The sequence below is a fragment of the Hyperoodon ampullatus genome (assembly GCF_949752795.1).
Source record: "Hyperoodon ampullatus genome assembly, chromosome: 1".
NCBI lineage: Eukaryota > Metazoa > Chordata > Mammalia > Artiodactyla > Ziphiidae > Hyperoodon > Hyperoodon ampullatus.
In genome coordinates, this window is record NC_136914.1 from 139,268,613 (window position 1) to 139,412,791 (window position 144,179).

The window sequence follows — 144,179 nt, forward strand, 5'->3', positions numbered from 1 at the left end:
GTCCTATAAATATCAATTAAGTCCATCTTGTTTAATGTATCATTTAAAGCTTGTGTTTCCTTATTTATTTTCATTTTGGATGATCTGTCCATTGGTGAAAGTGGGGTGTTAAAGTCCCCTACTATGATTGTGTTACTGTCGATTTCCCCTTTTATGGCTGTTAGTATTTGCCTTATGTATTGAGGTGCTCCTATGTTGGGTGCATAAATATTTACAATTGTTATATCTTCTTCTTGGATCGATCCCTTTATCGTTATGTAGTGTCCTTCTTTGTCTCTTCTAATAGTCTTTATTTTAAAGTCTATTTTGTCTGATATAAGAATTGCTACTCCAGCTTTCTTTTGATTTCCATTTGCATGGAATATCTTTTTCCATCCCCTTACTTTCAATCTGTATGTGTCTCTAGGTCTGAAGTGGGTCTCTTGTAGACAGCATATATATGGGTCTTGTTTTTGTATCCATTCAGCCACTCTGTGTCTTTTGGTGGGAGCATTTAGTCCATTTACATTTAAGGTAATTATTGATATGTATGTTCCTATTCCCATTTCCTTAATGGCTTTGGGTTCGTTATTGTAGGTATAGTCCTTCTGTTGTGTTTCTTGCCTAGAGAAGTTCTTTTAGCATTTGTTGTAAAGCTGGTTTGGTGGTGCTGAACTCTCTCAGCTTTTGCTTGTCTGTAAAGGTTTTAATTTCTCCATCAAATCTGAATGAGATCCTTGCTGGGTAGAGTAATCTTGGTTGCAGGTTTCTCTCCTTCATCACTTTAATTATGTCCTGCCACTCCCTTCTGGCTTGTAGAGTTTCTGCTGAGAGATCAGCTGTTAACCTGATGGGGATTCCCTTGTGTGTTATTTGTTATTTTTCCCTTGCTGCTTTTAATATGATTTCTTTGTGTTTAATTTTTGACAGTTTGATTAATATGTGTCTTGGCGTATTTCTTCTTGGATTTATTCTGTATGGGACTCTCTGTGCCTCCTGGACTTGATTAACTATTTGCTTTCCCATATTAGGGAAGTTTTCAACTATAATCTCTTCAAATATTTTCTCAGTCCCTTTCTTTTTCTCTTCTTCTTCTGGAACCCCTATAATTCGAATGTTGGTGCGTTTAATGTTGTCCCAGAGGTCTCTGAGACTGTCCTCTGTTCTTTTCATTCTTTTTTCTTTATTTTTCTCTGCATCAGTTATTTCCACTATTTTATCTTCCACCTCACTTATCCGTTCTTCTGCCTCAGTTATTCTGCTATTGATCCCATCTAGAGTATTTTTCATTTCATTTATTGTGTTTTTAATCGATGCTTGATTCTTCTTTAGTTCTTCTAGGTCCTTGTTAACTGTTTCTTGCATATTGTCTATTCTATTTCCAAGATTTTGGATCTGGGAAATAGAATCTTGGATCAGCTTTACTATCATTATTCTGAATTCTTTTTCAGGTAGACTGCCTATTACCTCTTCATTTGTTAGGTCTGGTAGGTTTTTATCTTGCTCCTTCACCTGCTGTGTGTTTTTCTGCTTTCTCATTTTGCTTATGTTACTGTGTTTGGGGTCTCCTTTTTGCAGGCTGCAGATTCGTAGTTCCCGTTGTTTTTGGTGTCTGTCCCCCGTGGCTAAGGTTGTTTCAGTAGGTTGTGTAAGCTTCCTGGTGGGGGGGACTAATGCCTGTGTTCTGGTGGTTGAAGCTCGATCTTGTCTTTCTGGTGGACAGGTCCACGTCTGGTGGTGTGTTTTGGGGTGCCTGTGGCCTTATTATGTTTTTAGGTAGCCTCTCTGCTAATGGGTGGGGTTGTGTTCCTGCCTTGCTAGTTGCTTGGCATAGGGTGACCAGCACTGTAGCTTGCTGGTCGTTGACTGAAGCTGGGTGCTGGTGTTGAGATGGAGATCCCTGGGAGATTTTCGCTGCTTGATATTATGTGGAGCTGGGAGGTCTCTTGTGGACCCGTGTCCTGAAGTTGGCTCTCCCACTTCAGAGGCACAGCACTAACTCCTGGCTGCAGCACCAAGAGCCTTTCATCCACCCGGCTCAGAATAACAGTGAGAAAAAGTAGAAAGAAATAATTAGTAGAAGAAAGAAAGAGAGATTGAAAGAAAGGAAGAAGGGAAGTAAGGAAGGAAGGAAGGAAGAAAGAAAGAAAGGAGGGAGGGAGGAAGGATGGAAAGAAAGGAAAGAAAGGAGGGAGGGAGGGTGGAATGAAAGCAAAAGGAAGAGTGAATGGAAGAAGAGAGGGAGGGAGGGAGGAAGGAAAGAAAGAAAGAAAGACAGGAGGGAGGGAGGGAGGAAGGAAAGAAAAAGAAAGTGGAAAGAAGAAGGGTGGGAGGGAGGGAGGGATGGAGGAAAGAAAAAGAAAGAAGGAAAGGAGGAGCGGAGGGAGGGAGGGAGGAAGGGAAGGGAGGAAAAAAAGAAAGAGCAGGTAAAGTAAAATAGAATAAAGTATGAAATATAGTAGCGTTATTAAAATTAAAAAGTAATTATTGAAAAAAAACACGGACCGAAAGAACCCTGGGACATATGGTGGAAGCAGAGCTATACAGAGAGAATCTTACACAGAAGATTACACATACACATTCACAAAAAGAGAGCAGGGGGAAAAATCAAAAATCTTGCTCTCCAAGTCCACCTCCTCGATTTGGGATAATTCGTTGTAAAAAGAGGAAAAGGGCGAAAAGTCTGAAATCTTGCTAAGTCCACCTCCTTAATTTGAGATAATTCGTTGTAAAAAGAGGAAAAAAAAGGGGGGGAAAGTCTTAAATCTTGTCCTCAAGGTCCACTTCCTCAATTTGGGATGATTCGCTGTCCATTCATGCACTCCACAGACGCAGGGCACATCAAATGGACCGTGGAGCTTTAATCCGCTGCCTCGGAGGCTGCACAGAGAGATTTCCCTGTCTCTGCTCTCACAGCTCCCGGGTCTCAGCCTTGGACCTGGCCCCGCCTCTGCGCGTAGGTCGCCGGAGGGCGTCCGTTCTTCGCTCAGACAGGACGGGTTTAAAGGAGCCGCTGATTCGGGGGCTCTGGCTCACTCAGGCAGAGGGGAGGGAGGGGAATGCCCTCTCCTCGCGCACCAGGCAACAAAAGGGAAAAAAGTCTCTTGCCTCTCCGGTAGCTCCAGACCCTTTCCCCGGACTCCCTCCGGGCTAGCACTAACCCCTTCAGGGTCTCTTCCTGCGGCCAGCCCCAGACCTCTCCCTGCGCTCCGACTGAAAGCTGATACCCGAGCCTCAGCTCCCAGCCCCGCCCGCCCTGGCAGCCGAGCAGACAAGTCTCTCGGGCTGGTGTGTGCCTGAGGGCACCGATCCTCTGTGCCAAAATCTCTCTGCTTTGCCCTCCACACCCCTGTTGCTGTGCTCTCCTCCGCTACTCCGAAGCTTTCCCCCTCCGCCACCTGCAGTCTCCGCCCTCGAAGGGGCTTGTAGTGTGTAGAAACCTTCCCTCCTTCACGGCTCCCTCCCACTGGTGCAGGTCCCGTCCATATCCTATTGTCTCTGTTTATTCTTTTTTTCTTTTGACCTACCCAGGTATGTGGGGAGTTTCTTGCCTTTTGGGGGGTCTGAGGTCTTCTGTCAGCGTTCAGTAGGTGTTCTGTTGGAGTTGTTCCACGTGTAGATGAATTTCTGATGTATCTGTGGGGCGGAAGGTGATCTCCGCGTCTTACTCTTCCACCATCTTCCTCCGGCTCCGACTCATTGGTTTTTTAGTTGCATGTTTAGTCTACATGTGTTCATTCTTTCCCTGTTTTTCTTTCTATGGTTGATATCTGGTTTCATACTGTTGTGTTCAGAGAAGATACTTGAAATAATTTCTGTCCTCTTAAATTTGTTGAGGCTTGTTTTGTGTCCTAGTACATGGTCTACCCTAGAGAAATGTTCTCTGCACCCTTGAAAGGAATGTATTCTGGTTTTTTTGGATGCAGTGTACTGCAGATGTCAATTAAGTCCAACTGTTCTATTGTGTCATTTAGGACCTCTGTTGCCTTGTTGATTTTCTGTCCATTGATGTGAGTGGGGTGTTAAAGTCTCCTACTATTGTTGTATTATTGTCAATTTCTCCCTTTATGTCTGTTAATGTTTGCTTTATATATTTAGGTGTTTCTGTATTGGTTACATATATGTTAATGAGTGTAATATTGTCTTCTTGTATTGATCCCTTTTTCATTACATAATGCCCTTCTTTGTCATTTGTTATAGCCTTTGTTTTAAAAGTCTGTTTTGTCTGATATGAGTATTGCTATGCCTGCTATCTTGTTGTTTCCATTTGTAGGAAATATCTTTTTTTCATCACCTTACTTTGTGTGCATGTGTGTGTGTGTGTCTTTCACCCTGAAGTGAGTTAATTGTAGGCAGCATATTGTAGGTTCTTGGTTTTTTTTTATCCAATCTGCCACTCTATGTGTTTTGATTGGAGCATTTAGTCCATTGCATTTAAAGTAATTATTGATATTGCCATTTTATTCCTTGTTTTCTAGTTGTTTTTTTAGTTTTTCTTTGTTCATTTCTTCTTTTTGTTTTTCCTTTTGTGGTTTGTAGTATTCATAAGTTACTTTCGTTTGGTTTTTGTGAATCTGTTGTAAGGTTATGCTTAGTGATTGCTCTGGATTTCAAGTATGTTGACCCATAACTTTATCTACTTGCTTTAAACTGATAGTCATACAAGTTAAATACATTCTAAAAGAGCTACATTTTTGTACTCCCCTCCCTTACATTTTATGATTTTGATGTCCTATTTTACATCTTAATGCTTATCCTTTTTCTGTTTATTGTAGTTATAATCACTTTTAAAATATTTTAATTATTTTTAATCTATATACTGGTTTATTTAAGTGCTTCAATCCTTTTATGTATTTGCCTGCCTTATTGTGATTTTCCCTTTCCTATAGATTCTTGCTTCTTTTCTATTTAGAGAAAACCCTTCAATGTTTCTTTTAGGATAGGTTTAATATTGCTGAATTATTTTAGTGTTTGCTTGTCTGAGAAATTTGTTATCTCTCCTTTTAGTCTAAATGATAATCTTTTGGGGTAGAGTATCCTAGTTTGCAGGTTTTTCCCTTTCAGGACTTTGAACATATCTGACCTGCAAAGTTTCTGCAGCAAAATCAGCTGATAGCCTTATGGAGAGTTTTTCCCTTATAACTGGCTCTTTATTTTTCTCTCACTGCCTTTAGAATCCTCTGTCTTTTGGCATTTTATATGGTATGTCTTGGTGTGGGTCTGTTTGGGTTCATTTTGTTTGAGATCCTCTGTGCTTCCTCTACCTGGATATCTGTTTCCTTCTTTAGGTTTGGAAAGTTTTCAGCCATAAGTTCGTCAAATACATTTAGATCCCCTTCTCTATCTCTTCTCCTTCTGGAGCCCCTATTATGCGTAGGTTGCTATGCTTTATATTATACCATAAATTTTTTAAGTTGCTTTCATTTTTTTCATCTGTCTTTCTGTCTGCTGTTCTGATTGGGTGATTTCCATTATTCTATATTCCAGGTTACTTGTTTGTTCTTCTCTGTCATTTAGTCTGCTATTCATTGCTTTTAGATTGGTTTTTATCTTGGCAATTGGATTGTCTAGTTTTGATTAGTTCATCTTTATAGTTTCTAGTTCCTTGTTACAGTGATTGCATTTCTATCAATAACCTTTCTTAATTTCTGTAGCATTTTTATTATCTCCTTTTTAAACTCAGGGTCTAGTAGACTGCTGAGGTCTGTTTTAACATTTGTTCTTTCAGGGGATTTCTCTTGTTCTCTTAATTGGGAGTAGTTCCTCTACATTTTCATTTTACTTATCTTTCTCTATCTCTACGAATTTAGGGGAAACAGTTATATATTGTGGTCTTTAAGGGGTGTGTTTATATGGGAGCATCCCTACATAGACTGTGTCCAGTATTTTTAGTGCAAAGGCTGGTTTGGTATGGATGCAAACCACATCTTTAGTCAGAGTGTGCTGGCTGTTATCCCCTTGGTAGGGGGTGTGGTTGGTGTTGCAGTGTCTAGAGTCTGTGCTGGACGTGAGGTGGGGCTTTCTCTTTGCTCCCTGGTTGTTACTGCCCTGTTGGAGGTGGAGTCTGCTCCCCAGTCATTGGAGTGGAAGCCCTGAGGCTTGGGTTCGATCAGGCTCTGTTTGATCAGACCTACATGCTGCCTGTGTAGTGAATCCTCTGTGATGACAGCAGATCTATTTGCCACCTGTGTAGGCATCCATGGTTCTGCTCAGGAGCAGCCCATGGTCACATGTCATTCTCTGTTGTGTTCATCCCATATCTAGTGCAAGACTGTGGTGTGGAGTAGGCTGGGGCTCGGGGCATTGTGGCTGCAGGAATTGAGGTGGCTGTGCTTCTGCCTGAGATTTGTGATGCCTCTGTGGCAGACTTTTCCCAGGACCTGTCTGCCTCAGAGCTAGCACTAAGCTGTGGTGTAGCGCTAAGCTGTGATGTAGAATGGGCAGAGCTGGGATGTTCTTCTTGGCAAACAAACTGCTGTGTACTCCTGCCCAGTGTTTAACCATTGTGCATTCTTGTGGTGCCACCCTGTTCATGCTGCCTACCATGGCTGGACCTGCTACCACAGTGTATGCACTGATAGTAGGCTCCATGGTTCCACCCAGATCACATCCGATACTCTCACAGCTGTATCTGAATAGCTGCGTGGAGTCCACTGCCAGGGATTCAATGCTTAGCCTCTGTTTTCTTGTGGCACTGCCCTGTGCATGAGCTGACAATGTCTGCCTCAACTTGACCCACCGCCCCTGTGCCCAAGCTGACAGTGGTCTCCACGGCTTTGCCCTGATCACACCCCAGGTGCCCTAGTCTGTCTCTTTGTAGCTAGACCAAATCTATGCCTTGATCTTGTACCAGGCTGTGGTAGAGAGTGAGCAGGGATGGGGCATTTGCCCCTTTGGATTGGGAAGTGTGGCAGGGAAGTGTGAGCTGCCAATGCGAGGCTCTCTCCACCCTGATTGTTAGCAAGCCAGCATGTGGGCACTGCTTACAAGCAGAGTCTAGACTTCTCCAGCCCTTCTATCTGTCTCAGTGGATTTCCCAGCAGGCAGGGGGCTTGTCTCCTCTGTGCGGGACCCCAGGACTGGGATGTCCAGATTGTGGGCTGACCTACTCACTCGCTAGGGCAAGAATCCACCCGTGTGGACCTTCTCTTCCTTACAGATACGTCTCAGGGGCATCGGTCTCTACCTGATGCCTTTTTTCCCCATCCTACCTGGTTACATAGAGATCTTTCTTGCACCTTTGGTTGTGTAGGAGTTCTTCTGCCAATTTCCGGGAAGTTTTCTGTGAGAGTTGTTCCACATGTAAGTGTATTTTGGGTGTGTTTGTGAGGAGAGGTGAGCTCCACGTTCTCCTATTCTGCCATCTTGAGCCCCTCTCAAAAAGGGTTACTCTTTTTAAGATAGAAAGGAAAACTGTGGACAGAGGATAATGCAGTGTTTCAAGTAGATTGAAGGTAAAAAGTAATTAGGCTAAGTGTAATAATGAAAAAAATGTGATGAATGAATTATAGAAAGTAATCATTATATATGTTCTGAATCCAGGGTAAAATTTTATAGGAGGACATGAAGTTCTGCTTCAAGTGAGTTCAAGGAATTGTAGAGTAACCACACAGAAAACTTAGAGCTAGACTTGGTAAAGACACAAAAGATAAATGCTCTTTTGGTAGTGACTGGAAACTGGAAAAGTATACTTTTGTACTTGCCTAGTAGTAGATAGTTGGCATGGGAACAAATGGGTTATGTTCTGTGTCTATCAGTGCATTTCTTCTACTGCATTGGACCCCAGTGGGCCATTATACTTGAGATATTCTTTATTCCTGGGGAAGGAATCAACTTCATTTTGAGGGAATGTATGCATATTGTCTCTCCCTGTGTTCTCTTGAAATAAAAAAGAAACAGCTTATTCAAGAACATTTCTGACATCAGCATTTAATCACTGTAAGTCACTATTAATTGTCATTCGTATGCTTTGCCAAGACCTTGATAGATGATGTTTATTGTTTATAGATGTTCATAGATGGTAATCAGAGTTAGTATAATATCCTAAAATGTCTTCATAATAATGAAGAATGATTGAATTGTGTGCATGATAGTATTAGAGTTAAGTCTAAATAAGGAGCTGTTATGTTCTGATTCCTTTATTGTTATGTCATGTGAAAGATAGATGCTAAATGTCAAATGGGGCAACTAATAAAAATTTCATATTCCTTGTTTATTTTTAATAATAGAGCTTGCTGGAAGTACAAGAAACCTAACTGAGCAAGCATCTCAAGTTCTGGGAGCTGGACTTATCTGAGATTGTATATAAATTGTATCTGATATAGATCTACATGTACTCTCCCATGATATTTAGCTCCCACATTATAATATAGGGTCTCCATTTTTGGGAAAGCATGATGTTTTATTTATCCTTTATAAGGAAAGATACAATTTCAGTTTAGTGACTTCTTCAAAGCAATGGCCACTTGCCATCATGTAAAAATCTTGAGTCAAGATGATTAGTGAAATAAACTATATAGTCCTTGCTAAGGAAGCTATTCTCAAGGACATCACTGACAGTCATAATTTCTCTACTATCCAGTTTAAATTTCCCTTACCTTTGTTGAAAATTTAGCTAGTCTGGGTATGTTTCCTGGTCAGGTGACCTAAGTGGTCTAATCCCTTAGTTACTTTGCCTTTCTTGAGTTACTGTTACTGCAACAGTCATTGAATACAGATGATTAAGAGATGCATACAAAATAAATGCACCAGATAAAATTGTATATTACTCATCAATTAATCAAAATAGGCAGTAGAAAAGTAATTTGGCTACACAATTATGTAGCACAATGCAATATAGCAGCAATTTAAATATTCATTTGAATTACTCTTGTCTATCTTAATTTCAGATTTATTTTGTATAGTTTTTTAGAACAATGGTCATTCCAAAATTCAAATTGTCTTAGCTGAGAGGAAGGATACTGCTTTCAGAAACATGCTATGGAGGAAAGAATAAGTTAAGGAACATTGTGGTGGTCTCATTATTCATGCCACCATGCCCTAGCCATGCAGGTTAGTGGAACTGACCCCAGCTTTGAGTTTGTTTCTTATTGTCCTAAGCCAGTCAGTGTAATCCCATCTGCTTTGCTCCACTGATAAACTGAGACTTAACCCAGTCTTCCCCAAGGCATTTCCTGGTAATTGTTTCAGTGATGTTTTAGCCATAGTTTAGGACTTTTTGGATTTTTTATGATGCTGTAAAAGTGACTCATTTCTAACTCCCAGTATATGAATGATGAAGCATGCTCCTGGCAGCTCTCTTTCAGTTGAGGGAAGGCAGCACTGCTTGAGGATGAAGCTTAAACATGGAAAAGGGCAGAATAGAGAAAATCAGAACAACTGGATCTTTGCCATGTGCCCAAAACCTGATTACTTCTAGAATTTTCAGTTATGTAAGCCAATGAATTTCTTTTATTGTATAAACCAGCTTGAGTTGAGTTTACTTTTACTCGTAACTGACAGCATTCTCTTTGGTACAGTGGGTGAAGGTACAGAGATATTTTGAGCTGTAGAGGAGCCAAGAGTATAAATGGTGACCATCCTCTACCTTATCTGTAAAATGGAAGGAAAGGTTAATCTACAGAGATTTAGGGGACTATATATAGGATTGAAGATATAAGAAAAGTAAAAAGGAATTCTACGTCACTAAAGGAAATGTGTTAGGGAAACAATTTGCATGGATCGCTGCTTCATAACATTTATCATTAGTTGATATTATATTATATGCTTTTAATTTGTCTTTCTCATAAATTGTAAGCCTCATGATGGTGTGGATTTTGTCTGATTCATTTATTCATTGTATTTCCAGTGCCTAGAATTAGGCTTGGCATATGGTAGAGGCTGAACAGGTATTTATACATGGGGATAAAGAGTAAATTTCTGAATAAATTTAAGAGCCCAGCTCAGATTGGGTAGTATGAATATATGGTAGAAAAAAATTGACCTAGTATCTTAACTCTTCCAGAAAATACTCTTTAGCTTGGGTACATCAGAGGAGAAAAGAGATTATGGAGTTTGCCCATGATTGTGGAGTGGCACCTTGCCCAGTGCCTGGAACTCAGTGAATGGTAAATATAACTTTAATGCTGCACAATGTGACACAGTGATTACAGCAGAAGATAGGTGGTGAGGAAATCTAGTATGGCAGCCAGGGTAGTGTTGTTGACATGATTAAACACTTGATACAAGCTGGATAGGGAAACAGTTGATTAAAGTAATTTGAAAGTAAAAAGTAAAACTACATCAAACTAATGTGATGCTGAAGTCTTGGTTTTGGAGTTCATAGTATAGTTGTGTAATTTTACTGGAGAAAACATAAGTACCACTAGCTGAACTACTTAAATCTAGTCTTTTTTAGGTAAAGATAGTAATAACAGGACAAAATAAAGTCATAAAGAGATCACCAGAAAAAAAAAAAGTCCCAAAACCCTTAGAAACATAGATGGACATGTGTAGGCATTGTGAGTCTTGGTGATGCAGGGGTCTGAGAGAATCTGTTATTAGGACTTATTTGAAAGGTGGAGAAAAGGAACAGAGGAAGTTCCAATTTCAACCTACATTAAAAAAAAACAAAATAGTGGAAAGAATTTAGGAAACTGGCTGTCATGTTTAAATTTAGTTAAGTAGGCTAAAGAAGGTTCAAAACAATGGGCTACACTGTTGTAGCTGCTTATTTTTACAGGGTCTATTGGCAAAAATCTCTCATTTTTCACACTTGCTTTTCAAAGACCCTGGAGTTCCAGGTTTCATTTAGCAGAGTAATAGCTTTCAAATGATAATCTGGTGTCTGTCTCAGCCTCTGTTTTTCCTTTTCCCTTTGTACCCTTTCCCTCTTATTGTTTTTCTTAATTCCTTCCCCTACCTACTCCCCCTTCTCCCCACACCTTTTTTTTTCTTTTCTCCTATTCAGTTTTCGCTCCAGATTACAAAAGATGTCAGTTAGCTATAAAAGTCATCTCATGTATATGAAATGTGTTTGATGACCAAGTCTCAAAGTGTCACAGGGAATTATGTTCCATGATGGTCATCATGACCCCGCTATAGCAAATTGGTTTTGAGGGTTAAGATCAACTTGAAGGGATTGAATGTAATTAGTCTCTTGGAACCTCTCGAAATTAGGAGCTACTCTGTCATTCTGCATGGTGTAATAATAAAAAAAAGACTTTGTGATTAGACAAGCCTTGTTCAAATTATAGGTTCTTTTTTTTTTTTTTTTTTTTTTTGCCATACACAGGCCTCTCACTGTTGTGGCCTCTCCCGTTGCGGAGCACAGGCTCCGGACGCGCAGGCTCAGTGGCCATGGCTCACGGGCTCAACCACTCCATGGCATGTGGGATTTTCCCGGACCGGGGCACGAACCCGTGTCCCCTGCATCGGCAGGTGGACTCTCAACCACTGCGCCACCAGGGAGGCCCTAGGTTCATTTTTTAAATTAGCTGTGTGATGTTGGATAGATAGCTTCAACTCTATGGGTCTCAGTTTCCTTATCTGTAAAATGAGAATAATAATGAACACCTTGAAGTATTTTGTGAAGAGTAAATGAGTAAAGCCTGGAAAATGGTTAGTACAGTACCTGTCACGTGGTAAACATTCAGTAAGTGGTAGCTATTCTTATTGTTCTCTTGTTCTCTTGAATTGATGCTAGCTTCACCCATTCTCCTACCAATGTCCGGCTTAGACCACGGAATTGGCACTGCTCTTCTGGGATCTGAACCAGGACTGAAGTGCTCAAGTTTTGTGCTGCTGGGGCTTCTGGGCAGAGAGATGTACTTTTCTGGTAGAGAGGATTTTGGTGTCTGAGTAAGTACCCTTCAGGTAAGCTGCAGGGTAGGCTTGCTATTTAGGTTGTTCCCTTTCACATTTTACTTAATTTCTTCTGAGAGCCTGACCTGTTCATTTTTGCATTAATTGATTTTCTCAGTACAAATTTATTGAGCACTTACTTGATGTCAGGGTTGGGTTTATAGTGGTGAGTAAGACCTAGGTCCTACTCTCCTGAGCTATAAAACAGCCCCTTTGGGTAATATGGAGCTTATATATGGCTTCATGGAGTGAATTACATTGTAGATGCACCTGCACTGCAACATGCTGACCTTTTCGGCCAGTGCCAGTGTTAATCACTTTCTTAAGCGTTATGCCGGAATCTTCACTAGCATCTTAGTTTTTTTTCCATGCCTCTTGATCCCTGTCAATTTTTCATTATCAGCTTAAAATCTCTATGAATTCAGAGGGTTTAACTCCTAATCTTGAACAGTTTACACTTGCAAGTAGTGTAAGTGTAACACTTCTTCTTGTAGAGCCAAATACCCTGTTGCAGAATATAAAGCATATATTTACAATATCACATGCAAAGAACCATACTGTTATTTAAATATGGGAAAATTTAAGACCTATGAGCTTCTTTATGCTCTTTTAATGCTCAGATATAATGGCATAGAATTGAAAGGTCATTGTAGTAGGTTTAGATGCATTTTCTCAGTTCTAGGTTACCCAAGAAATCAGGGCTCAAACTGGAAGTTGCAAGAATGTGGGGCATAAGTGCATTTTGAATAAATGTCAGCAAGACACTGAGTATTTTTCTTTCTTCCATGTTTTCTTTGGTGTACATTTTAAGATAAAACAGGGGTAATATTATTGATGAGGTGTGCTGTTTTAGTCTTGCTGATAGCAAAGCTAGTCTTTTTTTCCCTCTTTTTCTGTAGGAAAGTTATTGTGATGTCTGCAGTCATATCTGGAGTATTTATGAGGCTCAGTTTACCTCCCCAGATCCTTTATTTCGGATGTCAGTATTGCTAGGGGCACAAAGCAAAGTCTTGTTACTTTTATAGATGTAAGTGCTGTTTTGGTTATTATTAAATTGCAGGAGCACTGCAGAATCTTGAAATGATTGGCAGTTTATTTGTTTTTAATACTAAAGTTTAATTTTGAAATGGAGTTTGACCTTTGAATAAAGATTTTTGGTTTTAGGAATTCATGGTAAATGAGAAGTGTAAAGTTTGCCTGACTTCCAAAACTCACGTTTTTCTAAGTCTGCTGCTGCAATACCCCCCTTCAATTTTAGGCTTACCACTAGTTTACATTCTGGATACAGTCCTTGTATAAGTCAGAGGAGCTTAATAAAAGCTATAAAAATAATTAATTGACTAAGGTTTGTGTCAGTGTTGTTCTCTGTTTCTCTGTTTTGGGCACTCTGGTATCCAAATGATTTGGTTTTCTTCATAAAACTCTACCCTAAAATATTTGGCTCCTGTTGTGTATTCTATACACCCCAGGGGATGGGTTCCTGATTAGTACTGTAGTTCTGTAGTATGGAAGTTCTTACCTTAGGCTGAAGTGAGTTGAATTTCCTACTTTGAACCTGAGTCTCCCAGTGACTTACTTCCTGACATCTGTTGTTGGCCCTCACCAATACCAACTGACTTTCTTGTTTGGGTTTCTGCTTTATGTCACCTTTTGTGTGAGCTCTCACTGCCTGACCCATCATGGCTTGGATAGTAATATGAGTATTTTGCTTAGCAGTATTTATACTCTGTTTCTTTTCCTTTTTGAATTGACGCCCAGAGTTTTGCCTTTCCATGTGGGCCTTCCCTGGTCTTCTCCTATATGAAATAAAAATATTCCCCTAGAGGCCATGCTTAGCATTTTGTTGAATCTCTAAAAACTTCAGTAAAAACAAATGAACAGATCCAGTAAGCAGTATTTCCCTCAAGCCCTACCACAAAGCCAACTCTAAAAGTATTGTCAAGTGCTGCAGCATTTACTGAAATTCTCATGAGATGACAGAAGAGCAGTTCAATTGCATACCACAGTGCAAAACTTCTTAAAATACTCTAATCATCTTTCTTCTCTCCTTTGTTTCTCTTGCTGTCTGTCCCATGACTCTTTCTTTTTCACAAGTTCTACCCCTAACCTTTCCAGTGGGGTGTCCCTCTGTTGCCCTAAGCATTGCAGCTCTTCCCCTCAGCTGGAATACTTCACTCAGCAAAACAAGAACCAGTGTAGAACTTTTTTATTTAGTGTGTTCCTTGGGAACCTTGGTATGTCCTACACCAAAAACTGACAAGATGCCTATGATCCAGAGATAGGTGACTTCTGCAAAAGTGTATATTATTCAGTCATTATGAATGTGTGTCCACATGTTTGGGCATGAATGTGTATGTATGTACATTTTACAAAATTGAGATTATGCCACATACACTATTTAATAACTTGCCCTTTACTTAGTGAAAATATCATGGATATATTCTCCTTCTTCAGTAGTCTTCTATTATATATTTTCAGTCATTTCAGGAATTGCACTGTATGTATGTTTCATTATTTAATATGCCACCTTGTTGGCTTGTTTAGACTGTATACATTTTTTTTCCTTTATAAATTATTCTGCAATCTGTGCTGTTATTTCCTAAGATAAGCTAATATAAATAGAATTTCTAGGTGGAAATGTATGAGCATTTTAAAAGTTTTATCCATAACATGATATTGACTTCCCAAAGTGATTATACTAATAAATGCTCTCATTTACAGTATATGAGAGCATCCATCCTCTGTACCCTCATCCACAATATGTATACTTCTTTTTTCATTACTGTATTAGATGGGAGGAATGGAATATAATTATTGCTTACATGTTCAATTATTTGATTACTACTAAGGTCATATATTATAGAATTTGTCAAGCAGTGCAGTCACACAGAGCTATACCATATGTTTCTTTGCTCCCTTGCCAGGGCTCATCCACTGCCGGGACTTTCCTCCTATGCTTGCCTCTTTGCTTCTCTGTAGTCTTTCAGGTGACTTGTGATCTGATTCTATACCAGTTTTTGTTTTACTTACTTTGTTTCATAGGCCTTTTTCATACTTAGCTTTTTCTTCTTTTCAGCTTCACTAGTCGACTTCATTACCTAAAACTTAAAAGATCATCTCAAAGATAATGTGAGAAAAATGAATTTTTGTCCTCAGACTAAAGTTACATCAAGGACACTCATTTAAGGCTCTGAGTAAGTGGATAGATTGAGGATAAATGGGCTTTACTGGAAAGCAAGAGGCAGAGATATTGATGAAGGACCCCTGGGAACTGAGTCTGCTTTCTTCTCTAGATGTGGATGTGGTCTTGCTGATGCTATTTAATGCAAGAATCAAAAGATTGTATTTTTTTTTTGGAGGGGGCTGTTGCGGGGAGAAACAAATAGGGGTAAAGGCATGGTTAGTGTAAGTTCTTCTGGGGTAGTAAAATGGTGATGGTTTAGCAAGCACTCAGTTTCTCAGAATCAGTGCACATACTGTAGCTTTTGCTGCTGTTCCTCAGCCCACCCCAAGGGAAGCTGAACTTTGAATTCTGCTGTGCTGCATTGGGTCCTACTCTCTGTGACCATCTTGCTTCCAATAAGATCTTACATCCCTGGCTTATTAGTCATGAATGTAATCTAACCTCATGTGGTGATTGCATGTTACCTTTTTCTACCCACCCATAGCTTATAAGGGTTAAAAATTGCATAGCAGAAATTTCATTTTAATAAAGATATGAGTAACTGATAGAATGGGAATATTTGTGTAAAGTTTAATGTATTATGTGCTTACTATGTACTTTATTTTCTATTTTATAGATGGGTTCATGTCTGTTTTATTAAAAAATTAGGCTGTACTTTCTTTTACATTTTAATTTCATTTCATAATTTACTTACCCATATTGTTTATATCTTTCTCCCTATATGAGTCAGATAAGTTAGTTATGCTGAATTAACAAAAAACTCCTAAATCACATGGCTTAACACAATACAAATTTATTTCTTACTATACCTGTTCAAAGTAATTATCTTTTTAGAGAAATGAAATATTATAGATACAGGTAAAGACACATTTTTCTACCCTTTTCTCCCCCATCAATCTCTAGAGGTGACCATAGAGGTGACCACATGTAACTAAAGTTGGTAAAATTTATGATAAACTTTGAATTTCTACAAAAACATTGGGATTTTGATTGGAATTCCATTGATTCATAGGTTAACTAGGAAATGATTGCTATCTTTACAGGGTTGATTCTTTCCTGAATATATCTTTCTATGTATTTAAGTCTCCTTTCATGTCTTTGAATAAGTTGTAATTATTTTCTCTATTAAGTTCTTCCATATCTTGTATTAAATTTTGTTCATAGGTACCTTATATATTTTGATGGGGTTTTAAGAAGTGTCTGTGCAGATTCTGTGTATTGGCTAATCTAGTAGCAATTTTTAACTTCCTCTGCAGCTTGAGGTGGCTGTATTACCTATTTCTGGTCAATGACACTTAGGAAGTCTTTTGAAGGGTGATTATTAGGGACTTTTTTTTTCTGGCAAAAGACAAGTGTGTTACTGATGATATATTTTCCCTGTTCTCCCTGCTTGTGATGCAGGTGTGAAGACATGGTGCTTAGAGCTACTATTCTGTGAATAAGAAATGACAAAACATAAGTATAAAAAACATGGCAATTGGATGGAAAAAGCCCTCAGGTACTCACTAACTTGTAGAGCAACTGAATCAAGTGACTGCTTATCTCCAGGTTTCTTGCCATGTGAGAAAAATAAACCTTTATTTGTTTACATAACTATAATTTTTTTCTGTTACTTTCAAACAAAACCACTTCTGACATAGTAGCTATTGTGGTACTAAATATTTTAATTGTTTGTTGCTGTTTAGAGTAAAATTAATTACTATTTTCTGATCTTGTATCTAGCAATCTTCTTAAACTTTATTATTATTTCTAATTGGTTTCTGTCAATTCTCTTGAATTTTTAATGTACCCAACCATATATTATGAAGTATGATGGTGTTTATAGGGACAGGCAGGACAGGAAAGCAGGAAATAGGAACTGAAAATGTTTTTTATTTCTTGTTGGTCATATTAAAGCTGTCTGACTTCTGTAGAACTATAATCAATTTCATGCAAGATATAAAAATTTTTGACTTTGTTATTATTCCCATATAAACATGCAACAGATTCTAGTGGTGAAACAGTTCTGTAATTTCGAAAGTTTGTTACATCTATTAATAGTTTATCACTAGAAGTATCTGACTTTAAATAAACAATCAAGACACTATTAACTCAATTATTGTCCATAGTTTTAAAAGGAACTTTCCTCAAACTCTTGAACAAATTATTTGGGTCATACTTTTCAGATTCTTAAAATCCAGATATACTGGGAGTATGGGTTTGCCCATAAAAGTAAAGGGCAGATGGTTGAAGAAAACTGTATGAGGTGTGGAATTGTGGATACTAGTTACCAAAGAACTCACTTAACTTTCTGTTGTTCAATATGCTGGATTTAATAGACCATAGAGAGGACTGAACAGAGTTATAGAGTTAGATTTATTTGAAATACATTTACAAATGGTTAAAGGACAAATGTGAATTTTACTTTTTGGATACCCTATTTTGATCTTAAAATTTAGAGACTATCTATAGTTCTGTTTTAATTGTAACTTTACTTTTATGTCTCTAAACTTTGTGTAAACCCACCTAAGTTAGAGTCAGAAGGTTTGTTTATTATAAACAGTGATGATGTTTTAAGGGAAGACTTGTTCTGTGGAAATATGAATGTTAAAGCACTGATTTAAAGCATATCTTTTATGGCACTTCACTGTAACACCTTTTCTTAATTTAGGTTTTTAGGTCTGCATACTTGAAGCTGTCTGTGTCTGGTTAGAAATTGTTGTTCTTTCACACTTGGTTGTCATAGTATGGTGGAGCACTTCAGAGACCTTTAATTTCTCCCAGCCGGACACTGTTGCTACTGCTTCCCTTCTACTAAGGATGATTAAGCATTTCTACTGTTACTTTGACTCTCTCCACCTTGAATATCATGAATATATCATTTTCTCAGTTGTTATTTTTTCTTTAGATTTCTGCAGACGTTTATAATATTGAAACTCCAGGTCCTGTCATTTAATCACTCTTCTACTAGCTTTTATGACTTTAAGCTATGCTATCTTCCCTTTTATCTCTTGAACTATTCCTTTATTTCTGTTGCTTTTTATACTTCCTTCTCTCCTACTCTACCTATGATTATAATCCCTTGGCCTACTATGCTTTTCTCATTATATACTTTCTTGCATAGATAATTATTGATCTTTTTTGGTTCAATTATTCTACTCTTGACTGAATATATATATCTTAGGATTGACTTTTCACATGAGCTTCACTTACTTATACCCAGTTTCTTCCAGGATGCTTACACTTGTATAGTTTCCTATAATTAGTCTAAAATTTATTTCATTGCTCACATCACCTAAGCTATATGTATGTCTCCTGCATGTTACCATCATTTTTCTGGTCACTAAGGCTTGAAACAATTTCATCTTGATATATCCCTCTTCTTGGTATTTTTATATACTTTACTAAATTTTATAAATTTTCCTTTGAAATATCTACTTCACACTTCTCTTTATTTCGGTTCTCTGTGCCACAGGCCCTTTTAGCCTTTGATCTCTTTGTATCTGGATTTCTTTATTGATCTCTTGGATCTTTCTTGGGTCATTCTTTCATAAAAAATGCTGTATATTCTGGTTATGTTAATCATTTATAGAAATGCTTTTTCTGTTACTCTCCTACTCAATAATTTCTTTACAAAATACATTCAATTATCTGACCTTGGGAATAAAGACCTGTCAGTTTGCATATGGAACAATAGAAATAACCCAAAAGGAAGACTAGAGAAATACAATATGCAGAGCTTCAGTGAGCTGTGGATAATACCAAACAGTTTCACATATGTATAATTGGATTCCCAAGAAGAGAGGAGAGACAGGAATCACAAAGGACATTTTGAGAAAAATGGCCTAAAATTTCACGGCCATATTAATATTAATTTAGACTCAGAACAAGGAATATTACTAGGGATAATGTAGATTTTCATTTCATAATGACCAAAGGATCAACTCTTCAAGGAGACTATACAGTTCAAAGTAAATATCTGTATACATAATAAAAGTGCTTGAATATACATAAAGAAAGAAATGATAATTGATTAAAAGAGAAAATAGACAAATCCACAGTTATAGTCAAATATGTTGATTATTCTCTCTTACTAATGTATAGAACAAGTAGAAAATCAGTAAGGGTATAGAAAACTTGAAACGTTAATAACCAACTTGACATAATTGACATTATAAAGCATCCTGCCTAATGACAACAGAATATGTATTTTTTCCAATATACACAGAACATTTATGAAGATAGATCATATTCTGGGCTATACAGGATGTCTCAAATTTTAAATATGTTCTCTCATCATAATAGAATTAAACCAGAATACCAGAAAGATATCTAGAATATCTCCAAATATTGATATTTATCAGTCAAATAGTACAGAGCTAAATAACTCATGAGCCCAGAAAGAAATGACAAGTATTAGAAAATATTTTGAAATGAATTGAAATTACAACCTACCAGAATTTGTTGGAAGAAGTTATAACATTGCTTAAAGGGAAATGTATGCCTTTAAATATTTGTATTGGAAAAAAGAGGTCCTGAAATCAATGATTTAAACTTCCACCTTAAAAAGAAAACTGGAAATACAAGACAAGTTAAACACAAAGTAAGGGGCAAAATAATTATGAAAAGAGCAAAACTCAATGAAATATAAAACAAACTCTAGAGAATGTTAATAAACCAAATGTTGTTAATAAAATGTTAATGTAATAAAATTGATAATCCAGTAGTCAGACTGATTAGTTAAAAAAAAAAAGAGAGAGACACAAATTACCAATATCAGGAATGTAAGAGGAGGCATCCTTACCAATACTAGAGGCATTAAATGATAAGAAAGTGATGTTATCCATCCAACTTTATGCAATACATTCTACAACTTAGAGATGAAATAGGCAAATTTCTTGAAAGAACAATATGGAAAAGACGATCAAAGTTGGAGGACTTACGCAATCTGTTTTAAAGACTTAACTATAAAGCTGTAGTAATTAAAACAGTGTAAGTTATTGATGTAAGGACAGACATGTGGATAAATAGAACAGAATGAACAGTCCACAAATAGACCCACATTTATATGGCTAATTAGTTTTCAACAAATATGCCAAGGTAATTTAATGAGGGAAAGAATATTATACCTAAAAATGGTGCTAAAATAATTAGATATGCATTTACAAAACTCAAACCTTTATATGACCTTTACTTCAAAATTAAAAAAATAATTTTTATTCAAATGGGATCAGAGACCTAAATATAGATGAAATAAAACTGTGAACTTTCTAGAAGAAACTATAGGAGAAAGTCTTTGTGACTTAATATTAGGAAAAGATTTTTCTTGAGAGCTCACAAAATGAGACTTTGGTAAATTAGATTTCTTTAAGATAAATAAAAAGACTTTGCTTATTCAAAAGACACTGTTAAGACAAGCCTCTTAGATAGCCTCATCCACCAGAAGGCAGACAGCAGAAGCAAGAAGAAGTACAATCCCACAGCCTGTGGAAGAAAACCCACATTCACAGAAAGATAGACAAGATGAAAAGACATTGGGCTGTTCACCAGATGAAGGAACAAGATGAAACCCCAGAAAAACAACTAAATGAAGTGGAGATATGCAACCTTCCAGAAAAAGAATTCAGAATAATGATAGTGAAGATGATCCAGGACCTCGGAAAAAGAATGGAGGCAAAGATCAAGAAGCTGCAAGAAATGTTTAATAAAGACCTAGAAGAATTAAAGAACAAACAGAGATGAACAGTACAATAACTGAAATGAAAACTACACTAGAAGGAATCAATAGCAGAATTACTGAGGCAGAAGAACAGGTAAGTGACCTGGGAGACAGAATGGTGGAATTCACTGCTGTGGAACAGAATAAAGAAAAAAGAATGAAAAGAAATGAAGAGACTTAAGAGACCTCTGGGACAACATTAAATGCAACAACATTCACATTATAGGGGTCCCAGAGGAGAAGACAGAGAGAAAGGACCAGAGAAAGTATTTGAAGAGATTATAGTTGAAAACTTCCCTAACAAGGGAAAGGAAATAGCCACCCAAGTCCAGGAAGTGCAGAGAGTCCCATACAGGATAAACCCAAGGAGAAACATGCCAAGACACATAGTAATCAAACTGGCAAAAATTAAAGACAAAGAAAAATTATTGAAAGCAGCAAGGGAAAAATGACAATACACAAGGGAACTCCCATAAGGTTAACAGCTGATTTCTCAGCAGAAACTCTACAAGCCAGAAGGGAGTGGCATGATAAAGTGATGAAAGTGAAGAATCCACAACCAAGATTACTCTACCAGGCAAGGATCTCATTCAGATTCGATGGAGAAATCAAAAGCGTTACAGACAAGCAAAAGCTAAGAGAATTCAGCACCACCAAACCAGCTCTACAACAAATGCTAAAGGAACTTCTCTAAGTGGGAAACACAAGAGAAGAAAAGGACCTACAAAAACAAACCCAAAACAATTAAGAATATGGTCATTGGAACATACATATCGATAATTACCTTAAACATGAATGGATTAAATGCTCCAACCAAAAGACACAGGCTTGCTGAATGGATACAAAAACAAGACCCATCTATATGCTGTCTACAAGAGACCCACTTCAGACCTAGGGACACCTACAGACTGAACGTGAGGGGATGGAAAAAGATATTCCATGCAAATGGAAATGAAATAAAGCTGGAGTAGCAATACTCATATCAGATAAAATAGACTTTAAAGAATGTTACAAGAGACTAGGAAGGACACTACATAATGATCAAGGGATCAATCCAAGAAGAAGATATAACAATTATATATGCACCCAACATAGGAGCACCTCAATACATAAGGCAACTGCCAACAGCTATAAAAGAGGAAATCGACAGTAACACAATAATAGTGGGGGACTTTAACACCTCACTTACACCAATGGACAGATCATCCAAAATGAAAATTAATAAGGAAAACACAAGCTTTAAATGATAAAATAGAGCAGATAGATTTAATTGATATTTATTAGACATTCCATCCAAAACAGCAGATTACACTTCCTTCTCAAGTGTGTATGGAACATTCTCCAGGATAGATCACATTTGGGTCAAAAATCAAGCCTCAGTAAATTTAAGAAAATTGAAGTCATATCAAGCATCTTTTCTGACCACAATGCTATGAGATTAGAAATCAATTACAGGGAAAAAAACATAAACACATGGAGGCTAAACAATACATTACTAAATAACCAAGATATCACTGAAGAAATCAAAGAGGAAATCAAAAAATACTTAGAGACAAATGACAATGAAAACACGACGATCCAAAACCTATGGGATGCAGCAAAAGCAGTTCAAAGAGGGAAGTTTATAGCTATACAAGCCTACTTCAAGAAACAAGAAAAATCTCAAATAAACAATCTAACCTTACACCTAAAGGAACTAGAGAAAGAAGAACAAACAATACCCAAAGTTAGCAGAAGGAAGAAATCATAAAGATCAGAGCAGAAATAAACAAAATAGAAACAAAACAATAGCAGAGATCAATAAAACTAAAAGCTGGTTCTTTGAGAAGATAAACAATATTGATAAACCATTAGCCAGACTCATCAAGAAAAAGAGGGAGAGGACTCAAATCAATAAAATTAGAAATGAAAATGGAGAAGTTAGAACAGACACCACAGAAATACAAGGTAGTCTAAGAGACTACTACAAGCAACGCAGTGCCAATAAAATGGACAACCTGGAAGAAATGGACAAATTTTTAGAAAGGTAACCTTCCAACACTGAACCAGGAAGAAATAGAAAATATGAAGAGACCAATCACATGTAATGAAATTGAAACTGTGATTAAAAATCTTCCAACAAACAAAAGTCCAGGACCAGATGGCTTCACAGGTGAATTCTATCAAACATTTAGAGAAGAGCTAACACCCATCCTTCTCAAACTCTTCCAAAAAATTGCAGAGGAAGGAACACTCCGCAACTCATTCTAGGAGGCCACCATCACCCTGATACCAAAAGCAGACAAAGATACTACAAAAAAAGAAAATTACAGACCAATATCACTGATGAATAGAGATGCAAAAATCCCCAACAAAATACTAGCAAACAGAATCCAACAACAGATTAAAAGAATCATACACCACAGTCAAGTGGGATTTATCCCAGGGATGCAAGGATTCTTCAATATAGGCAAATCAATCAGTGTGACACACCATATTAACAAATGAAGAAGAAAAACCATATGAGCATCTCAATAGATGCAGAAAAAGCTTTTCACAAATCTACACCCATTTATGATAAAAAGTCTCCAGAAAGTGGGCATAGAGGGAACCTAACTCAACATAACAAAGGCCATATATGACAAACCCACAGCAAAGATCATTCTCAATGGTGAAAAACTGAAAGCATTTCCTCTAAGATCAGGAACAAGACAAGGATGTCCACTGTCACCACTATTATTCAACAAAGTTTTGGAAGTCCTAGCCATGGCAATCGGAGAAGAAAAAGAACTAAAAGGAATACAGATTGGAAAAGAAGAAGTAAAACTGTCACTGTTTGCAGATGACATGATACTATACATAGAGAATTCTCAAGATGCCACCAGAAAACTAGAGCTAATCAATGAATTTGGTAAAGTTGCAGGATACAAAATTAATGTACAGATATCTCTTGCATTCCTATACACTAATGATGAAAAATCTGAAAGAGAAACTAAGGAAACACTCCCATTTACCACTGCAACAAAAAGAATAAAATGCCTGGGAATAAACCTACCTAGGGAGACAAAAGACCTGTATGCAGAAAACTATAAGACACCGATGAAAGAAATTAAAGATGATACCAACAGATGGAGAGATATACCGTGTTCTTGGATTGGAAGAATCAACATTGTGAAAATGACTCTACTACCCAAAGCAATCTACAGATTCAATGCAACCCCTATCAAATTACCAATGGCATTTTTTATGGAACGAGAACAAAAAATCTTAAAATTTGTATGGAGACACAAAAGACCCCGAATAGCCAAAGTAGTCTTGAGGGAAAAAAACAGAGGTGGAGGAATCAGACTCCCTGACTTCAGACTATTCTACAAAGCTACAGTAATCAAGACAATATGGTACTGGCACAAAAACAAAAGCTTACATCAATGGAACAAGATAGAAAGCCCAGAGATACACTCATGTACCAATGGTTAACTAATCTATGACAAAGGTGGCAAGTATATACAATGGAGAAAAGACAATCTCTTCAGTAAGTGGTGCTGGGAAAACTGGACAGCTCCATGTAAAAGAATGAAATTAGAATGCGCCCTAACACCATACACAAAAATAAACTCAAAATGGATTCGAGACCTAAATATATGACTGGACACTATAAAACTCTTAGAGGAAAACATAGGAAGAACACTCTTTGACATAAATCAGAGAAAGATCTTTTTTGATCCACCTCCTAGAGTAATGGAAATAAAAACAAAAATAAACAAATGGGACCTAATGAAACTTCCAAGCTTTTGCACAGCAAAGGAAACCATAAACAAGATGAAAAGAAAATCCTCATAATGGGAGAAAATATTTGCAAATGAAGCAACTGACAAAGGATTAATCTCCAGAATTTACAAGCAGCTCATGCAGCTCAATATAAAAAAACAAACAACCCAATCCAAAAATGGGCAGAAGACCTAAATAGACATTTCTCCAAAGAAGACATACAGATGGCCAAGAAGCACAGGAAAATCTGCTCAACATCACTAATTATTAGAGAAATGCAAATCAAAACTACCATGAGGTATCACCTCACACCAGTTAGAATGGGCATCATCAGAAAATCTACAAAAAACAAATGCTGGAGAGGGTGTGGAGAAAAGGGAACCTTTTTGCACTGTTGGTGGGAATGTAAATTGATACAGCCCCTTTGGAGAACATAGGGAGGTTCCTTAAAATACTAAAAATAGAATTACCATATGATCCAGCAATCCCAGTACTGCGCATATACCCAGAGAAAACCATAATTCAGAAAGACACTTTCACCCGAATGTTCGTTGCAATACTATTTACAATAGCCAGGTCATGGAAGCATCCTAAATGCCCATCGAAAGATGAATGGATGAAGAAGAGGTGGTACGTATATACAATGGAATATTACTCAGTCATAAAAAGGAACGAAATTGGGTCATTTGTTGAGACCTGGATGGATCTAGAGACTGTCATACAGAGTGATAAGTGAGAAAGAGAAAAACAAATATCATATATTAATGCATATATGTGGAACCTAGAAAAATGGTACAGATGAACCGGTTTGCAGGGCAGAAATTGAGAGACAGATGTAGAGAACAAACGTATGGACACCAAGGGGGGGAAGCGGCGGGGGGTTGGGGGTGGTGGTGTGATGAATTGGGTGATTGGGATTGACATGTACACACTGATGTGTATAAAATTGATGACTAATAAGAACTTGCTGTATAAAAAAGTCAAAACAAACAAAAATAAAGAAACAGAAGACACTTAAGAAAATGAAAATGTAAGCCATATACTTGGGAGAAAATAGTCACAATACATATATCTTAGAATGGACTTGAAACATAATAGGTTAAAACTTTTTCAATTCAAGAAGACAAAAAACTTTTATAAATGGGCAAATATTTGGACAGACACTTTACCAAAAATCTATCTGAGTGGCAGTTATGCAATGGAAATATGCTCAATATAATTAGTTATAAGAGAAATATGAGACTTCAATTAAATGTCATTATCTATTCCCTAGAATGACTAAAATTAGAATGGCTATAATTATATGAACTAATTTCTTTCCTAGATATCTACCTCAGAGAAATTAAAATATATGTCAGTACAAAAGCTCTTCTGTGAACATGTATAGCTACTTTATTTATAATATCTGCAAACTAGAAATAATTCAAATATCAATCAGCTGGTGAATGGATATACAAATTGTGATATAACTACACAATGGAATACTACTCAACAACTCAACAGTTAAATTAAAAAACTCAGTGATACACACAACAACAAAATTTCAACAAATATTCTGCTGTGTGATAGAAGACAGGTGCAAAAGACTAGGCAATGTGTGACTTTATATGACATGTTATAAAGGAAAAGCTATAGTGACATTGAAAAGATTGGGGTAGCCAGGTGAAGTAGCCAGTATGAATGGGATCTAACTGCAAAGAGGCATGAGGAAATGTTTTTGAGGTCATGGAAACGTCCTGTATCTTGATTTTGGTGGTTATTATATGACCGTATACATTTGTCAAAACACTAAATTATGCCCTTAAACTTAGTGAATTTTATTGTATAGAAATTATAGTTCAATAAAATTCATTAAAAATACTGAGTAGAGGGTATTTCCATGTATGTTTCTTTGAGACAGTATTTTTGAAAACATGTCAAAGAGTATTAAAATGCTTGTCCATGTAAAGGTTGACATCTTACTATACTGATCGAGTAGTATTTGATTGTCTTATGGCAATGATATTGTTTCTATAGAGACTATATGACTATATAACACTCTAATCAACTAGATTCTTTTATTTAGGCAGCACAAAGTCCCAGGCCAGAGAAAGCTTAAAGAGGATAGTGACGAAAATGAAGACATTTTACGAATCAGCTCAAATGAGAGGCAATAGGTCACTATTTAGATATGACAACTAGAAAAAAAATTCTTGTGTCAACAATCAGAAACACATTTCGTTTTTTGAAATATCTGTGCCAAACCCCTAAGAAATATTAGGAGAGACAAGCATAATGAAGGTTATGGAACCCCTATAAGATATGAAATCCCAATATGAGTTGTTCATCTAGTCTTGAGAGGAAACTCGAGATGGATTGACAAGGAAATCTGACATGAAGCTTTAGTTTAAAACTCTTGGTGAGGAAGCTGGAGAGAAGGCTATCATGAGAAAGAGAACTGTCATCTTTCTTTATTCCATACTACCAGCTATATCCAAGTTTCCAGCCACACTGTCTTAGGCTAAAACAATTGCTGGCAACCCCATTTTTCTTTGCTGATGTCACTTGCAAATAAAGTCACTTGCAGTTTATTTGTGTGGGTATATTTTTCCCTTTCCCTTGGCATTTTTGAGTTTTACATTATTAGATTCTATCCCTCATTGTGAACTGCTTAGTGGTTTATTAGGGACAAGTGTGGCCACTGCCTCTGGAAGATGCCAGAGTGGTATATATAAACCATGATGAGGTTTTAGCCGACAGTGGATGGTATGTTAGCTTTGGCCTTGAGTTCCTGAGGGATCATGATTTAAAAAGTTGTTCAGGGAGACATATTGCTCTTTTTAGGTTGCCAACTTTGTGGCTTTCCTGTGGAGTTGGACTAGTTTTCATCAACAGCTGTGGTTAATTTTCAGGAGCTAGGAGTAGCCATTTTAGAGGCGAATCTTCCCCTGTCTTTGAATGGTGAATGAAGTTTTTGACTCTTTGGTCGCTGTGGTGTGTGCTTTTTTAATTTCCTTAACTGAGGATTGATTAAAAGTGATTGGATTGGATTTTGTGTAAGCTAAGCAGAGACCTAGGGGATGTTCAGTGACACTTCATGTAACCAAAGAGTATTCTCACATTAATGGTTGGGAAGAGGCAATTCGGGTGAGATGCAGAGACAAGAAAGGATAATAATAGGTTGATGTTTAGCTGTTATTTACCATAGCTGTGGATGTGGGTTTTAAAGTGTACATGACACAATTCCTTATATATGAGGAGTAAAGTGGCCAATTTGATTTTTCATTTGTTTTAGGTACAATTTACATGCAATTAATTATGTCTGTAAATTTTACTGAGTGCACAGTTTGTGAGTTTTGACAAATACAGTCATATAAGCACCACTGTAATCAAGATACAGAACTGTTCCAGTACCTCCCCCAATTTTTCTGTTCCCCATTGTAGTTAACTCTTCCTCTGATTTTAATATTTGCCTTTTCCAGAAAGTCATATAAATTCAATCACATAGTATATAGATTTTTGAGTTGGCTTCTTTCACTTAACATAATGCGTTTGAGATTCATTCATGTTGTTGCATATGCCAGTAATTAATTCATTTATATTGGTGAATGATATCCCACTGTATAGATGTATCACAGTTTATTCACCAGTTGAAGGATATTTGGGTTATTTCTAGATATTGGAGACTATGAATAAAGCTGCTGTAAACACCAATGTGGTGGTTAATTTTAAGTGTCAATTTGGTTGGGCAACAGAGTGTCCAGATATTTGGTCAAACATTATTCTGGATATTTCTGTGAGGGTGATTTTGGATGAGATTATCATTGAAAATCAGTGGGCTTTGAGTAAAACATCACTCTCCATAATATAAGTGGGCCTTATCTAAACACTTGAAGGTCCAAATAGAACAAAAAGGCTGGCCTACAACCTTACCCCTCCTCCCGCCCCCCCCCCCCCAAGAGAGAATTCTCCAGTATACTGCCTTGGGACCTTATTTACAACATTGGCTCTTTCCTGGTTCTAAATCAGATGACCTTTGGACTCAAACTGGAATATCGTCTCTAACCCGCTGGCTGACACTGCAGATTTTGGATTTGCTAACTTCTATAATTACATGACCAATCCCTTATAATAAATCTCTTTGTGTATATATATGTGTGTGTGTGTGTGTACACACACACACACACATTCTGTTGGTTTTGTTTCTCTGGAGAACCCTAACACAACCCACATACAAGTTTCATGTGAACACAAATTTTCATTTCACTTGGAGTAGCATTGCTGAATCGCATGGTAAAGGCATGTTTAACTTTTTAAGAAACTGGCAGACTGCTTTCAGAAGTGGCTATACTATTTTGTATTCCTACCAACAATACATGAGAGTTACCATTGCTCTGTATCCTTTCAAACACTTGGTATTTTCAACATTTTATTTTAAAAAATTTAGTCATTCTAAATTGGGGTGTAGTAATATCTTATTGTTTTATGTTTTTGAGTAATGGTATGTTGAACTTGGAGCTAGTCTGGGAGAGCCCTGTCATTATTTTCTGGTTGTCTCGATATCTCGTACTGACACCTTGGTCAAGATAAGGATGAAATCACTAAATAATAATTTATAAGTTGCTGTTCTAAACCTAATACTTCCCTGGAGTGGTTTTAAAGTTTGTTCATGAGTTATTTAATATGCCTCCTTTCAAGAGATAAAGCTTAATTCCCTCCCCCCCCCCCACAAAAAGAGTAGGTTGTCCTTATTGGCTCACTTTTAATGAACAGCATATATAACTTTCAAAACTAATAAAACGGTCCCTCCTTGCTTCCCTTTCTCTGGGATTACTCCCGCTGGGGAAAGCCAGTCAGCTGCCACATTGTGAAGACACTCAAGAAGCCTTATATGGTGGCCCTTGTAGGGAGGAACTGAGAACTAGTAAGGAACTTGTTCTGAGAACTAGTAAGGAACTGTCTTAGTCTTAACCTCTTGCTAAGACTCATGCAAATGAACCGTCTTGGAAGTGGATCCTTCAGCCCCAGTCAAGGCTTCAGATTACTGCATCCTCAGCCAACATCTGGAGTGCAACCTCGTGAGAGACCCTGGGCCAGATCCACCCAGCTAAGCTGCCCCTGAATAACTGATCCATAGAGACTATGAGATGATAAATGTTTGCTGTTTAAACTACTAAGTAATGGAGTAGTGTGTTACATAGCAATAGATAGCTAATACAGATTAATACAGATTTTGGTACTGGGATTTGGGGTGCTATTATAACAAATACATAAAAATGTGGATATGGCTTTAGAATCATGCAGTGAGCAGAAAGTGGAGGGACTTTGTTATTAATTATTCTGGAAGAGTCTCGGGAACTCCCCCAAATTATTGCTCTTGCATTTTAGCTTTGGTATAAAAATAGGCTCTACCTGATTTTAGTTTCTTTTAAATAGATTTTACAATGACTGACTCAAATTATGTACAGAGGATCATTGGTTTTAGGACTTTAAAAATGTCATACAGTTAACAAGTAAAATCATAAATCATGAAACACTCTTATCCAATTTCTTAAATATCTCCCTTTTTAGTGATTACTGAACAGTAGGAAGTCCTTGTCTCAATTTTTGTTTTAAATTTTAATCTCAGTATGAGGTTTTAAAATAAAAAGTTTGGATGGAAATAACTGATTATCTGGTTCCAAAGGACATTCCCAAAAGAGATCTCTTGGGTATAATCCATGCACCTAAGTCTCACAGAGTAGGAGATTTACCACTTAAGGAGTTTAGTATCATTGGTGGACATTTTACATGTACATTCTTTAAGCCTCAAATTTAATTTCTTTGGCAATCCAAGCTATTCTTCGTACAGGAGAAGCCAGATTCTCTGCTATACTAATATATCATACCTGCCTTCTGTCAATTCCACAGTGCTACATAAATTGCTGAGTTCTGCTTTTTTGGCTTTTTCCTGGCCAAGGTGTGAAGAGGCCCAGGAGAGAGGAAAGTAAATCAGAATGTGTATACTGTCTTTTCCTCTCAATAACCAGGTCTGACTTAATCCTTGGCAGAGCTGAAGCACCCTGTTTGCCATGGTCGAGTCTTATTTCTTTCTGTTCTGGGGGTTGTGATGCATATATTTAAACTTATATTGAGTCATTCATATCCAGAATTGCAAGGAAAGGGAGAAAAGTACTATTGAACAGCTACCAGGTACCATTTATGTCACACAATAGCTTAAATGTATATTGGATTGGCTGGCACAGTTTGGCCAAACTTGTGTTGTTAACTATTGATCAGGATCAGTCCAGCTATACCTATCAGCATGTCTCAACTCAACTTGGAAGAAATTGTTGAAGGTCATTCTAATGGAATATATGAAACTGATCCTTCGTATTTAGATAGAAAATCTGGCTTGTTTCCTATAAGTTTTCTGCCAGGCCATGGTACACGATATTCAGTACAGTTTGAATATTAGCCCTGGACCCCTGGCAGTCCATTGAGGTAGGCATCCAAGGCATATTTGCTAGAACCGAGCTCTGCTTTTGTGGGAAGTCAGGTACATTGTTCCTTTATTGTCATGAATTCACTGTCACTTAATGACTGTTTCCAGTGATGGGTTCATAAGTGGTGAGAATACCTGGCACAAATTAAGCCCGTATGTATATGTGTGAAATATTCTCTGTTAGTTGTGCCATTATATAGTGTACTGGTTTGGTTTTCCAGGAAGTATACTTCAAGATGGACTTAGGAGTGCAGAAAGTTTATTTGGGTTTAACACCTGTGAAAGGAAAAGGAAGGAAGCAGGATTGGGCAGGGATGAGTCATCAGACTGTAATACAGACCTGTTAAGTTTCTGTCAGCCCACTGGGGAGCTCTATCACAAAAATCATCATCTGGAGTAATTCTGCATTAGGCTGAAATGCCTAGGTCCTTGTACCACAGTCTTTATCAGTCATTAGGGGCCACCTTGAGAAGAATGTGACCTTGGTTCCCTTGGTTCTAAAGCTGAGGCAGACCCTGAAGAGCTAACTGCTGAAAGCTGTCAGCTGACAACATTTTTTCTTTTTGCTGCTGGACATGGAATGCTTTCTCAAAGAGGGATCTGAGCAGCACATCTCCATATCTGCTACATGTAGCTAAAGGCAGATCTTGTTTTGGCTGTTTACTGTGCCATCCTTACTTCAGTTAGGTCACAGAGATATAGCTATAATCTGTGCATAGATTTAGAGATATAGTAAAGCCTTTCTTTTCTGAAAGTTTATCAATAAAAGTAAAAGTCAAAGTGGAAAATGATACAATGTTAAAAATAATGCATATCTAATTTAACTTAACGTTATTTTATCTTTTATGTAGAGATGTCTTTTATGTAGGGACAAAACCTTTTCTTTGAGTATGAGTCTTCTGATTAGAATTCCACTTTATCTTCATGCATAGGGAATACCAATAAAACAGGATACTGAATTTGCAGTTTTGTTTTCTTTTTTGTTCTTTTTTTATTTTTTTTGCGGTATGCGGGCCTCTCACTGTTGTGGCCTCTCCCGTTGCGGAGCACAGGCTCCAGACTCGCAGGCTCAGCGGCCATGGCTCACGGGCCCAGCCGCCCACAACATGTGGGATCTTCCCAGAACAGGGCACGAACCCGTGTCCCCTGCATCGGCAGGCGGACTCTCAACCACTGCGCCACCAGGGAAGCCCTGCAGTTTTGTTTTCTTAAAGCAGAGCACAACCTTATACACTGTGAAACAGTCTACAGGATTCCCTAGATTTTTATGATTTTTCCACCAGTATTTCATAGTTATTTTTATACCAGTTTAATTCAGTAGTGTTTTTAAATGATTCACCTTAATTTAGACTTTTCAAGTCATCTGACCTAATTTTTATTTTAACTTCCTCTCCTTTTGCACTAATTTTTACTCAGCTTAGACTATATTTAATGAAAGTCATTGCATAAGAATAAATAGATTTGACTTTGGTGTGTGTATGACTTAATAGATGAGAACATAAGTATTCAGGCTTCCTAGAGAGGGGTATACTAGCTCTAAGGCTTCAGTTAGTGGTGAACATTGGCCAGTGTCTTTTGTAAAGGGGAAAGAAAGTGTCATTTAATCAAGCAAATAAAATGAGAGCTTTTTATATTTATAGCTGTATCTCCAGCTACATCTGTAATTATAGCTTATATCTGTTAAAGGACATTCAAGAACAACAAATATTTTGTTACTAGAGAGGGATATGGGCCCAAATCACTACCTAATGTCTTACTTTGGTGAACTGGGCTGGGCTGTGAGAGAGTCTCAGCATGCCTTTTGACATATTAGTGTAAAGCCTGGACTAGGGTAGCAGTAATATTCTTTTTCCCTCTAGGCCCTATTCTGTTTCCATTGACCATCCAAGGGCCTCCCTCTAAGTCAGTATCTTCCCTAGGATCCTTTCACAGTACCAGCTGCCTGAGATAAAGTGAGCCAAGAGAGATAAGAGGTCAAAGAGAAGAAGGCCTTTGTCCCAAATCAGTTCTATTTATAATCACTTTACTCCTCTACGTAAAAGCTCCATCCTCAACTTCATGTCCTTGAAAGAGTCTATTTTTCCCTGACTTCTGGAATTGAAGAGAGGAAGCCTTGAGAGCCCCTGAAGATTAGCATGTGCCATGAACATCATTTTTATATTCATTTTTAAAGGGTTAATACAGACCTTTCTTCCATTAATTTTTGTGGATGGCTTGACTCTGGGCTCTTTGAATAATGTTTGCGAACATCTGGCTGGAACATCCCATCAACCTGGAATAACTATACCTAGCATCCTAGTTTTCGTACTTAGGAGAAAGAACTATGAAAAGGAGGTAGCTAATCATATGATTCAAGATCTCTGTATGATGATTAGTTAAGCTGAAAACCCTGATAAGAGTCTATAAAGTCCTGCTTCAATTAAAGATGAAGCAGACATAAAAGCTGCTATGGCCTGATGCCCCGTATCTGTCCCAGAATTGATTTCATTGAAGAGATGTATTCTCAGTGCCAAGATATTTCAACAGCTTTCACTGTTTCTCCTCATTTTGTAGGCACTGAAATTTACATTTTCTCTTAATTTACAAATATGTGACGAGACTATTGGGGGACTATTGGTATCAAATAGAATATTGTAGCAGGAAAGGGAGAGTAGTTGATGTTTTTATAAAGGAAATTTTCCTAACTTTTCCATTCCTAACCTTTAAACTGATATTTAAGTAAAACATGGTGATGGGCTTCCCTAGTGGCACAGTGGTTGAGAGTCCACCTGCCGATGCATGGGACATGGGTTCGTGCCCCGGTCCGGGAGGATCCCACATGCTGCGGAGCGGCTGGGCCCATGAGCCATGGCTGCTGAGCCTGCGTGTCCGGAGCCTGTGCTCCACAACGGGAGAGGCCACAACAGTGAGAGGCCTGCGTACCGCAAAAAATAAAAACCATGGTGATAGTTATGATTAGGTGTAAAGGTTTTACATTAATATTATTACATTGTCAGAATGATCATCTGTTGTACAAAGGTCCGGTACTTATGTTTAGCTGTGACAATTGAAGACATTTAAGTAAGAATGCAATTATGTACTCACAGCAATTCCTAGGGTCTACATGTGTGTGCCTGATGGACCTATACCAGGTGTTCTTTGCATAGGGAAGAGAAGAATGGAGAGTTTATTAAGGTTGCTGTTGTGTTAATCATGGTACTTGCTGTAGTTTCTTTTGAAAGAGGTTAAGGAAACTGGTCAGAGTTTAAACCAATCCATAGCTTGGGGCTTTTTGATAAGATTCACTCTTTAAAGAGGGGAAGGTTTTTTTTCTGTGCATTAAGAGATAAGTGTTACATAAACCACAGTTAATCCAGTACATAGTTTTTGTTTTGTCAGGGATAAAAGACTGTTGTTAACAAAGAAAGCAAAAGCTTATGTTTGGAGAAAAGGGCCAGGAGCCATGCATGGTCTGTTACCAGGGACTCCTATATCTAAGTGGCAGTAAGACTCTACTCCTCACAAGAGCCACAGTCTTTTCGCATGTTCAACTCCATCAAATACCCTTGGAAGGTCTTTCATTTAGTCTTTACTTTGCTCTCAAGACAAGACAGCACCTTTGGTGGACCTCTTTCCTTTTCCTATATAATATTTTCATTTTCTGCCTCATTTTATTATTAGTATCTCCTTTTTACTTTGGGTTGCTGCATTAATTACTTACATGTACCTACTTAAGGGCAGGTAAACTTTAACAAAAGTTTAAAGCTCAAGTGTAGTTGAAATGAAATAATCTTTATGCCTTATGAAAATACACAAGTGAGTCATTCTTTATTGGAACTAAAGGCTCAAGTTAAAAATTTTTTCCCATAATCTTTTAAACATATGTTCAGCAGAGATTAAAAAAAAATCTGTTTAGGCTGGAATCTTCTACTAAGTTAATAAAATGTTAATGTTTTCCCATGTTATAAATTTAGACATTTCTAGGATCCTAAAGTCACAGTGGTTAAAACTTTGAGACAATACTAAGAGTGGAGTGTGGAGTATGGAAAAAGGAGAGGTACTTAAAGATTCCTTTTTATCTCTGCTAGTCTCACTTTCTCACATTGTGTTGGACTAGGCAGTTCCAGTTGCATAATTAAAGTCTCCTCTCCAGAATGTCTGCTTTACTCATTACACAGAAGTAGATTAAACAGATTGGTGTGTGATATGTGGAAATGGTGTATGTGTGTATGTGTGTGTGAATAAAAGGATCATGCAGACTTTTGAGTGACAGCAGGTTGACTTTATATTTATTTTCTAAGAGTACATAAGAATACAACAGTGCCCCCAGAGATAAAATCCTGTAAGTTTCAGAAAAAGTAAAAATTTGGAATTTAAAGAAATGTCATTTCTTATGTTTTCTTTCTGTGGTGACATTTTTATTTTTAATGCTTGTGGTGGAAATTTTTTCTCTCTTTGAATGAGAGAGCTTTTGGTATTTATTGATAGCTGAGAACATTCATCTCTCATTCCAAATAGACAAGATTGACACCTTTGAGGTCCCTGGCATACTTATATCCCCAAATCTGCACAAATAGCTTTTGGGGCCACTCTGTCATCAGGGCACCTACTTTCAAGAGAAATGGATGAGGTAATGTCTGTAGGAACTTTGAGAAGGCTAAGCACCAAAAATAAAATATTTTTAGAAGAAGTTATTACTTTGGACAGGCAAGACCTAAATGTGTAATGTAAAGCCAAGTGAGGAGAACACAGAATTGTGGTGCCAGTCAAAAGCTGCACTGTGATCATGGATGGGTGCTGAGCCCTGAGGAATAAAAAGCTTGCATGGAAGGCACAGGAAGAGAGCAAAGGAGAATCAAGGACTGGATTAAATGACCAAATAGAGACCCAAAAGCCTGGGAAGGTAGAAGATCACAGAGGATAACAAAGGAAGTGGGAGTTTGGCCTCTTATTACCTTGCTTTCTTTAATCAAGCTATTCTTTATTTTAAAAAGTGTTTTCTCTCTTTTACTTTCCTATTTGTTTTCTATTATTCTCCATTTCAATTTATGGCTTTTATTGATATTTACATTCTTATTTATATCCTAAACAAAGCTAAGGAATAATCCTCAAACATTACTTTTCTTATCACTGGTGTACAGTGAAAGTCCTTGTCTATTATAGTAAATTTTTCAGCATTTTAGAAGATATCTTTCAAATGAAAGATTACTTAGATGAGAAATTGTAAAACAGTTGAAATTATAGTCATTGAAGTTGGAGTTGGAGGAAAGGGGCCTAGAATATTTCCTGCTCATATTTTCCCCTCCTTGGCCTCTAGGAGACTCCCATAACTTCCTGATTGTTGGATAAAATCTAAACTCCACAGTTGACATACAAAATTTTTGGTACCATGGACTCATTTCTGTAATTCTTGGTCACTCATTCCTATAATACTCATTCCTCTTTCTTATAATGCTTGATTAACCTCATTCCTCATTTGTTTTAAGTGTGTCTCTGCTTTTCCACTTGGGCCCTTGCCACATTGTTCTTACAGCTCTCTTTATATTTTACATGTTCTTCTTGCCTATAATGTTCTTCAGTTGAACTATGTACAACTCCTTTGGACTTGGCTAAATCCAAAGAGGCTCAGCTGCTCTTGACCTATGCCACCCTACTCTACTTTTCCTTTTACTGTACTCACACCTTTATTATTCCTCATCATCCACAACATCTTAAGACCTTCAGCTTAAAAGCCCAGCACTACTCATTGTCTGAAGCAATCTGGACCAGAATACAGAAAACTTATAAAAGAGCTATCATCTATGATAGGTAGAACCTAGAATTATTCCTGCTGCCCAAAGCCTAGAATTTTATCTGAATAGGGTGAACTGTTGGGTACCATAGATACCTGGTCTGGATGATTGCTCTTTTGTCTCAGTGCCATACAGTTTAGGACAGACTCTAGTGTTTGAATCTACCTAACTTTGATGTTTCCCTCTCTTGGGGATTAGATCTTATTTCTATCAATGTATATTCTAGTTGAAAGCATGCTTTATCAGGGTCAATGGTGTCATCATTCCCTGGACAGTGTGTTTCTTTGAATCAGTACCAAGAGTGTTTTCTTTGTAGTTTCTTTGCATAAGCTGGTTTGGACTTCCTTACAGCATGGTAGCCTCAGAGCAGTTGGATTGCTTTTATAGTGACTCAGCACTCCACTGTGACTGTTCTAGCAAGCAAGATGGAAGTTGCAATGCCTTTATTGACCTCACCTTAGAAGTCATGCAGCAGCACTTCCACCACATTTTATTGATTTCAAGGCAGTCATAAACCCTCCTAGATTGAAGGGTAGGAGAATTTGATGCCACATTGTGATGGGGCATGGCAAGAGTCTAGAAAAATGGTAAGACAGGAGATGTTGTTGCAGCTGTCTTTGGAAAATACAATCTGCCACAGGCTACATGTATAGTTATAGTTAGCATTTATGAACATAGCATAGATAAAAATAAACTTGGCTTCTTGCTTGAACAATAGTATAGTATAGCATGTTCACATATTGCCTGTTCTAATAATTTAGATATTTGAATGTTGATAGTGGTTATTACTACCTTGAAATAAGAAGTGGTATGTAGTTGAAGTTCATTGATACATATTAATTATACACTGGGTGTTGGAGGCTGTGGTAAGGACCAGTATTTATTCTAGTGCTTTAAAGATGACCTAGGAATAGATGACCAGGATCTGTCTTGCTTCTAAGTAGAGCTGCACAGGAGAGCAGTTCAGAGGTATAATGGGGGAGGGGCCCCCATAATGGGCTGAGAGTAAGATGCTAGTCCAAGTCAGAGAGACAAAGGAGAAAGGGTTAGAATGCTGACTGTGCAATTTGTCAGGAAAGTCCTAGAGACTAACAAAGAAGTGAAGATGACATCAGAGAAATATCCAATTAGGTAGGTATTGTGTTAATAGTTACACCAGGAACTAGTCCCACAAACATGGCTCATGTATTAATTTGAAGGTGAGCTCTTAAAGCAGCAGAACAGCATTGGACACAAGCCTCACTCAAGTTGGCATAAAAATTAATCTCAATAAATTAATTTTTGTAAGAGAATTACACAAACTCATTCTGACTAATGAATTTTCTAAGAGCTGCCTTGTTTATAAACAATCCATGTGAGGTTTTTAATAGTATTTCATGTTGGTAACTGTGGCAAATTGTAGCCATACCTCGTTTTATTGTGTTTTGCTTTATTGCACTTTGCAGATATTGCATTTTTAACAGAATGAAGGTTTGTGGGAACCCTGTGTTGAGCAAGTCTATCGACATCATTTTTCTAAGAGCATTACTTTTTAAAGTATGTACTGTTTTTTAGATAATGGTATTGTATACTTAATAGACTACATTATAGTGTAAAGATAACTTTTTATGCATTGGGAAACCAAAAAATTTGTGTGACTCACTTTTTGCAGTATTTGCTTTATTGTGGTTGTCTGGAACTGAACCTGAAATATCTGAAAGGTATGCCTGTATTTGGAGATCTATCCCTGTGTGTATGTTTATCTATATACAATTCTATTTCTATATTTCTATCTATGTCTGTGTACAGGTCCATGTCCATGTTCCATGTCCTTACCCATAACTTTATATCTATATATCTATGTCTATATCTATGTCTATATATATGTATATCTATATCTATATCTACATTGATATCTCTCCAAGATGTCAGCTGGAGATTCACTGCATCTTAAGAATAAGATAAGATTGGCTTAAACCTCTATTTCCTTCTCAAGATTTTTATAATTCTTGTAGGAACAGAGAAAGTTTTATGATCTCATGATAACCTCTGACTTTGAGCTCCTGCTTCTACTACAAATAGGTTAATTTATGGATTGTTCCCAAACCCTGAAGGTTTTCAGCTTATTTTTCTAAACAAAGCTGATTCCCTCCTTTAACGGTTAGTTTTTGTTGCATAACGAATTGTCTTCAAAATGAGTGGCTTAAAACAAAAACTATTTTATTCAGTTCACTATTCTGTGGATCACCTAGGTTGTTCTAAGTGGGCTGGCTTGGCTGACCTCTTCTGGGCTCTCTCATGTATCTGTGGTCAGATGGAAGTTGGGTGGTGGCTAAATGATCTGGATGGTCTCAATCATATGTCAAGAGTGGGTAGACTGGTTGGTTTTGTGGAGTGACCGGCACACAGTGGGAACTGCTTGAATATGCTCTGTTCAGTCTCTCATCCTATAGGTACCTAGCCTGAGCTTCTTCACATGGTAGTCTCAGAGTTCCAGAGAATCACGCAAGTGACTTTTCAAGCCTCTGCTTGTGTCACACTTGCTAATGTCTCATTGGTCAAAATTATTCACGTGGCCAAGGCCAAAGGCATTGTGGGAAGGGATAACCCAAGTGCCTGGGGCAGTGAGGGAAATTATTGCGTTAATTTTTGCAAACACTTTACCACATCTTTCTAAGAGAAGTTTAATGTCAGCTGTTAAATGCATATATTTTAAACTCTAATCCTTACTTTCCCCTAAAGACTCGATTTTTCATTAGATCAGGGGAATATTTTCTACTTCTTTTGAAACAACAACAACAAATAAAAACGTGGTAGCACTGGGCTTTGGGAAATGTAGGGGACTTCTTAGTACAGTGACTGGGGGGCTCTAATGGCATTTAGTGGTCAGGGGTCAGGAATGCTGGGGGCAGTTTGGCACAGCACAATTAAGGCTTGTCTTGCCCCTGTTGAGAAACACTGAGCTACATGTACCAAGGAGATATTTTTCCTTTTGAATTAATTTCCTTCCTCCTTCAAGGCTTAGGGAGGTAATTTTATGATAGAGGAGAAGGAACACTAGACTGAGTGAGAGGAAACTGAATTTCTAATCTTATCTGTGCCACACTGACTGCATGATCTGGAGCAAATCACTAAAGTATTCTGGAACTCAGTTTCCCACCTTAAAGTAACAGGGTTGGATGAGATGATATATACTTACTTATGCACTTATTTCCCTCATCAATCCACAAAGAATTTGAGATGGCATGAAAAATGCATAAAGTAAAATAAATACTTGAGGAAATCTATACAAAAGGAAAACAAGAGAGGGGGAATAAAACATAAGGAAAACTGGTTCACAGAAAACATACTTTGAGAATCTATATGGCTGCTAGAAACAGACTTCAAATTTGACTCTAAGTACAGAGGGAAACATGATCATTATAGAAGTCACAGCCACGATAAAATGAGAATACAAGTTGTTCAGGTGAAAGAAAGTTTTGTTACTGAGACTTGAGAGGAACCCCTTAGGATATCATAATGATGTGTGAAAGACCATATTCTTGAAAGCATACAACAGATATGTTAAACAATTTTCCCACAGTGATTTCTTATATTCCTTAGTGTAAATTGATGTCATAACAAAAAGGGACTAAAACAATGATCTCTAATATGCATCTCTGTTGATTTGACTTGTCTCAGTGGTAATATACAGACTATTTTCTAGAGTAATGTTCTTAATGGAAGTCCTTCAAGATGCCCTCAATGAATATTATTTTTCACTATTAGGTCTCAGTGATTTTAAGGTCCTTTCTATATGGTTATAATAACTTATGTTTTGGGAAGAAAAAAGACTTTTGCTTTGTGTTAGTCTGCTAGGGCTACCATCACAAAATACCACAGACTGAGTCACGTAAACAGCAGAAATTTATTCTCTCATAGTTCTGGAGGCTAGAAGTCCAAGATCAAGGGGCCATCAGGGTTGGTTTCTGGTGATGCCTCTCTTCCTGGCTTGTTGACAGTTGCCTTCTCACTGTGTTTTCATATGGCATTTCCTCTCTGTGCCTGTGGAAAGAGAAAGATCTCTGGTTTCTCTTCCTTTTCTAATAAGAATACCTGTCCTATCAGATTAAGTCTACCCTCATGACCTCATTTAACCTTAATTACTGCCTTAAAGGCCCATCTCCAAATACAGTCACATTGATCGCTAGGGCTTCAACATACGAATTTTGAGAGATACAGTTCAGTCCATAACATGATTCTTTAATTCATCATGGTTCTTTAATAATCAACTGACATATTGAGGACAAGGATACATTTAATGTAGATTTCATTTTATTTTTTTGGTTTTCTTAGAATTTTCAGTTTGAAGCCAACAGAACCATTTCATTTTTTCCCCCAAAGTGCTTTATTTTGTGTATACATGAAAGAACTCCAGAGATCTGACATCTGTATTTAAAATAATAAATGGAAATTATTGTAATCTGATGCATCTTACCTCTCAGATTGTCAGTTGAGGTAATTTCACCAGTTACAGATGAAAGTGGCTCTTTGGCATGTCTTCAGAGGGCTTCTTGGTGTTATATGACTTTTGGGATACATGGAAGAGATTCATATCTTGAGAAGCATATATATGTGCATGTGTGTGTACATACATATGTTTAGACACTAATGCTAAAAATACAATTAAAGTGAAATACTTTATTGTTTATTGAATGGCAATATACACTTTTTGCAATACTGTTTGGCAAAGGGCAGAATCTAGTCTGTGGTTTCATCTTTGTTTAATAACCGAAAATATGTTATAGGGCAGCTAACATGCTTTCTGGTTTATCCCAGTGGCAATCTCATTCTCTAGTCCCCCAGCAACAGCTGTGTCAAATAAACCTAAGTAAAGAAGAAAAAGAGGGGGAGAGTTGGAGAGGGTGGAGCTTGAGGTGGGAGTAGCAGTAAAAAAAGAGAGAGAGAGAGAGAGAGAAAGCAGAGTTGCAAAGAAAATTGACTTAGGGTGGTATTTTTTTGAACCTTTATTATATTTGTGTTAGGATATGTTTTATAGGCTTATAAAATTCAGTCACATGAGCAGACTCAAAAGTAAAGCAGCGAGCCTCAGTCTATTTGTTATCATCATAATAGTGTGAAAACCATTTCCATTGCAGGTGTTTCAAAGACCCATAGAGGTTGCATGACTTAAACATTAACATATTATTATAATAATATGAAGCTGTGACCCTTTGACCCATAAGCTTTTGACTTTAATAATTTCCAGGTTATTCCTTAGCCAAAATATGTTTTCCCTTCAATTTTCACACTGGTGCACTTTCCTTAATAAAGTACTAATATAATAAATAAATTATATCCAGATGAAAGCCTGTCATCCAGTACCTCATCCCAGCACAGTGCCTGCAAATGCTATAGTGAGGATTTCTCAACGTGCTGCCTGTATCAGGGATAGAGACCTGGGAATCTTGCCGAGGTGGTATTTGATAAGAGGAAGAACGAAATGAATGGATAAGGTCAAGAAAAGATCACCTTGGACAAAAGTCTTAGAGGTCAGTACTTGCTTTTTTATTCTCTCATAAAGTGAAGGAGGGGATTGGGGTGACAAGGAAAAAAAGAGTTCATCACATTGAAAAACTTTGTGTCAAATGTGGGAATAAACCCACCAAAGTGAAGCCTTTATCATGAAATGCACCAAACACAAAAGAATGAATGCATGGGTTTGAGGCATTTGGGAGTGATTGCTAGTCATCTTATTTAGCTTGCTGCACGCTAGATGGCTGTAGTCAGGTTTTCTGTTCTGTTAACCATGGAGTCAGTGGTTTCATAAAGCTGTTACTCATTCGGAGGGAGTTTGTGTGCTTTATTTCCACATAGGATATCTGTCTGAAAAGTACATTGCATATCTAATAAGCTGCTAATTGCTCAGATTGAGTAATCTTTCAATCAGTGATTTCTAAGAAAGAATGGTAACATTTATTTGAATGCTGCGTACTCTGAATGGATACTGTATTCATATCCAATAGTTATTATATACTTCCCTCTTTTCTAGTGAGACAACCAGATTCTTCTCTTTTCTCTGCTCTCCTCCCTCCCTCCTGGTGTCTCTTCCTCCCTCTTCTTTCCTTCTTTCCTTCCTTTCTTCCTCCCTTCATTTCCCCCGCCTCTACTTTTTTTCTCCTTTTTTTGTCAGATAGCCAACATAGGAGCTAAGGGAAGAAGAGAAGGGTCATCATGGTAAGTGAACAGAGTTATAGAGAGAAATACAGATAGTCCTTTGGTGGTAATATCTTTTGAGGGGATTAGGCTTTCTACACACACACATACACATACATATACATTTATAATACTGCTATAGAAGAATACATTGTCAGGGAGGAAGAGGAAAAGTAAGATTAGCATTTGTTGAACTTCTGTGTACCAGGTTCTATTAGACTGCTTCATTTAATTCTTAAAATAACACAAGGAAGTTCTAATGAGAAAGTAAAATATCTCTGATATCTGGTATTGGTATCTGTTTGTTACCAGCATTTGGATAGTACCCAAGCTGTTTAAAAAATACATGTTATTCACCATACAAAAATATGTGCAAACATAGTGATGCCAGCAATTCACTATTCAGTAACTCATTTATTCAGGAAATATTTATGGATTGTCTACACTGTCCAGGTCAAAGAAAATAGTCAAGGTTTTTTCATTAAATGAGTATTTGTGTGTGTACTCCTGTGTGTACCTTTATTTGGTTTACAACACTGCTACTTTGACATTACAGTGTGCAATTATGTAATGATAATGATAACAACTGATATTAACCGGGCACTTTCTCTTTGTCAGGGGCTCTAGGTCTGCTGAATGGTGACTGCATATTAGGTTCCTTAGAAGTGGGAAGTCCTATGGAATTTTTTCATTTAAATTAATTAAATAACTAATCGTATCCTACGTTATTCCAAAGGTGACTTAAAATAAAGATTCAAATAATATGGTAAAAGAAAATAATTAAAAATGAACAAGAAACATGAGGTAATGGTAAAACAAAGTGAAGAAAGTATATCGAGCTGGCAGTGAGGCTGTGAAACAAATTACAGGCCATATATCTCCATGTATTTTCACCAGGGGCAGGGGAAGCATGGTATGATACAGAGCCCATAAGGGAAAAATGAACTAGTTGTTGAGGATAAACATAATATCTGAGACTGAGATAAAGTTCTTTTGTAGGTCCTCATGTATGATGCCACATAAAGAACAGTATACTTACTGGAAACGCAGTCCAGTCCATTTTTCATTATAGGCTGATGGCTTCGTACATTTAATTCTAGAACAATTCAGTAAACAGTTTTAATGGGCTAGAGGGAGAGGTTGAGTGTTGGGGCAGATGGAGTTGAAATGATGGGCCATATCATGTCCAGTTAAGAAGTTTTCTGAGTTTTCTTGCTTAATCCAAGGAAAGATAGTATCAGAGGAATGTGTAGTCTGCATAATCTGATGAGATCCTTCATAAAAATAATATCCCTCAGCCAAGAGTTTACAAGGCATTGACCCACAGTAAATTCAAGATTAATTTCAGTGTCAAATATTTGGAATGCAGATATTCTGGATTAGTTCAGCCTTATGCTTTAATAATCAGTGAAACTGGGGATAGAGTTGACATCCTACAAAAGGGCATTATTTATGAATTCCAGAAGGTCCTATTATAGTGTAATTCCTGTGACAATACTCTTGTCAAGTTACTTAGTACTTCACAACTGCATTTGTGTTTCACTGTGTGAGCCCCTCTCCTGCCTTCTTAGGCTTTATTTTAATGTTTCCAGTCATGAATCTGAAATAAGACAATATTCTTTTTTTAAAAAAATCAAACATCAATATATATTTTTCTATTAATGAGTCAATGCATTACATTTAGAAGACAAGGCATAATTCACTCATTGTCATGCAGAGTTAACATTTAGATAAACATCTTTCAATATTTTTCTAGGAATAAGTTTAAAAATAAGTCTTACGTATTATTTTTTATCTTACATTTTTTACTTAGTTTATCCAGTTCTTTCCCCTGGTACAGCATGGTGTTTGCAACAGTCTTTTAAGGTCGTACAATATTCTATTATGTTGTGTTCTATATAGCTGATGTATTATAGTTTACTTAAGAATATAGTTTAGTTAAGCACTTGTAGATGTTGTGGTGTTAAAGACAGAAGAGACAGAAAAGAAAAGGAGTAGGAGAAGAGATAACGTGGGTTATTGCAGAGTTAGGTCAATAAATGCCCAGCCACTTCTCTGCCTTTTAAGAGATCAGAGCACAAAGAGCTTTGTATGATAATAAAGAAAGTTAAGTAGAAAATGTGAAACAAGTTTCTTCCTTAGTCTCCTTCCTCTCTCTTGCCTTCTACTTTACCAATAGACATGATAGAAATATTTTAAATAATGGAAAGTGAGCATGAGAGAAGTAACAGGAAGTTGAGCCAGTTGAGTGATCTGATGTAATCTGCAATAAGATCCTAAACTCTGAATCTAATATAGTCAAAATTAGTAAGGTCTGGATTTGTTTTTAGTGTAGCTGGAAATTTCCACAGAATTTCTAAATATCTTTTTTAAAGACAATTAAATTTATTAGTATTTGCAAGGAGCCACAGTCTTGGATGATACGTGTTGGATATTATTATCATCAATAAATTTACAAGGCAGAAGAAATTGTACTGAAGTGTGAATCCATAGGCTTGGAGAGAGACTGCTGGGCCAACCACATTTCTTTTGTGACTCTTCTAGTCTACTAGATTTATAGCAGAGCACAATAACTGTTAAATCTGAAATGTTATGTAATTTCAGAACTCAGTTTCCTCTAAGCTGCAGTGGACGCTTGAAGGTCTGGGATGGAACAACATGTTCTAGACTCTGGGTGGAAAGGCTAGCGTGGAAACTGTAAAGGAAATCTCCTGGAAAGCAAAGCCTGGGTCTGCACCCATAACTCACCACCATGTGCTTCCTCTGAACTGTCACCCCTTGAGCTTAGGGAGCTCTTTTATTGCCAGCAGCACATTTTATACATCTAAGCATCATCTTCAGTAACTGGATTTATTTCTATCATTAAAGAAAGTCATTGCTTTGCATTTGGTTTCTTGGAGCATGGTATGGTGGGAGTGGAAAATTCTTTAATGTTTCTGAATGTGGCTACAATCAGATCCTCATCCAGATTCTGCCTGTGAGGTTTATTTAAGAAAAGAGTTTGTTTTTCTTCATGTTGTCTAACACCATGTTTATTTTTTTCTAAGTGTTGCAATTTATAGTCTGAGATTTGTGCGGTGATCTGGTTTAGGTCTCTTTGAACAAATAAAACCTTTCTTGGGAATGTAATTATTTTTTCCTTAGGCACTATGGTAGATATTTCGTGAAAGAGAAGTAGTGTTATTATTCTTCTCCTTTAGAGAATGAAATTTACATGGACTTCTGTCCCACTACATAACAAGGATTTTAAATTTGGGAATGAGTGGCTTCTGTGGTATGATCTAGTAGAAAGAGCACTAGGCTAGGAGTTAAGACCTGCCCTAATCTTGACTCTCATTAAATAATTGTGTGTTTCCACATCTCAGATTTACTCTGTTGGATTGCATCTGATGATGACTATTACCATTCATACATTTAATAAAAACTTGATTATAGACATTTAAAAACATATATGAAAGAAGAGGGAATAATAAAAAATGAACGTGTATACATCTCCCAACTTCAGCAATCATCAGCACAGTCAGTTCTGTCTCATCTATGCCTACAACTACCAGCATCACTGTCCTTCTACCCCAGAACTATGTTGAAGCAAATCCCAGATGTCATATCATTTATCTGTAAATACTTCATTATACATCTCAAAAAGATACAGACTTTAATAAAAGACACCATCACAATTATTACACCTAAAAATTACCCCTCGAAATCCTTAATACCATCAAACTCCCAGTCAGTATTCACATTTTCTCAGTTTTCATATATATATTTTTAACATCTTTATTGGAGTATAATTGCTTTACATTGTTGTGTTAGTTTCTGCTGTATAAGAAATTGAATGAGCTACATGTATACTTATATCTCCATATCCCCTCCCTCTTGCATCTCCCTCCCACCCTCCCTATCCGACCCCTCAGGTGGTCACAAAGCACCGAGCTGATCTCCCTGTGCTATGCGGCTGCTTCCCACTAGCTATCTATTTTTACATTTGGTAGTGTATATATGTCCATGCCACTCTCTCACTTCGTCTCAGCTTACCCTTCCCCTTTCCCATGTCGTTAAGTCCGTTATCTACGTCTGCGTCTTTATTCCTGTTCTGCTCCTAGGTTCTTCAGGACCATTGTTTTTTTTTTTTTTTTTAGATTCCATATATATGTGTTAGCATATGGTATTTGTTTTTCACTTTCTGACTTACTTCACTGTGTATGACAGACTCTAGGTCCATCCACCTCACTACAAATAACTCAATTTCGTTTATTTTTTTGGCTGAATAATATTCCATTGTACATATGTACCACATCTTCTTTATCCATTCATCTTTCGATGGACACTTAGGTTGCTTCCATTTCCTGGCTATTGTAAATAGTGCTTCAGTGGACATTGTAGTAAATGACTCATTTTGAATTATGGCTTTCTCAGGGTATATGCTGAGTAATGGGATTGCTGAGTCATATGGTAGTTTCTATTTCTAGTTTTTTAAGGAACCTCCATACTGTTTTCCATAGTGGCTATATCAGTTTACATTCCCACCAACAATGTAGGAGGGTTCCCTTTTCTGCACACCCTCTCCAGCATTTATTGTTTGTAGATTTTTTGATGATGGCCACTCTGACTGGTGTGAGGTGATACCTCATGTAGTTTTGATTTGCATTTCTCTGATGATTAGTGATGTTGAGCATCCTTTCATGTGTTTGTTTTCAATCTGTATATCTTCTTTGGAGAAATTTCTATTTAGGTCTTCTGCCCTAAATTGGAATGGCTTGTTTGTTTTTTTGATATTGAGCTGAATGAGCTGCTTATAAAGTTTGGAGATTAATCCTTTGTCAGTTGCTTCATTTGCAAATATTTTCTCCCTTTCTGAGGGTTGTCTTTTCATCTTGTTTATGGTTTCCTTTGCTGTGCAAAAGCTTTTAAGTTTCATTAGGTCCCATTTGTTTATTTTTGTTTTTATTTCCATTTCTCAAGGAGGTGGGTCAAAAAGGATCTTGCTGTGATTTATGTCATAGAGTGTTCTGCCTATGTTTCCTCTAAGAGTTTGATGGTGTCTGGCCTTACATTTAGGTCTTTAATCCACTTTGAGTTCATTTTTGTCTATGGTGTTAGGGAGTGTTCTAATTTCATTCTTTTACATGTTGCTGTCCAGTTTTCCCAGCATCACTTATTGAAGAGGCTGTCTTTTCTCCATTGTATATTCTTGCCTCCTTTATCAAAGTTAAGGTGACCATATGTGCATGGGTTTATCTCTGGACTTTCTATCCTGTTCCATTGGTCTATTTTTCTGTTTTTGTGCCAGTAGCATACTGTCTTGATTACTGTAGCTTTGTAGTATAGTCTGAAGTAAGGGAAGCTGATTCCCCAAGCTCCGTTTTTCTTTCTCAAGATTGCTTTGGGTATTCAGGGTCTTTTGTGTTTCCAGAAATACTGTGAAATTTTTTGTCCTAGTTCTGTGAAAAATGCCATTGGTAGTTGGGTAGGGATTGCATTGAATCTGTAGATTGCTTTGGATAGTAGAGTCATTTTCACAATGTTGATTCTTCCAACCCAAGCACATGGTATATCTCTCCATTTCTTTGTATCATCTTTAATTTCTTTCATCAGTGTCTTATAGTTTTCTGCATACATGTTTCCTTAGGTAGGTTTATTCCTAGGTATTTTATTCTTTTTGTTACAGTGGTAAATTTGAGTGTTTCCTTAATTTCTCTTTCATATTTTTCATCTTTAGTGTATAGGAATGCAAGAGATTTCTTTGCATTAACTTTGTACCCTGCTATTTTACCAAATTTATTGATTAGCTCTAGTAGTTTTCTGGTAGCATCTTTAGGCTTCTCTGTGTATAGTATCATGTCAACTGCAAACAGTGACAGTTCTACTCCTTTTTTTCCAGTTTGGATTCCTTTTATTTCTTTTTCTTCTCTGATTGCTGTGGCTAAAACTTCCAAGATTATGTTGAATGATAGTGGTGAGAGCAGGCAACCTTGTCTTGTTCCTGATCTGAGAAGAAATGGTTTCAGTTTTTCACCAATGAGAACACTGTTGGCTGTGGGTTTGTCATATATGGACTTTTGCATTCAGGTAAGTTCCCACTGTGCCTACTTTCTGGAGGGTTTTTATAAATGGGTGTTGAATTTTGTCGAAAGCTTTTTCTGCATCTATTGAGATGATCATATTGTTTTTTCCCTTCAGTTTGTTAATATGGTGTATCACGTTGATTGGTTCACGTATATTGAAGAATCCTTGCATTTCTCAGATAAACCCCACTTCATCATGGTGTATGATCATTTTAATGTGCTGTTGGATTCTGCTTGCTAGTATTTTGTTGAGAATTTTGCATCTATCTTCATCACTAATATTGGGCTATAGTTTTCTTTCTTTGTGACATCTTGTCCGGTTTGGTATCAGGGTGATGGTGACCTTGTAGATTGATTTTGGGAGTGTTCCTCCCTCTGCTATATTTTGGAAGAGTTTGAGAAAGATAGGTGTTAGCTGTTCTCTAAATGTTTGATAGAATTCGCCTGTGAAGCCATCTGGTCCTGGGCTTTTGTTTGCTGGAAGATTTTTAATCACAGTCTCAATTTCAGTGCTTGTGATATGTATATTTATATTTTCTGTTTCTTACTGGTTCAGTCTGGGAAGGTTGTGCTTTTCTAAGAATTTGTCCATTTCTTCTAGGTTGTCCATTTTATCGGCATATAGTTGCTTGTAGTAATGTCATGATCCTTTGTATTTCTGCAGCGTCAGTTGTTACTTCTCCTTTGTCATTTCTAATTCTATTGATTTGAGTCTTCTCCCTTTTCTTCTTGATGAGTCTGGATAATGGTTCATCAATTTTGTTTATCTTCTCAAAGAACCCGCTTTTAGTTTTATTGATCGTTGCTATTGTTTCCTTCATTTCTTTTTCATTTATTTCTGATCTGATCTTTATGATTTCTTTCCTTCTTCTAACTTTGGGTTCTTTTAATTCTTCTTTCACTAATTGCTTTAGGTGTAAGGTTAGGTTGTTATTTGAGATGTTTCTTGTTTCTTGACGTAGGATTGTACTACTGTAAATTTTCCTCTTAGAACGGCTTTTGCTGCATCTCATAGGTTTGGGGTTGTCGTGTTTTCATTGTCATTTGTTTCTAGGTATTTTTTGATATCCTCTTTGACTTCTTTAGTGATCTCTTGGTTATTTAGTGGGGTATTGTTTAGCCTCCATGTGTTTGTATTTTTTATAGTTTATTCTTGTAATTGATATCTAGTGTCATAGTGTTGTCGTCAGAAAAGATACTTGATATGATTTCAGTGTCCTTAAATTTACCAAGGCTTGATGTGTCACCCAAGATATGATCTATCCTGAAGAATGTTCCCTGAGCAATTGAGAAGAAAGTGTATTCTGGTGTTTTTGGACGGAATGTCCTATAAATATCAATTAAGTCTGTCCTGTGTAATGTATCTTTTAAAGCTTGTTTTTCCTTATTTACTTTCATTTTTGTTGATGTGTCCATTGGTGAAAGTGGGGTGTTAAAGTCTCCTACTATGATTGTGTTACTGTCGATTTCCCTTTTTATGGCTGTTAGCATTTGCCTTATGTATTGAAGTGCTCCTATGTTGGGTGCAGGAAATATTTACAATTGTCATATCTTCTTCTTGGATTGATTCCTTCATCATTATGTAGTGTCCTTCTTTGTCTCTTGTAACAGTCTTTATTTTAAAGTCTCTTTTGTCTGATATGAGAATTGCTACTCCAGCTTTCTTTAGATTTCCATTTGCATGGAATATCTTTTTCCATCCCCTCACTTTCAGTCTGTATGTGTCCCTAGGTCTGAAGTGGGTCTTTTGTAGACAGCATATATATGGGTGTTGTTTTTGTGTCCATTCAGACAGTCTGTGTCTTTTGGTTGGAGCATTTAATCCATTTACATTTAAGGTAATTATCTATATGTATGTTCCTATTACCATTGTCTTAATTGTTTTGGGTTTGTTATTGTAGGTCTTTTCCTTCTCTTGTGTTTCCTGCCTAGAGAAGTTCCTTTAGCATTTGTTGTAAAGCTGGTTTGGTGGTGCTGAATTCTCTTAGCTTTTGCTTGTCTGTAAAGGTTTTAATTTCTCTGTTGAATCTGAATGATATCCTTTGCTTGGTAGGGTAATCTTGGTTGTAGTTTTTGCTCTTTCATCACTTTAAGTATGTCCTGCCACTCCCTTCTGGCTTGCAGAGTTTCTGCTGAAAGATCAGCTCTTAACCTTATGGGGATTCCTTTTTATGTTATTTGTTGCTTTACCTTTGCTGCTTCCAATATTTTTTCTTTGTATTTAATTTTTGATTGTTTGATTAATATGCATCTTGGCGTGTTTCCCTTTGGATTTATCCTGTTTGGGACTCTCTTTATTTCCTGGATTTGATTGACTATTTCCTTTCACATATTAGGGAAGTTTTCAACTATAATCTCTTCAAATAATTTCTCAGTCCCTTTATTTTTCTCTTCTTCTTCTGGGACCCCTGTAATTCAAATGTTGTTGCATTTAGTGTTGTCCCAGAGGTCTCTGAGACTGTCCTTAATTCTTTTCATTCTTTTTTCTTTATTCTGCTCTGTGGTAGTTATTTCCACTATTTTATCTTCCAGGGCAGTTTTTCATTCTTCTGCCTCAGTTATTCTGCTATTGATTCCTTCTAGAGAGTTTTTAATTTCATTTATTGTGTTGTTCATCGTTGTTTGTTTCCTCTTTAGTTCTTCTAGTTCCTTCTTAAATGTTTCTTGTATTTTCTTCATTCTATTTCCAAGATTTTGGATAATCTTTACTATCATTACTCTGAATTCTTTTTCAGGTAGACTGCCTATTCCCTCTTCATTTGTTTGGTCTGGTAGGTTTTGACCTTGTGTCTTCATCTGCTGTGTATTTCTCTGCCTTCTCATTTTGCTTAACTTACTGTGTTTGGGTTCTCCATTTTGCAGGCTGCAGGTTCATAGTTCCCGTTGTTTTTGGTGTCTGACCCCCTGTGGGTAAGGTTGGTCCATGGGGTTGTTTAGGCTTCCTGGTGGAGGGGACTGGTGCCTGTTTTCTGGTGGATAAGTTTGCATCTTTTCTTTCTGTTGGGCAGGACCACATACAGTGGTGTGTTTTGGGGTGTCTGTGACCTTATTATGATTTTAGGTAGCCTCTCTGCTAATGGGTGGGGTTGTTTTCTTGTCTTGCTAGTTGTTTGGCATGGGGTGTTCAGCACTGGAGCTTGCTGGCCATTGAGTGGAGCTGGGTCTTAGCATTGAGATGGAGATCTCTGGGAGAACTTTCGCCGATTGATGTTATGTGGGGCCGGGAGTTCTCTGGTGGTCCAATGTGCTGAACTAGGCTCTCCCACCTCAGAGGCTCAGGCCTGGCACCCAGCTGGAGCACTAAGATCCTGTCAGCCACACAGCTCAGAAGAAAAGGGAGAATAAAAGTGAAAGAAAGTAAAGAAATAAAATAAGTAAATTTATTAAAATAAAAATTTTATAAAATATTAAAATAAAAATTTTAAAAAGTAGTAAAAAAAAGAAGAGAGCAACCAAACTAATATATAAATCCACAAATGATAACGGGCACTAAAAACTAAACTACGATAAACATACAAATCAGAAACTGGTCAGTCGCATACAGCAAACCCCAAGTCTACAGTTTCTCCCAAAGTCTATCACCTCAATTTTGGTATGATTCGTTGTCTGTTCAGGTATTCCAGAGATGCATGGTACCTCAAGTTGATTGTGGATATTTAATCCACTGCTCCTGAGGCTGCACGGAGAAATTTCCCTCTCTCTTCTTTGTTTGCACAGCTCCTGGGGTTCATCTTTGGATTTGGCCCCGCCTCTGCATGTAGGTCACCCTCTGGGATCTGTTCTTCATCCAGACAGGAGGAGGTTAAAGGAGTGGCTGATTTGGGGGCTCTGGCTTACTCAGGCTAAGGGGAGGGAGGCCTGAGTGGGGCTATCCTGTGGCGGCAGAGGCTACCATGGCATTGCAACAGCCTGAGGCACTCCGTGTGTTCCCCTGGGGAAGTTGTCCCTGCAGGACCCTGGCAGTGGAGAGCTGCACAGGCTTCAGGGAAGGGAGGTGTGGATAGTGACCTGTGCTTGCACACAGGCTTCCTGGTGGCTGCAGCAGCATCATTAACGTTTCCTGCCTGTCTCTGGTGTCCGTGCTGATGGCCTTGGCTCGTGCCCTTCTCTGGAGCTCGTTTAGGCAGTGCTCTGCATGTCCTCTCCTTGTGCACTCTGAAACAGTGGTCTCTTAACTCTTAGGCAGTTCCAGACTTTTTCCCAGATTCCCTCCCAGCTAGCTGTGGTGCATTAGCCGCCTTCAGGCTGTGTTCATGCAGCCAACCCCAGTCCTCTCCCTGGGATCTGACCTCCAAAGCTGAAGCCTCAGCTCTGAGCACTGAACCGCCCCGGCGTGTGAGCAGACAAGCCTCTCAGGCTGGTGAGTGCTGGTCGGCAGCGATCCTCTCTGTGGGAATCTTTCTGCTTTGCCCTCTGCACCCCTGTTGCTGCGCTCTCCTCCGTGGCTCAGAAGCTTCCCCCCCGCCCACCCCCCGTCTCTGCCAGTGAAGCAGCTTCCTAGTGTGTGGAAACCTTTCCTCCTTCATGGCTCCCTCCCAGAGGTGCAGGTCCCATCCCTATTCTTTTGTCTCTGTTTTTTCTTTTTTCTTTTACCCTTCCCCGGTACATGGGGAGTTTCTTGCCTTTTGGGAAGTCTGAGGTCTTCTGCCAGCATTCAGTAGGTGTTCTGTAGGAGTTGTTCCACATGTAGATGTATTTTTGATGTATTGTGGGGAGGAAGGTGAACTCCACATCTTACTTCTCTGCCATCTTCACAACTATCTCCTCAATTTTCGTATATTTTTAAAGGTTTATTTGAGTGGGGATCCACATAAGGTCATACATTGTGATTAATCATATTTCTTTTTAAAAAAATATTTATTCATTTATTTAGGCTGCACCAGGTCTTAGTTGCGGTACTCAGGATTTTCCTTTTGGTATGTGGGCTTCTTAGTTGCTTCATGCGGAGTCTTTGTTGCGGCATGCATGTGGGATCTAGCTCCAACCAGGGATCGAACCCGGGCCCCCTGCATTGGGAATGTGGAGTCTTACCCACTGGACCTCCAGGGGAGTCCCTTTAATCATATTTCTTACGTCTTTTAGTCAATAAGTTTCCCTCCACTTTTCTTCTTTTTTTGAATCCACATGGGGCTATTTAACACATTCTTTCTCCTTTGTATTTCCAGTACATTGATGGATCTAGAGAACTGATCAAGTCCAGGTTTGAGGGTTGGGTTTTTTGTTTCTTTTGTTTTTGGTTTTGTTTTGGTAAGATTACTTCTTACATGGTGTTATGTACTTCCCAGGAGGTACATAATGTCTTGGCATTTCTTTCTGTGAGTTATCAATCATTGATCATTTTCTGGGTCTGTTACTTCATTTTGAGTTGCAAAATGTTAATTCTATCATTTCCTGTTTTCATTGTTAGCTGCAGAATTTCTATAAAGAACTTTTCCTCATGGACTATCATTCCCCTAAGGTAGAGGCTATATAAAACTTTGATTCTTTCCATTTAAATACCAGTTTTCATAATAAAGGTGGTTCCCTAAAGTCTTGCAAAAATGACCTTTTTTTTTGGAGGAGGGATGATCCATGGAAGCGCTATTTTGAACACATGAGTTAAAATACATTTATCCATTTCAAAATATCATCTGAAGTTTATATAGTTGGAGCTCATGCAGGTTGTTCCCAAGACTTTTGACATGACCCTCCCCCACCCAGTAGTCTTTTTTTTTGAATTTTTGAATTTTTTTTCATACAGCAGGTTCTTATTAGTTATCTATTTTATACATATTAGTGTATACATGTCAATCCCAATCTCCCAATTCATCCCACCACCACTCCCCACCCCCGCCAACTTCCCCCCTTGGTGTCCATACATTTGTTTTCTACATCTGTGTCTCTATTTCTGCCCTGCAAACCGTTTCATCTATACCATTTTTCTAGGTTCCACATATATGCGTTAATGTACGGTATTTGTTTTTCTCCTTCTGACTGACTTCACCCTGTATGACAGTGTCTAGGTCCATCCACATCTCTACAAGTGACCCAGTTTCGTTCTGTTTTATGGCTGAGTAATATTCCATTGTATGTATGTGCCACATCTTCTTTATCCATTAGTCTGTTGATGGGCATTTAGGTTGCTTCGATGTCCTGGCTATTGTAAATAGGGCTGCAGTGAACACTGGGGTGCATGTGTCTTTTTGAATTATGGTTTTCTCAGGGTATATGCCCTGTAGTGGGATTGCTGGATCATATGGTAATCCTGTTTTTAGTTTTTTAAGGAACCTCCATAGTGTTCTCCATAGTGGCTGTATCAATTTACATTCCCACCAACAGTGCAAGAGGGTTCCCTTTTCTCCATACCGTCTCCAGCATTTGTTGTTTGTAGTTTCTGATGATGCCCATTCTAACTGGTGTGAGGTGATACCTCATTTACCTCCCCAACCCAGTACTCTTTGATAGCTTCTTTGCTTCTGGAATGACAAGATGTTCCAAGCTCATCTTGTGCATTTCCTGTCCCTGACCTGGATTCAGTCATTTTTTTCAAAAAGCCCTGATTCCTTTTAGTGGGATTTGATGTTAAGACATCATAGGGACAAATATATATAATATAAGTAAATATGTTTATTTTTAAAAGATAAAGTAGACCATGAATTCTTACTGTTGCTTAAAACCAGGACTAAAGAGTTTTTAATTATCTGTTTTACATCTTTATCTCCTTTCAACCTTGTTGAAAATCTTGATTCTTAACAACACCAAACTAAGTACTTACGTGCATTATTTCACAGTATATATTCAACCATCTCAGAATAATGATGCCAACCTACAGTATGACTACTGAAAATGACTTAAGATATATCATTACTATATTTTAAGTTACTCTAAATTACTGTATTTTAGAATCACTTGTAATAGGTACTCTCTGTATGGTTATGCCATTAAATGTATACATATTGGGCTTCCCTGATGGCGCAGTGGTTGGGAGTCCACCTGCTGATGCAGGGGACACGGGTTCGTGCCCCGGTCCAGGAAGATCCCACATGGCGCGGAGCAGCTGGGCCTGTGAGCCATGGCCACTGAGCCTGCGCGTCCGGAGCCTGTGCTCCGCAACAGGAGAGGCCACAACAGTGAGAGGCCCGTGTACCGCAAAAAAAAAAAAAAAAAGTATACATATTTATGTTCATTTTGTTTACAGTTTTTAGGAATTGCTTTGTAAAATTAAATTTATTGTATAATTATATAAAATAATTACATGTTTCTAAAGGCATATCTACAGAATAAGCTATTTGCAAAGAAGTGTGGCTTCTGTCCCTTGTTCCTCTACCTTGTTCATTCCTATTCCCTATAGGTAACCATTTAAAATTTTCATGTTTTGTCTTTCTATTTTTCAAAAGATATAAACATATACATGGGTTAAGGTTTCAGTACTACAACACTACTCCCTCAGCTACCTCCCCGCACCCCCACTTCAGACACCAGTCACAAGTCCAGGTTGTCACCTCTGCTTCTGAAGGACTATAGATTAGAGGTTCCCATTGAAACTGTGCACCTCAGATTGGGACTTGAACCCCTGTGCCAGGACTTGAACCCAGCCTAAACCCAGATTGGGACTTGAACCCATGCAGCTGGGGCTCAAACCCGGCCAAAACCCACAGTCTTCCAACTGAGATCACACACCTGGTTTCAGGACTTATTGAAGCTCAGGTTCTTGATGTCTCATCACAGGAAGAATTCAGTGAGAGACAAAGTGATAGGTATGAAGTGGGTTTATTTAGAGAGAAACACACTCCACAGACAGAGTGTGGGCCATTTCAGAAGGTGAGAGAGGCCCCAGGGTATGGGGTTGTCAGTTTTTATAGGGGTGGGTAATTTCATAGGCTAATGAGTGGGAGGAGTATTCCAGCGATTTCAGGAAGGAGCAGGGAATTCCAGGAATTGGGCCAATGCCAGTTTGATCCTTGTGGTCAGTCTTGGAACTGTCATGGCGCCTGTGGGTGTATCATTTAGCTTGCTGATGTGTTACAGTGAGTGTATACTGAGGCTCAAGGTCTAATGGAAGTCAGCTTGTCTGCCATCTTGGATCCATTTGGTTCTAATCAATTTATGTCACGTCCTTAGGCTGTGTCATTCTTTCAAAGGTTGTGCCCTGACCCCTTCCCTCCTGTTTCACCATGTCCCTCTCCTTGAGTTTTATTAATTGCTAGAGGAGCTCACAAAACTCAGGAGGAACATTTTACTTAACTAGGTTACCTGTTTATTATAAAAGGACATAGTTCAGAAACAGCCAGATAAAGGAGATGCATAGGGCAAGATATGTTGGGAAAAGGCTCGTAGCTTACATACCATCTTTAATTGCACCACTCTCCCCAGATCTCCACATGTTCACCAACCCACAAGCTGTCTGAAACACATCCTTTTGGGTTTTTATGGAGGCTTTATTACATAGGCATGATTGATTAAATCATTGGTCATTGGTGATAGGTTGAACCTGCACCCCCTCTCCCTTCCTGGAAGTCAGAGGAGTGGGACTGAAATTTCCAACCCTCTAATCACAAGGTTGGTTCTTCAGGCAACCAGCCACCATCCTTAGGTGGGGTTCAAAAATCACTTCATTAACATAACAAAAGACACCTTTGCTGCTCTTATAACTGTAAGTTCCAAGGGTTTTAGGAGCTCTATGCCAGGAACAGTGGACAAAGACCAAGTATATTTCTTTTTATACGTGACAATATAATATCTTATGGTTCTGGATTTGAGGTTTTTAATCCAAACTAGGGAACCCAGGAGAGCAAATAAGTTTGAGGGTCAAGAAATGATGGGTGGGAAACAGTAAGTTGGTTTTGAGCATGTTGAATTTGAAATACTATGGAACATCTGAGTGGGAATATCTAGTTGGAAACCATATTATAGATTCCAGGAGATAGGTGTGAACTAGATGTGTGGTTCTAGATGTAATAGCTGAAGCTATGCATGCTCATGAGACCTGTCAATTTTGTATATGGTAAGAAGCAGGCCATGGTTGGAAATAAGGCTGCCAGTCTACCTGCTAATTGTCCCGCAAAATGTGACCCCTGTCAGGATCACAGGCCCTGAGAACACAAAGACAAATGCCATCATCCTCTCTGCATCTTTTGAGAGAGGGTGATCTGTTCATTGTCCGAGGCAGAGGAGCTTACTTTGAAAGCACTAATTAAATTATGAAATGTAAATAAGATTTAATTGGAGGAACCTCAGAGGAAGCCCTTTGCTAAATAGATCTTGATTTCTTGATGAATTGGTTTGGTAGGATAGAAAGGGAAGAGTAAATAGGATTTAGGTTCAGATTCCTCTGAGTTGTTCTGCTGGGATATAATGCTTATTCAAATGCCTAAGTTGAGGGAGTGTATCACGAAGAGGGAATGGGATTTGGGGACTGAGAACTTTTGGGAAGGGTGAGCGGTGGTGGCAAATGAACTTTAATGCATCTTTTATTATTTGGGATTAAATTCCAAAAGAGATCCTTGGCCATTCAGTGACCGGTTATCTGGTCTGAACTGCTTCCTCTGATGCCACGAAGCTCAAGGGATGGCAACGCAGTGTGGCAGTCTTGTGACTGCAGTATAGCTCTCGTGCCTTGGAGTGAGGGAGGACTGGAAGGCGTATTTTGAATATAAATGTTGGTCGTTGTGGTTAGTGTCCTCAAATTTTCTCTTCCCTCAGCATTTTTTATCCTGTTGCTCTTTTCTTCATTTATCTGGTGGCCACAAGAAACTAATTTTCTCAAACTTTGGTCTTTTTGAATCCTTGGTCCATTATTTAACAAACACATTTGTGTGGTTACTATTCCATTCTCTGTCTAATTTCATCTTCAGATTGACCCTGTGATTTGGAATTATTCATTCCATTTAATATCTGAGGAAGCCAAATCATAAAAGGTTTTAATGAGTTGAGTTAGCTACTGTGGCTAGTAAGTTATAGAGCTGGAATCTGTATTCAGATCTTCTGATTTGAAGATAGTACTCTTTTCTTGACTGCATCTACCTTTATACATAATGGTAGTAAAGGTGAAGAAGAACGAGCTAGTGGAAGAGAGACAGTATTTGAAAGGAGTTTCTAAGAATTAGAAGATGCTTCTTGAACTTCAGGAAACTATCATTTTTTTGAAAGGAACAGAAATTCTCATGTGATTTCTAGGACCTTGTTATTTAGGCAGATCACATCACAATGTTCTTTTACAACATAAAAATCCTTAATAGCTGAGCATAAAGGGATGTCCTTCAGGGTAGGATCAATGAATTCCTTTTAACTTTTTATGTCCCCTTAAAGGGACTATAGCTAAAAGTGTGGAGGTGAGAGAACCATAAATCATGGACGTTGAAATACTAAATGCTGTGAACATAAATGTTTCAATAAATACTAAGTGGTATCAAATTCTGCTGTGAAATTCCAAAGTGTAATATAATCCTTTAGTGTGAGGAAAGAAGTCTCCAAGTGAACAACAGTTAAAGGTGGTCAGCTTGGCTTCTATATTTTGAAAAGGGAGCAAAGCTTAACACTGCTGCATGTCAGTCAGTCCAGAAAGAGCAAGGGAATGGCTGTTTCATGTTGATGAGTTGTTTGTTCTTTTTTCTACTTTACACCTTTCTTCTTGTTTAATATATACAGGTATACATTATATAGCTATTATGTATACAGAGGCCTTTTTGACATCAAAGATTCTGGTTTTGCAGTTTGGATAATCTATAAGATTATACCGACCATAACATAGCAGGCACATGCCAGACACTTGACCCCTAAAAGGGAGTCAGAGGCCATGACATATTTAAACACAGTGAGAAGTGAAGTTAACAGCCAGCATGCTCTTGAACAAATGTGCATTGTTGTTAAAATTGAAACCACATGTTGATTAATAAAACATAGGTGCAACCTAACTGAAAATGTGTGGACAGTTGGAACCCTGAGTATATTATTATTTTTAAAATTTATGTTTTGTCTGTGGGTCTTGAGGCCCCATGCTCTGTTTTCATAGTGGAAGTCAGCAACACAAGCTCAGCTGCATGGAAGGTGCTGGGCGCCGAAGGACCAGGTCTTCTCTAGCTGCTGGGACCGTGGAAAGATTTCAGCTGCTGCAACAAGAGCCTAACCAGATCTTTCTAAACCATGTCAAACCTGAACTTACCTGAGGGGCTAAATCACAGCCTGCTGAGCCAGACATCTCTGAATAAAGCAGTAATTCAATGGCTGTTTATTACTTTATGGAAAATTCAGCCATAGACAGTTGTATGAAGAGATATTCAACAAACTGTTTCAAGCTTCATTTAGTTTGAAATAACACAGGTTTCTTCTTCAGAGCTCCAAGTTTTTAGCTCTCGTGCATCTATTTTTTGTTTATTGGCAACTTAAGACAGGTGAGAGCTGTTGAATTTTCTCTGCAGGCAGATGAGAATGATGAAATAATGATTTATTTGTGTATCCTTTGCACAGTAACAGCTAGAGTTGTCCAGAAATCCCATTAGTAATTTCTTTTTGCTTCTGTTCTATATATTTACTTGGAGCCAGCAATAGAAAAGTTGAGGGGAAAGAGGAGAGAGAACATAGGGGATATCTTCTGTTCATTGGCGGAATTTTTCTCTTTTTGGAAGGAGCACGAGGTCTGTGGGAAGAGCCTAAACTCTTGCACGGGAAAGGAAGCCCTCATTCCCATTCAGTATGCTTTCTTCTTACATATTTCTAGGGTTACTACTTTGCCTAGGTGAAAGCAAAGGCTGAAGCTACATAACCAGTCTCCCAGGTAATAAAGTACCCTATCTTGATTTCATACCAGCAGCTTGTTTCACCACAGATAATACTTACAGCTCATTTTTTATTTTAATATTCTACTAAGACCTTCTCCTCCTAGGTGTTCATTTATTTATTTAGTCAGCACATATTTAAGGACATACTTTGTACATAATTAAGTGCTATATTTTTAGGGAAGAGAAAAGGAATTATACAGTAATTCGTGTCTCTTTTAACCTAGAGGTGAAAAAAACCCATACACACTCATAAGAACAAATTACACACTAAAAAAATGAGTTCACAAAGTAGCATTAGATGAAGGGAATAGAAAATAAGTTATGTCAGTTCAGAAACAAAGGAGAGTTAGCATTTAACCATGAACGGGACTGATTCTTGGAATCAGAGAGGCCTTGTGCTGTGTCTTAGTGGCTTGGTAGGGGTTGTATGGGAAAGGAAGACAGCCTCTTTCCAAGAATGTGGAGGGTTAGGACCCAAACCGCAGAGGCAAAATGAGCATGGCACATTTAGGGAAGTGTGAGTTGACTAGTGTGCTAGAGTGGAAGTTTCACTGAGGGAAATAACTACTTATTCTTTAATTTCAACAAGTATTATACTGAGTTCCTACTAGTCTGTGCTGCGTGCTTTGTATACAAAGATGAAAAAGGCAGACATGGTTTCAGCCATCAAGGAGGTTACCATCTGGTAGATGGCAGGACAATAAACATGGGAATAATAATTTATGAAAATTATTAGGTAAAACTTATTAGGAAACATACAAGGATCTATGAGTGAAAACAGGGGAAAACAACTGGAAAATAAGATAACTGTGTGTGTATTGTGGCCCAGAGGAAGCAATGTGATGTTGTATAGTTAAATAGTGTGTTCAGATCCCAGCTCTGCTGTGGGACTTGGTGAGTTATCAAACCTATCTGAGCAAAGGTCTCCACCTTTGGAAAATGGAATACCATCTGCTTTACAGAATTACCATCAGAATTGAATGAAATAACATATATGAAGTTACATCCACAGTCTTTAACACATAAAAGATTCTGAGTAAGTATTAAAACCCATCGTTCAGTCATGCCAAAACACCAGAGAAATAAAGAAATGCTGTTGTTGTTGTTTTTTCCATTAGAAAAAGGCTCTGCAATGTTTATGATGAATATAAGTTAATATGGTTGGTTAGAGAGTCACAGATAAGGTCTCCTCATCACTACCTATACCTGTTGGGATGGTGATGGCTTAGTCAGTAGCCTTAGAATATGAACACTCCTCTCACAGAGGCTGCACACGCTATGGATTTGTCTTTTCTGCTATTATTTTGGTTGTGAAAAGTATATGCCATTTTTCATGGATGAATATAAGACATTTTGGTTGAATGACTGCAGGGTGGCAATAAATTCAGCAAGTGCAATTTTCCCTTTGATCAAAATAGTTAATACCATGCAAAACCCCTGTCCTTCCCACAGAAGTCCTTTTTCTGCTTTAGGAGTTGCTGAATCAAGTCCAAGTTATATTAGGACTCTGAAGTGTTCTTTCCTTTCTCATTAAAGTGGGGACTCTGAAAATTGGGTGGAAAAATATTGTTTCCTTGTCCAACCTGACCTGTTGTGTTCCACTAGTATATCGATGGATGCCTCGTGATGTCAGCAGGATACTCAGGGCAGTGGATAGTAAGCGGTAGGAACAGGATGTGGTTTCTGATGCTCTTGGAGCAGTAAATTTATCTGTGAAGGCATAATTCATATTTTCCTATGTGAATATTTATGGTGCCATTATTTTCCTTTGGTGGTATCTGACTGGAAGTTACTGCATTTTGGCAGATATGGTTCTGCTGTTGTTGGAGATACTAAGAAATTGGAGAGGCAGTTTCATAAAATAGTGAGGAATTAAAGTAAAGAGCCATTGACCTTCAAGAATCCCTGAACTCATGGATCTGCGAGAAGGAATTACAGTTTCCAACTGGTATGAACTAAAGTTTTCAAACTGGATGTCAAAAGTCAAAACACTAAATCAATAAAATATCAAGTCAGAGCCATTTTATTGTCAAAAGAAACCTTCATTTGTCCTTCACACAGTAAGATTTTAGTCTTTGCTGATGACTGCTGTTCTGTTTTGATTTAGTTCATATGTGGGCATTCCAGAAAAGATTTAAGATAGATGGTGGACATAGATTTTTAAGGCTGTTACCCAGGAAAGACAACTGAAAACTTCCAAAATATTTTGTGACACTGGATATCAAACATTAATCGTATTCTTTTATTCCTCATGCTTTATTTCTATAGGTTTCTTCAGTGGTTTCCAGCTGTTTCTTGTCCGTTTGGCTGCTTTTCTTGCCCTTTCCATTCCATGTGGTCACTAACCATGATCCCTGGGCTTAGGAAGGGCTTTGTTCTGAGGAAATGAGAAGTGCTCTGAAGGGGACATTGACACTAGACCGAAATGGAAATGAGCAGGACGCTGTTCTTGCTTGAAAGAAGAGAAGTAAAACCAGCAAAATAAATGGTAGAAAATAAATGTGGGTGAAATATTCCATTTCTAAAAGTTCATACTTAATCTGACCAATAATACCCATAATGATTATCCTGCTGAAATCCTAATCTGAGAACAAAATACACATGAAAGTATTTTAAAGTAACTATTACCTGCCAAGAAATAGGCACAATTTTCCATTAGTAAATGAATGTGCTTCAACAGGGTTTGGTCCTAAATGAGGCACATGTTAATTTTCACTAAGTGTTATGATGTGCATCAGGTCAAGATGGCAGATGAAGTCCATCCTTTTGAACACACCTCCCTCCCATGTAACTGTTAAAATGAGAATTGGATAGTGATAATGAAATAAACATGTAATGAGAAGAATAGGAAGGGCTTTATTGAACAAACAAAATGTTTTAACAGGTGTCTGGAAGGCAGAGAACAGGTGGAAAAATGATGATTAGGAAAAAAGAATGGAGGAAACTGCAGCCTAGAAGACAAGCAGAAGGGCTGAAGATTTTCTCTGTATTTTTAAGTAGTACATACATGGCATCTGAAAGTCTTCCTGATTCCCTCATTATCTCCCCAGAGCCAACAAATAATCCATGCTTACTGATTTTAGATCCTAAATATCAACCAGTGTCTGTTCTCAAACATTTCCTGAAGTTCTCCTCTCCTTTATCACTCTATTGCCCTGCCATAGTTCAAACCTTCATTGTCTCCAGTTTTGACCATTGCAGCAGCTTCTTTCTGGTCCTCCTATCTCCAGGCTTGGCTTGTTCTAACCTTTCAAAATGCAAATATTACTAACGAAGCCACCCTTCCAATTAAAATCTTGTAATAGTTTCCTGTGACTTTTAGAATAAGCAGGTTAGCAGAGGATGAAAGGTCGTAATCCTCATCTTTACTCCAGTGTCATTAACTCTAATCTGTTTCCCCTCTCCCCATAATTATAATGAACTTGCCCTTTTTAAAAAAAAAGCCTTATAGTTTTCTATGTATAAATCTTTCACCTCCTTGGTTAAATTCCCTAAGATACTATGCAGCTTCACATCTCAGTGCTTTTGTTGATGCCACTTATTTTGATTGGAATGTCCTCTCTTGTGCCCCTCCCCTGTCCCTATGACTTCTTTTCATGACATATTTCAGTTTATCTTTGAAAATGCTACCTAGTGGTCACCTTCTCTGTGAAATCTTGCCTCCTTGAACATGCTTCTATTATTGCAGATATCAGATTTTATTGTGCTTATTTGTTTTAAATGTGTGTTTCTTTTATAAGACTGAGCTCTTAAAGCAGGACTGTGTATTTGCAGCTTTACAGCCCAAGGGTTTTTTTTTCCTTCAAATTTAGAAAAATTTCAACCATTGTTACTTTAAATATTTCTTCTGTCCCCTTCCTTTACAGAAACTCTAGTTACACCTATGTTAGGCCACTTGAAGTTATCCCACAGCTCACTGATGTTGTGGGTTTTTTTTTAATTTACTTGATTCTTTTTTTTCTTACTGTGTTTCATTTTGCATAGTTTCTATTGCTATGTCTCGAAGTTCACTATTTTTTTTCTTTCACAAAATCTAATGTTGACTTAACCCCATTCAGTGTATTTTTCATCTTGGACATTGTGGTTGGCATCTCTAGAAGTTCAGTTTACATCTTTAAAAAATACCTTCCATGTCTTCATTGACCTTTTTGTATACATGGAATGAAGTTATAAGCTGTTTCAGTGTTATTGTCTGCTAATTCCAATATCTCTGTCACTAGTGGTTTGGTTTCAATTGATTGTTTTTTTTTCTCTTCATTATGTGTTGTATTGTCCTGATTTTTTTCCATGCTTGTTACTTTTTTACTGGATATTTACCATTGTCAGTTTTTACTTTACTGAGTGCTGGGTATATTTCTTTTTTTTTCTTTTTTTAAATACAGCTTTTATCGAGGCATAATTGATATACAGAAATACTGCAAATATTTAATGTCAAATGCATACACCCATGAGGCCATTGCCAAAATCAAGGAAATAAGCATATTGATTGCTTCCAAAAGTTTCCTTATATCCCTTTGCTTTTTTGGTGGTAGGAATACTGAACATGAGATCTACTCTCTTAACAAGTTTGTGAGTACACAGCATCATTTTGTTAAATACAGGCACTGTGTTGTACAGCAGATCTCTAGAACTTATTCATCTTGTATAACTGTAACTTTATACCTATTGAATAACAACTTCCCATCTCCCCCTCTCCTCATCCTTTGGCAAACACCATTTATTTTCTGCTTCTATAAGTTTGACTATTTTAGATACCTCAAATAAGTGGAATCATGCAGTATTTGTCCTTCTATGACTGACTGATTTCACTTAACATAATATCTTCTAGGTCCATCCGTGTTGTTGCAAATGGTAGAATTTCTTTCTTTTTTTAAGACTGAAAATATTCCATTGTTATATCAATATATACCATTTGGTTTGAACAAGTAGTTTGTTTCCATATCTTGGGCATTATGAATAATGCTACGATGAAGGTAGGAGTGCAGATATCTCTTCAAGGTCATGATTTCAATTTTCTTTAGACAAATACTGACCAGTGTGGGATTGCTGGGTGATTTGGTACTTCTACTTTTAATCTTTTGAAGAACCTCCATACTGCTTTTCATAGTGGCTGCAGATGGCTACACTTCTCACCAGCAGTGTACAGGGGTTCCAGTTTCTCCACATTCTTGTCCACACTTCTGTTTTTTTGATAATAGCCATACTAACAGGTGTGAGGTGCTATTTCATTGTGGTCTAGATCTGCATTACCCTGATCATTAGTGATGTTGACCACATTTTCACATACCTGTTGACCATTTGTGTCTCTTCTATAAAGAAATGTCTATTCAGGTCCTTGCCCATTTTTTAATCAGGTTACTTGAGGGTTTTTTAAATTGAGTTTTAGTCGTTCCCTATATATTTTGGATATTAACCCCTTATCAGATATATGGTTTGCCAGTGTTTTCTTTCATTCCACAGGTTGCCTTTTCACTCTGTTGATTGTTTCCTTTGCTGTTCAGAAGTTTTTTAGTTTAATGTAGTTCCACTTGTCTAGTTTTGCTTTTGGTGCCTGTGCTTTTAATGTCATGAAATTGTTGTCAAGAACAATGTCATGAAGCTTATCCCCCATGTTTTTTTCTAGGGATTTACAGTTTCAGATCTCATACTTGAAACTTTAATCCATTTGAGTTGATTTTTCTGTATAATGTAAGATAAGAATTCGATTTTATCCTTTTGCATATAGATACCCCATTTTCTCAGCAGTATTTGTTGAGAGATTGTGCTTTTCCCTTTGTGTAGTCTTGGCACCTTGTTTCAGATTAGTTGACTGTATACACATGGATTTATTTCAGGGCTCTCTGTTCCATTCCATGTGTCTATATGTTTGTCTTTATGACAGTATTATATTGTTTTTATTACTATAGCTTTGTAATATATTTTGAAGTCAGGCAGTATGATGCCTCAAGCTTTGTTCTTTTTTTCTCAAGATTGCTTTGGCTCTTTGGATATTTTTTTTCCATAGAATTTTAGGATTGTTTTTTATATTCCTGTAAAAAACTATCATTGGGATTTTGATGAGAATAGCATTGAATCTGTAGATTGTTTGGGATAGTATGACATTTAACAATGTTAAGTCTTCCAATCCATGAACACAGGATGTCTTTTTGTCTATTTGTGCCTCCTTTAATTTCTTTCATCACATATTGTAGTTTTCAGTGTACCACTCTTTCACCTCCTTAGTTAAGTTTATTCCCAAGTATTTTATCTTTTATATACTATTATAAATAGGATTGTTTTCTTAATTTCCTTTTTGGGTAGTTGGTTACTGTATGGAAATGCAATTGATATTTGTATGTTGATTTTGTATCCTGAAACTTTACTGAATTTGTTTATTAGTTCTAACAGTTTTGGTGGGAATCTTTTTTTTTTTTAATTTTCATTGGAGTATAGTTGATTTACAATGTTGTTTTAGTTTAAGGTGTACAGCAAAGTGAATCTGTTATACATATACATATATCCATTCTTTTTAAGATTCTTTTCCCATATAGGCCATTACAGAGTATTGAGTAGAGTTCCCTGTGATATACAGTAGGTCCTTATTAGTTATCTATTTTATATACAGTAGTGTGTATATGTCAGTCCAAATCTTCCAATTTATCGCACCCACACCCCCTGGTAACCATAAGTTTATTTTCCACATCTGTAACTCTATTTATGTTTTGTAGATAAGTTCATTTCTATCTCCCTTTTTTTTTTAGTTTCCACATATAAGCCATGTCATATATTTGTCTTTTTCTGTCTGACTTACTTCACTCAGTATGATAATCTCTAGGTTCATCCATATTGATGCAAATGGCATTATTTTGTTCTTTTTTATGGCTGAATAATACTCCATTGTATATATGTACCACATCTTTTTTTTTTTTTTTTTTTTTTTTGCAGTACGCGGGCCTCTCACTGTTGTGGCCTCTCCCGTTGCAGAGCACAGGCTCCGGACGTGCAGACTCAGCAGCCATGGCTCACGGGCCCAGCTGCTCTGCGGCATGTGGGATCCTCCCGGACCGGGGAACCAACCTGCGTCCCCTGAATCGGCAGGCGGACTCTCAACTACTGCGCCACCAGGGAAACCCCATGTACCACATCTTCTTTATCCTCTGTTGATGGACGTTTAGGTTGCTTCCATGTCCTGGCTATTGCAAATAGTGCTGCAATGAACATTGGGGTGCATGTATCTTTTCGAATTATGGTTTCCTCCAGATATATGCCTAGGAGTGGGATTTCTGGGTCATATGGTAGCTCTATTTTGAGTTTTTAAGGAACCTCCATACTGTTCTCCATAGTAGCTGTACCAGTTTACATTCTTGGTGGGAATCTGTAGGGTTGCTATATATAAGATCGTGCCATCTGCAAACAGATATAACTTTTACTTCTTCCTTTTTGATTTGGATGCCTCATATTTCTTTATTTCTTTTCTTCTTTTTTCTAATTGCTCTGGCTAGGACTTCCAGTACTGTGTTGAATAGAAATGGTGAGAGTGGGCATCCTTGCCTTGTTCCTAAGCTTAGAGGAAAAGCTTTCAGTTTTTCCTCTATTAAGCTCTGAGCTTTTCAGACATGGCATTTGTTATTGCAAATAAATTCCTTTTATACCTCATTTGTTGAGAGATTTTATCATGTATGGGTGTTGAATTTTGTCAAATGCTTTTTCCCTGTGTATTGAAATAATCATATGATTTTTATCCTTCCTTCTGTTAATGTGGTGTATCACATTAATTGATTTGCATATGCTGAACCATCCTTGCACCCCAGGGATGAATCCCACTTGATCATGATGTGTGATCCTTTTTATATATTGTTGAAATCAGTTTGTTAATATTTTATTGTGGATTTTTGCATCTATGTTCATGGCCTGTAGTTCTTGTAGCTTCTTTTATTTTGTTGTTAATTAATTGATATTTTTAACATCTTTATTGGAGTATAATTGCTTTACAATGGTGTGTTAGTTTCTGCTTTATAACAAAATGAATCAGTTATACATATACACATATCCCCATATCTCTTCCCTCTTGAGTCTCCCTCCCTATCCCACCCCTCTAGGTGGTCACAAAGCACTGAGCTGATCTCCCTCTGCTATGTGGCTGCTTCCCACTAGCAATCTGTTTTACATTTGGTAGTGTATATATGTCCATGCCACGCTCTTGCTTTGTCCCAGCTTACCCTTCCCCCTCCCCGTATCCTCAAGTCCATTCTCTACTAGGTCTGCATCTTTATTCCCGTCTTGCCCCTAGGTTCTTCATTACCATTTTTTTTTGATTCCATATATATATGTTAGTGTACGGTATTTGTTTTCCTCTTTCTGACTTCACTCTGTATGACAGACTCTAGGTCCATCCACCTCACTACAAATAACTCAATTTCATTTCTTTTTATGGCTGAGTAACATTCCAGTGTATATATGTGCCACACCATCTTTATCCATTCATCTGTTGATGGACACTTAGGTTGCTTCCATGTCGTGGCTATTGTAAATAGAGCTGCAATGAACATTTTGGTACATGACTCTTTTTTTTTTTTTTTTTTTTGTGGTATGCGGGCATCTCACTGTTGTGGCCTCTCCTGCTGCGGAGCACAGGCTCCAGACATGCAGGCTCAGCGGCCATGGCTCACGAGCCTAGCCTCTCCGTGGCATGTGGGATCTTCCCGGACCCGGGCACGAACCCGTGTCCCCTGCATCGGCAGGCGGACTCTCAACCACTGCGCCACCAGGGAAGCCCCATGACTCTTTTTGAATTATGGTCTTCTCAGGGTATATGCCCAGTAGTGGGATTGCTGAATCGTATGGTAGTTCTATTTTTAGATTTTTAAGGAACCTCCCTACTGTTCTCCATAGTGGCTGTATCAATTTACATTCCCACCAACAGTGCAAGAGGGTTCCGTTACTCCACACCCTCTACAGGATTTATTGTATGTAGATTTTTTGATGATGGCCATTCTGACTGGTGTGAAATGATATCTCATTGTAATTTTGATTTTCATTTCTCTAATGATTAATGTTGTTGAGCAATCTTTCATGTGTTTGTTGGCAATCTGTATATCTTCTTTGGAGAAATGTCTATTTAGGTCTTCTGCCCATTTTTGGATTGGGTTGTTTGTTTCTTTGATATTAAGCTACATGAGCTGCTTGTAAATTTAGGACATTAATCCTTTGTCAGTTGTTTCATTTGCAAATATTTTCTCCCATTCTGAGGGTTGTCTTTTGGTCTTGTTTATGGTTTCCTTTGCTGTGCAAAAGATTTTACGTTTCATTAGGTCCCTTTTGTTTATTTTTTGTTTTTATTTCCATATCTCTAGGAGGTGGGTCAAAAAGGATCTTGCTGTGATTTATGTCATAGAGTGTTCTGCCTATGTTTTCCTCTAAGAGTTTGATAGTGTCTGGCCTTACATTTAGGTCTTTAATCCATTTTGAGTTTATTTTTGTGTATAGTGTTAGGGAGTGTTTTAATTTCATTCTTTTACATGTAGCTGTCTAGTTTTCCCAGCACCACTTATTTAAGAGGCTGTCTTTTCTCCACTGAGAAAAGACACTATTCTTACCTCCTTTATCAAAGATAAAGTGACCATATGTGCATGGGTTTATCTCTGGGCTTTCTATCCTGTTCCATTGATCTGTATTTCTGTTTTTGTGCCAGTAACATACTGTCTTGATTACTGTAGCTTTGTAGTATAGTGTGAAGTCAGGAAGCATGAACCTCCAGCTCCGTTTTTCTTTCTCTAGATTGCTTTGGCTATTCAGCATCTTTTGTGTTTCCATATGAATTGTGAAATTTTTTGTTCTAGTTCTGTGAAAAATGCTAGTGGTAGTTTGATAGGGATTGCAATGAATCTGTAGATTGCTTTGGGTAGTGGAGTCATTTTCAAAATGTTGATTCTTCCAATCCAAGAACATGGTATATCTCTCCATCGGTTTGTATCATCTTTAATTTCTTTCATCAGTGTCTTATAATTTTCTGCATACAGGTCTTTTGTCTCCTTAGGTAGGTTTTTTCCTAGGTATTTTATTCTTTTTGTTGCAATGGTAAATGGGAGTGTTTTCTTAATTTCATTTTCAGATTTTTCATTATTAGTGTACAGGAATGCAAGAGATTTCTGTGCATTAATTTTATCTTTCTATTTTACCAAATTCATTGATTAGCTCTAGTAGTCTTCTGGTAGCATGTTTAGGATTTTCTATGTATAGTACCATATCATCTGCAAACAGTGACAGCTTTACTTCTTCTTTTCCGATTTGGATTCCTTTTTATTTCTTTTTCTTTTCTGATTGCTGTGGCTAAAACTTCCAAAACTATGTTGAATAATAGTGGTGAGAGTGGGCAACCTTGTCTTGTTCCTCATCTTAGTGGAAATGGTTTCATTTTTTCACCATTGAGAACGATGTTGGCTGTGGGTTTGTCATATATGGCCTTTATTATGTTGCAGTAAGTTCACTCTATGCCTACTTTCTGGAGGGTTTTTATTATAAATGGGTGTTGAATTTTGTTGAAAGCTTTCTCTGCAACCTTTGAGATGATCATATGGTTTTTCTCCTTCAGTTTGTTAATATGATGTGTCATATTGATTGATTTGTGTATATTGAAGAATCCTTGCATTCCTGGGATAAACCCCACTTGATCATGGTGTATGATCCTTTTAAAGTGCTGTTGGATTCTGTTTGATATTATTTTGTTGAAGATTTTTGCATATATATTCATCAGTAATATTGGCCTGTAGTTTTCTTTCTTTGTGACATCTGTGTCTCGTTTTGGTGTCAGGGTGATGGTGGCCTTGTAGAATGAGTTTGGGAGTGTTCCTCTCTCTCCTATAATTTGGAAGAGTTTGAGAAGGATAGGTGTTAGCTCTTCCCTAAATGTTTGATAGAATTCTCCTGTGAAGCCATCTGGTCCTGGGCTTTTGTTTGTTGGAAGATTTTTAATCACAGTTTCAATTTCATTACTTGTGATTGGTCTGTTCATATTTTCTGTTTCTTCCTGTTTCAGTCGGAGAGGTTGTGCTTTTCTAAGAATTTGTCCATTTCTTCTAGGTTGTCCATTTTATTGGCATATAGTTGTTTTTAGTAATCTCTCATGATCCTTTGTATTTCTGCAGTGTCAGTTGTTACTTCTCCTTTTTCATTTCTAATTCTATTGATTTGAGTCCTCTCCCTTTTTTGTCTTGATGAGTCTGGCTAATGGTTTATCAGTTTTGTTTATCTTCTCAAAGAACCAGCTTTTAGTTTTATTGATCTTTGCTATCGTTTCCTTCATTTCTTTTTCATTTATTTCTGATCTGATCTTTATGATTTCCTTCCTTCTGCTAACTTTGGGCTTTTTTTGGTTCTTCTTTCACTAATTGCTTTAGGGGTAAGGTTAGGTTGTTTATTTGAGATGTTTCTTGTTTCTTCATGTAGGATTGTGTTGCTATAAACTTCCCTCTTAGAACTGCTTTTGCTGCATCCCATAGGTATTGGGTTGTTGTGTTTTCGTTGTCATGTGTTTTTAGGTATTTTTTGATTTCCTATTTGATTTCTTCAGTGAGCTCTTGGTTATTAAGTAGTGTGTTGTTTAGCCTCCATGTGTTTGTATTTGTTACACATTTTTTCCTGTAATTGTTGTCTAGTCTCATAGCTTTGTGGTCGGAAAAGGTACTTGATATGATTTCAATTTTCTTAAATTTACCAAGGCTTGATTTGTGACCCAAGATATGATCTATCCTGGAGAATGTTCCACGAGCACTTGAGAAGAAAGTGTATTCTGTTGTTTTTGGATGGAATGTCCTATAAATATCAATTAAGTCCATCTTGTTTAATGTATCCTTTAAAGCTTGTTTTTCCTTATTTATTTTCATTTTGGGTGATCTGTCCATTGGTGAAAGTGCAGTGTTAAAGTCCCCTACTATGATTGTGTTACTGTTGATTTCCCCTTTTATAGCTGTTAGTGTTTGCCTTATGTATTGAGGTGCACCTATGTTGGGTACATAAATATTTACAATTGTGATATCTTCTTCTTGGATTGATCCCTTGATTATTATGTAGTGTCCTTCTTTGTCTCTTGTAATAGTCTTTGTTTTAAAGTTTATTTTGTCTGATATAAGAATTGCTACTCCAGCTTTCTTTTGATTTCCATTTGCATGGAATATCTTTTTCCATCCCCTCAGGTTCAGTCTGTATGTGTCCCTAGGTCTGAAGTGGGTCTCTTGTAGACAGCATATATACGGGTCTTATTTTTCTATCCATTCACACAGTCTCTGTCTTTTGGTTGGAGCATTTGATCCATTTACATTTAAGGTAATTATCTATATGTATGTTCCTATTACCATTGTCTTAATTGTTTTGGGTTTGTTAATGTAGGTCTTTTCCTCCTCTTGTGTTTCCTGCCTAATGAAGTTCCTTTAGCATTTGTTGTAAAGCTGGTTTGGTGGTGCTGAATTCTCTTATCTTTTGCTTGTCTGTAAAGGTTTTAATTTCTCCGTCAAATGTTAATGAGATACTTGCTGCATACCGTAATCTTGGTTGTAGTTTTTTCCCCTTGATCACTTTAAATATGTCCTGCCTCTCCCTTCTGGCTTGCAGAGTTACTGGTGAAAGTTCAGGTGTTAGGCTTATGGGGATTCCCTTGTGTGTTATTTGTTGTTTTTCCCTTGCTGCTTTAATATTTTGTGTTTGTGTTTAATCTTTGACACTTTGATTAATATGTGTCTTGGGGTGTTTCTCCTTGGATTTATCCTGTATGGGACTCTCTGTGCTTCCTGGACTTGATTAACTATTTCTTTTACCATATAAGGAAGTTTTCAACTATAGTCTCTTCAAATATTTTCTCAGTCCCTTTCTTTTTCTCTTCTTCTTCTGGAACCCCTATAATTCGAATGTTGGTGCATTTAATGTTGTTCCAGAGGACTCTGAGAGTGTCCTCAATTGTTTTCATTCTTTTTTCTTTATTCTGCTTTGCAGTAGTTATTTCTACTATTTTGTCTTCCAGGTCACTTATCCATTCTTCTGCCACAGTTATTCTGCTATTGATCCTTTCCAGAGAATTTTAAATTTCATTTATTTTCTTGTTCATCACTGTTTGTTTCCTCTTTAGGTCTTCTAGGTGCTTGTTAAACATTTCTTGTATTTCCTCCATTCTATTTCCAAGATTCTGGATCATCTTTACTATCATTACTCTGAATTCTTTTTCAGGTAGACTGCCTATTTCCTTTTCATTTGTTTGGTCTGGTGTGTTTTTACCTTGCTCCTTCATCTGCTGCATATTTCTCTGTCCTCTCATTTTGCTTAACTTACTGTGTTTGGGGTCTCCTTTTCGCAGGCTGCAGGTTTGTAGTTCCCATTGTTTTTGGTGTCTGCCCCCAGTGGCTAATGTTGGTTCAGTGGGTTGTTTAATCTTCCTCGTGGAGGGGAGTAATGCCTGTGTTCTGGTGTGTGAGGCTGGATCTTTCCTTTCTGGTGGGCATGTCCATGTCTGGTAGTGTGTTTTGGGGTGTCTGTGGACTTATTATGATTTTAAGCAGCGTCTCTGCTAATGGGTTCGGTTGTATTCCTGTCTTGCTAGTTGTTAGGCAAAGGGTGTCCAGCACTGTAGCCTGCTCGTGGAGTGGAGCTGGGTCTTGGCGTTGAGATGGAGATCTCTGGGAGATTTTCGCCATTTGATATTATGTGGAGCTGGGAGGTGTCTTGTGGACCAGTGTCCTGAACTTGGCTCTCCCACATCAGAGGCACAGCCCTGACCCTGGCTGGAGCACCTGGAGCCTGTCACTCACATGGCTCAGAAGAAAAGGGAGAAAAAAAACGAAAGAAAGAAAGACGATAAAATAAAATAGTTTTTAAAACAAAATTAATTATTAAAAAAAGCAAAAAAAAAAGAAAGAAAGAAGAGAACAGCCAAACCAAAAAACAAATCCACTAATGATAACAAGCACTAAAAACTATACTAATAAGAAAAAGAAAAACAAAAACAAAAAAACGGACAGACAGAACCCTAGGACGAATGACAAAAGGAAAGCTATACAGACAAAATCACACACAGAAGCATACACATACATACTCACAAAAAGAGAAAAAGGGAAAAAAATATATATGTCATTGCTCCCAAAGTCCACCTCCTCAATTTGGGATGATTCGTTATCTATTCAGGTATTCCACAGATGCAGGGTTCATCAAGTTGATTGTGGAGATTTAATCCGCTGCTCCTGAGGCTGCTGGGATAGATTTCCCTTTCTCTTCTTTGTTCGCACAGCTCCTGGGGTTCAGCTTTGGATTTGGACCCACCTCTGCATGTAGGTTGCCTGAGGGCGTCTGTTCCTGCCCAGACAGGATGGGGTTGAAGGAGCAGCTGATTCGGGGACTCTGACTTACTCAGGCCATGGGGAGGGAGGGGTACGGAGTGTGGGGCGAGCCTGCGGCCCCAGAGGCCAGCGTGATGTTGCACCAGCCTGATGCACGCTGTGCGTTCTCCTGGGGAAGTTGTCCCTGGATCACGGGACCCTGGCAGTGGTGGGCTGCACAGGCTCCCGGGAAGGGAGGTGTGGATAGCGACCTGTGATTGCACACAGGCTTTTTGGTGGCTGCAGCAGCAGCCTTAGCGTCTCATGCCCATCTCTGGTGTCTGCTATGATAGCCGTGGCTCACGCCCGTTTCTGGAGCTCCTTTCAGCGGCGCTCTTAATCCCCTCTCCTTGTGCACCACAAAACAAAGAGGCAAGAAAAAGCCTCTTGCCTCTTCGGCAGCTCCAGAGTTCTTCCCGGACTCCCTCCCGGCTAGCTGTGGTGCACTAGCCCCCTTCAGTCTGTGTTCACACAGCCAACCCCAGTCCTCTCCCTGGGATCCGACTGAAGCCTGAGCCTCAGCTCCCAGCCCCTGCCCGCCCCGGCAGATGAGCAGACAAGCCTCTCGGGCTGGTGAGTGCCCGTCGACACCGATCCTCTGTGCAGGAATCTCTCCGCTTTGCCCTCCGCACCCCTGTTGCTGCGCTCTCCTCCATGGCTCCGAAGCTTTTCCCCTCCGCCACCCACAGTCTCCGCCTGCGAAGGGCCTTCCCAGTGTGTGGAAACCTTTCCTCCTTCACAGCTCCCTCCCACAGGTGCAGGCCCCGTCCCTATTTTTTTGTCTCTGTTTTTTCTTTTTCTTTTGCCCTACCCAGGTATGTGGGGAGTTTCTTGCCTTTTGGGAGGTCTGAGGTCTGCCAGCATTCAGTAGATGTTCTGTAGGAGATGTTCCACATGTAGATGTATTTCTGATGTATTTGTGGGGAGGAAGGTGATCTCCACATCTTATTTTTCCACTGTCTTGAAGCTCCTGCCCGTTCTTGTAGCTTGTTTGTCTGGCTTTTGTATGAGAATAGTGCTGGCCTCATAAAATGAGTGTGGAAGTATTCCTTCTTCAAGTCTTTTCAAAGAGTTTAGGAAGGATTGGTGTTAAGTGTTCAAATATTTGGTAGAATTCACAGTGAACCTGTTTGGTCCTAAGCTTTTCTTTTTGGACAGGTTTTTGGTTACTGATTTTATCTCCTTACTGGTCTGTCAAGTTTTCTCTTCCTTCATGATTCAGTCTTGGTAGGTTGTATGTTTCTAGGAATCTATTCATTGCTTCTGTAATTATTCATATAATTTGTTGGCATAGAACTATTCATAATGTCTCTGATGATCCTTTTCATTTCATTGGCTTCTGTTGTAATGTCTTTTTTTCATCTCTGTTTTTATTTATTTGAGTCTTCTCTTTGTTTCTTAGTTTAAAGCTTTGTCATCTTGTCTATTTTTTTAAAAAACCAACTATTAATTTAATCATTTCTTTCCCATTGTTTTTCTGTTCTTCATTTCATTTATTTCTGCTCTAAGCTTTACTGTTTCCTCCTTTCAGTGAACTTTGAGCTTAGTTTGTTCTTTTTCTAGTTCCTTGAGGTGTGAAGTTGTTTTTTGTTTTTTTCTTCTTTTTTAACATAGGTGTTTATTGCTATAAATGTCTTTCTTAGTAGCTTTTGTTGTGCCCCTTAAATTTTGGTATGTTGTGTTTGAGTTTTCATTTATCTCAGTATATTTTCTGATTTCCTTTTTGATCTCTTTTTTGATGAATTGCAGAAATTGGTCAATTTCTCATTATTTGTGAATTTACTAATTTTCCCTTTTTTAAATTTTCATTTTCATATCATTGTGGTTGGAAAGATACTTGATATAATTTCAGTCTTCTTAAATTTGTTAAGAGTTTTTATGTGACCTAAACTGTGGTCTTTCCTGGTAAACGTTCCATATATGCTTGAGAATAGTGTGTATTCTGCTGCTGTTGGGTGGAATTTTCTGTGTATGTGAGGTCCATATGGTCTGTAGTGTTAAATCTGCTGTTTTTCCATATTTTTTTTATCCTGATGTTTTATCAGTTGTTGAAAGTGGCATATTTAAATCTACTTTTATTGTGTTGCTGGCTATTTCTCCCTTCATTTCTATTAATACTTACTTTTTTATTTCAGTGCTCTGCAGTTGGGTGCATATATATTTATGATTGTTATATCATCCTAATGAATCATTGTATTATACCCTTCTTTGTTTCTTGTAACCATTTTTGATTTATTCTATTTTATCTGATGTAAATATAGCCATCCCTGCTCTCATTTGATTACTATTTGCAAGGAATATCTTTTTCCACCCCTTTACTTTCAGTCTATGTATGTCCTTAAATCTGAAATGTGTCTTCTAGACTGCATATACTCATGTCTTGTTTCTTTTAATCCATTCAGCCCCTCTTCATCTTTTGATTGGAGAGTTTAATTTATTTACATTTTAAGTAATTATTGATGAGGAGGGACTTGCTATTGCCATCTGTTATTTTCTGTCTTATAGTTCTTTTCTTCTTTCCCTATGTTGCTATCTTCCTTTGTATTTAATTGATGTTTTTGAAATGACATTCTTTGATTTATTTTTTTTCTGTTGTATCTTCAGTAAGTATTTGTGTGTTTGTGTGTGTGTGTGTGTAGTTACTGTGAGACTACATAATAGTTTAATAGTCTATTTAAATTGTTAACACATTAGCTTGTGACACATCTATGTTTTTACTTCTCTTACCCACACTTCATGCTATTGATGTCACAATATCTTTTATATAGTGTACCCATTTTTGTCTACAGCTGAACTTTTGTCTTTTAACCTTTTCAGTAAAATTAAGAGTGATTTATACATCGCTATTTTAATCCAGTAATGCATTATTCTGTATTTGGCCCTTGTTGAGTGCTGGGTACTTTTTCATCTAATCCTCTTGGTTAGGTCTTTCCTTGGCCTTGAATAGTTTGCTCACATGCACATGCTGATCAGTATTCATATGATTATTCAAGGAAAACCCTCTGTAGAAATCTGGAATTCTCTCTGTGTGCAGCTTTCTCTTCTCTAGTATTCTGTTTTGTGAATTCTAGCTATGTTGGTCTCCTCAGCCTTTCAATTTCATCTTTTCAACTTGGGGAATCTTCTTGGCTTTGCCTGTTAGTCTGTTCAGGCAGCTGTAACAAAATACACAGACTGGGTAACTTATAGACAACTGAAATTTGTTTCTCACAATTCTGGAGGCTGGAAGTCTGAAGTCAGGGTGCCAGCTTTGTCAGGTGATGGCCCACTTCTGGGTTGTAGACATCTCATTGCATCCTCACATGGTGGAAGGGGTGAGCTACCTCTCTGGAGCCTTCTTTATTTGAGCACTAATTCCATTCATGAGGGCTCTGTTCTCATTATCTAATCACCTCCTAAAGGCCCTACCTCCTAGTACCATCACCTTGGGCATTAGGTTTTGAGCATATGAATTTTGGGGTAACACAAACATTCAGACCATAGCACCTGGGCTCCCCCTTCTTTTGCTGCTAACTGGAAACTCTCAAGGCATTACATTCCATCAATTGAAGAACTCACCTTATTTTGTTTTCTGTCTCCTAGGGATCACTCTCCTTTTTTGCCCAATTTCTAGTGTCTTCAAAACCATTGTTTCACATATTTTGTCTAGTTTTTTGGTTGTTTCAGGTTATAGAGTAAATCTAGTACCTGTTATTGCATCTTGGCTAGAAGTAGAATCCTCCAGAGTTTCACTTAATAGTTACAGAAGATAGATGCTCAGAAGAATTGTTCAGAAGCATTCAGAATATAGAAACAGAGGAAATACTTCCTAACTCATTCTATGCAGCCAGCATTACCATAATACCAAAACCAGACAAAGATATTACAAGACAACTACAGACCAACATCTTTCATGAACATATATGCAAAAAAATATGATAAAAAATGGGCAAGAGTTCTGAATAGAAACCTCAGCAAAGAAGATATAAAGACCTCAAGGTAACTCAGATTAAAGCAATGAAACATACTTTTACTATCCAATCCAGCAATTGTACACCTTGGTGTAATTCAAACGAGTTGAAAACTTGTATGCACACAAAAACCTACACACACGTTTGCAGCAGCTTTAATCGCTATTGCCTCAAATTTGGAAGCAACCAAGATGTCCTTCAGCAGTTTAATGGATAAATAAACTGTGGTATATCCATAGAATTGAATCTTAATTAGTGCTAAAAGGGAATTAACTATCAAGCCAAAAAAGACATGGAAGAACCCAAGCAGTTCAAACCTATAGAGTTCAAACCTGTGTTGTTCAAGGGTCAACTGTATATGATTCCAACTCTATAACAATCAGGAAAAGGCAAAACTATGGAGACAGTAAAAGAATCAGTGGTTGCTAAAAGCTGAGGAATAGAGAGGAATGAGCAGCCAGAGCACAGAGGATTTTTAGGGTAGTTAAACTGTTCTATATTTTACTGTAATGGTAGATATATGTCATTATTCACAATGGTGGATATATGTCATTATACATTATACATTTGTGAAAACCTATAGATTGCACAAAACATATATTAACCCTAATATAAACTATGGACTTTGGGTGATAATGACTGGTCAATGTAGGTTCATTGATTATGACAAATGTACCATTCTGGAGTGGGATGTTGGTAGTGGGACTGTATGTTATTTATGTGGGGGTGTGGGTTATATGGGAACTCTTTCACCCAGTTTTGCTGTGAACATGAAGATGCTCTAAAAAATAAAGACCATTAAAAACAATTCAAGATTATCACCCAAAGAAACTTTGTACCACTTTGGTAAACCATTATTCCTATTTGATTTTATGATAAAAAAAAAATTAGTTATCCATTCCATCTCTTTCATAACCATCTACCTGCTTCTCTCTCCTAAACCTACTAATACAAGAAATGTTTTCTTCCTATTTTCTATGTTGACCCAGAAAAAGTGCACAATATTGTGCTTCATTCATGCTGAACTCTGATGAAAGGGATCAGTCATTCATCTGATACTTTGGTATAGGTTTCACTGAGGGTATATTAGTTTTTATAAATAATTTTTAATAGATACTCTGTAGGTGAAAGAGTTTTTAACATTCTGTAAAGCACATTGATGTATAGACTGTGAATGCTAATTGTGAAGTGCTGAGGTAGCTTAGTTGCAAACCAACCACTTTTGCATGTTGAATATTGTGCAGTGGGGTTGCTTCAGCTTCAACTCAATAGCTTAGTCTAGTCCTTATGCATAAATATGAGAGCTTGATTTCTATCTAGATATAACACCAGCGTTCTGCCTTGCCTCCATGTTGTCTTTTATTAACTAAAAAGACAGAGAAGTGGCTGTGAGTGAAAGAAGAAATAAAGAGAAATAAATGTTTTAGCCAATAAGTCAAATTAGAAATGTCATTGTACCAACAGCCAGTGCCCACGTGTTCTAAGAAGATATCCATTTTCCTTATTCAGAATTAACTACCTTCGGGGCTTCCCTGGTGGCACAGTGGTTGAGAGTCCGCCTGCCGATGCAGGGGACACGGGTTCGTGCCCCGGTCCGGTAAGATCCCACATGCCGCAGAGCAGCTGGGCCCTTGAGCCATGGCCGCTGAGCCTGCGCGTCCGGAGCCTGTGCTCTGCAACGGGAGAGGCCACAATGGTGAGAGGCCCGTGTACTGCAAAAAAAAAAAAATTAACTATCTTCCTCCAAATCTGTAATTCTTGTGACCCATGAGAGAAGTTAGGCTATATTAAAAATAACTATTTAGTTTTATTTAGATTTTGTGATTTTTTTAAAGGAATACCTGGGATTAGGTTGGGGTCTTTACTGATCTGGCTAGGTTGTTGGAGAATTATCTCTGTGTGTGCAAGTTTAGGTTAATTTCGGAGTTTGCAAGATTCTGAAGTAAGTTTGAGACCACTATTAAAATGACTACAGTTTGTGGCAATAGATGATATTACTTACTCTGTGGCTGAATTCCCTTATCAAAAAGTTCCTAAAATTTATGAAAAGTAATAGTTATCAGAATCTATAACCAGAATAACACAACAGATAATTTATGCATTACATCTTAGAATTGTTAAAATTTTGTGTTGCTGATCACCAGCTACTCCAGCTACTCCAAATTGGATGATGGGGACATAAACTAAATTGTTTATTGATTAACACATTGGAGTGCTAAATGATGTTTAGTTTGTTTTATGTTTGAAATTGTTACTAAAAATCATTTCATGATCTATAACTTTCTAATGCCAGTGAATCATACATCTATAAAATAATAAGATTTTTAGATGAAAAAAAATCTCTTACTATATTGGGTCAGCCAGAAAGTTCATTTGAGTTTTTTTGGCCAACCCAGTATATATACATTCTGAGCTTAAGAATACTTCTAGCAATTCGAACTAACGGACTATACTGTCTAGAGGATAGTAATTCAGTGCTTTAGAAATGTGTGAGAGAATTAATTTGAGAATGATGGAAGTCACATTGGGGAATAAATAATACAAATTAAAATTAATTTCAGCAGAGTTGCTTTGGCCTTACTTTCCAATTCATCCTCATCGGGAATTAATAAAAATCTTAGCAGGATGTGTTCAGGTTCTATTGATCCTATTCTCTTTCAATCATATTCTCTACTAAGATAGTCCATTCCTTGTGTGAGCTGTTGATTATTAATATTTTCTTAGGAAAACCTAAGATACTTTAAAAGTAATGCCTTGATCTTATTCTACTTCTTTGATACATTGCATTTTGAAGGGGAGTTTTGCAATTGCTCAAGGTTGATATGAAACAATGAACGTTTGTCAAAGAGTACTTTATTTCCCTCATATTGTATCCTCCACAGTGCAACTGCCATTAAATGTTTAATTGCTACACCTTAACATTTTGGCCTTATGTATATAGAAAGTTAATGTTGATTTCAGAAGTCATTGGTTATATTTCTGGGACATTATGAAATTAAAATTATTATTATCTCTAAGCAGTTATAAAATTCAGAGGCTATAATGGAATAGTCTAATTTTATAGCATTTATTTTCCATTTTACAGTTATTTTATTGTTAACATATGTTTTCTTCAACTGGTATTCAAAAGCCTGGAGTCAGCAAATCTCCCCATTCAGATACTAGTTCAGGAAGTAGTCAGGCTTAAGGCTTAGTACCTAAACATCTGTGTACACATAGTTTAGTGTAAAGTAGATTCCACTACCTGTGCACATCAGTGAGTCAGAGAAAGCAAATTGGGTTATATATTTTGGAAAATGAAATGTAGTAAACATTGTCTGGGACCAGTGATTTAGATAAACTGAATGAAAAAGAAGAGTTTATTTTGAATCATCTGGCACTTGAAAAGGAAAAACAGGAAAGTCATATTCATTTTTAATGTAGGAAGGTGGAAGATAACTTGCTTTTGGGTTTGGTAAGGAGTTTGGTGATGTCTTTTAGAGCAGTGGTTCTCAAACTTTATTGTGCCTAAGAATCAGCCCTGAGCTTTAAAAAATGCTAACTTCCAGGCCCTAACTCAGAGATTCTTTTTCATTATGTCTCAGGTAGCACTTAGGATTATTTGTTTTTTATGAACACTGTGAATGATTCTCATGCAGGTGGTTTGTGGACTTTATTTTCTGAAACACCCTCTTATACTATTTCTGTTAGCTTTATGTTCTTCCTGCCTGTCTAGATGTGTAGCAAAAAATATTTTGTCATTTGGTCAGAATCTCTGTGTTACTTTTCATTAATAATTCATATAGCAAAGATGAAATTTAAAAATATACATATTGGGTGTGTCAGACTGGAGAGTATAGGCACAGGTGGAATCAGAGGCTAACAATTTGACATATATTTTATCGAAGATTTCATACAATTTAATATCAATGATTTAAAATTCATATTTATCAAACTTTTTACTCTCCCTCATTTCCCGTGAATCAGTACTCAATAAAATCTGTCAACCAACAGCCAAGTGTAACAGAATTTGCATACTAAGACAGTATTTTGTAATGTATTCCTTTTATTTTACTAATTTCATAAATTATTAGAACTTTCTGATGCTGTTTTCATTTTGTATTCTTTTACAAGTCTGACCTATTTTCATTATACAAAAGGTATTTTGGAACACTAGGGTACATTGGTGGCAATATGTGTGTGTGTATGAGTGTGTGTGTGTGATTAGAGCTCCCTCTTAGGAGAAGTTGAGATATGTGACTGACTAGAGGGGAAAGTGAAAGGACATGAGATGAGGAAGATAGTAAGATATTAAAAAGAAAAAAAGTAGAGAGATGGAAAAGAAAGGAATTTCTTGCATGGCCTATACCAAGGTTTAGAACAACTGGCTTTTGTTAAGTTAATTTGATGGTTCAGTTGTGTAGGAGGGTAAGCTATATGCAAAGTTTTTCTCTGGAGTGACACAGCCATATAATCTGAAGAGTGGTCCTATTAAGGTCCATTTTCCATTTGTTGTAGAAACATCCCAATGACTTGAGAGGTAAAATGTCAGTTATTCCTATCCAAGGGTAGCATTTGTGGTTGTGGTAGTGGTGGTATTGGTAGTGTGGTGGTGGTTGTGGATGGGTTGATCCCTGAAATAAAGCAGATTGACTGCATACCAGGATGTGCCAGAATAGAAATAGAGAAAACTGGATCTCTCTGTGAAATTTATGTAAAATGCATAAACAACTTTGTGTCTCATGGGTATGGTTTAGGATAAAGAATGACTTAAAGTCAAGAAAACAGACAATGGTGGTGTAAAGGGTTCGTTTTAAGATAAGCATAAAGGGACTTCTCTGGTGGTCCAGTGGTAAGGAATCTGCCTTCCAATGCAGGGGATGTGGGTTTGATCCCTGGTCAGGGAACTAAGATCCCACATGCCGCGGGGCAACTAAGCCTGCGTGCCAAAAACTACAGAGCCCATGTGCTCTGGAGCCTGCGCCACAACTAGAGAAGAGGAAACCCGCATGCCACAACTAGAGAGAAGCCTGTGCACCTCAGTGAAGAGCCCGTGCACTGCAACAAGCACTGCAATGAAAGATCATGCCACAACGAAGATCCTGCATGCCACAATGAAAGACCCCGCATGCCGCAGGGAAAAATCCCTCATGCCACAATGAAGACCCGACACAGCCAAATAAATAAATAAATAAATATTAAAAAAATAATAAGATGAGAATAAAAACTCAAATGTGGAAATCAAAGCCTTAAGAAAAGCATTAAGTAAAACTTGTATCACTGGATTTTAAATCCTAAATCGATGAAAAAGATCATTAAATTAGTTTTAAATTGGATGTTTTGTACATGATGTTGTAATTACCACATTATTGAAGTTAAATAAGTTTATGTCTTTCAAAATAGCAATGACGATTGGCATAAACCTTGGGTTTAAAATTTAAATTGGGCATTGTCTCCTAGAATGTCAGACTGAGAGCCACATTTTGGGGAAATGATTATTAAGGGTTTAGGAAAGTAGTAGCTGCCACAAAGCCAGAAACCTGTCCCTTTAAATTTTTTTTTTCCGAAGTCCTGAGTAGTGCTAGATATGTTTTATTCACCCCTTTTAGGCTGAATCTCATAAGAAAGGTTATTTTAGGAAAAATATTAAAATTTTTTTTTTTTATGAAATATAGGTGATTGTAACTCAACTAATTGACCAAGGCTTGGAAAAAGCCATATATGTGTATATAGACATCTGTTCAACTTACTAAAATTTAATTTTTATTTTTTTGCTACTTGCTAAAACAAAGCTTCATCTTTATAAGAACAAAAGTAACCGTTACTCATCAGGATTATCTAAAATCATATAAAATAACAAAATATCTTCAACTTGGAAATGGAGGAACAAAGATGAGGTGGACCAAGAAAAGGGGTAACAAAATTTAGAATCACTCAGGATTGAGGAGAAAGTAGACAAAAAGGTATCTTTAAATCATTCGGCAGTGACCAAGAACCACACAGTAGGAAGAAAGACCAGTACTCACTGTATAATTGGGGAAAAATGTAAGGAAGAGTGGAGCTATTAGTACCAAGCAAATAGGGGAGTAGCGTATGGGATGACTGAGGCTGATTCTCAAGCTGATACCTATTGACTTGATTATTTGATAGCAGAGGTGGAGAAGTCCATGTAGAAAACACATTGATTGTGGTGAGGAGTACTAATTTATATTAAATAAAAAATGCCACATGAAGCTCATAAAAAACCTGAACATATAAGCCAGTAATAATAAGAAAAAGCATAAATCTGTGAATTAACATAAAAGTTAAAATGACAATAAAATGCTAAGACAGAACGGGTCTATTTAAATGCAGATATGGACCCCATATGACTCTAGTACTTTCATAGAAAAAATAGAGCGCTTTTATGGGTATTTTTGACTCTACAATATATGACAGGAAGAGACGAGACTTAAGATTTTGATTTTAGACCAGAGCTCAGTGGAGTAGTTAACAGAACTTTCAAAACTGAAAAAGCTCTAAGTTTCTTCAAGCAGTCATTGTTTCTGGTTCATTGACTAGAGAGAAATTTTTTTCAGACAACTGAAAATTTATTTATTTAGACACATCTGTGAAATCACTTTTCTGTTGAAAGATAGAAAGACTTTCCAGGTTAGTGTGTAGAAGAGAGTTCTTTTAAATGGAGTACAGAATTTCCTATTCTACATGTGCTTTCATGTCAGTTTTTTAAAATAAGAAATTAAGAGAATGTATGCTTGCTGTTTATTGTGTTAGAAAGGAGCTTTTATCTCTTGCTGATTTTCAAAGATGAATAACAGAGCTGTAGATGAAGTGGTGGACTCTAGGGTTTGGGTCTGGTTAACTTTAACAAGGTAAAGAGGAAGTACTCTTAGCTTTGTTAACTTAAGAATTCCACCTGGAAGGGAGGTTACAGAGCTGCCAGAGTTTGCCTGGTATTATAATTTTATAATGCCCTCATAACTTCAACATTTTTGGGGGGGCTGTGGGTTGAACATGAAATTTAACTCATTCTAGATGTAAATGCTCACTGCAGATGTAAAGTACATTCAATTTTGGTTGAAGGCTTGGACATTTTTGAATGAGATAGAAGACACAAATCAAGTAGGTTAGATTTCTGTGGCTTCCTGGGAGCATTTGGGGAGCAGTATAAAAGCAGGTGCCTATAGTCCTTATTTTCAGAATGGCAGAAAGCACACAAAAGCTATTTAAATCCCTTCTGTTATATGAAGTCCAAATACCTTAAATCCAGTAGATTGAAAAAAAAAAAAAAAACTCCCTACTTTGAAACCAATAATTTTGACAAATTCCAGGGAATTGATACATTTATCTATGATATAAAAGAAAATCTCATTTTTCAGTGTGTGGTTCAAATATGTTTAGAGTATCCATTATGTATTTATTCTTGGGAATACTTATTACTGTGCTAATGGGCATGCCTTATATCAAAAATGGGTGTTTCAGCAGCAGATGTTTAAATTATACTTTCACTCTGTAGCAAGTAAAATCATTTTTGAGTATCAAAATAAATAAATACAGCAGTTTGACTGATAGGTCCCAACTAGAATCTTTAACATAAGACAAAGAACTTTAACGTAAGACAAAAAGAAACTTAACATTTTTTTGGGCAAGTATTACAGGAAGGAATTGCCTACACGTAAGGATGGCCTTACTCATCCAGTTTAAATAGATTGGTATGTGTGATCCGAAGGGCATCTGGTGACTGATAGTTGGGGGGAAATATGTTGAACAGGATTAAGTGTAGGATACTGAAGATAGATTCTTTTAAAATGTTGGAATCATTTTTATGGAATGGTCACTGTTCTTGTTGTACCCAACATGTATGATTCCCTTATATACAGGGATTATTAACCTGGAGCAATGAGTCATCTCAACATTATTATCAGTACAGTTAGCTCTCTATAGTTCATCTGTGGATTATCCACTTAGGTATTATTTGTGACCATTTTTCACTTTTGGATGTAATTGGACCCAATGCTTAGTATGTCCCATAGCCACACTCACCTGCTCAGAATATGTTGTAAATTATATTGGATCAACTATTTTCTACTGGTACTCTATCTTTGTGCTCCCTTTCAGACCATGTAAAATGAAGACTATACAATATGAAAGATTTTTACTGGGCTAAGCAGTACCTATATTTAGAATTGTCAAAAAATTGACTTCTTCAGCAAATTCTTTCAGTTTAATTCATTTATGGTCCCCATGATTCAGTTAAGTTTGGATTCAGTTATTAAAAGGAAAAGCTGTAGAAACTTAACTGAGCTATACTTCCATCCTGGCATTCCCAGGAGGGAATTAGAGCATTACAGGGGTGGGGGAGGGAGGGAGGGAAGGAGGGAGAGAAAGAGATGGGTGGGGTGGGAAACGTGAGTGCAAGCACACTGCGCGCCTGTGTAGGTGGTAAGATTGAGGGCTTAATTCTATCCCCTAGAAAAAAAGTCCCATTTCTCTTTGATCACCAGTCATTGCTAATGCTTTGATAAGAAGACCACATGATGAACACAAATTTACAGTAGAAAAAAATGACTACTTTCTAAAGCCAATGTAGAAGAATGTGGATATCCTTTTCTCTTTTGACTCAGAGTAGACATCAGAAGCATGGAAATGAAGGAAGTGTTGTAAAAGAATTTTTAATGATAACCCCTCACGGTAATAGTTGAAGTACAATTCAGGATGTGTGCTGATGTCTTAATTTCAGTGGCGATGATGAACTGTAATTATGTAAATATATGTGTGTATGTGAATGTGTGTATGTATTTCTTAATTCATTTAATGTAATGGAAATCAAGAGAATGCATCTAGAAGATGTTGGAGAGGGGATCATGTTTTTTAAATTGTTGGATATCTAAACTCAGGGCATCTGATAATCTTGAATAAGTTAAGTCCTGAAAATTCTGGGTAAATGATCTACTATATAGTATTTGAATCTAGAGTTTCAAGTAGACAGCATCCACTTGGTGTTAGGTAATCTGGGTTATATCCTGAGATCCAAATCCCTCTATGAGTAGCATTAAATTTCCTTTGGTGGCAGTATGTGAACAGTTCCTTGATATTTCTCAGTTTCTGAATGTTGTGTCTTTTAGGGTGTTTGCCCTGTGTACATGGCTCTCAGTCACCCATCCTAAGTCTCTGCTTCTTACTTTGAATAATGGAGTTAATCACATTTCTTAATATTTCCTCTTGTGATTCACTGTGAAATTATCCCAACAAGAAGAACTTTGTCCTTTAGAAATTTTGAAAAAATGTTTTGAGGTTAGGTAAATGTAGAGGCAGTAAAATATATTCTGTTCTTTACTTATAATCATCTGTAATTTTATACTGGGAAGTTTTTGCTTTGTGAATGTAATTCATTCAGTATCAATGATTGGTAGCTATGTGTTACTGGCTCACTGCTGCTTAATAGGGTGTATGGTTGAACTTTATTCCATGGGAGCCCATTACACCCCTACATTCAACTAGTGATTATCTAGTGTTCATATGTTCATAATGCGAGACCTTGAGAAAAATTGCAGAGACCTCAAGTCAAACTTTAATTACAACTGTAAAACAACAGTGTAATGCAGTAGAAAGAAGACTGAATAAATACAATATGGAGACTTGTGTTTGATTTCCAGTTTTGTCTCTAACTACCTTTGGCCATGGCAGGTAAGTCATTTAACCTCTATAATTTTTTTTTCTCATGTGTGCAATGTAGGGGTTGAATTTAGGTAACCTCTAAATTCTTTCTAGTTCTAATATTCTATTATTTGTTATTATTAAATACCAAATTGTTTAATTGGCCTTCTGCCATTTTGTCAATTAATTAAAAACCAAAATTCTTATGCAAGTAAATTAATAGCCCAGTGTATTAGCTAAATGGTTACTCAAGAAGTAAGATATGGAATTTTTCAGGATTCTGTTTTGGAACTTGTTAGGATTCTCAAGAGAAAAAGGAGATTATCTCTATCTCCAGCTCCATATCTATCCCTATCTCTCTCTCCCTCTCTCTCTATTTCTCTGTCTATCTAAATATCTATCTAGTTAGCCAATTCTCATATATGTGTGTGTATATACACACACATACATGAATGCACACACGTGTGTGCATGTATGTATAATAAATATATAAATTTACTTATAAATTAAAAAATAGGGTGTTGGCTCACATGATTATGGAGGCTGAGTAGTCCAGACCCAGGAGTTCCAGTCAAGTCTGGAGACCTGAGAACTGGGAGGGCTGATGGTGAAAATTCTAGTCAGTCTGAATTGGAAGGCAGGAGAAGACCAAGGTTCCAGATCAAAGACAATCAGGCAGAGAGAACTTTTTCTTACTCAGACTTTTATTGTATTCAAGGCCTTCAGTGGATTCACTGAGGCCCACCCACATTGGGAAGGGCAGCCTGTTTTTCTCAGTCTACTAATTTAAATATTAATCTCATCCAGAAACACCCTCATAGACATACGCAGAAATAATGTTTAATTAAATAATATGGGCATGATGCAGTCCAGTCAAGTTGACACATGAAATTAACCATCACAGGACTGGAAGTTTCAACTGTAAGGAAAAGTGAGAAAAAGTTTCTTTAAAATTATCTGTTTCATGAGATAACTACAACTAATTTTTTTCCTTTTGAGTTATTAGAAATCATAGTACTGTAAGATATACTGAAATAAACATTGGATATTCCCAGATGACAGAAACAGCATGGCTCTGTAGGAAAGCAGCAGATGATAACATGAATATTTTTGGAAGTAAGATGATTAAATAAAAATTAGAGATTGATGTGGATGAGATATGAGTTTGGTAAAAATAAATGTCAAGTAAAAAATATTATGTGAAGATTAAAATAACTCTTAAGCAAAGCCTTTTGGAAAACTATGAACCTGAGAGATGGAGCTAGAAGGACCTGAGGAGTGAGACTCTGGTCTCTTCAGTCATACTTGTTCAGACAGCCATCATCTTTTACTATTATCTTCTTGGACTCAGGGAGAGAAATGCATATTCACCTGTTGTTGCAGCTTGATATTGTGGAAAGAGTCCTGGGAGAGAAGTCAAAACATCCTGAGCCAAGGCCTGGTGTTTCCACTAAAAAGTTTCCTTTAATTCCACTCAAAAATTCCTTTAACTTCTTTGTACCTCAAGTCCTCATCTATAAAATGTCAATAAATTAATAACTTCCCACCTGACAAGCTCTACAAACGTAAGGTGTTAGTGTTCTTTATTTTCTTTATTATAGACGTTTTTCTCGTTGGTTTACTTTAAACTTTTTATAGCGAAGCAAGAATTAGTGGAGTGATGTTTATTTGCTCCTTACTGTGTTTATACTACGTTGGCATGATAATTTACTTAGAAACATAGTGGAATTTACAATAAATAAATTTAATTTTGCTTCATTTAAAGCTGAATAAGAGGAAGGGAAATATGACTATTTTCATATATTTTCCTCTGGAAATATCTAATCATGAAAAAGTGGCTATTTTTGACCTACATTCAGTATTAACTACCATCTGAAGAACCTTTTTATAACTTTCAGAAACCTAAACCTCAATGTTGAAAGGTCTTCCAGGTTTTTTTAGGAAGGGATGATATGTTAATAAGAAGTCCACGAACAGGACATGCCTAAATTAGCCCTGAGTTCACTGTGGAGTAGAATAGATTTTCCTTGGAAATACAGGTTTAGTCTGCAGATTTTCAACGGAGCTCTGATACAGGGGCATAAGTGATTGTTCTTTTAAAGCCACTAGTTTTAATGTGCTTCTTATTTCAGTAAGAGCTCATTGATGTGAGGGTGTAATTTCCTTTAGAAAAAGAAGTATGTGTTACTCATATTTAAGTATGTAGGTAGTCAGGTACCTGGGTGCTCAAGTAGCATATTTTGTGAAAATTTTAATAAATACAGAAAATTCCAAGAATAATATAATACCATCTAGAATTAACAAACATTGTTTTAATTTTTTTCTTAAAATTTTATTACTAAAATAATGCTCTTTTGATTTTTCACCAGAGCCAACTACTGTCATGGATTTAGAATGTATCCTTATGATTCACGAATCATGAATAACATAACTGTGCTTTGTGCATATTAGAAATATTTGAGTGGATGTGAATATGCTTCAGATATTTCTCTATGATTTGCTTTCTTATTCAGTATTGTTTTTGTGATCTATATATGTGGATATATTTAGATTTAATTTATTCATTGTATTGGTTATATAGTATTCATTGGTACAACTGATTTATTTGTCCATTCCCCTATTGATGAGTATTTAGGATGTTTCTAGAATTTTTTAAAAACAAATAAGGCTACAGTGAACATTCTTCACTTGTCTGGAAAAGACTGTTGTCTGAGACATATGTGTAAGAGTTTCACTAGGTTATGTATTTGATTAGAATTGCTGAGCCATTGTAAACTCTGTGAGAAATTGCAACACTGCTCCCCAGTGTGACTTTTACTCATATCTGAATAAATAGGACACTTAATGGCCCTACATCCTTGCCAAGTATTGATAGGTTTTTACATTTTTGCTATTATAATGGGTATGAAATAATGTGACATGTTCTGTTTTATTTCACATTATTTCTGATTATTAGTAAGGTCAGGCAACTTTGCAGATATATATTTGCCAGATATATTTGGCTCTTCTGTTAATTTGCTTATTTTTCGTTTTGGTTGCTTGCCTTTCTCTTTTTGCTTTCTTGGAATTCTTTATGTGTTCTGGATAATGTTTCTTTGTTTGCTATATGTACTGCAAATCTTTTCTCCTTGTCGATGTCTTCTCTTTTAAATTTTTTAATGGTGTCTTTGGTAGGCAGCCTCTGAGTTGACTCCCAATGATTCCTACCTCCTGGTATTCGTGACCTTTTGTAATCTCTTCCCCTTGAGTGTGAGCTGGACTTATTGGTTCACTTTCAACAAATAGACCGTGGAAAAACTGGTGGGATGTCATTCTGAGTAGGTTGTAAAACAACTGTGGCTTCCATATTGGGTTCTCTCTGTTTTGTGCATATATGTTTTGCTTGTTCTGAAATCATGTCATGAGTAGTCCTGTGCAGGGACTCATATGGTGAGGAACTGAGCCTTTTGCCAAACATCCACGTGAATGAACTTGGAAGCAGATCCTCCACTTCCAGTTGAGTCTTCAGAAACTACAGCCTGGATAACACTTCGATTACAAATTTTTGAGAAATCCCAAACCAGTATCATGGAGCCAAGCCATTCCAGATTCCTGATCCTGAGAAATTATGTGAAATAATAAATATTTGTGGTTTAACCAGCAAAGTTTTGGGGGTAATTTGTTAAGCAGCCGTAGTTAACTACTAGGACAGTATCTTGTCATAGGAATTTAAAATTTGGTTTGATGAAAAAAATCAATATTTATAAAATTTTTTTGTCATATAAATTCTAGCCTTAAATTTATAAAGATATTTTTTTGAAAGTTTTTTCTCATGGATTTCTTTGTTATGTTCCACTTTCAGCTTGATTACGGTATGTTGAGGTTTTATATTTTTGTTGGATAATCTTGTTGAATTGTCAACAATAATGTGGATATTATTTACTTATTTTAATACCTTCTTGATAGGTTCCCTTGGGGTTTCTATGTAAACAAACATGTAATCAGCACATAATTACTACTTCAAATCTTCCATTCTGATATATTTTAAAAATCAGCTTTATTGAGATATGATTTCAATTATAAATTAGTCAATTTTAAAGTTTTGATGAGTTTTGACGTATGTATACAGTATGTAATCACCGTTATAATCATGGTATAGGACATTTACATAACCCTCGAAAGTCTTTCATCCCCCTTTGCAGTTAATTGCTTCCTACCGCCCATAGCTCCTGGCAACCACTGATCTACTTTTTAATAGTGTAGTTTTAAATTCTCTAAAATTTCATTTAAATGAACATACAATATGGGATCTTTTGTGTCTGACTTTATTTCAGCTAGCATAGTGTGTTGAGATTCCCGTATTACCGAGTGTATCAGTAGATGGTTTCTTTTTATTGCTGATTAATATTTCATTATATGTGCATACTACAGTCTGTTTATCCACAAAAGATTGACATTTGAATTGTTCCAGTTGGTGATTGTTACGAATAAATCACCTATGGTGATTCAAATTCAAGTATTTACGTGGACATATATTTTCCTGTCTCTTGGGTAAGTACTTAAGAGTAGAATTGCTGGGTCAAATGCTAAGTGTGTGTTTAACTCTATAAGATACTGCCAAACGGTTTTCTAAAATGATTTTACACTTTGCATCTCCACCATCAGTTTTGAGTTCCAGTGGTTCCATATCCTTGCCAAAATTCGGTTTTGTCAGTTGTTTCAACTTATCCACTCTAATGCGTGTGTAGTGGTATATCTCATTGTGGTTTTATTTGCATTTCCCTAATGACTAATGATGTTGAGTGTCTTTTCATGGTTTATTTGCCGTGTGTATACCTTCTTTGGTACATAACCTATTTGAATCTATTGCCCATTAAAAATTGTGTTGTTTATATTCATATTATTGAGTTGTAAGAGGTTTTTATATTTTATATTTTGAATCTTTTGTCAAGTGTATGCTTTGAATATATTTTCTCCCAACCTGTGGCTTGTTTTTTCCTTTCCTTAACAGTGTCTTAATAGTGTCTATAAAAGAGGAAGGCATTTAATTTTGGTATAGTCCAACTTATCAATCTTGTATAGTTTGAGCTTTTTATGTCCTATGTAAGAAATCTAACTTAAAGACACTAAGATTTTCCTCTGTGCCTTCTTCTGGAAGTTTTATAATTTTATTTACACTTAGGCTATATTCTGTTTCAAGTTACTTTTTGTAAATGGTATGTGCTGTGGATTGAATTGCATTTTTTTGCATATAGATACTTGTGCTGGTACCATTTGTTGAAAAGACTCACTTCTCCTTTGAACTGCCTTGGCACTTATCAAAAAAAAAATGACCATAGAAGTGTGGGTCTATTTTGGGACTCCCTATTCTGTTTCATTGATATGAGATAAGTATATGTTTTTAAACGGTCAAATTATAAGGAGAAAATTAGAGACCTTTAAGTCTACTTTCATAGTTAAAAAAAAAGTTTCTCTTTAATCTTTCTGGAAATGATAATTGTCTATAATGTGATGTGACTGTAAAGTTTATTTCTTCTAAATGTATCTGCAATTGCCACTTGCCACTTACTGACTTCTTTTACCTCTGATTTCAAATATCACTCTAACCAAACATTTATATCTATATCTTTATCTGTCACATATATGTACATTCATTAAGTATGAGTATTTCTGTTCCTAAGAAAGGCTGTTATTTTGTTCTGTTACTCTAGTTTTCCATTTCTCCAGCAGTATCATGTTGTTTTCATGTACAATATTATAGTTATGTTTTATGGTGGAGAAAATCTTCTTTAAATATTTCTCTTGTTCAAAACTTTATTGGCTATCACATCACATTCACTCTTCCAGCTGTTCTTTCTACATCTTGAAAAAATACATTGTTCCATGATTTTGTTCCTTAGTAGAGAACTGCTAACACTTTCCTTTTTTAGAAAAGGTATGATTGATATTTTTCAGCTTATGCACACTGAGAGAAGGCAACTCCACAGGCTATAAAGGAATCAGGCAGAACAAGTTTGGGCATGCCTTCACAGTGTAAACAAATCTGTCTACAGATGTGTTTCTGAAATAATGCGTTTAATAATAATACACTGTAAATAATGTGGTGTCCTATGGCCCCTGGGCATCCAACTATAACTCAAAGTATAATTTCTAAAGCACAGGACAGTAGGGTTAATAAAAACCAGAACCGTAGAGCAGCTTGATTTCCTACATCTCCTACTACATGATTCAGAAATATTGTGTAAAGTATGTGAACCTAGAATATGTTTCATATCTAATCAGAGTTTCCTGATCATCTTTTGAATGTAGGAGCTTCAGGGTCAATAGCTGCTGATTGGTTTTCATTTGTCCTTTTTCATAATTCTCCAGTGACAGGTCTTAAAACCAATAGGAATTCTTATTGGTACACTGAGTCTAAAATTTTCTGGCTTGTAATCAAACCTCAGTATCATCTACGGTAATCTTTTCTGGACATGTTTTCCTTTAAATACTGTGCTATCTCTTAATGCTGTGTTACCTCTCCTGGCTTGAGATTCCAGGGTGTTAAATATGGATGTACATCTTTCATCAGTATGGATGTCCATCATACACTGTTGATCATCATAATGCATCTGCTGATGTCATCCAGTTTTAACTCTGTTAGGCTGTAATGCTATTGGGGCCTATTGCAGTAAGAGTGGGACTTTGTGTAGGAATGACAATGGGTGGGGCTCACAAGGTCATGGATTCAGAGGTAGTAACAGCATAATTCACAAACTCTAGATGTGCTTGAAGGAAATATTTTTTCTGCTTAACCTATCATTAACACATTTTTTTCTCTTTACAACATTATCTGTACAAACATAGTTTAAATATCAGAATAACATTCTCTTTTGTATACATACCATAATATATTTAATAAATGCAAACCATTTTCCTATTTAACTGTTTCTAAAATTCTGCTCTTTTCAAAAACCTGATGAGTGTGTTAAAGAATATCACTAAATTGCTTATCACAAATGTTTTACAATTTTCAATTTCCCTAGCAAACAATATATGAGACTGTAATCAGTATCAGATTTTAATTAATTATTTATTTTTCAGTTATGTTTTTAAATTAAATTTTATTGGACTATAGTTGATTTACAATATTGTGTTAGTTTCAGGGGTACAGTAAAGTCAATCAGTTATACATATGCATATATCCACTCTTTTTTAGGTTCTTTTCCCATATAAGTCATTACAGAGTATTGAGTAGAGTTCCCTGTGCTTTACAGTAGGTTCTTATTAGTTATCTATTTTATATATAGTAGTGTGTATATGTCACTCCCAGTCTCCCAATTTATCACCCGCCCCTCCCCAACTTCCACCTTGGTAACCGTAAGTTTGCTTTCTACATCTGTGACTTTATTTCTGTTTTGTAAATAAGTTCATTTATACCATTTTTTTAGGTTCCACGTATAAGCAATATCACATGATATTTGTCTTTCTCTGTCTGACTTACTCCACTCAATATGACAATCTCTGGGTCCATCTGTGTTGCTGCAGATGGCATTATTTTGTTCTTTTTTATGGCTGAGTAATATTCCATTGTATATATATACACCACATCTTCTTTATCCATTCATCCATCAGTGGACATGTAGGTTGATTCCATGTCCTTGCTATTGTAAATAGTGCTGCAGTGGAGTGCATCTATCTTATCAAATTATGGATTACTCCAGATATATGCCCGGGAGTGGGATTACTGGATCATATGGTACCTCTATTTTTATTTTTTTAAGGAACCTCCATACCGTTCTCCATAGTGGCTGTACAGTTTACATTCACACCAACAGTGTAGAAGGGTTCACTTTCTCCACACCCTCTCCCCTCTCCAGTATTTATTGTTTGTAGATTTTTTGGATGATGGCTATTCTGACCATGTGAGGTGATACCTCATGTAGTTTTGATTTACATTCCTCTAATTATTCGTGTTTGTTGGCAATTTGTGTATCTTCTTTGGAGAAATGTCTGTTTAGCTCTTCTGCCAATTTTCAGATTTGGTTGTTTATTTTTTTGATATTGAGCTGCATGAGCTGCTTGTAAAGTTTGGAGATTAATCCAGTTGTTTCATATGCAAATATTTTCTCCCATTCTGAGGGTTGGCTTTTCATCTTGATTATGTTTACCTTTGTTGGGCAAAATCTTTTAATTTTCATTAGGTCCCATTTGTTTATTTGTGTTTTACTTCCATTTCTCTAGGAGGTGGGTCAAAAAGGATCTTGCTGTGATTTATGTCATAGAGTGTTCTGCCTATGTTTTCCTCTAAGAGTTTGATAGTGTCTGGCCTTTTATTGAGGTCTTTAATCCATTTTGAGTTTATTTTTGTGTATGGTATTACGGCATGTTCTAAATTCATTCTTTTACTTGTACCTGTCCAGTTTTCCCAGCACCACTTATTGAAGAGGCTGTCTTCTCCATTGTGTATTCTTGCCTCCTTTATTAAAAATAAGGTGACCATATGTGCATGGGTTTGTCTCTGGGCTTTCTATCCTGTTCCATTGATCTATATTTCTGTTTTTGTGCCAGTACCGTACTGTCTTTATTACTGTAGCTTTGTAGTATAGTCTGAAGCCTGGGAGCCTGATACTTCCAGCTCCATTTTTCTTTCTCAAGATTGCTCTGGCTATATGGTGTCTTTTGTGTTTCCAAACAAATTGTGCAATTTTTTGTTCTACTTCTGTGAAAATTGCCATTGGTAGCTTAATGGGATTGCATTGAATCTGTAGATTGCTTTGGGTAGTAGAGTCATTTTCACAATGTTGATTCTTCCAATCCAAGAACATGGTATATCTCTCCATATGTTTGTATGATCTTTAATTTCTTTCATCAGTGTCTTATAGTTTTCTGCATACAGGTCTTTTGTCACCTTAGGTAGGTTTATTCCTAGGTATTTTATTCTTTTTGTTACAGTGGTAAATGGGAGTGTTCTCTTAATTTCTCTTTCAGATTTTTCATCATTAGCATATAGGGATGAAAGAGATTTCTGTGCATTCATCTTGTATCCTGCTACTTTACCAAATTCATTGATTAGCTCTAGTAGTTTTCTGGTAGCATCGTTAGGACTCTCTATATATAGTATCATGTCATCGGCAAATGGTGACAGCTTTCCTTCTTCTTTTCCGACTTGGATTCAATTTATTTCTTTTTCTTCTCTGATTGCTGTGGCGAAAAATTCCAAAACTATGTTGTATAATAGTGATGAGAGTGGACAACCTTGTCTTGTTGCTAATCTTAGAGGAAATGGTTTCAGTTTTTCACCATTGAGAACAATGTTGGCTGTGGGTTTGTCATATATGGCCTTTATTATGTTGAGGTAAATTCCCTTTATGCCTACTTTCTGGAGGGTTTTTATCATAGATGTGTGTTGAATTTTATCAAAAGCTTTTTCTGCATCCATTGAGATGATCATATGGTTTCTCTCCTTCAGTTTTTTAATATGGTTTATCGCATTGATTGATTTGCATGTACTGAAGAAAGCTTGCATTCCTGGGATAAGCCCCACTTGACCATGGTGTATGATCCTTTTAATATGCTGTTGGATTCTGTTTGCTAGTATTTTGTTGAGAATTTTGCATCTATGTTCATCACTAATATTGGCCTGTAGTTTTCTTTCCTTGTGACATCTTTGTCTGGTTTTGGTGTCAGGGTGAATGTGGCCTAGTAGATTGACTTTGGGAGTGTTCCTCCCTCTGCTATGTTTTGGAAGAGTTTGAGAAAGATAGGTGTTAGCTCTTCTCTAAATGTTGGATAGAATTCACCTGTGAAGCCATCTGTTCCTGGGCTTTTGTTTGTTGGAAGATTTTTAATCACAGTCTCAATTTCAGTGCTTGTGATTTGTCTGTTCATATTTTTTATTTCTTCCTGGTTCAGTCTTGGAAGGTTGTGCTTTTCTAAGAATTTCTCCATTTCTTCCAGGTTGTCCATTTTATTGGCATAGAGTTGTTTGTAGTAATCTCTCATGATCCTTTGTATTTCTGCAGTGTCAGTTGTTACTTCTCCTTTTTCATTTCTACTTCTATTGATTTGAGTCTTCTCCCTTTTTTCTTGATGAGTCTGGCTAATGGTTTATCAATTTTGTTTATTTTATCAAAGAACCAGCTTTTAGTTTTATTGATCTTTGCTATCATTCCCTTCATTTCTTTTTCTTTTTTTGTGTTTTTTTTTTAATTTTTTAAATTTTTTTGCTTTATAACAAATTTCATCAGTTATACATATACATATGTTCCCATATCCCCTCCCTTTTGCGTCTCCCTCCCACCCTCCCTATCCCACCCCTCCAGGCGGTCACAAAGCACCGAGCTGATCTCCCTGTGCTATGCAGCTGCTTCCCACTAGCTATCTACCTTACGTTTGGTAGTGTCTATATGTCCATGCCTCTCTTTCACTTTGTCACAGCTTACCCTTCCCCCTCCCCATATCCTCAAGTCCATTCTCTAGTAGGTCTGTGTCTTTATTCCTGTCTTACCCCTATGTTCTTCATGACATTATTTTTTCTTAACTTCCATATATATGTGTCAGCATACAGTATTTGTCTTTCTCTTTCTGACTTACTTCACTCTGTATGACAGACTCTAGGTCCATCCACCTCATTACAAATAGCTCAATTTCATTTCTTTTTATGGCTGAGTAATATTCCATTGTATATATGTGCCACATCTTCTTTACCCATTCATCCGATGATGGACACTTAGGTTGTTTCCATCTCCAGGCTATTGTAAATAGGGCTGCTATGAACATTTTGGTACATGTCTATTTTTGAATTATGGTTTTCTCAGGGTATATGCCCAGTAGTGGGATTGCTGGGTCATATGGTAGTTCTATTTGTAGTTTTTTAAGGAACCTCCATACCGTTCTCCATAGTGGCTGTACCAATTCACATTCCCACCAGCAGTGCAAGAGTGTTCCCTTTTTTCCACACCCTCTCCAGCATTTATTGTTTCTAGATTTTTTGATGATGGCCATTCTGACTGGTGTGAGATGATATCTCATTGTAGTTTTGATTTGCATTTTTCTAATGAGTAAAGATGTTGAGCATCCTTTCGTGTGTTTGTTGGCAGTTTGTATATCTTCTGTGGAGAAATGTCTATTTAGGTCTTCTGCCCATTTTTGGATTGGGTTGTTTGTTTTTTTGTTATTGAGCTGCATGAGCTGCTTATAAATTTTGGAGATTAATCCTTTGTCAGTTGCTTCATTTGCAAATATTTTCTCCCATTCTGAGGGTTGTCTTTTGGTCTTGTTTATGGTTTCCTTTGCTGTGCAAAAGCTTTGAAGTTTCATTAGGTCCCATGTGTTTATTTTTGTCTTTATTTCCATTTCTCTAGGAGGTGGGTCAAAAAGGATCTTGCTGTGATTTATGTCATAGAGTGTTCTGCCTATGTTTTCCTCTAAGAGTTTGATAGTTTCTGGCCTTACATTTAGGTCTTTAATCCATTTTGAGCTTATTTTTGTGTATGGTGTTAGGGAGTGATCTAATCTCATACTTTTACATGTCCCTATCCAGTTTTCCCAGCACCACTTATTGAAGAGACTGTCCTTTCTCTACTGTACATTCCTGCCTCCTTTATCAAAGATAAGGTGACCATATGTCCGTGGGTTTATCTCTGGGCTTTCTATCCTGTTCCATTGATCTATCTTTCTGTTTTTGTGCCAGTAACATACTGTCTTGATTACTGTAGCTTTGTAGTATAGTCTGAAGTCAGGGAGCCTGATTCCTCCAGCTCCATTTTTCGTTCTCAAGATTGCTTTGGCTATTCGGGGTCTTTTGTGTTTCCATACAAATTGTGAAATTTTTTGTTCTAGTTCTGTGAAAAATGCCAGTGGTAGTTTGATAGGGATTGCATTGAATTTGTAGATTGCTTTAGGTAGTAGAGTCATTTTCACAATTTTGATTCTTCCAATCCAAGAACATGGTACATCTCTCCATCTATTTGTATCATCTTTAATTTCTTTCATCAGTGTCTTATAATTTTCTGCATACAGGTCTTTTGTCTCCTTAGGTAGGTTTATTCCTAGATATTTTATTCTTTTTGTTGCAATGGTAAATGGGAGTGTTTCCTTGATTTCACTTTCAGATTTTTCATTAGTATATAGGAATGCCAGAGATTTCTGTGTATTAATTTTGTATCCTGCAACTTTACCAAATTCATTGATTAGCTCTAGTAGTTTTCTGGTAGCATCTTTAGGATTCTCTATGTATAGTATCATGTCATCTGCAAACAGTGACAGCTTTACTTCTTCTTTTCCAATTTGGATTCCTTTTATTTCCTTTTCTTCTCTGATTGCTGTGGCTAAAACTTCGAAAACGATGTTGAATAAGAGTGGTGAGAGTGGGCAACCTTGTCTTGTTCCTGATCTTAGTGGTAATGGTTTCAGTTTTTCACCATTGAGGACGATGCTGGCTGTGGGTTTGTCATATATGGCCTTTATTATGTTGAGGAAAGTTCCCTCTATGCCTACTTTCTGCAGGGTTTTTATCATAAATGGGTGTTGAATTTTGTCGAAAGCTTTCTCTGCATCTATTGAGATGATCATATGGTTTTTCTCCTTCAATTTGTTAATATGGTGTATCACGTTGATTGATTTGTGTATATTGAAGAATTCTTGCATTCCTGGAATAAACCCCACTTGATCATGGTGTATGATCCTTTTAATGTGCTGTTGGATTCTGTTTGCTAGTATTTTGTTGAGGATTTTTGCATCTATGTTCATCAGTGATATTGGCCTGTAGTTTTCTTTCTTTGTGACATCCTTGTCTTGTTTTGGTATCAAGGTGATGGTGGCCTCTAGAATGAGTTTGGGAGTGTTCCTCCCTCTGCTATATTTTGGAAGAGTTTGAGAAGGATAGGTGTTAGCTCTTCTGTAAATGCTTGATAGAATTCGCCTGTGAAGGCATCTGGTCCTGGGCTTTTGTTTGTTGGAAGATTTTTTATCACAGTTTGAATTTCAGTGCTTGTGATTGGTCTGTTCATATTTTCTATTTCTTCCTGATTCAGTCTTGGCAGGTTGTGCATTTCTAAGAATTTGTCCATTTCTTCCAGGTTGTCCATTTTATTGGCATAGAGTTGCTTATAGTAATCTCTCATGATCTTTTGTATTTCTGCAGTGTCAGTTGTTACTTCTCCTTTTTCATTTCTAATTCTATTGATTTGAGTCTTCTCCCTTTTTTTCTTGATGAGTCTGGCTAATGGTTTATCAATTTTGTTTATCTTCTCAAAGAAACAGCTTTTAGTTTTATTGATCTTTGCTATCGTTTCCTTCATTTCTTTTTCATTTATTTCTGATCTGATTTTTATTATTTCTTTCCTTCTGCTAACTTTGGGATGTTTTTGTTCTTCTTTCTCTAATTGCTTTAGGTGCAAGGTTAGGTTGTTTATTCGAGATGTTTCCTGTTTCTTAAGGTGGGATTTTATTGCTATAAACTTCCCTCTTAGAACTGCTTTTGCTGCATCCCATACGTTTTGGGTCGTCGTGTCTCCATTGTCATTTGTTTCTAGGTATTTTTTAATTTCCTCTTTGATTTCTTCAGTGATCCCTTCGTTATTAAGTAGTGTATTGTTTAGCCTCCATGTGTTTGTATTTTTTACATCTCTTTTCCTGTAATTGATATCTAGTCTCATAGCATTGTGGTCGGAAAAGATACTTGATACAATTTCAATTTTCTTAAATTTACCAAAGCTTGATTTGTGCCCCAAGATATGACCTATCCTGGAGAATGTTCCATGAGCACTTGAGAAAAATGTGTATTCTGTTGTTTTTGGATGGAATGTCCTATAAATATCAATTAAGTCCATTTTGTTTAATGTATCATTTAAAGGTTGTGTTTCCTTATTTATTTTCATTTTGGATGATCTGTCCATTGGTGAAAGTGGGGTGTTAAAGTCCCTTACTATGATTGTGTTACTGTCGATTTCTCCTTTTATGGCTGTTCGTATTTGCCTTATGTATTGAGGTGCTCCTATGTTGGGTGCATAAATATTTACAATTGTTAAATCTTCTTCTTGGATCGATCCCTTGATCATTATGTAGTGTCCTTCTTTGTCTCTTCTGGTAGTGTTTATTTTAAAGTCTATTTTGTCTGATATGAGAATTGCTACTCCAGCTTTCTTTTGGTTTCCATTTGCATGGAATATCTTTTTCCATCCCCTTACTTTCAGTTTGTATGTGTCTCTAGGTCTGAAGTGGCTCTCTTGTAGACAGCATATATATGGGTCTTCTTTTTGTATCCATTCAGCCACTCTGTGTCTTTTGGTGGGAGCATTTAGTCCATTTACATTTAAGGTAATTATCGATATGTATGTTCCTATTCCCATTTTCTTAATTGTTTTGGGTTCGTTATTGTAGGTCTTTTCCTTCTGTTGTTTCTTGCCTAGAGAAGTTCCTTTAGCATTTGTTGTAAAACTGGTTTGGTGGTGCTGAACTCTCTCAGCTTTTGCTTGTCTGTAAACATTTTAATTTCTCCATCAAATCTGAATGAGATCCTTGCTGGGTACAGTAATCTTGGTTGCAGGTTTTTCTCCTTCATCACTTTAATTATATCCTGCCACTCCTTTCTGGCTTGTAGAGTTTCTGCTGAGAGATCAGCTGTTATCCTGATGGGGATTCCCTTGTGTGTTATTTGTTGTTTTTACCTTGCTGCTTTTAATATGATTTCTTTGTGTTTAATTTTTGACAGTTTGATTAATATGTGTCTTGGCATATTTCTCCTTGGATTTATTCTGTATGGGACACTCTCTGCCTCCTGGACTTGATTAACTATTTCCTTTCCCATATTAGGGAAGTTTTCAACTATAATCTCTTCAAATATTTTCTCAGTCCCTTTCTTTTTCTCTTCTTCTTCTGGAACCCCTATAATTCGAATGTTGGCACGTTTAATGTTGTCCCAGAGGTCTCTGAGGCTGTCCTCTGTTCTTTTCATTCTCTTTTCTTTACTTTGCTCTGCAGCAGTTATTTCCACTATTTTATCTTCCACCTCACTTATCCGTTCTTCTGCCTCAGTTATTCTGCTATTGATCCCATCTAGAGTATTTTTTATTTCATTTATTGTGTTTTTAATCGATGCTTGATTCATCTTTAGTTCTTCTAGGTCCTTGTTAACTGTTTCTTGCATTGTGTCTATTCTATTTCCAAGATTTTGGATCTTTGAAATAGAATCTTGGATCATTTTTACCATCATTATTCTGAATTCTTTTTCAGGTAGACTGCCTATTACCTCTTCATTTGTTAGGTCTGGTGGGTTTTTATCTTGCTCCTTCTCCTGCTGTGTGTTTTTCTGTCTTCTCATTTTGCTTATGTTACTGTGTTTGGGGTCTCCTTTTTGCAGGCTGCAGGTTCGTAGTTCCCGTTGTTTTTGGTGTCTGTCCCCAGTGGCTAAGGTTGGTTTAGTGGGTTGTGTAGGCTTCCTGGTGGAGGGGACTAGTGCCTGTGTTCTGGTGGATGAGGCTGGATCTTGTCTTTCTGGTGGGCAGGTCCACGTCTCGTGGTGTGTTTTGGGGTGTCTGCGGACTTTTTATGATTTTAGGCCACCTCTCTGCTAATGGGTGGCGTTGTGTTCCTGTCTTGCTAGTTGTTTGGCATAGGGTGTCCAGCACTGTAGCTTGCTGGTCGTTGAGTGAACCTGGGTGCTGGTGTTGAGATGGAGATCTCTGGAAGGTTTTCGCCGTTTGATATTATGTGGAGCTGGGAGGTCTCTTGTGGACCAGTGTCCTGAAGTTGGCTCTCCCACCTCAGAGGCACAGCACTGACTCCTGGCTCCTCAATTTGGGATGATTTGTTGTCTATTCATGTATTCCACAGATGCAGGGTACATCAAGTTGATTTTGGAGCTTTAATCCGCTGCTTCTGAGGCTGCTGGGAGAGGTTTCCCTTTCTCTTCTTTGTTCTCACAGCTCCTGGGTCTCAGCTTTGGATTTGGCCCCGCCTCTGCGTGTAGGTCGCCGGAGTGCGTCTGTTCTTCGCTCAGACAGGACAGGGTTAAAGGAGCAGCCTCTTCGGGGACTCTGGCTCACTCAGGCCGGGCGGGAGGGAGGGGCACGGAGTGCAGGGCGAGCCTGCAGCGGCAGAGGTCGGCGTGACGTTGCACCAGCCCGAGGCGCGCCGTGCTTTCTCCCAGGGAAGCCGCCCCTGGATCCCGGGACCCCGGCAGTGGCGGGCTGCACAGGCTCCCGGAAGGGCGGTGTGTACAGTGACCTTCGCTCGCACACAGGCTTCTTGGCGGCGGCAGCAGCAGCCCCAGCGTCCCACGCCCGTCACTGGGCTCCGCGCTTTCAGTCGTGACTCGCGCCCGTCTGTGGAGCCCCTTTAAGCAGCGCTCTTAATCCCCTCTCCTCGCGCACCAGAAAACCAAGAGGGAAGAAAAAGTCTCTTGCCTCTTCGGCAGCTCCAGAGTTTTCCCGGACTCCCTCCCGGCTAGCTGTGGCACATTAGCCCCCTTCAGGCTGAGTTCTCACCGCCAGCCCCAGTCCTCTCCCTGCGCTCTGACCGAAGCCCGAGCCTCAGCTTCCAGCGCCGCCCGCCCCGGCGGGCGAGCAGACAAGCCTCTCGGACTGGTGAGTGCCGCTCGGCACCGCTCCTCTGTGCGGGAATCTCTCCGCTTTGCCCTACCCAGGTATGTGGGGAGTTTCTTGCCTTTTGGGAGGTCTGGGGTCTTCTGCCAGCGTTCAGTAGGTGTTCTGTAGGAGTTGTTCCACGTGTAGCTGTATTTCTGGTGTATCAGTGGGGAGGAAGGTGATCTCCGCGTCTTACTCTTCTGCCATCTTACCCGGAAGTCTCTTTTTCCTTTATTGTTGATCTGATCTTTATGGTTTCTTTCCTTCTGCTAACTTTGGGTTTTTTTGTTCTCGTTTCTTCAGTTGCTTTAGGTGTAAGTTTAGGTTGTTTATTTGAGATGTTTCTTGTTTCTTGAGGTAAGATTTTATTGCTATAAACTTCCCTTTTAGAACTGCTTTTCCTGCATCATATAGGTTTTGGTTCATTGGGTTTTCATTGTCATTTGTTTCTAGGTATTTTTTGATTTCCTCTGTGATTTCTTCAGTGTTCTCTTGGTTACTAAGTAGTGTATTGTTTAGCCTCCGTGTGTTTGTACTTTTTACACATTTTTTTCCTGTAGTTGATATCCAGTCTCATATCACTGTGGTCAGAAAAGATACTTGATACGATTTCAATTTTCTTAAATTTGCCAAGGCTTGATTTGTGACACAGGATATGATCTATCCTGGAGAATGTTACCTGAGCAATTGGGAAGAAAGTGTATTCTGGTGTTTTTGGATGGAATATCCTATAAATATCAATTAAGTCCATCTTGTGTAATGTATCGTTTAAAGCTTGTGTTTCCTTATTTACTTTCATTTTTGTTGATGTGTCCATTGGTGAAAGTGGGGTGTTAAAGTCCCCTACTAGGATTGTGTTACTGTTGATTTCCCCTTTTATGGATGTTAGTATTTGCCTTATGTATTGAGGTGCTCCTATGTTGGGTGCATAAATATTTACAATTTTTATATCTTCTGTTTGGATTGATCCCTTGATCATTATGTAGTGTCCTTCTTTGTCTCTTGTAATATTCTTTGTTTTAAAGTTTATTTTGTCTGATACGAGAATTGCTACTCCAGCTTTCTTTTCATTTCCATTTGCATGGAATATCTTTTTCCATCCCCTCACTTTCAGTCTGTATGTGTCCCTAGGTCTGAAGTGGGTCTCTGTAGACAGCATATATATGGGTCTTGTTTTTCTATCCATTCAGTGAGTCTGTGCTTTTGGTTGGAGCATTTAATCCATTTATATTTAAGGTAATTATATGTATGTTCCTATTACCATTTTCTTAATTGTTTTGGGTTTGTTACTGTAGGTCTTTTCCTTCTTTTGTGTTTCCTGCCTAGAAAAGCTCCTTTAGCATTTGTTGCAAATGTGGTTTGGTGGTGCTGAATTCTCTTAGCTTTTGCTTGTCTGCAAAGGTTTTAATTTCTCCATTCTATCTGAATGAGATCCTTGCTGGGTAGAGTAATCTTTTTTTTTTTTTTTTTTTTTTTTTTTTGGTACACGGGCCTCTCACTGCTGTGGCCTCTCCCGTTGTGGAGCACAGACTCCGGACGCGCAGGCTCAGCGGCCATGGCTCAGTGGCCCAGCTGCTCCGCGGCATGCGGGATCCTCCTGGACCGGGGCACGAACCCGTGTCCCCTGCATCAGCAGGCAGACTCTCAACCACTGCGCCACCAGGGAAGCCCTGGGTAGAGTAATCTTGATTGTATCTTTTTCCATTTCCTCTGTTTAAATATGTTCTTCCCCTGCCTTCTGGCTTGCAGAGTTTCTGCTGAAAGATCAGCTGTTAACCTTATGGGGAGTCCCCTGTATGTTATTTGTTGTTTTTCCTTTGCTCCTTTTAATATTTTTCTTTTGTTTAATTTTTGATAATTTGATAAAATGTGTCTTGGAGTTTTTCTCCTTGGATTTATGCTGTATGGGACTCTGTGCTTCCTGGACTTGATTGACTATTTCCTTTCCCATATTAAGGAAGCTTTCAAATATAATATCTTCAAATATTTTCTGAGTCCCTTTCTTTTTCTCTTCTTCTTCTCGGACCCCTATAATTCACATGTTGGTGTGTTTATTGTCGTCCCAAAGGTCTCTAAGACTGTCCTCAATTCTTTTCATTCTTTTTTCTTTATTCTGCTCTGCAGTAGTTATTTCCACTATTTTATCTTCAAGGTCACTTATACTTTCCTCTGCCTTAGTTATTCTGCTCTTGATCCCTTCTAGAGAATTTTTAGTTTCATTTATTGTATTGTTCATCACTGTCTCTTTGCTCTTTAGTTCTTCTAGGTCCTTGTTAAACGTTTCTTGTATTTTCACCATTCTATTTCCAAGATTTTGGATCATGTTTAGTATCTTAACTCTGATTTCTTTTTCAGGTAGAATGCCTATTTCCTCTTCATTTGTTTGGTCTGTTGGGTTTTTATCTTGCTCCTTCACCTGCTGTGTGTTTCTCTGTCTTCTCATTTTGCTTATCTTACTGTGTTTGGGGTCTCCTTGTCGCTGACTGCAGGTTCATAGTTCCCGTTGTTTTTGGTGTCTGTCCCCAGTGGCTAAGTTTGGTTCAGTGGGTTGTGTAGGCTTTGTGGTGGAGGGGACTAGTGCCTCTGTTCTGGTGGATGAGGCTGGATCTTGTCTTTCTGGTGGGCAGTACCATGTCCGGTGGTGTGTTTTGGGGTGTCTGTGACCTTATTTTGATTTTATGCAGCCTCTCTGCTAATGGGTGGGGTTGTGTTCCTGTTTTGCCAGTTTGGCATACACTGTCCAGCACTGTAGCTTGCTGTTGTTTGAGTGGAGCTGGGTCTTAGTGGTGAGATGGACATCTCTATAAGAGCTTTTGCCATTTGGTATTAGGTGGAGCTGGGAGGTCTGTGGTGGACCAGTGTCCTGAACTCAGCTCTCCCACCTTAGAGGCACCGGGCTGAAACCCGGCCGAAGCACCAAGACCCTGTCAGCCACACAGCTCAGAAGAAGAATGAGAAAAAAAGAAAAAAAGAAAGAAAGAAAGAAGTAAAATAAAATAAAATAAAAAAGTTATTAAAATAAAAATGAAATATTGAAAATGAAAAGAATTAAAAAGTAATAAAAAACAAAGAAGAAAGAAAGAAGAGAGCAACCAAAACAAAAAACAAATCCACCAATGATAGCAAGCACTAAAAACTATACTTAAGAAAAATTAAAAAGAAAAAGACAGAACCCTAGGACAAATGATAAAAGCAAATTTATACAGACAAAATCACACAAAGAAGCATACACATACACACTCACAAAAAAAGAAAAAAGGAAAAATATATATATATATATTTGAAAAAATAAAAAAGGAGGAAGAGAAGCAACCAAATCAATAAACAAATCTACTAATGATAAGAAATTCTGAATACTAAACTAAGATAAACATAAAACCGGAAACAAATTAGATGTAGAAAGCAAACCCAAGTCTACAGTTCCTCCCAAAGTCCACCACCTCAATATTTGGATGATTCCTTGTCTATTCAGTTATTCCAGAGATGCAGGGTACATCTGATTGATTGTGGAGATTTAATCCGCTACTCCTGAAGCCTCTGGGGGAAGTTTCCCTTTCTCTTCTTTGTTCACACAGCTCCTGGGGTTCAGCTTTGGATTTGGCCCCGCCTCTTTGTGTAGGTTATCTGAGAGCATCTTTTCCCGCCCAGACGCGATGGGGTTAAAGGAGCAGCTTATTAGGGGGCTCTGGCTTACTCAGGCTGGGGGGACGGAGGGGTATGGAATGCAGGCTGAGCCTGTGGTGGCAGAGGCAGGCATGACATTGCAACAGCCTGAGGCGCACCCTGTGTTCTCCCAAGGAAGTTGTCCCTGGATCATGGGACCCTGGCACTGGTGGGCTACACAGGCTCCCGGGAGGGGAGGTGTAGATAGTGACCTGCACAGGCTTCTTGGTGGCCTTAGCAGCAGCCTTAGTGTTTCATGTCAGTCTCTGATGTCCACACTGATAGCCGTGGCTCGCGCCCATCTCTGGAGCTCATTTCAGCAGTGCTCTGAATCCCCTCTCTTCGCACACCCGAAAACAATTGTCTCTTGCCTCTTAGGCAGTTCCAGACTTTTTCCCGGACTCCCTCCCGGCTAGCCGTGGTGCACTAGCCCCCTTCAGGCTGTGTTCATGCAGCCAACCCCAGTCCTCTCCCTGGGATCTGACTTCTGAAGCCGGAGCTCAGCTCCCAGCCCCCACCTGCCCTGGCGGGTGAGCAGAGAAGCTTCTCAGGCTGGTGAGTGCTGGTTGCCACCAGTCCTCTGTGCAGGAATCTGTCCGCTTTGCCCTCTGCTCCCCTGTTGCTGTGCTCTCCTCCATGGCTCCAAAGCTCCCCCCTCTGCCACACCCCGTCCCAACCAGTGAAGGGGCTTCCTAGTGTGTGGAGACTTTTCCTCCTTCAAAGCTCCCTCCCAGAGGTGCAGGTCCCGACCCTATTCTTTTGCCTCTGTTTTTTCTTTTTTCTTTTGCCCTACCCCAGAACATGGGGAGTTTCTTGCTTTTTGGGAAATCTGAGGTCTTCTGCCAGCATTCAGTAGGTGTTCTGTAGGAGTTGTTCCACATGTAGGTGTATTTCTGATGTATTTGTGGGGAGAAAGTTGATCTTCATGTCTTACTCCTCCCCCATCTTGAAGGTCTCCTGATTAAAGAATAATTGGCCAGTCTAAAGCATAGCAGTATTATAGTTTGCAGTGATAGAAATGACCACAGGGGAGTGCTCAAGTCAGCTCATCTTGTCACTCTCAGTTCCTGTCTCTTTTTGGAGTGAAGAGAAAGGAAGACCTGGTCTCTATACATGCCCAACAAAGGAAAGGATAGTTAACTGAGGAAGTAGTATTGATGTAAAACTTCCTGCTTCCACTCTGTCCATTCATTTCGCTGGGGAAAGCCAAGTGTCCATGGTCCCTTCACTGGCTTTGGTTATGGTATTTGTGAGATGCAAGCATTGCCTCTTTATCTTTCCAGGTGGGAAACAAATGGCTACAAGGTCATGATTTGGGGGGATCATGATGGGAGAATTAAGCATACCAGAAGTCATGTATTTAAGTGAATGATCTTTTATCCCCTTAATACTCTATGTCTATCTCACAAATTGGGTAGATTCCCTAGGTGAGGAGCTGTGATTAAACTTTTAACAAACTTTTAACATCTAGCATTATCCATTAATGCACTAAATATTATACTTTTCTTGGAAATTCTGTAAGTGTGAGATTTATTATTTAGTGGCTGGGCCAGAAGAGCACAAAGCCAATCATTCCTCTTGTGAGTCCTGGATGAATGGATGGAAGCCATCTGAACCAGCCAGAGTTTGCAGATGGCTTCCAAACTGGGTTGTTTTTTATTTGACAGACATTGTCAGAAGAATGTTAGGGTGGATTGCAGAGAAGATCATGGTTAAAAGAAACGTCTTAATGAAAATTATAGATTTACTGAGCATGTTATTTATACTTATTATACTGGTTTCTTAACTTCTGAATGAAATATAAAAAATCCTGATGTTAGTAAGCTAGAAAAAATTTTGGAGAGAAGTGGTATGGGCAGGAAAGTAGGGATTATAAAATGTTTATACAACATCTGTAAGCAACATCTGTAAGCAAATTTAAAATATATAAAAAACAAATAGGATCATTTCCTACCCCTCTTACACACATGCATAATTTCAAACTATCTCTACTTGAAAAAAAATATTATGTTGGGCTTGATAGAGGTTGATATTGCCAAGAATGTGCTCTTTAGCTCTAGTGGTGTTGAGTTATGAGTACACAAAACAAGGGTTTTGAATATTTTCTTGAATTAGGGAATTATCTCTACCCTTTTTACATTCTTATTACTTGAAAATCTCAATTATAGGGCCTAAGCTATACTATTTTGTGATACCATGAGGACATGAGCAGTTTGCCTAGGAAAGAGTACATTGTTGTTTTACTTTATGGTTCCCTACCTCACAATATTAAGGATACTTGTATAGCATTTAGGCTTTGAGTTTGGAAACTTCAAAGAGGTTTCTGGTTTACTGTCTTCATGTGTTTGTTGAATTCATGGGCTATTCCTTGGAAGTGCTAATGGGGCATCCTACCCGAGGGGTCAGATTCCCCTCCATCTGGCAAAGCTCTTGGAACTTTAATATATTGTTCTGTCTATAAATGGAGTCTGTACTCTTTTTGTGGGAACAACTGCTTTAGAGCTATTGCTCCAAAATAACTACTGTGTAATACACGATGATACATTGTGCATGGTGTAGCATAGCAAATGATTATTAAAAGTCTCAGTGTGCTGAGAAGAGCTTAAGAGTATACATGCAACATTTCCTCTGAAAACACAGAAATCTTTAATTTGTGTGAGCTAGTCTTTTTTTTTTTTTCCCTCCTGAAAGAAATCAGCATGCAGGATGGATTTGCCTTATATGGAGAATCAAAACTATCTAAATATAACATCATATATTACTATCTTGGAAGAATTTTCTTATTATTGGTGTTATTGGCTAATGGATAATGTGGTGGATAGTTTAAATTACGTATTAGGAGGTGCAAGGCATTCAAAAGAAACAAAAAAGATCAGGGTAAAGAAAGCTTATGGCGAGCAAAGGAAGAAAAAATGAAAACCGAAATAGGGTTCTTTTATGGTTTGGATAATAGTAGGAAAAATGAGACATGAATCCAGATTTTTCAAATAATATTTTAATAATGATTAGTTAAACTTTATGAGTGGTTTCTGTTCCTTTGATATCAGTCAACTGTTTCTCTGAATTTGACAAATGGAAACTGAGTTTTGGACATTTATTTTAAAATAAGTATTTGCTTTTATTAGGTTTGTTTCATGTAATGAGCTTTGATATGATTTAGTGAAAATAAGTTGCATGAACGAAAGATATTGTGAAATCTCCTTGCATTCCTTAGAAGAAAACTGCATTAAGAAGATAGGGTTTTAGAAGCTGTTATCTGGATATTTATTTAGTTATAATTGAAAAATTATTGGATCATACTGATGCATAGTCTCAGTTTAGCACTGTTTTGAGGAAGAGTTTAAAAAAATGTTTACTTAGTTTTGAGTAATGTGAGTATGGAAAGATAACACATTTTCCATTTTTAAAGCAATCAAATATATATATATATATATATATATATATATATATATATATATATATATATATATATATATATATTTTCCTCATTTGTATACCATACCAAAAGAAGAACTCAATTTTAGGATTTAGAGCTTTCTGGGAGCTTGGTCGTCATCAAGGGAAATTTTGTGGGTAACTTACAAGGGTGATGACATTATAAGATAATAAATATTTATCTTTTAAAATAAAATACATAATATAATTTCATATGCCTAGACTTATATAACTTGTAATGATTATGGAGTTTCAAAAACACATAGCTTTATTTGATATTTGTTTGTGGTTTTGAGCTACATTTTCCCACAGAAGAGGATAACTCTGTACTCTTTTTGGGGGTTTGTTTTTTCCTTTATCATACTTTTTTGTTAAGAGCATCCCACCTTTATAAATTAGCTGGAACAAATGGTATTACTGTTCTGGGAAAGTGACATCTGTTATCACTCCACAGCCTTAAGTGTTTCCTGGTAGAACACACTCTTATAAAATCTGTGTAACTTAAACAATTATTATATAGTTTTCAAAGTTAACCTAAAATGTTAGACATTCTGTGGAACCAACTTTGAAATGGACTCACTAGCGGAGTAGATCTTATTAATAATAATTAATTTTCACCTCATCAGTTAATTATTTAAGTAACTTACTTTTGTTCAGCAACTACTTAGTAGTTGACCTACTTAGTAATGTGTTAGGAGCTAAGTACAGTATATCGTGGTAAACAAAACATTTTCCCTGTCCTCACCAGAGTTAGAAGAGTTTCAGATAAAAATGTTCTCTCCACGTTTTTTCTCCCAAATTTTCATATCTACTGTTCACAGTTGTTTAACATAGTGGTTTGGATGACAATAGGAAATAGTTACAAAAGGAAATGATATTGAAATCCGCAGATATGGGTTTGAGAACTAGCTAATTTGATATGAGCAAATTACATAATCTGAGTCTTCATCTTGTTATTTAAATGCCCAAAGGCAGCCCCAGAATTTCTAAAAGGAAGAGACCAGAGATCAGAGGTTGGTTAGAAGAGGGACCTATGGGGCTTATCTTGAGACTGTGTTGACAGAGCAAGCACACTTATTTTTATTTAGATTATATGTTTGTTTGGGACAGGGTAATGGAGATCATGGGGGTGCCTAATCTCCTAAATCATCCCTGGGCATAGCCACTATTAGGACCTAGCCCAACATGCAGAACTCTGGTTAATTTACAGTCAAGGGTGTGTCTGAGATCTCATGAGATATGGATGGGAAACGGCTTGAATATATATATTATATTATTAATATTTTGGAAATCCTGTTATAGAAGGGCAATTCAGTTGAGAACCTGGGGGAAGATTCTCTTCCTAAACCTAAATGGTATACTTTTTTAGGAATCAGGTATGTGGACCCAAAAGCCTCAATTCGTTTTTTCTCAAATGGGTAGTTGTCATATAACTCCCAGAGTCCTGCTTTGAGCATAGCATTTCTGGCTTCTGCTAACTTCTCTCAGAGGTGGAGAGATTTGTGAGGCATATCACACAAGGCAATTCATTATTTGATTAAGTCACTCAGGAAATCATTTTTACAGATCTGGTCTTTCATTTTTTGTCAAAACCTCTTTCTGTATCACTCTACTCTGTCTCTTCTGTATCTGTAGAAGAGAGCCTATAATGATTTAATTAGTCATTACGTGGTATAGCAGATTTAGAGTATATAAACTATGTCTCAGATGTGTAGAAATATAACTTTATTTTTCTGTAGCTGAGCTCAGCATTCTTTATGATGAAGGCAAAAAATGTTTAATCTTAGCCCCTTCTTAGGTATCATAGAATGTAGAGCAATTCAGAACAAAAATCACATGGCTGGTTGGGTCACTAAGGTCTTCAAGGGCAGTGAATATGCCTCAGGTCTGTATCTCCAGCACCTGGGAGTTTATCTGACAGAAGGAAGATTTTGAATTAATGTTCATTAATAATGCAAAAGTATTCCTCGGTTTTAAATTTCTGAGGTAGTCAGTGTGACGCACTCATTCACTAGTAGAAAAACTAGCTGGAGGCAGGAGGCATATTCTTCTGCCTGAGTTTTAAATGTTAGTGTCCCTCAGGGCTGGATTTCTAGGTCGTCTCCCATTCTCAGTCTAATACTTTTTTCCTAAGTGATCTCTGTTCTTCTGCTCGCATTACCTTTCATATGTCACCAATGCCAAAATGAGTATCTCCAGGCCAGATCTCCTTTTTGGCTTTCAGACTCTTAAAAAATTAATAAACAGAAACTTCAGTTAAGTAGTCAGGAGTCCAGAAGTGGGAACTCTCATACCCTACGACTATAGAGGAGACCAATAAGAAGAGGGAAAACTCCTTTCCTGGCAAGGACTCAGTGAATGAAAAGCCATATACTCTTTGTTTACTTTAGCCCACCCAGCTTCTTTTTCCCACTCAGTAAAAGCATTCTCCTTCCCTTACTGTGCATTTACTTGCACATGGGTCTCCATTGTTGCAGACCCTGAGTTATTATCCACTGCTGATCCTGAATAAATCCATCTTTGCTTGAGGAATACGTGGTAGTCTATTTGTTAGGTCAACATTTTGGTGGCCTGTACAGGGACTGGAGAAGACAACCCCAAAGGCTTGGGCCGGTGAGTGAACAGGTGCAGTACCAACAATTGAGGCTGTTGTTGCTCACTGCTTTTCTTGTCCATCTTGGAGTTTGAAGGTCTGTCTTTCTCCTGGATCTGAGCTCACACTGTATTTGCATTTGAAGCTTTCCAGTGTTTGTGATCGGTTTTAAGCTCTTGTCTTTCTGGTTGAGACCTTGTTCTGTATGCAAGTACTTGTTTGGCACATAGGTCTGATTTTTAATCAGATTCTTTCAGCTGAAGCTAGCTGAAAACCCCTTTGACCCATTCCTTGGGAAACAGGGACTGCTTCACTGAAACTGTGCTGGTTTTTCAGCCTTTGGCCTACTCCTTGGGAATATTTTATTTCTGGAAACTGGCTGAAAAAGGCTTTGGCATGATTTTCTGGGACTAAGCTGTTTCCTTAGAGTTGGCTGGTATATAGACTTGCAAGCTGTTTGAATTGAGCTGTTTGAGCTGTAAGGTGTTTAAGCTGTTTGAAAATTTTTCTTTTATTCTAGAGAAAAACCTCTGAGAAATGGGATCTGTTATCTAAATATTTTGAGGGCACCACCCCTATAGGGACTCCAGATAATTTTTTGTTTACAAGTTGTGATTCTTCCTCAAGCACATTTATAATTAATAGATGAACCTGACCAAAGACAATTGAGTATATCAATGGCCATTACGGGGGAACTTTTGAAATCCCCAAACTTAATTGAATTGGATCACAATAGTGCAACAATTTTCATAACTGAGTGGTATGCCTATTTCATTTGGTGTCATGAGGCTTCCAAATGTTATGAGAAGCCTAAAATTGCCTCTCTGCAAAATAAGATTTTAAGATTAACTGAGGCAAACAAACAATTTTAAAAAAGATAAAATGGATCCTGAAGCCTCAGGCTGTTTTTCCTTAGCTTCTTTGTTTCAGATGCTGCATCTGGCTCCATGTTTCTCCTTTACTTCTATGCCACTTAGGCTTCTTCTATACAGGCATATCTCAGAGATATTCCACGCTCAGTTCCATACCACCAAAATAAGTGAATACTGCAATAAAGCAAGTCACACAAATTTTTTGGTTTCCTAGTGCATATGAATGTAATGTTTATACTATACCATGGTCTATTAAGTGTGGAGTGGCATTATGTCTTTAAAAAAACCACACACATACTTAATTTAAAAATACTTTATTGCTAAAAACTGCTAACCATCATCTGAGTCTTCAGCGAGTCATAATCTTTGCAATAGTAACATCAAATGTCACTGATCACAGATCACCATAACAAATGTAATAATAATGAAAAAGTGTGAAACATTGCGAGAATCACCAAAAAACCCCACAATATCTGCAAAACACAGTAAAGTGAAGAAGCACAATAAAATGAGGGTCTGCCTGTACCCTCAATGCCTCCCTGCTAATTTTCTTGCCTAACTACCCCTTTTCTCTGAAATTCCCCACTCTCTTTTTCTCTGAATTTATCAGAACCTGTTCCTTTAAAATTAAGCCTTCTTAGGATGAAGAGGCTAAACCCTTAATTTCTTATATACCCTTGACTAAAGCTGAACTATAAGTCATAGTCAAATATTTTCCTAAAGCAACTGGAGATTCTCACAGATTTGATGAGGGATTTAATATAGTCATTCAAACTTATCACTTGGTTTCTCTGACTTTCTAACAGCTGATTCATATGCTTGTTGGTGAAGGCCAGGCCCAGCATTGGATGAAAACTGCTAATTGGGAAAATCCTGAAAGGTTTTTAGAATTACAACCAGGAGACCAGCCTGCTAACTTATTATATAATCAAGCTACGGCAATTTCTAGGTGACTTCATCTAGCAATTCCTGAGGCCTTTCCAAAAGCCTGTTGAGTGGAACAAAATTTAGGCTTGCACAAAAAACATCTGATGAACCTTCTTTATGGCTCTTACAATTGGCTTCAGATTATGTTTAATGAAAATTCTGGTCTTCTTTCATATGTTGATTCCATCCAGGTAGTTTTTAACTCCATGCTTATTCATGGGCTGAAATGGGATCTATCCTTTCTAGTGAAAAGGACCAGGATGGAATGGGAAACTGTGCCCAATCCAGATTTAGTTACCCTGGCAAACCAGCTCAATTGCCCTCTAGATGAATCTGCTAAAAGGAAGACCACCAAAATTCTTAATTAACTCTAGCAAATGAAGTCTCCTAGACGAACTTAAAAATTTCCTAGCTTCTCTTATTATTGCAAAGAGCCAGGACATTGGAACAGAAATCATAGCAAATTTAAGCTCTTTAGGCACCTTCCACCCTCTAACCAGTCTTTCCGATATCCCCTCATTTCTCAATGACAAGGTTACAAAGGTTCTTCTGAATACTCCCTCTTAATCAGCTTGGAGAAGCATTTCTCCAGAGTGGGGATGCCAGTCTTAAGTGACACCAGAGCCACACTGTCGGTGCTCAGTCCCACTAGTCATCCTTAAATAAATTAAATGACCCTTGAAATCTTTTACTGTTTCCTCCCTGACAGTACTAGAGCTGATTTTGGAAACACTGATCATTTTTCTCTGTTGAGTCAGCTGCCACCTTCCTTAGGGGCAAAATCTCCAATTGATGTTGGCAAAATTCATAGTACACCTCCCATCAGGATTCAAATAGATCCCTCAAAACCTCTTCCCAGAATTAATCAATACTCTATAAAGTCCTTTAAGGCCTAAATTCCATAATAGAAGATATCACATTCCCATTTTACCAGTGAGAAAACCCAAGGGCTGAAGATGGAGGCTTGTCCAGGACCTGCGAGCGATTAACTACATTGTTATCCCTTGACACCCTGTTTTTCCTAACCCTCATACATTACTAACATCCATTCCCACTGGAAACAGATTCTTTACTGAAATTGATTTTTGCAGTGCATTCCTTAGTATTCCACTTGATGAAGCTAGTCAATACCTTTTGCCTTCACTTGGGAAGAAAAAGAGTTCACCTGGATAGTAATGCCTCAGTGTTTTACTGAGGTTCTTATTTCTCACAAATCCTGAAGGCTGATCTGGATAATATAGAGTTCCCTAGAGGTTCACTTTGTAGTAGTATGTGGATGATTTGCTTCTTTTTTTTTTTTTTTTTTTTTGCGGTACGCGGGCCTCTCACCGTTGTGGCCTCTCCCGCTGCGGAGCACAGGCTCCGGATGCGCAGGCTCAGCGGCCATGGCTCACGGGCCCAGCCGCTCCGCGGCACGTGGGATCCTCCCAGACCGGGGCACGAACCCACGTCCCCTGCATCGGCAGGCGGACTCTCAACCACTGCGCCACCAGGGAAGCCCAATGATGATTTGCTTCTTTGTTCTCCTTCTCAAGCCTCGGCACAGGAAAACAGCATCCACTTGCTAAAGCTTTTAGCCTTAAAGGAACATAAAGTTGCCAAAGAAAAATTGCGGTTTGCCCAAACTCAGGTTCAATATTTAGGGCATCTGAAATCAGAACAAGGCCTATACCTAGATCCAGATAGAATTCATGGTGTCCTAAGTTTCCCCTAATCCAAAACAAAGCACCATCTGCAAGATTTTCTTGGGCTAGATGGTTATTGTCAGAATGAATTTCACATATCTCTCCTATGGCCAAACCTTTGTATGTTTTACTAAACAATAACAACCCTGACCTAATTTTATGAGAAAGCTGAACAACAGGTTTCAAGGCCTTAAAGGAGAGTTTGATAAACCCATCTGCCCTTGGGAATCCCGATTATCAGATTATTTTTTTTCCTTTTTATATATGAAAAAGAAGGGGATGCTCTTGGGATACTCACCCAAAAACATGGGGACCACCATAGACCCATTGGGTTCTACAGCCAGCAACTGGACCCTGTGGCGTGGGGATACCCCATTGCCTTAGAGCCATTATAGCCACCACCCTTTTAATTAAGACCACCAAGAAAATTGTGGGATTAATCATTTTTGTACCTCATACAGTAAAACTCTCCAGAATGTTATCACAATGAATATTTCTCAGTCAGCCGCCTTACCTCCTATGAAATTCTTTTGTTAACTCTTCCTCACAGAACTCTTTTACATTGTAGTTGTAGTAACCTTAATCCTGCTACTCTTCTCACTTCCATCACTGACAAAGTCCCTCATGACTACTTAATGCTGATGGATTACCTCTTGACTCCTCATAATCTACAAGAAGTTCCTGTGGGTAACACTGACTTCTCATGGTTCACTGATTTGAAAGGTGACACTGGCAAATACTGTGCTGGGTATGCTATTACTATTCCTTTTCCTGTTTTTGAGGCAGCACCTTTACCTATGGTTACTACAGCCCAACAGGCTTGTACTTTAGCCAAGGCCAAATTCCAGTACTTATACTGATAATAGATATGCTTTTGAAGTAGCTCATAATTTTAGAATGTTGTAGAAACAACATGGTTTCCTTACTTCTAGCAGAAATAAAAATAGAGATGGCTCCTATGTTCAGGAATTAATAGATGCGATATTTTTTACTGGCCTCTTTAGGTATTATTAAGATTCTGGGGAATTTTTAACTTGACTCTCTGGAAGCAAAGGGAAAATCACCTGGCTGATATTTACACAAGGAATGCTGCCCTTAAAGGAACCAACAACAGCCACACTGCTGCCATGGTCCAAAGTGATATTTCCCCAAATGATAAATTCGAAAACTGACTAGAGAAACCCAACAATTGGCTGCAGAAATGGAAAAACAAGATTGGAAATGCAACAGTTGTTGGTTTGATAAAAGAGAAAGCTCTGGTTTGGGCCAAATAACTCAGTCCTCCTAGAGACTCTGAAATTCCCACTCCTCATCACTGTACATGCATTAAACCATTGATCTGCGGATACAATGATAGAATTAATGAATCAGTAGTGGTGGGGAAACATTAACAAGGCTGGAAGAAGTGCCAGCCTCACTTGTCCTACTTGTCCAAAGTAAAACCCAGGGAAGCCTGTTCATACTGTTTCCAGACATTTATTTATTTGTTTATTTCAAATTTATTTTATTTATTTATTTTTGGCTGCATTAGGTCTTTGTTGCTGTGCACAGGCTTTCTCTAGTTGCATCGAGCTGGAGCTACTCTTAATTGTGGCGTGTGGGCTTCTCATTGCGGTGGTTTCTCTTGTTGTAGAGCACGGGCTGTAGGCGTGCGGGCTTCAGTAGTTGCAGCACGTGGGCTCAGTAGTTGTGGCTCGCAGGCTCTAGAGCACAGGCTCAGTAGTTGTGGCGCATGGGCTTAGGTGCTCAGCAGCATGTGGGATCTTCCCAGACCAGGGCTCAAACCTGTGTCCCCTGCCTTGGCAGGTGGATTCTTAACCACTGTGCCACCAGGGAAGCCCCTGTTTCCAGACATTTAAAATTGAAGTTCAGGCAAATAGATTTACACAACTTCCTCCATCTAATGGATATAAATATGTTCTAGTCATTGTCTGTATGTTTTCATACTGGACTGAAGCCTTCCCTTGCAGACAGGCTACTGCCTCTTCTGTGGCTAAAGTCCATTTGGAAAAGATTATTCCTACCTGGGATAATCTTGAACTTGATAGTGATTGAGGAACCCATTTTACTGGCCAGGTATTATGACAAGTTTGTGATGTTTGGACAGTTTTACAACACTTCCACTAAGCTTACCCCTTAGTTCTCTGGTTTAGTCTAACACACTAATGGATTTGGCAAAATTTGTAGAAGCCTTTCAAATACGTTGGCCAAAAGCATTGCTGTTGGTCCTTCTAAATCTCAGATCCACCCCTTTTGGAACTCATAAGCTCTTACCATTTGAGATAGTCATAAGATACACAATACAGTTGGCTTCCATTTCTTTTGACTCACAACTGATATTAGGAGGGATACTCCAGTACTGGAAAGGCCTAATTTCTTCTATTAAAAATAACCATGTTTTGGGGCTTCCCTGGTGGCGCAGTGGTTGAGAGTCCGCCTGCCAATGCAGGGGACACGGGTTCGTGCCCTGGTCCAGGAAGATCCCACATGCCGCAGAGCGGCTAGGCCCGTGAACCATGGCCGCTGAGCCTGTGCGTCCGGAGCCTGTGCTCCGCAATGGGAGAGGCCACAACAGTGAGAGGCCCACGTACCGCAAAAACAAAACAACACAAAACCATGTTTTGGTAGAGCAGTTTTTTCATAGTATGTTCTCTGGAGATGAAGACCATAAGTATCACACCTTGCAACCTGGAGATTTCATCTATTAGAAAAGACACCTCTAGAAGAACTCTTTTCAACTTTGCCAAAGAGGCCCCTATCAGGTATGTTAACAAACTTGTATGGCCAGAATCTAAGGAATAGATTCTTATATTCCTGTGACACACATAAAGAAAGCACCAAACCCTGACTGTACCTGCATATCATCTGCTGACCTGAAAGTAAAGATTTCCTGGTATTGAAGCAGACGTTTGATGAGACAGCTTTCCCAAGATATCTCGACCAGGCCTGTTGGAAGTTTGTCACCAAACCTTTGATGATGACATAATGCTTTAAATGATCTCTAATATCTGTGATCTTTATAATATATGAACTCTAGATAAAAAGTGCCTGAGTGTTCTTCCTCCTACCCTTCCTTGTTTCTCAAATGTGAACTCAGTAGGTTTCCAATCTGTGTACTTTCTCTGTGCTGTGAAACACTATACCCAGCAAAGATTCTTCTTGGCATTGAGGGGCAAAACCGAGAAAACCTGAGAATTGATCAGAGGTGCTTTTATAAAAAGATCTTGATCAAAAGGGGAAAATGCAAAAAATTAATAAAGAGAAACCACAATTGAATAAAGTCAGGAGACCAGAAGGGGAGCTCTCATACCCTATGATCAAGCAGGACCCAACAGGAAGAAGAAAGATTCCTCTTCTTTCCTGTCAAGGACTCAACCAATGAAAAGCCATGGGTTTTTTGTTTACTTAGCCCTCCCAGTTTCCTTTTCTCTTCTATAAATTGTTCTCCTTCCTTTATGTGTGGGAACTTTCATGTGGCTCATGCTTGTAGGCCCCAAGTTGCATTTCTCTGCTGATCCCAAATAAACCCATGTTAACTGGAGAAATATCTGGCAGTCTGTTTTATGTCAACAACTCATATATTCAGCACCTACAGTTCTTTTTCCTGAATGAGACAGGCATCTCAAACTCCTGATGTCCAAAACTGAGTTCATGGTATTAACCTCTAAATCTGCTTTTTTGGTATTTCCCAGGTCAGTAAAACCACAGCACCTCAATTCATTTGCTTATCTATTCATTCAACAAATATCTATTGTGTGCCTTCAGTGTCTGTATCTTTTAATTCCCTTCCTGTATTTTGCCCCCTACCCCCTTATCACTGGTTATCACTAGTTTGTTCCTTGTATCTGTGAGTCTGTTTCTGTTTTGTTATATTCATTTGTTTTATTTTTTTAGATTCCACGTGTAAGTGAAAACATACAGTATTTGTTCTCTGTCTGACTTAACTTCACGAAGCATACCATCCAGATCCATCCATGTTGCTGCAAATGGCAAAATTTCATTCTTTTATTATGGCTGAGTAATATTCCATTGTATGCATATATCATTTTCTTTATCCATTTATCTGTTGATGGACACCTAGTTTGCTTCCATAACTTGACTATTGTAAATAATGCTGCTGTGAACATTGGGGTGCATATATCTTTTTGAATTAGTGTTTTCAGTTTCTTCAGATACATACTCAAGTGTGGAATGGTTGAATCTTATGGTAGTTCTATTTTTAGTTTTTAAGGAACCTTCATACTGTTTTCCATAGTGGCTGTACCAACTTACATTCCCACCAGCAGTGTGTGTCAGAATTCCCTTTTCTCTACACCCTCAGCAACATTTATCGTTTGTTGTCTTTTTGATGATAGCCATACTGACAGGTGTGATGTGATATTTCATTTTGGTTTTGATTTGCCTTTCTCTGATTATTAGCTATGTTCATCATCTTTTCATGAGTCTTTTTGCCATTTCTATGTCTTCTTTGGAAAAATGGCCATTCAGGCCTTCTGCCCATATTTTAATTGGTTTATTTGTTTTTTGATATTGAGTTGTATGAACTGTTTATATATTTTGGATATTAACTGCTTATCTGTCATCTTATTTGCATTCAGTAGGCTGTTTTTTCATTTTTTCAATGGTTTCTTTTGCACTGCAGAAACATTTAAGTTTACTTAGGTCCCATTTGTTTATTTTTGCTTTTGTTTCTCTTGTCTGAGGAGACATCTGAAAAAATATTGCTAGGATACATGTCAAAGAGAGTACTACGAATGTTTTCTTCCAAGAGTGTTATGGTGTCTGGTCTTATGTTTATATCCTTAATGAATTTTGTGTTTATTTTCATATATGGTGTGAGAAAATGTTCTAATTTCATTCTTTTACATGTAGCTGTCCAGTTTTCCCAGCATCACTTATTGAAGAGGCTGTCTTTTCCCCTTTGTATATTTTTGCCTCCTTTGTCATAGATTAATTGAATATATGTGCATGGGTTTATTTCTGGGCTCTCAATTTTGTTCCATTGATCTGGGTGTGTTTTTGTGCCAGTATCGTACTGTCTTCATGACTATAGCTTTGTAATATAATCTGAAGTTATGGAGTGTGATACCTCCAGCTGTGCTTTTTTTCCCTTGAGATTGCTTTGTCTATTTGGGGTCTTTATGGTTCCATGGAAATCTTAGGATTATATCTTCTGTTCTGTGAAAAATGTCAGAGGTATTTTAATAGGAATTGCATTGATTCTGTAGATTGCCATGGATAATATGGTAATTTTAACAGCATTAATTTATCCAATCAATGTGTCCTCAGTTTCTTTCATCAGTGTCTTACAATATTCAGAGTATAAGTCTTTCACCTCCTTCATTCAGTTTATTCCTAGTTATTTCTTTCTTTTTGATGTGATTGTAAATGGGATTGTTTTCTTGCTTTCTCTTTATGATAGTTCATTATTAGAGTATAGAGATGCAACAGATTTCTGTATATGAATCTTGTATTCTACAACTTTATTGAATTCATTTATTCTAATAGGGTTTTTGGTGTACACTTGAGGGTTTTCTGTATATACTGTCGTGTCATCTGTAAATAGTGACAGTTTTACTTGTTTACTTCCAATTTGGATGTCTTTTATTTCCTTTTCTTGCCCGATGGCTGTGGTTAAGACTTGCAATATTACATAACATAGAAATGATGAGAGTAGGCATCCTTGTCCTGTACATGATTTTAGAGGAAAAGCTTTCTGCTTTTCACCATTGAGTATGATATTTGCTGTGGGTTTGTCATAAATGTCCTTTATTATGTTGAGATATATTCCCTGTATACCAACTTTGTTGAAAATTTTTATCATGAAGGGATGTCGAATTTTCTAAATGCTTTTTCTCCATCTGTTGAGATGATCATGTGTTTATTATCCTTCATTTTGTTAATGTGGTGTATCACATTGATTGATTTGTGGATATTGGACCATATACATGCATCCCTTGGATAAATCCCACTTGGTCATGGTGTATGATCCTTTTTATATATCATTAAATTCGGTTTGACAATATTTTATTGGGGATTTTTGCATCTATATTCATCAGATATTGGTCTGTGATTTTCTTTTTTTCTAGTGTCTTTGTCTGGTTTTGGTATCAGGGTAATGGTGGCCTTGTAGAGTGAATTTGGAAGTGTTGCATCCTCTTCAGTTTTTTGGAATAGCTTGAGAAGGATAGGTTTTAACTATTTTTTCATGTTTTATACAATCCCCTTTGAAGCTATCTGGTCTTGGATTTTTGTTTGTTGGGAGTTTTTTGATTTCTGATTCTGTTTCAGTACTTTAATCAGTCTGTTTGCATCAGCTATTTCTTCCTGATTCAGTCTTGGAAGATTGTATGTTTCTAGGAATTACCCATTTCTTCTAGGCTGTCCAATCTTTTGACCTATAACTGTTCATAGTATTCTTTTACGATTGTTTGTATCTTTTTGATACCAGTTGTAATTTCCTCTCTTTGATTTCTTATTCTGTTTATTTGGATCCTCTCTCTTTGTTCCTTAATGAGCCTGGCTAAAGGGTTATCAATATTGTCTTTTCAAAAGATCAACTCTTGGTTTCATTGATCATTTATGGTTTTTTGCCTCTGTTTTATGTATTTCCTCTCTGATCTGTATGATTTTCATCTTCCTTCTTACTTTGACCTTTTTAAAAAATTAATTGATTTTTTATTTGTTTATTTTTGGCTGCATTGGGTCTTTGTTACTGCACACAGGCTTTCTCTAGTTGCAGTGAGTGGGTGCTACTCTTTGTTGTGGTGCACGTGCTTCTCATTGTGGTGGCTTCTCTTGGTGCGGAGCATGGGCTCTAAGTGTGCAGGCTTCAGTAGTTGTGGCATGCGGGCTCAGTAGTTGTGGCTCGTGGGCTCTAGAGCGCAGGCTTAGTAGTTGTGGTGCACAGGCTTAGTTGCTCCGCTAAGATCGTGGGATCATCCCGGACCAGGGGTCAAACCCTTGTCTCCTGCATCGGCAGGTGGATTCTTAACCACTGCGCCACCAGGGAAGTCCTACTTTGACCTTCTTTTCCTTCTGATTTTTATTTCTGATTCCTTTTGGTGACAGGGTAAGTTGCTTATTTGTGATTTTTCTTTTATTTCTTGAGGTGGGCTTGTATTGCAATAAACTTCCCTATTAGAGCTGCTTTTGCTGTGTCCCACAGATTTGGGAAAGTTATTTTTTTATTTTTATTTTTCTCAAGGTATTTTCTGATTGCTTCTTTAATTCCTTCGTTGACCCATTTATTTTTTAGTAACTTGTTTAGTCTCCACATGTTTGTGTTTTCTTCATTTTTCCTCCTGTAATTGATTTCTAGTTTTATACCATTATAGTTGTAAAAGATGCTTGATATAATTTCTAAACTTTTAAATTTGTTGAGACTTGTTTTGTGGCCTAGTATGTGATTTATCCTGGAGAATGTTCCATGTGCACTTGAAAACAACATGTGTTCTGCTGCTTTTGGATAGAATGTTCTTTATAAATCTGTTAAGTTCATCTTATTTAATGTGTCGTATAAGGTCCTTGTTTCCTTACTGATTTTCCTCCTAGATAATCTGTCCATTGATATAAGTGGGGTGTTAAATATCCCTACTATTATTGTGTTACTGTCAGTTTCTCCGTTTATGTTTGTTAGTATTTGCTTTATGAATTTAGCTATTCTTATTATTAGGTACATATATGTTTATATACGTATATCCCTTGCTTGTATTGATACCTTTATTAAAATATATTGCCCTTCTTTGTCTTGTTGTAGATTTCATTTTAAAATATACTTCGTCTGATACGAGTTTTGCTACACCAGCCTTCTTTTCGTTTCCATTTGCATGAAATATCTTTTTCCATCCCCTCATGTTCAGTCTGTATGTCTTTAGCTCTAAAGTGAGTCTCTTGTAGGCAGCATATAGATGGGAGTTTTTAAAATCCAATCAGCCACACCATGCCTTTTGATTGGAGCATTTAGTCCATTGACATTTAAAGCGATTATTGATAGGTATGCACTTATTGCTATTTTGTTACTTGTTTTCTGGTTGTTTTTGTAGTTTTACTCTGTTCTTTTTCCTTTTGTGTCTTTTCCTATGGTTAAATGATTTTTTTGTGTGTGTTTTGTTTGTGTTCTTTCCCCTTTAGTTTTTGTGTATCTATTGTAGCTTCTTGATTTGTGATTATCATGGAGTTCATATGTGTTGACCTATATCTGTGTATACTTGTTTTAACCTGGTAGTCATTTAAGTTCAAACACATTCTAAAAGACCTACATTTTCACCCCTGTTCCCCATATTTTGTGTTTTTTGTGTCATATTGTACATTTTTATGTCTATCCCTTAACTGCTTATTGTAGTTATAGTTTAATTTTATATTTTTTGTCTTTTAAGCTTCATAGTGGCTTATTTTAGTGCTTAATCCACAACCTTTACTATACATTTGCTTTTACTTGTGGGATTTTTCTTTACTGTAATTTAAAATTTTTTGTTGTAGTCTTTTCTTTTTCACGTAAAGAAGACCATTTACCACTTCTTGTAAGGTTAGTTTAGTATTGATGAACTGTTTCAGTTTTTGGTTGTCTGAGAATCTCTTTATCTCTCCTTCAATTCTGAATGTTAACCTTGTTGAGTAGGGTATCCTAGATCGTAGGTTCTTCCCTTTCAGTACTTTAAATATATCATGTCACTCCCTTCTGGCATGAAAAGTTTCTGCAGAAAAATTAGCTAATGCCTCTTTGTTTTTCTCTTGCTGGTTTAAAAATTCTCCCTTTATTATTTACTTCTGCCGTTTAAATTATGATTTTTTTTTTGTGGATCCCTTAGGGTTCATCTTGTTTGGGACTCTCTGTATTTCTTGTATCTTGAAATCTTTCTCCTTCTTTAGGTTTGGGAAGTTTTCATCCATAATTTCATCATATACATTTTCTACCTTTTTCTCTCTCAGTTCTCCTTCTGGGACCCCTATAATGCAAATGTTAGTATGCTTGATGTTGTCTCAGAGATCCCTTAAACTATCCTTATTTTTTAAGATTTGTTTTCCTTTTTGCTGTTATGACTGGGTGATTTTTATTATTCTACCTTTCAGATTGCTTATGAATTCTTGTATATCACCTAATTTATTGTTGATTCCTTCTAGTATGTTTTTCATTTCACTTACTGTATTTTTCAGCTCTGACTGGTTCTTTTTTGTATTTTCAAGTTTTTAATTAATATTCTAACTTTGTTCATATTTTCTTTTACCATGTTTCTTTAGCTTTCTTATTACTATTGATTTAAATTCTTTATCAGGTAAATTATTTATCTCCATTTTATTAGGGCTTTTTTCCAGTGCTTTTTTTCTTGTTCTGTTGTTTGAAACATATTCCTTTCTTTTATCGTTTCGTTTAACTTTCTCTATGAAATTAAGTGAAGCAGTTACCTATCCTGGTCTTGAAGGTGTGTCCTTGTGTGAGAGTGTCCCTGTGCAGTCTGCACGTGCACATTGGCTTTGTTGAGAGAGCTGGATCTGAAGCGAGCATAGGCTGTGTCTTCCCCCTGGGTGTGCTGGTGAGGGGAAGATAGAGCTGGAGTTGGAGAGACTAGAGTCAAACCAGGTGTGAGCCAGGGTTTCTCCTATTCAGAATGGCCAATCTGGCTCTACTGGGGATAGGGTTAGGACCAAAGAGCTGGAGCAGGAGCCCTGGTAGAGTTGTGTTTCTCTTGGGTGTGATTGTAGCCTCCACCTTGCTTGGGACTGAGGGCTTGGAACTGTACTTCCTTGCTGGTTTCACTTTTTTCCTCTGGTATGCACACCTTGGTTAGAGGCTGGATCAAGCCTGGGGGGTTGGTGCCACACTACTGAGCTGGTTTTGCTCCCACTAGCAATTACAGTCTTTACCATGGAGCTAGTTTCAGTCCTTCCAAATGTGAGCAGGGATACACTTGCTGGCAGTTGCTTCCCCTGCCCTGGTCAGAAGCGGGGCTGGGGTCTGAGTTATCTCTGTTCCCTGTAAGGTGCATACTCATTGGCAATAGCAGCCTTTGCCCTCGTGGAGAGAAGTGCCGAAACGAGGGCCTGGAGCAGGAGCCTAGTGAGGGCTGGGGAAGCACATGTCTGGGGAGTCCTAACAAACTTACCAGAGCCCCAGGCAAAAATGTGGCCCAAAATGCCAAATAGGAGATCCAGAAGTTCACACATCCTCTAGTGGAAGTCAAAGAAGGAAGAGTTCTGATGGACTCGAAGATTCCTGGGGTCAAGTTTGGAGGGCACCTAGGTGGTAGACATCACAGTTAGAGGCCATGTTAGGGACTACAGCATTATCAGGTGCTAGCACTCATCCTGAGGAAATGGGTAATCTTGTAGTATCAGGAGGAAACAGAGGGATCAGAAGCCAATACCCAAAGACCAAGCAGGGTGAGGCTGTACAGTTGAGGCCAACACAGATCCAGAAAATGAGAATCATTTCCTTTACTGCCAGGATGCTGTACCCAGATACCATCCCAGGGAAGTGGAGTAGATGGGAGAGAGCCCACAACAGGGAAGCATAGTCTTGAGGAGGGGTTTGAACTTCGAACTGGCTGAGTTTATATCCTGAATTAACTGGCACACCAAGCCAAAAGTGTAGAGGCTGCTTTATATAATGTAATGATTAAGATATTGGTTCTAGAGCCAACTTGACTGGGCTTGAATTCCAGATCTGCCCCTCAGTAGTGATGTAACTTTGCATAAGACTATTTATTTATCTTTTCCTCAGTTTTTTCATTTGTTATGAGAATTAAATATATTAATGTTGTAAAATGCTCAGAATGCCACATTAGTGTCAGGTTACCTTAAAGACATATAGGAAGACTGTAGGGGGAAGTCAATATAGATTTTTCTGAACCGACATATGATTATTTCTGTAAAGTTTGGCTAGGCCAATTCACATTCTGCCATGGGCCAAGTGCTCTTTCCAGAGGTTACTGTTCTTCCTGTGAAGAATAAATGTGACATAGGTAACTGAATGCAACTGACTAAATTTCTAGTTAATCTTCTCGTACTGATTTATGCCTCTAGGTGCTGAATTAGAAATCCAAGAACAGTAAAATTTCCTCTGAAATTTTGTAATTAACTCCCCTTAGAAGATGTATTATATATTACTCATGTGTTTGATGGTGTACTTTTATTCCTTTCATTCACCATAACATTCACTGCTGTTGCTTCTTGTCCTAAACTTATCATCTTCTGGCATGATGAAAAGACATGGAGATTGTTCTGTTTAACCAACATTGTTGAGCAGCTACTAGTTTGTCAGGCATTGTGCTGAACTCTAATGTGGGCTCTGGATATCTCAAAATGAAAAGGAAATGGTCCTGGCCTGAGGAGCTCACCTGCTAAAGCACAGCTCAGTGAAGCATTGTGAGTTTTATAATATGGGGCCATGCTAACTAACATTGGGTGGAATGTGCATGTGTGTGGATTGGTGGGGGTGGGTGTCTCTCTCTATTTTATCTTATTGTGTGTAATCACCTATTAGTGTTTTCTCCATATTCCCCTATTTTCTTTTCTGTTTTGGGATCACATTTTCCAGTTTTCCTAATGTTTGTAAATTGCCTAGCATTGCTAAATTTTTCTAAAATTTGACCGATAGAAATGACCCTAAAGAAGCTCTATTCCTGTCCACTAACTTGGAGATCCCACTCTCGTCTCTTTTCTGTTTCATTTCCCACCATCGAACTCAAATTCTGAGAATGGGCAGAGGCCCCAGGTTTTGAAGAAATCTTGGAATAGTCTTTAACATAACAGAAACTTAAGGCACTATGATATCCCTTAATACAATGCCCTGCATATTTCGTTTGTCTTTAATTGACTCTTAATTCTTTTAAGGAGATATATTAAGAACATAATTTCCAAAACCTTCACTATGTAGAGACAAACATGTGGCTAGTCCTGATGATGTCCCAGGGAGACTTGGGGCCAATTCTTTGAGATCCAAGGTCTCAAAGATCTCATTTCATCTGTGTCCATGCTTGAGCACCCCTCTTCTATTGCTGAGGGCTTGTTATTATATGTAAAGTAGTTTCACGTTGACTGGTGTTCAGGAGGACTCTTTTCTTTCACTGCTGACAGACTTTGTCCAAGTCCTTGCAGGGCCATAGCTATATTGGATTGTACTGTTTTATTAAGATCCTTATAAAACTTATGCTGATTGCAAGGAAGGCAACCTAGATCCTCTATTTACTATTTCAGGTTGGTCATTCTGAATCACCTACCTACTTTCCAAATAACTGATGAGATACTTATCAAGATCTTGTTTTCAGATAGAAACACCTATTTCCATGACTGAGCAAAAATAAGAAGCTGCTTCATTCAGTTTTTCAGCAATTTGAATCAATCTTTTTTTTTTAAATGGTAAACAACAAAACTTTTTTTTCCTCAAATTTTTTTCCTTTTTACATGGCACTTAACATTGAGGATTTTTAGGGTGATCACCACAAGGAAAAAATGATCTCAAAATCTATTTTGGTGACTGAGAGGGCACAAATGAGAGGAGAAAACAGTCAACTGCATTTTTGTTTTGTCAAGGAACAAGGGAGTTCTATTAATAAGCACTTCAGTAAATCTATCTGTTGAAGAATATGACTGTGTGATGTTGTGCCCCTGTCTTGTGCAGTGGTGGTATCTGAACAGATTGAATCTCAAAATCATGGGGACAGGGTCAAGCTAAATTTAAATGTAAGATGCCTAAAGGTCTGCCCATCAATTTAACTGGGAATGTAGGAGTTTGGAGTAAATTTAGATTTCTCTGCTCACAGCTTTTTATTATTTCAGTTATGTATTGCATAAGGTAATGTTGTATATCTATAAAATGAGGAGACTAGAAGATCTTTGAAGATTCAGGTTTAAGATGCTGTATTTCCATGATTCTTTAACCTTTGAAGGAATTAGATAAATAAAACAACCGTGTTGCAAACTGTACTTTTATCACTTTAGACTTGTAGAATGTCAGAGCTTGAAGTGATTTTTATATCTGATATCTTCCTTTTAGCCCAGGGTGTGTTGCTATTTAAATGACCTTGGATTCATGGGTTATACCCTACTGATAAAATTGTATATCACTGGAGACTTCACAGCTCTTCCTGGCAGCACATCCGGTGCCTCAGAAATCTTAAGGTGAGGGAGTTTTCCTTATGGCCAAGGTTTAGTGCCTTTGAACGTATTGCCATTACCTGTACTTTTTGGAAGTCCCAAAGCCCTTTTGAAAAAACATAAAAAGTTGTGGGGTTTTTTTGTTGTTGTTATTCTTGTGTATGCCCTATTAAGATACACATTTCACTTCAAAGCATTAAAATATATTGTCAAACTTCTGAATCTTAACATTTTATACTAATTTACTAAATGACTAGAAGTTATATTTGCCTTCTGTTTTGTTTTTCAAAAATTTGCTTTTCTTTTTTGATCGCTTTTTGAACTCCTATGTCCCTGACTAAATGTGAAGTTAACTGTGAGTTCTGAACCAAGGCACCTTTTAGGGATGGATAGTTTAATAAAGATAATGAGAAATTTATTAGCACTTATGACTGAATGCCTGTGGGATTCTTGTTTTGGTTCATATGAGTCTATTTTACACTGGTAAGAATTATAAATAATGATTTTACCTGTAAATTTAAGGAAAATATGCTTTTGATGGGCTTGTTAGGTGACACCTGGAAAAGCTGTAAGCATGTACTGAGCTAAAACAGTCAGCATTCACTATGTCCATACCATTGCCCATTACTTCTTTCCCTTTTCTTGCTGGACTGTAGGGTTGCTCCTCATACCACTTCCTCATTCTTTTTCTGGTATAATGAATAGCATATGGCAGATATCAGCTTCACTCAAGTTTCAGTGTTTCATTGCAGCTGAAGTGACTTGCCAGATTTTCTAGTTTGTCTGTCGCTCTTATAGTCACTTTTACATTCTTCTTCCTGCTTCACAAGTAGAAAAGATGCACCAATGGATGCTAACATTGGCACTCATAGATCAGGTATTGGATTGGGGATGCCTTTCATGAGCAGTTTTTACTTCCCTCTCTCCTGTTTCAGTTCAGGCAAGAGAATTTGAGCAAGAGCCAGGACATGTGGCAGCCTTTAAGTTTCTTCCAAATTTTATGAGCTCAGAATCTAATGTGGAATCCACCCTTCTATCACTGGCCTTGACATCATAGAATTTACACTACCACTCTGCCCTTGAAACTTGGAAATTGCCTATTATCCAGGTCATTGGAGGAGTTTGCTTATTGATTCTGAAGCTGCTATTTGGTAACAATTCAAAGTGTAATGTAGAGACCTCATCTCCCAAATCCTCTCTTGTGTGCTCTCTCCTATACAGCAGGGTGTAATTTTGCTTGTGGTATATGTAAGCACCTTTTCCCAGCATGCCCTCATCTAAACATGCCTTTCCTTGTGCCAGACACTATTATACTCTATCAATTTATTATTCTCAAGGCTTTAGTTATGTCACTGTGCCAGGTATGCCTAATTTTTTGTTCATCTAAAATAGCATTATGTTATTATAAATAGAATGCACATTTGGAGATGGAAATACACTATTCATTAGGTGTACCAGTACAGACCATTGGCCTCTGGCCATGCTCCTCTAATGGTGTAATTTCCATACCCCAAGGGATATGGTTATGTATCCTCTCTTTATTTTGAAGGCTATAATTGTAAACACATGTCTTGACTGGATACCTTATATCAATAGCCTTCATCGACTCTGCCAGAAGAGTGAACAGTGTAATGCAACATCAAAGGAAACCCAAAGAAACGTTGTTTTATTATTTGAGATATATTTGGGCTGGGCTCATGGTAGCTTATTGCTAGATTTGAAAATCAAACATTAGGCTAAGGCTGAGCGGTTATAGGGGAGCAACCTTAGTACCAAACAGATGAGATAAAAAATGTTAGAGTAAAAAGAGTTCATTGTAGCAATCTGCATGGCAAAAAAACCAAATCTAACATAATACATAAGTCAGAGGCTGTTATCAGTTACATGCCTTTAGTTTATTTACTTTATAATTTTCTGGATATGTGTGGAATAATTTGTGAATTTTCAGTGAAAAAGTTCCTCCAGTTTCTCTATTTACTTTCATTTAGAGGGCATCATTTGCGAAGCTGTGGCCTGGTTATAGTCAATAAAAGCTAGTTACAAGTAAACAAATAAACACCACATTCTCTAGTGGTCACTTGGCTTGGAGCATGAGTTTTAAAAGTTAATTGATGGTTGATCACTCTTGGATATTGTTAGTCTTCCTTCATGTACAAACGTTCTCTTAAACAAAACCCTATTAAATTATTTTCTTAAGGGAAAAAAATATAGTAACGGTGAGTAGTAAAAACGGAAATATTTATTTTGCCTTTTTGTAGAAATCAGTGATTCTGCCTTCTTTTTTTTTGTATTATAAATTCTTCTATTAGTTAATGAGGCTGTGCCAAAACAATTCAGAATTTTGAGAAAAATTTTCTGAATTTTATAATTCTCATCACAAAAATCTAAAGTCTGTTTTTGGAGTTGTATTTATTTTTATGGAGTGTTCTTGTAGAATTCCAGTGAATTTGCTATACCCTATGGGAGTCCAGTCTCTGAGCTGTAGGGAGGTGCTGTAGGAACCTTTCTAACAGTAATGTGGAAGTTAGAGTTTAATGGCATAAGGACAATCATGTCGAAGAAGGTGGGTTTGGCGCCTTCATTATTGGTAGGAGAACAGCAGATGTCATGAGCCTTTGTTCAAAGGACACATTTGTGTCAGCTGGCCATACTGTGTTAGGAAAGGAGGCTGCAACCTTATTCCCTACCTTCCACCCCAGGATCAGTACATATTGTTCTAGAAAGGTCTCCTTTAACCAAGAGGAAGGCTTTTTTTTTTTTTTTTTTAGTATGGAAAATGACTTTAGAATGACTGACATTTACCAACTAAAATACTCAATTTTCCCAAATGTTTAATAATGCGTTTTTTACTGATATAAAGACAGGCTGAGTGACAAAAGCTTCTGTAAGAATTTAATCACATTGTGGCTAAAAAAGAGGATGCACTTATAATTTAGTTATAATAGGGAATCAGTATTTTAAGAATCTAAGTGTTTCTGAGGGAAGTTTAGGGGGATTCACAATATGATTAAATTTGTGGCATTAATACACCCAGCAAAACTTACAAGTTCTTGCAGCAATGTTCCTTACATTTTTCATGTTATGGCACCCACATAAAATAATATTATCTCTATGCTACATTAGAATAAACAGACAAAGCTACTAAGATCAAAGACTGGGGTGAATTACTGCCCACTTCCCCTAAGAATTACGGGACTGATATATGTGTGTGCCCTTAGATTGTACATTTCTTTCTGTCCTTCCTTCTTTTCTTTCCTTAATGTAAGTTATTTCAGAAGAGTAGGAAAAAGAAGATATATTTTTTACTCTTGGATTTCCTATTGATTTCAAGGAGTATGAATTCAGACAAATTATAAACAATTTCAGACCTTCTCTTTCAATTAATAGGAGTTCTGTTGTTTTAAAAAGTAGAGCTTATTTCTTTAAAACCAAATCTAACCATGCTCTGTTGAGCCCACAATGCCTAACAGAATACCATTGGCCTGATTAATATTCACACCATAGAAACAAATGTAGAAAACAGCACAGATAAACCAAAAGTTGGAAATGAAAATAATGTGCTAAAAAGTTTGCAGCAAATTCCTGCTTCACTTGTCCCAGTTTTAATTGACGAAATTTTAATTTAATTGATTTATTTTGGTATTTTAAAAAATAATCATAAACAATTTATTTTCAGCTAAGTTTCAGAGATAGGTGACTTTGAACCTTGTATTTTTTTTTTTGCGGTACACGGGCCTCTCACTGATGTGGCCTCTCCCGCTGCGGAAAACAGGCTCCGGACGCGCAGGCTCAGTGGCCATGGCTCACGAGCCTAGCCGCTCTGCGGCATGTGGGATCTTCCCGGACCGGGGCACGAACCCGTGTACCCTGCATTGGCAGGCAGACTCTCAACCACTGCACCACCAGGGAAGCCCGAGCCTTGCATTTTATTATAGTGATTCCAATGTGTTGCTTCTTATAGATATTTGAAATCCCCCCCCTTTTCATTTTTTAAAATTTATTTTCCTTCTTTACTCCCTCACTCCCTCTTAATCTCCTTTTCTTCCTCCCTTTCTTTTTTCTTTCTTTTTCACATAAAGAGCTTCTGAATTTTTAAGTCAGTTCCTAAAGACAAGAGCAGAAGCCTAGCATGTGAGATGTGATATGTGCAGGAGAATCATAAATGTGGCAGTTTTTATGTTTCTTTTCATTTTTATTCTTTTTGTTTTTTTATTTCAGAAAGCTGAAAAATATTGGGTTCATTAAGGATACTTTCATTTGTTTACCTTGTGTTGTAATAAAAAATTCATAAAGATGGAAAGCCATTCAAAAAATAGAGTTTTATTTAGATTATGAATCAGGTTAATGTTTTCAGTGTATGTTTTAATTAGAAAGCGTAACCCTTGGACACAGTTTGGATTCATTCAGTTCAGTTCTTCAAACATTTTACATTTAGCAACCTCGAAAAGTTATTATTCATTTATTTGATTTATAAAATGCATTCATCACCTTGGCCCATGGGTGTATTTACAACCATGATGCAAATTTATTTAATACAGCGTTGGTTGATTCTTTCCCAGCAAGTAGATTTCCTCACCTCCCTCCTGTAGCCACCATGATTCAGGAGAATAGCCAGTTGGAACAGATGGACCATGCAATTGGGCTTTAAAGGAGAAATTTAAATTATTGTTATACCTCAAGAGGAAATGAGTCTGTGCAAAGTATCTTTCTCTTGCTGGTCAGGTGGGTGGAATCTCCAACAAGCATGTACTACTTGGCCTAAACAGCTAAGGTTATGCATCCCTCATCTCCCTGAAAAAGAGCCAGGGCAGCAAAAAATAAATTTTGTAATACTTCATTTACATATTAGGCTGCCAAGAAACACTGCAGTGCAAGTGGCATGAGCCCTGCACAGCCAAGGTCTTTCAAATGTTGCTTTAAAAAATATTTTTTTTTCAGACATCAAGTTCTGGTGAATGCAGGATAATATGAGGTTAAATGTACATAACTGGAGTCATCTTGCTTTGGTTTAAATCCAGGTCTTTATAAGGCTTTTCTTCTGTAAAATGAGGATAAAATAGCACCTAATTCACTGGATTGTTTTGTGGATTCAGTGAGATAGTGCATACAAAGTGTCTCTAACAGAAATGCCATATAGGAAGAGCTCAATAAATGTTGGGTTGTAGTTTTTCATGGAATTTATAATTAGAGAGTTGTCTGCCTTGGAGGAGGCCTAAATGACCAGTTTTGGGACAATATAACGCACATTAAAATAAAAATAATACGCTTCCATCATTGAAATGTTTTCCCTGACTGATGGATATTGATGAAAATTTTCTGGATAAACTCATTGTGGAACTACTAACATAAAATAAGCTGTTTGTCATGAAGATTTTAACACAATGTTGACAATGATGTTGACATAACATGAACATAAAATCTCCGGGCCAAACAGTATGGGTGAGTAATGCTGATCGCCCTCATAAGCCATTTGCATCATCTCTATCTACCCAATAAGAGATGAAATACATTTTATGTATAAGCAAAAGTTTTCATTGCAGCACTGTTTACAATAGGCAAGACATGGAAACAACCTAAATGTCTATCAACAGGTGAATGGATAAAGAAGATTTGGTACATATATACAATGGAATATTACTCAGCCATTGAAAAGAATGAAATAATGCCATTTGCAGCAACATGGATGGACCTGGAAATTATCATAGTGAATGAAGTAAGTCAGACAGAGAAAGACAAATATATGATATTGCTTATATGCGGAATCTAAAAAAAATGGTACAAATGAACTTACAAAACAGAAACAGACTCACAGACCTAGAGAACAAACTTATGGTTACCAGGGGGGGAAGGGTGTGAGGGAGGGATAGATTGGAAGTTTGGGATTGACATGTACACACTGCTATATTTAAAATAAAATGCCTTTCCATGAAAAAGAAAAAAAGTATTCCATTAGTTCACAATAGGAATGAGTTTCATAAAGTGATTATTTTGGGGCTATGGGGAATATAGTAATAAGTGAGAAAGTTTAGAGGATATTTATTTTGTCCTGTGAAACATTTATTATTTTGAGGCAGAAGCCACTGGGTGAGTACCTAGGATATATAGTCTCTTTTATTCCGAATATTTTCCCTATTGCTCCATTTTGTGTCTGCAGGGATACACATCTGACTGAGAAAAGCCCTCTCAGCTCTAAAGGAATTCATGGAAACTGAGCCAGTCCTCAGACCCAATCTATAGTCTGTGGTTTAACTGCTATCTGTGGGAAGATTGAGGGGGAGGGGTCAGTGTTCACCCCAGCATTCATGCCCTTGTTACTTATCTTTTGATTTGTTTAGAACCCAGGTATAAAATCCTATTTCAGCATTACACATGAAGAAGGTGAAAATTAATTGAATAATTGTGGCTTTGTTATTTAACTCCAGAATATTTATTTAAAAAGAGAGAAAGTTGATGTTGTCTGGTTATTCTTTGTATATACATTTATAAATAATTGTATGAGTACTAAATAAATTTCCACTTTTAAAATTTTAATTTATTTAGTAGTACTTCTATTTCTTTCTTGCTTCCATATCAAATGTAAAGTATACTCATATCAGTAACACCTCTCATTCAAATTCTATGATTTTTTTAATTGGGATATAAAGATAACTTTTTCCTACTTCCCTCATACAAAGTTGGGAATAATTGATTAGATAGATTTTTGTCAGCCATTTTGACCTCCAAGGGAACTTAGAGCCCCTTTCTTACCCCCAAGGGTTACCCCAATTGCTAACACACCACATTCTATACTTAAGAGGTGAAAGCACAGGTCTGGATTGACCAAAATGGCAGCCCATGTAGGAAAAGGGTGCTCTCTCCTTTCCCATGAGTCTATGTAATACAGGCCTACAAACATCTTCCTTGGCATCTTTCCCCTTCTCTTACTCCAGAGAAAGATCTGGGGTATGTAGTATGGGAAAGGCCACTCTAGATTAGGAAAAAATTCTTGGACATTTCTTCCTCTTGGCTCTCTATATCTCATGAAGGAAGGCCCTTACTTCCCTTAGATGTATAGATTTGGGATTTGGGTTGGGGCTTTGTGTGAAGGTTGGTTCCTTAGATCCACCTGGGAAATTAGATCCTTCCATGAGGTGTAGTACGTCATCTCCCCAGAATTCTGTAATGGGATTTGGGGACCAGAGTGTCTTCTAGTAATAAAGGGTTCCTTGGCCCAGGTTTTTGAAGATTTTGTTGTTGTTGTTGTTAAGGGGTGGGTGGTGAGGGGTCAGAATTGGGATATTCCACAGCCCCTAGCCAACTACCACCTCTTAATGTAAGCCGTATATCTTCATCTGTTGCTGTGTTGATAGTGAGCCTCAGCTCCTACTGAGTGGGGTGGATAGGTTTTCGTTTTCAGTGTCATCATTTTGGAAAATAAGACTAAAATTCACTGGTGATCATTATTTTCTCTTGCTCAGTAATCTTCAGAATATGGTAGGTCTGATTGTTTGATTTCTATTATCTCCATTTGCATAGAATATAAGGCTCAGTACTTATGTAAAGAACACTGTGTAACTGAGCCTACAGAAGACAAACCAGTGAGGAGGATTTTTATTAAGATGGAAATATCTGAAATATGTAGCCATGGGAATGTACATAACTTCTCTTAAAGGATGTCTATAGGGTCTGCCTGGTGCTAATTCTCAGAATAAAAAGCATTGAGTTGCATGTGAAATAAATTGTGGAAGATTTCTCTCCTGGAGTTTAAAATTTTTTGACACTCCTAAATCCAGTAGAAGACAGAAGAAAGATTGTATGAATTTATGCAACAAGATATATTTGAGTTTATCCCATGTCTAACAACATAAATATGAATTAAAGGAAAACACCCTCATACCAACAAAAATGCGTTTCTTTAACAAGCACTAGTTGGGAGAGGGTGTGACCCTTCTAAAGGGTTCTAGTCCAGACACTTATTGTAAAATGGGGTAATCAAATGTCTTCTAAATTCTCAAATTCTTTGGGGTGCAGTTGAGTTGTGCTTTTTACTTTAAATGTTCAGTGGAATGCTGAGATGAGTTCTATCCTGTATCTCTGTCAGCAAGAGGTTTCCCACCATGTGTATTGGAACTAAGTGTGTTATTTCTATTCTTTTGCCATTACAGTAGCACTATGCTAATTCTAACAGGCTAGTCAGTGTCATATTTGTTCCCAGCTAATTTCATTCTTAGATTCTCAGGAGGTAGAGGAATGGGGAATGGTGTGATGATATAGCTCCTTTCATTTAATTTTTATTGTTTAGATGTTTACACCTATTAGAATGACTATAACCAGGCATTTTATGCTTCACTAATCTTTGTGGTCTGTAGGAGAAGACATATTTATGAAAATATGATATAATCTTTATTTATTAGTGGTGGAAGCAATTTTTGAAGGGAAATTTACATGGAAGCTTAACCTATAACAAAAGATGAAAGTGAAGATAGAGGGGGCCCTGTGTTTCTACTTGACCTCTTCCTTGCATGAGTCCTAAGAAAAGTTTTCCCCTAAGTATATAGCAATATTTTAAAGTCTTGGAGGGAGGTGAATTTGCTGAGATCAATGTTAACCTTTTCTACATTCATTAATTTATTTAGTCATTCAGTATTTGTGGAAAGCCCTCCAAACGCCAGATTGTGTTGTCATGCTGTTGTTGCTGATAACAATAATAACTAGCATTCATTGAAAGTTTATCGCATATATCAGGGATGGATGATCTCAATTCACTTAATAATCCTATTAAGTAGTAACTATTAGCATCTCAATTTTACAGTTGAAATAATTGAGGCTTAGAGGAGTTAAGAACCAGGTTTAAGGTCAGACAACTAGTAAATAGGTGAGCAAGAGATTTTTTACTCTGGTTGTTTGATTATCAAGCCAACTCTTAGACATCATGCTCTCTCCCTATAATAATATCAAACACTAATTTTAAGGCTACTGTGTTCCAAGGTAAACACTTTCAAATATATTCTGTTTTAATCCTCTCAAAATTTCTATGTCCAGACATTATTATTATCCCTTATTTTACGCTTAGGGTAATGAAAGCAAAAAAAAAAAAAAAAAAAAAGTCTACCTATTGTCACAAACCAGGTGGTGGAAGAGTTAAGATATGAACCCAGAAAGCATATGTATGTTCTTAAATACCAGTCTCTAATAAATAAAAACAGTTCATGTTCTCAGGAATCTAGCTTATGGTAAGTAGAATTTAGATATAGACATCCAAATTTTAAAATCCAGTATAAATAGATGCTTACCTCATGGAGGTATAGGCAAATATTTTGGAAAATGTTAATTTTAGCCTAGTGCCCTAATGGCTCGCTTCCTATTTCTAACCTAAAAACAGCTTTTACACATTCTCTTTCATTAGCTCTGGGATTCCTCCATTCTCTGCTTCCCACCCGTCACTTAAAACCTTTGGTAGCTTTTGGCTTGGTTTCTCTGATTTCCCTCCTATTGGCAAAATTTCCTCTTTGCCTGCCTCAGAAATACACATATTTTAACAATCGGCCTGCTCTTAGGTGCCTGCTGTATCTTCTCCCATTCCATTCTGGCCTCTCACCCGGATGTGTGATCTGAAGCTTGCCCCTGTGCCACAGACCTTTCCTTGGATGCAACACTCCACTCTGGGCCAGCAATTTTTGAGTAGGCTCTTTGAGTGCTCTTTTGCTGTTCAAACTGTGGTTGGTACAGTAACATACATATTACCTGGGAACTTGTAAGAAATGTAGAATCTTTCATTTCACCTTAGACCTACTGAATCAGTCTGAATCTTGATGAGATCCCAGGTGATCTGTATCCTTGAGAAGCACTGGTCTAGTTGATGAGATCGTACTGGAATACGGAAGACTTTCAAGTTCATTATGTCCTGATAGGGAAGCTGTCACAGTGGAAGTAGTATTTTGATGATACTACAGGAATGATAGGGGTTTTCCAGGGGTTATGTAAGGACAATATCTGTGTTAGGGTTCTCCAGAGAAAGAGAACCAATAGGAAATGTATATGAAGAGATTTATTATAAGATATTCGCTCACATGATTTGAGAGGCTGAGAAGTCCCTCGATCTTCCATCCGCAAACTGGAGACTCAGGAAAGCCAGTGGTGTAGTTTGAAGGCCTGAGAGTCAGAGAGCTGATGGTATAGGTTTCAATCTGGGTCTGAATGCCTGAGAACCAGGAGTGCCAATGGCAGGAGAAGGTCAATGTCCCAGCTCAAGTAACCAGGCAGAGTTAATTCAACTTTTCTCTTCCTTTTTGTTCTGTTCATGCCCTCAGTGGATTGAGTGATGCCCATCCACATTGGGGAGGGCCATCTGCTTTACTCGGTCCACCACCCCAAATGCTAATCTCTTCTGGACACATTCTCATAGACACATACAGAAATAATATTTAACCAGCTGTCTGGACATATTGTGGCCTAGTCAAGCTGACACATAAAATTAATTATCACAGCATTCCATGCTGGAGAAACAGCATGTGCAGTGGCATAACTGGGAAACTACTGGTTCAGTTTTTCTAGAGCATAACATGTGAAAGATAGAGATGGATATTGTGGCTTTAAACCATGGTTGTAGTGACACTCCTCCCATCAAGTGTACCTTGAATCTGGGTGGGCTTGTGACTGCTTTGTCCAGTAGAGTGTTGTATGTAGACGTGATACTGACTTCCAAGGCTAGATTATAAAAGGCCACGCAACTATTACATGCTTATGAAACCCTGAGCCACCATGTAAGTTATTTGAATAACCTGAGACTGTCATGCTAATATGCATTAAGTTTCATTGAAGAGTTTGAAAGGGAAACATGATATTCGCAAGACCATTGGCAAGGTAAGCTAGTTAAAAAGCTGTTGCAATGTGTTTGAAGAAAAATGATAAGATTTTGGACTAGGAAAATAGTCCATTCCAAATAAATAGTTATTTGGAATGGAGAGAATAAATGTGAAAACCACATAGGAAGTAAAATTTGCAAGACTTGGTTGATTAGATGTAAGGATGAGATAAAATATCTCATTTGGATGTCTGGATTATTGGAATTGCCATTTATAAAAAGGGAGATGCTTTGTGGGAAGAGAATGAGTGTATGTCTCAGGAAATATCCAGTTAGAGACATATAGATGGCAGTTGGGTTTGGATTGGTACTAATTAATGTATACATCACAATTTCAGATGTACTCTTTAACTCATGCCAATTCTGAATAATTGGTGGTGGCTGTCTCGAAGGGTGAATTGCAGATTCTGAGAGTGGCCTTGGCTTGATCAGTGATTGATGTTTACCTGGGGTAAAGCCAAAGGGAATGATCATTTGCCTGATGTATATATTTGCCAACTTTGATAGTAATGGTAGGAAGTGTCAAGATATTATGATATTGAAAGGTAATGATAATCTAATCATGGTTCAATGGGGGAACAACAACACTTATCTGTTTTGAAACCTTCCTGTACTTTGTTGAATATGATGAAGTCTGAAAAAGTATTCGTCTAACCCATCATTATTTACAGCATGATGCTTTGTGGGGACTGACCCACTGTGATCCTGGATAACTATAAGAGCTGGCACTGGTGAGGAAGTATCTTAGGCTTCCAGCTAAGTGAAAACAATGGGAAGAAGTAGAATCATGGAACTATAGAATTGGAAAGAAATTTGAAGTTTGTTCATTCCAGCCCTCTCATTTTACTGAGAAGGAGATTGAAGCTTGAGAAGATGTGCCTTGCCTAAGATCACTTAGCTTTATAAGCTCTGAAATTGCTTTGAAATCTCTATAATAAATTTTTCTTCTTATGACAGAGCCAGTACTGGAAGCTAGCCTAACTGCACTGTGATGACATTGGCTTACGATGAACTAGATCAAGTGCACAGCAGAAAGAAATTACTATGTAACTGCCCAGGGTGAATCAAGGATTCCTTCCACATTGAGGATATCTGTTCCCACCCATGGCTATCAGAAGCTGGTCTGCTGCTAGCTGTGGAGCGCAGAAGATACCTTCAAATTTTCAGGGAAGGATAATAGATGGTTGGGAGAGTTTGCAGAATCGTGGTTTCTGTAACATCTGTAGCCTCAGAACTTAGGAAGAGCAAGTACAAAATGTGTTTTTGCAAATGTTTTTCAGGATTTAAGTCTGAACCTGTTTAACAGATTGTCTTGCTTAAAAAACATGACTGGTTTTAGCTGACAAGTTGGATTTTATGAACTGATTGATCCCAGCTGCCAGTTGTCAAGGCCAGAGGATGTTCCAAATTGGCAGTCCCCAAAGACCTTGAGTTGATTGGCTTAAAGTGGGGAAAGAAAGATATGAGGGGGGGGTGGAGAAAATAGAATTTTCTAAAGCTAATATAATTTTGAAAGTATTTGAAATACAAATATCCATTAGAACACACAAAAAAAGTGAAAATAGTCTAAGCTGTATTCTGCTTTGTGGGTGGTTCTAATGCTTTCTAAGGTTGTAGGTGACCTCCTTCATCTTTTATTTGCTCCTTGTTGGATTTTCTAATGGTAAAATCATACTCATATTTAGTGAAAAGGGTGTCTATATCTTGACTGCTTCTAAGTTTGAATTATATAGCTTCTTAAGAAGGAAGCTATGTTTTGAGTTCATGAAAGTTTTCTTATTTTGACAAAAACACCAAGCGTCTGTGTCTAAGAGACGTGGTGAGACCTTTTACTTGGATAGATTTTTGAGCTGTAAATGAGACAGTTGTTTGAAATTCAGTTTTTAAAGTTTATTGTGAGATCTAAGTCCATATTTGAA